Genomic DNA, 144,179 nt, shown 5'->3' with positions numbered 1-144,179 from the left:
ATTGATGACAGTTTTTATGTTACTACATGTTTATTGTAAATGGAAATTTTGTATGTCTGTAGAAAACAGTATGCATTGTATAGTAATAACAAACTGTCTTATTATTATTTTTACCTGCATGATGATTAAGCATTGATTTGATTTGATGTAAAATATGACATATCCTCCGCCCCCGATCTCCGACCCATGAACCTCCATGCGAAGTTATAGTCTCCTTCACAAATGTAGGTGTTTAGCATTTTTACATTTCATGTAACTTAAATTGAAATTATCAAATTTTTTATTGATAGCATTTGTTTCATTTGTAACTTAAATTGAAATCAGAATAAGTCTTATTGATAGCATTATTTTTGTTTATGCTGAATTGTCGGTAAACATTCATTCATTCATTCATTAAAACAAATTGTATTTGTCATTATTATTCTAGCATATTAAATTTTTTGTAATTTTTCAATGCAGTGATTTTAACTCAAACATATCTGACATCAAGAAAACAGATATTTGCTTGATAGAACTTTTAAATTAATGTTTAATTTTAATTTGTTTATTTAGGGGGAAAAAGAAAAATTTGATTAATCATGAATTTTACATCTCAAATTTGAAGGGGTATGTGTGTGTACCAAAACAGTTGCCAGTAAGCAAGATATTCTACAGAATTTTCGTTTTGTCCATTTTTATGTGTATTGATATACTGTGTCAGTGCTGTTGAATGTTTTACCATCTGTTTGTTTTAGTATGTATGCAAATCTGTCTTATTTAGAATACATGTATGTATGTTCTTATTGCTGAATTTTTAACATGAACTTTGCTGTTTTATCATCATGGTGTGGACAAGAAAAATCTATGCATTTTTGGTGCTGTGAAATTTGTGATGTTTTTCTGTATGGTACATGTACAAATGTATGTTGGCAGTTCAAATTGGAATGCAGTCCAACTTGCTCAAGTGATAACCTGTGTTTAGCAGCCACCTGTCTTAAAATACTTATTGTACTGTTTTGTAATCTAATATTGTATTTAGTTAAAGTTTTCTGTAAAATACCACCTTTTGACTGCGAAACACAGGTTTGAAATTTTCCCAAGACGTTTCTGTTGAGGCTTGATTAGAATTAACTATACATGAAAACCCATAACAAACAAATTGCTAATATTTTTTCAAAAATGTTAACAAATTAAGACATGTTTCTTTGTATCTACTTAACAATATTTTAAACAAAGTAGAACTGAAAAGAATCGGCCATGGGTATTAATTGATAATGTATAGCTGCTGCTGTTCCACATAATTTTGTTTTCTCATAGATTGGTTTCCATTGGAAAAGACTAGGAAAAGATTTATGTTCTCATGAACCAGGGTAAATTATATCTGGGAGAGTATGTACCCTTGTCCAGTAATTGGTGATGGGAATTTCATTTTATGATTGCGTGTATGTGGTGTTCGACTTTCCGTCCTTAGAACTATGACTGATGATAGTGATGATGATGATTTTTTTTTTTTTATGTCAGCTATCATATTTATGTTCATTTCGTTAATTTGATTATTGACAGGTTTAATGGTTTTTCAGTTTTAGAATATTGGGTGCTTCACAGATTTCAAAGGCCATATAGTTCAAGAGACTTTTTCTGGTGCTAAAAGGTTTGAAGGCTGCTTTTTTTCTTTATTTTTTAAATTAGATTTTCTTTGAAAAAAACAAAGGCATACAATGTTAGCCCTTTTGACAATGTTAGGTCTAATCTTATTCATTTTAAATTGTTCCTATTTGCCAAATGGTGTATAACTGCTGTTGTGGTTGTTAGAGGAATGGTTTTAAGTATGACTTTGTGTGTTAATATACATGACTTTGTATGTAAAATGTGTAAATATTATTCATGTTTTACTTAATATGACAGTCGTGTTCAGCAGAGTTCAGCACACTGAATTTGGTCAATTGTACCTTACTAGTAACATACTGTATATTTGGTTTGCTGGATTATAGGTTTGTATTTCATGCATGTATACAAAAAGTGTATAATGAATACTATTAGGTACAAAAGGTAAAATGTGTGCACACTGTAGGTATTTTTCTAATGAACACAATATTAAAGTATTAATGAATGTATACATTATGTCTTCTAATAAAATGTGACATATTATGTTTACTCAAACTTTCATGTAAATATTTTACTGTTACTTTCACAGCAGAATACAATTTTAAGTGGAGCTTTTGTTTATATTATATAATTATGTGCAAACTATTTGTTTCTTGTTATATCTTGTGAACATTTTTTATTGTGCTACATTTGTGTAGTGAGTAAATTTAATAACTCTACATATTATTGTGGCTTTTAGGTTTTGTGGATGTCCCATTTAATATTAACATTTTAGAAATACATTTTTTTTTTTTTTTTATCTATTACCACCGAAGGCAGCTATCACAAATAAAAGATATACCTGTAAATTGGATATTAAGAAATCTATAAGAGATTTAAAGTGGATACATCTTCTGCAAATATTACCTTATCACACAACGCAATATCTATAATTATGAGAAAGCAAATAACTATGGTTGAAAATAATGCTGAAGCATATCGAAAACATAATCTCTCCCCCCCCCAAAAAAAAAAAAAAATGAGGTACTTGAAAGAGTGTGTTGGGAATATGTGTACATGTATATAGTATTCATATGACAAGATAAGGCTACAAATAAAGTGCAATGTAGAGATGTATGATTTTAAAAAAAAAAGAAAAAAAGTGTCACTTAAACGGCAAGATTGTCACTTATTTAGCTTGTAATATTGTGCTCAATTCATAAGTCGTATTTTGGGACTAATTCCATATATATTTTATATTGTGGATTGTTTGTTTGTGCTGAAATGGGATTGATCACCTCAGAGGTGTTTGACATACATGTACTGTAGATCCTGAAATTAATCAGGGGTGGGAATTCTCCTCGGATCAGCTGTTTTCCTCTCATGGAACATTGCGTTTCCTCGCATTTTAATCGTCCTTTCCTCCAAAATGTGTCAGATGGCACAGATTTTAACCTAGGATTTCAAGAATTTCTGGGACCCCTCTAGATCACCTCTTTTTGTACAGTTCACCAATTCCCACCCCTGATTAATGCATACCTAAACTAATGCAAGTGTCGGTGAGCAGACTAAAATGTGACATGAAATTAATGCGAGTGGCCTCCCTTTGAAATATTACTTCTATAACAACACACATCTGTGTACTGTGTAACTTTGTTTGTTTTTCTAAAGTGGGACACAGACAAAAACAAACATAAATGTGTCATATTATTAATGCAAATAACACGGAACTCGCATTTTTCGCAGTAATATTATGATTGCATTAATTTCATAATCTACAGTATATTGTTTATGTAGTGCTATTTAATGCAGACCTATTTTATTGTGACTTTAGCTTATGGTTAACACGCCAAGGGCCTAATTCACAACAGTGAACTCTTGCACTGTTGTGATATCGCAGTGTGATGCAAAAAGACTTGCAGTGACGATGTGATGTTAATTACAAGATCTTAAGAGAGCTATGTGAATTAGGGCCCACGTACACTTCCATCGGCATTCACGTACATGTACTATGTTTCTCAAAGCTTCTGGTTTATTCATTATTTTTAAATACAAATTTAAAATACAACGCCCATTGTTACATCTGTCCATTGTGCATGAGTGTCGAAACATTCCTCTGTTGTGTCAAAAATGTATTGTGTTATCTTATTACAATAACTTATTGTGTGCTATTTGTACATTGAATTAGACGTGGATGCCGATAGTTACTGATAGTTACTGCTACAGTACATGTGTCCCAGAGCTTAAACTGTTCAATTGAAAAGCTGAATTTAATGGATTAGCTTATTTAATGAGTCTTTTTGGTGTAATATTTTGTTTGAGTGACACAAATTGACAAAGTACATATTTTTGTACAGAAATTGCCAATTTCCTTGCATTATTTTCAGTTCAGCTTAAATGCAGTCACACCGCTGAAATTTTTTATTGAATGTGTTTTGCTGTTGTACATTTATTGTGATTTGTACATGTTTAATATTTTTAATGTTATAAAATTTTATCCTTTTAGCAGCATTTCTAAAAAAAAATCAGTATTCAATTTTTGGAAGATGTGGATCCTGTATATGTGCGTTGGTGTTTCAGGGGCTTCCAAAGAAAACTACTCTTTAAATATGGCTGGGCAAGAAATGCACGATTCAGATGCTAACAATGTATTCAGGTGTTTTAACTAGACTTAAAGATCATTAAAGGTATTTGGTTCTCTTACAGCAATGTATGGTATTTCTGGCTCAAACTCAGTTTCTTGTGTAGAATAGTATTTTATTATCCATATGATTAAACATATCTTGGCAGGCCTCCGAAAATTGCGAGAGCGATAGTTTTGTTTGTGCGTCGCTCGCATAAGAGTAGTTTTGTGTAACACATTTTTCGTTCACGCATTGAATTTATGACATCATTTACATGGTCATGACGGCTTACATAAAAACAAAATGGGTTACCTTAATTTGTTTTTGTGTAACCCATAAATGGTTTGTTTACCTAAAGGTTCAATATTAAAATTTACGTCAATAGGGACGTAACACATCAACGTCATACGATTGGTGCCCTTCAACTTTACCAGAATGCTAACTAAACTAGATCATTGATGTAACAGGTCTAAAAATGGACAGCGTTTTACCTTTCATAGGCTGCTATTTCAAGCCCAACTATGCTCGGAACCTTAGTGGTATAGGGGCATGTAAGAAAATCTCTCTCTCTCTCTCTCTCTCTCTCTCTCTCTCTCTCTCTCTCTCTCTCTCTCTCTCTGTGTCTGTCTCTCTCTCTGTCTCTGTCTCTCTCTCTCTCTCTCTCTCCTCTCTCTCTCTCTCTCTCTCTCTCTCTCTCTCTCTCGCTCTCTCTCTCTCTCTCTCACTCAAGCCCTACAAGAATACACATGATTTACAGGGCTTATTTTACTTGTAGAATCTGAATTCAGATCTTAATGATGTCACACCTATACATTGTATACACATTGCCATGATCTTAAAAGTCTCAAGATCTTAAGTCTTGAATTAAAACTTTAAACGTTTTATAAGAACGTTGACAGTAATGGCTGTTATGTAAAAAAAAAACCCCAAAAAACCCCCAACCCTGCTAACTTTTTACCAGAAGTACTGTGGATTGGTTTAGGTGACCATGTACCTTTAATGCATTAATGTTATGGATATTTATGATCAATGATAACTTAGAAATCCAATTAATATTTTATCTTTTTAGACCTCACTATGAACTTGTTTTATTAGGGAATTGATTAACTGCTCCCCATACTTAGATAATGGGGAGCCATTTAAGGTATTACCATATTGAGCATTGATTTTTAATACTTTTGTTTTTAATTCGTATGCTAAGTGGAATAAACAAATTTTACTCTGCTTGAACTAGTCTAAGGGGAGTAATAGCTTCTCTTAAATGACAAGGTCTGTTTTTAATATTCACTGGTATTTAATGATTTTACAAATACACTGAAGAACATTCAGTACACATTTCTGTTGAGTAACACCTGCATCATAAACTGGCAATATATAAATATGTGACGGTGTTGTTAAATTATTAGGTTGATAATATTGAGTGGAAATTGTGTTTATCGTTTCTGTCCATTTGTCTTTGTATATGTACATGTACATGTATGTCAAAATAACTGTTAGACACTAAACTAGCCATTGTTTAAGGGTGTCGATAAACAAATAGTCCTTACATTTGTAATATGTCACTACGAACTATTGTCAGTGTCCCTTGAATACATGTATACATTATTAGTTAAATTGAGTACTAGTATATTTCTCAATTTGTTTCAAGGCATTTTAACATAAATGTATGAAGACGCACAAGACCTGCTGAAACATGTATGTATCTGCTGTTTTGATTATAACTGTTAAAATGTTAGTTTCGAAATACACTGACATGTTTTTAACTTCATTTCATTAATTTGAAATATTACAGAGAACATTTAAAACAAAAAATGTATTAAAGTTCATGCAGTGAGAAACAAATGATAAAAAAGTCACACAAAATCTACAAAACATGACCTTGTTTACGTTGTGCATCAATTATGTTTTGTTAAAATAAATATGTCGATGGAAAATGTTCTGCAGGTGCCCATTTTATTTTGGCTTGTTATACAAGGTGTCTCATGTAGCATAGATCATGTTTGACTCCAGATCTTGTATCTTGATGGTTTGAAGTGTTGTCTGTTTACCCATCTCTGTGTATTTGGAGTTCATAAAAAACTATGTTTTTTTCTGTATTTTAATAAGATTGTTTTGTAACTTGATGCACACATGCATGTAGATTTACTATACCGGGGTCAAAACTCCCATTTGCCAAAGTGAAGTTGAATTTGACAAAATATATTTTATAATGAATTTGACAAAAGGTAAAGGAAATGACATATATAATGTGGCCTTATTAAATTTTAATAGGTTAAAACAAATTGACTTTGGCTACATAACGAATTTGTCAAATCGCTAAGTATATAATAACTTTGTATTCCAAGTTTCGAATTATTACATATCAGAAGGCTTTATGGTTGGTACAGCGCTTTATTTGTCGAGGCTCAGGAATGTCATGTGATACAGTTTCTGTTTGAAGTAGTTCACCTCAAAAGATGCATTTCCATGCCCTGCAAGTGTATAAACATTTATATTAAACACTTGAAATGTCATTAAACATGTTTAATCTGCATCTGTGTCTAGGATGGCTTTGTGGGAACCTTAGTTGTAATCATGTTGTAAACAGAGTATCTAACCCAAACACCTCTTTGTACAATGTGCAACATCTATCGTTATGTGTTGTTTATATACTCAACAAAATTAACTAAAGGCCAGGAGCCTAATGCACTAAACTCTCGCAACTTTGCGATCTCGTAGTGCAATGCTACAAGACTTGCAAAGAGGATGCTTTGTTCTCTAGCAGAGCCTAAGAGACCTTTGTGGATTAGGCCTTAGTTGATATTTTTGGGCATTTTTCTTTTAAATATGGCGTTTAAAACAAAGAACAACAACAACAACAAATTACGGTGTTGATGGGGTATGTTCTTAAACCTAATCATTTAAAGAACAATTTACACCAAAGTGACAGTTTTGATTTCATAAAGTAGTCTGGGAGTGACAGTCCTCTTTGACCACAAGAGGGATGCGGTTTTCATTAAAGGATCTCCTTGGGAGTGACTGTCCCTATGTAGACAAGGCACTAGTTAAATTCATGGAATCAACCATTATTTCAACTGCATTGTACAGAGATATGAACCAGGCCTGGTGCTTATACAACTTGTAGAGTCTAGTCTCGAGACTCTATTTAATAGAGTCTGAGACAGTAACGTCATGGCAACGCCATACACATTACATGCATGTAACGTCATTTTAGATTGAGTCTGGACTCTAAACGTTTTATAAGCACGGGCCCTGGTCTTGTGCTTTTAAAACTTGTAGAGTCTAGACTCGAGATTCTATTAAGTCTGAGACTAACGTCATGACAACGTCATACAAATTGTATGTCTGTGACGTCATTAGAGATTGAGTCTGGACTCTTAAGACGTTTTATAAGCACGGGTCCTGGTTATGTGGTTTCCTTGTTCAGAATAATAAATGCTTTAAAAAAAATGCAGAGATTTTTGTGTGTATTTGTCAGATTTTACTGAAACTATGTTGATAAGACATCTGTGATCAAAACTTACTAACTTAATATGACCCTAGCAAAGAATAATCTGAACTCCACTGGCCCTTAATTAATTTTGTTGTGTATTTGTTATTGGGATATTATCTATGTCAGCTATACAATGTCAAGTATTACAGTTATTAATTTTATTATCATCTCATAAAGTGATCTAGCTCTCAGTTTTACATCATTCTTTAATCGCTAGTTTTTACAATGTCAGTATTTTTGCAGTATACGATGTACCTGCAGTGTGTTTAGCCAAGAATATTACTACAGTAGCTGTACTATTTACTTTGAAATTACTGGCTGTTGCTTGATCAGCATACATAGTTGTTTTTGAAAAAAAAATGTAACTAAGTAGTATATGATTGATTTAAATAATGGCACATCCTAAAATTGTTTACTACTGGGTTTATTTCGCATGCTTTATGATGCGCCTAGTCACATTTGTCGTTTGGAATATAGTATTAGTACAATAGTATTACAACCCTGGGACCTAATTCACTAAACTCTCGCAACTTTGCGATCTCTTTAGTACAGTGCTAAAAAAAACTTGCAAAGAGGATGCTTTGTTGTCTAGCAGAGCCTAAGAGACCTTTGTGAATTAGGCCCCTGGCTATTAATCAATGTGGATATTTTTGTACTTCTTTACTTTTGTACTTTTTAAAATTATAAATCCCCTACCGGTCCAACTGGAGGGGGCTACTATAGGTTTCCGCTCTGTCCTTCTGTCTGTTAGCCTGGCACTTGTAGTTTTCTGCACTTTGTTTTCCCACAATGCCTAAAGATTTTGAGCTGAAATTTTGTGTATAGCTTTATCATGTAATGTTACACATCAAGTTTGACTTTCATGGCAATTTAAACATGTTTCACAGAGTTGTGATCCTAGAATTTAGGCGTCATGAAACTGTAGGGGGACATGTATTGTTTTTGGTGGTATTCTCAGAATGTTCGTTTATCTATTGTAATAATGACAAATTAAATTCCTCTTATACACAAACTTCCTTGGGAAATGCAGCGGGAATGTTATTTTGTTTTTTGTTATGGTTATTTCATTAATTGCCAGTGTTGTAATTATTTTGGCTTAATTAATAACCAAATTGTATATTGACTGCTTATAGATAATTATATAATTTATTTGTTTGATGACAAATGAACATACATGTATATTTACAAAAAAAACTACAAATTCCTTGGAGTATTAATATTTTCACAAAGAAGATCTTGGGTCGATTTTATGAATCCTCTTTATTAAGTTTCTATTTCCCCTCCCTGTAAATGATGTGCACCAAGGTAAAATTTCTATTCTGGAATCCCTGTAAATATAATTAATATACTCAATGATTTCAAAAAGTTACATCGATGACATAAAGTTTTGTTCTGTGCTTCAGAGGCTTTTTTAAGATTTCAATTTCAAATTAATTATCAACACATATTTTATTATACATTAAAAATAAACAAATCAGTCATATATTACTAGTAAAACAAGACGGTCACTGCTTTTAACACTTTTATTTTTTGTTTTGTTAAAAACATCCTATAATGATGCGTGTGTGTGTAAAAACATCCTATTGTGAACAAGTGCATTTGTATGAACAAAAAGGTACCAACCAATCAAGCTACATTATTGTTAGATTGGGGGGTTTTTGTACTTGTTTGCATATAAATCTGTTATACGTGTACTTCGATGTGTCCAAAGTAACATACAGTTTCCGATGTAACATACAATATTTAAAAGCACAAAGAGACAATAATTGCAGACATTGGTGACTTTCTGTTTTGACTTGCAGATTGTTATGGTACATATACCGGTTTTGGGGGCATGTTGACACAGAAGTAATCAAGATAAACCATTTGTACAATTTAACATGTGCGAGGTGGTGGTTTTGTTTTCATATGACTTTTTCATGTCGTACTGTTAGTGTTTATAAAGGTACCCAAGGGGCCTCGATCAAAAGGGCCCAGTTTTATGGAGTGATCGTACCGCTAAAATCACCTTAAGCTGTGTTCTTATTATGCCATTTTGTCGCAAGCGATCGAATCGTACAGTGAGAACAATTTAAATCGGAACGACATAAGCCTTATACACATACGATTTGAGTTTCTACGACAAATCACATGCGACAAGTTGGTGCGACAAATCGCATAATGAGGACGCCTCTTTTAAGTGCATAAGGTGGTTAGGAACATAAGGTGATTTTAGCGTTAACATCGCTTTGTAAAACGGGACCCAGGGCCCGTGCTTATAAAACTTACAGTCTAGACTTTAATAAAGTCCAGACTTTAACGTAATGCTATTTGAATGGCGTTGCCATGACTTTAATGTTTATAAGCACGGGTCCAGGTTTCCTATACATACAGGTAGACATTTATCTGTATTCAGACTTGAATAGCCTGTACAGTAGGTTCAACTGTCCATCAAGAAAACAGTTTTGTTATTCTGTTTAATACCAATATGGTTACATGTATTGTTAACTGGATTTTTAAATGTGTGTAGCTTAATTTAAAGAGGTTACCAGGTATTATGTTAGAAATTAAATTCAGATTTAATAGTTCAATCTCTAGTCTGTAGTGGTGTGGTTTTAGCTTTTGCTTAAAAGATGAGATCCTATTGTTTTTAATACATGGGTTACAAACTTACAATTTTTAATTTGAACAAATTTTAGATTTAGGCATTTTTTTTCTGATTTTTAAAACTTTTTATTTGATTTTTTTTTTTAACAACTTGTTATGTAAAAACATATTACATCTTGAGAAGCAAATGAAAATAAAATAATAAAATTGAATTTATGGTTTGTTTTCTTTTTATGTGTTGTCAAATTACTAACACTGTTCAAATCGGTCTTGTATTTCATTTGTACTAATTCTTGGGCTTATTATCCAATTAAGGTTCATTCACGCTATCTGGGCTGTCTGTCTAGGATAGTGGGTAAGTGGTTAGTGAGAGAGAAGTATGTGTAATGTCATTCGATGCCTAAAAATGTATACACTTTGACCTTTCTTCGTTGAAAAATAAAGCAAAGTAGATTGAAAACGGCCAATATTCCGCACAGTTTGACACCTTCCCTACTTTGGAATAAAGCAAATTTCATTAAAAACACACCCACCCACCCCCCGAAAACGATAATGCTGTGGGTATCGGTGGACATTAAATTTTCGTCTAAAAACAAAAATCATCGGACGATTCGTTCACTTTATATTTGTTTTCCTAAACCACCGTATGTGCCCAGGACAGCGTGCTTAAATCGTAAATGGATATAAGCTCGAAAACAACTATAAACAAACAATGCCAACGCACCCAACCCCCTATTTTATCGGTCATGATAAACACAAACTAGCAAATCAACACCTTTATTGATATATCCATTTGACATTTGCAGAAAATATTCCACCTGAATAACGCATTAGAGAGATGTTCTCATTAGATAGTAGTAGTAGTAGTAGTAGTAGCAGTAGTAGCAGTAGCAGCAGCAGCAGTACACATTTAAAATAAATATAAATATGCTTATATATTTCAGAAAGTGATCTTTTCGCACATTTCTAAAGTTTAACTACATTCAGAAAAATGTATGTAGTATTGCTTTGAAATCAATAACGTCAAAGTATTGTTGATGTCACGTCAAACGAACGTTGGCGTGTTTATGGTAACCGTAACGTCTTCGGTAGTTTTCGTAACTTACGTCTCACTACACAGATCACTTCCGGGTGAGAGTTCATTCATCTATAGTTCCTAATTGTGGCACATGTTATGGTTCATATATTCACTTCTAGGAAATGGTGAAGAATTAAAACAATATGTATGTTTAATGGTAAGCCTTCTGGCTGTATTTTGCCCATGTTATTTAGTAATGTTGTGCATCAACCTTTTGGGACATGACTGTATAGCGCAAGAGATGGAACGTTAGTCCGTTTGGACTTTGGTAAATATATTATTTCTGCTCTGTGTATAACCTTGATGTGATTGATGTGACTTTTAAATATTTTAATACTGTATTATACCAATATTCTTTAGACAGTGTCTTCGGTCATCTGACGAAGTAAATCGTAGACTTCTTGTTCTAACATTATACGAGTATTTGGTAATATAAAGCTTAGCCAGTCATCCTAGACGACCTAGGTACACTGTAGGTTATTGTCTTTATTGTGATCGGTACCAGTATTAATTCTGTGTTACAAGGTTACTGAATGAGTAGTTAGGGGTAATTAAAAATTAACCCGTTAGGAATAGAGCTGTAATTCCTTTATTAATTAAGTTCCCTGGAAGCGTTTTCTAAATTATCACACGTTACTGAACGAGTAGTAAGGGTTAATTAAAAATTAACCAGTTAGGAATGGTGTTGTAATTCCTTTATTAATTAACTTCTCCTGGAAGCGTTTTTTTCTCAATTATCACACGTGTGGGTGTGGTGTAACGGTGAAGTGATTCGCATATTGTGTAACTAGACACCTAGAGATTAACTAATTAAGTGATCAGTTCTGGGTTGTTATTATTGCTGTTATTAATTTACTACTACGGCTGTACATTTGTCAGCGTAGATTAATACAGATTCCAAAGTGTATTGTGTTTTTGTTGTGTTTCTAGTGAGCTAAACGTGCTATAAATATATATACTTTATATAAGATCGTATCTCTGATCATACCTAGAGACGAGCCATACTAGGGTTTAACAGCCTGTTACAGAGAGATCTAATAGATGTACAGTTAGGAGAGATATTTTGATAATCGTGTTTTATTCAGTTACGGGAATTATAGAATCCCCGTGACAGGAGTAGAAAATTGGGGCGCTCGTCCCGGATCTGAAACGGGACATGCATATTTAAAAAAAGTATTGTTTGTAAATGGGGGCTTTATACATTATTTTTACAAATTTACCAGAAGTAGCACGTTGTTCACTAGAAAATTAATTAATAATAAGTGCGTCATATCTAAACATGGATAAGAATTTGCTGGATAGGCCTACGCTCAGTGTAGTGGAGATTAAGCGAGCACGTAAGGCCGAGTTAGTTGAAATCGCGGGTGAGCGAGAAATTGATTTAACATCAGCTAAAACCTTAGGTGATATAAAGACAATTATTATCCAGGAAGTTTTTGGTGATAGGCCTGTTATGGAAGACAGTGAGATTGTTCCAGAGATAGAGATAAGTGACTTGAGTATGGAACAACAGTTAGCTTTTAAAAAGCTTGAGTACGAAAGAGAAGAACGTGCATTAGATAGATAGATAGAGAGAGAGAGAGAGAGAGAGAGAGAGAGAGAGAGAGAGAGAGAGAGAGAGAGAGAGAGAGAGAGAGGGAGAGAGAAAGAGAAGATAGAGATAGAGAAAAAGAAGATAGGGATAGAGAAGAGAGAGAGAGGGATAGAGAGAGAGAGAGAAAGAGAAGAGAGAAATAGAGAAGATAGACATAGCGATAGAGAAAGAGAAGAGAGGGATAGAGAGAGAGAGAGAGAGAGAGAGAAAGAGAAGAGAGGGATAGAGAATTCCAGTTAGAAAAATTAAAAGTGGAACATGGGTTAAAGTTGAATACTGAAGAAGTTAGACGTGAGGCAGGAAATGGTTTTAACACGTCGGAGGCTTATAGATCAGTGCCTGTATTTGACGATCAGGAGGTAGATATGTTCTTTCAACTTTTTGAACGGGCCGCTAAGCAGCTAAATTGACCGCAGTCTAAGTGGACATTGTTAGCCGTGTCTAAGTTTAAGGGGAAGGCTAGTGTAGCTTATAATTCAATGAGTGATGAGCGAGCAAGTCAGTACGACCTAGTTAAGACGGCAGTGTTGAGGGCGTATGAATTACGTCCTGAGGATTATCGTTTACGGTATAGCGAGTTGAGAAAAACGCAGGGTCAGTCTTATAGTGAGTTTGTGGCTAAGAAGGCAGGGATGTTTGATAAATGGGTGGTGTCTCATCAGGTAGAGTCATATACCGAGTTACGGGAGTTGTTGATCTTACAGGACATTAAAAATGGATTACCAGTTAGCTTACGGATTCATTTAGAGGATCGTGATGTCAAAAAGATAGAGGAGGCAGGCATAGTGGCAGATGATTACGTGTTAATACACAAAGCTCAGGCAGTACCGGGTAGCTCTTTACAACAGGGTGATAAGAAGAAATTTCAGCCAGGTTTTTCCCGGGAAAGTAACTATCGGGGAGAGTCATCTAGTTGGTCAGCTAGTCAGGCAAGGAATGCACCTGGTGGGCAAAGTAAGGATAGACCTGCATTATCAGCCAATGCACGAACTTTTCGTCCACATTGCAGTTACTGTAAAAAGGATAACCATCTTATCGAGGACTGTTTTAAAAGGAAACGCGATAATGCGCAAGTGGTCGGTTTAGTGAGGTCAGCTCCGTTAGCGAGAGAGTTAATAGTTAGTCCCATGGCAGAGAAAGTAAATCCGTATGTGTCCACTGGTATGGTTTGTGATGTGAAACAAGAGTTGTGTCCTAAGGCAATATCAATCTATAGAGATACCGGGTGTAGTCAGAGTCTGATAACGCAAAAGTGTTTAGCTGGTATTGAAAATTCATATACAGGACATAGTTTGGCTTTAAGCTCGGTTACTGGAGAAAAAATGGTTGTCAGGTTACATACGGTTTTCTTGTGTTCGAAGTTTGTGACGGGACCAGTCATTATGGGTGTTGTGAAGGACTTGCCTGTTGAAAACATAGGAGTTTTGTTGGGTAATGATTTGACTAGTCAGTGTTGTCAGCCGACATGTGACCAATTGTTAATTAAAGACAGCCCTTTACCAGTAGAAGAGAGTGAGGTTGGTGAGATTAGATATCCTGCGTGTGTAAAGACTAGGGCTATGGCCAGTAGGTTAGCACGGGATCTAGAGGATATTTGTGATTTGTCTGATACGTGTGTGAGCCATGAAATTGGAGTGGATGAGGTTATCAGTAAAATGGTAGATAAGTCAACTGACAAATTAAATGTGGTGGAACCTGTTGATCTCCCGCAGAGGGGAATGGAACCAGTTGTCTTTGATAGAGGGGATTTACCTTGTAATAGACAAGAGTTAATTCTAGAGCAGGGGGCTGATCCAAATTTGTTGGCAGCTCGCACTACCTTGTTAACTGTGGACAAGGGAGTATTAATAAATAAGAGAGTTAGAGATAGGAGGTTGCCGGCAACCGAACTAACTAGGAAGCAACTGAGCCAAGCTCAGAGCAAAATAAAATCAGTGTTTGATAGGAAGGCTAAGAGTCGGGAATTTAAACCAGGGGATAAGGTGCTGCTGTACCTTCCCATTAAACGGGGCTCTGTGCAGAACAGGTATTTAGGGCCCTATGTTGTGCTCAAACGGGTTAATGAGACAGGGTATGTGATAAACACTCCTGATAGGGTTAGGAAAAGTAGGTATTGTCACATCAATTTGCTAAAAGGTTATTTTGACAGACTGCCGATAGTTCCAGAGAGACCGGTCCAAATTGAGAGACACCCAATTTCCTGTGATGACGTCAAGACTGCAGAGGTCAAGTTGGCCAACGGCCAGATTCTAGCAGACTTGAACCCCCAGCGAGCAAAGTTGACTACGTTGAAACAAGACAATGTTTCCATTTGTCAGAACCTTCCAACGGTTACCAATACCTTAAGCCAAGATGTGCGCTTGGAACCCAACGCTACACCGCGTCGACAGCATGCCTATCGGAGAAAACCTGGAAAACGTGCGACGCTGAGAAAGAAGGAAACGAAGTTCCATTGGTCAGGTGAATGCGAGAAGTCATTCAACCGTCTCAAGCAGAGGCGCTACTCGTCTCCCGTGATGGCAGCACCAGACTACCGAGTGCCTTTCAAGCTAGCTGTGGATGCCAGTGACGTGGGTGCTGGAGCTGTGCTGTTCCCAGAAGACGAAGACGGACTGGACCATCCTAATGAAAGCCTCCAACCAGAGAGTTTTGAGATGGAGTCTTCTTCTGCAAGAATACCCAATTACCATTGAACATATCAAGGGCACATCCAATGCCCTGTCCCGAAGTTGAACGTTATGATAATGTGTTGACATTCTTTATTTCTGTTTTGTTTATATATATTTTATTTGTATACCAGGGACTCAGAGACTCAGTGTGATTACTGGTAGTCACCTTATTATTACATGTGTTATAAATGCCCGTATGCGTCGGTTAACGCACCTTTTTGTTTTAATGTAGTATATTTCCCTATTCCTAGAGTAGAGGAAATATCCTTTTTGAGGTGGGGGTGTGTGACGGTACATGCTCTTAAATTTGTTTTCGCCTGTGGCGATTTTACTTGTGTTAGAGGGCCGTGTGCAGTTTAATTGCACTTAAGCCCAGATGGGCAACTTGTTACGTAATACTTCTGCGCGACGGTCTTCGATCGGTACGCCTAATACACACCCAGCCAAGTGCGGAGGCCATGTGGCTAGTAGTTACGTAATATCTCCGGTAGTGCTGTTTATGGCCAGGAGATTGCTCGCGGTTGGCGACAGCCAGACTGACGATCAGAGAGAAATATACCGACTCTAATAGAGTTGGAATATGAGATGATACGTGAGGTACCGCCTTGTACCCCCAGGCAAAATCCTGATTTTTAATAAATAGCTAGTGTTTTAGAGATATCGAGGAGAACGAATAGGAAGGCTCCGAGGGAACGTTAGTCCGTTTGGACTTTGGTAAATATATTATTTCTGCTCTGTGTATAACCTTGATGTGATTGATGTGACTTTTAAATATTTTAATACTGTATTATACCAATATTCTTTAGACAGTGTCTTCGGTCATCTGACGAAGTAAATCGTAGACTTCTTGTTCTAACATTATACGAGTATTTGGTAATATAAAGCTTAGCCAGTCATCCTAGACGACCTAGGTACACTGTAGGTTATTGTCTTTATTGTGATCGGTACCAGTATTAATTCTGTGTTACAAGGTTACTGAATGAGTAGTTAGGGGTAATTAAAAATTAACCCGTTAGGAATAGAGCTGTAATTCCTTTATTAATTAAGTTCCCCTGGAAGCGTTTCTAAATTATCACACGTTACTGAACGAGTAGTAAGGGTTAATTAAAAATTAACCAGTTAGGAATGGTGTTGTAATTCCTTTATTAATTAACTTCTCCTGGAAGCGTTTCTCAATTATCACACGTGTGGGTGTGGTGTAACGGTGAAGTGATTCGCATATTGTGTAACTAGACACCTAGAGATTAACTAATTAAGTGATCAGTTCTGGGTTGTTATTATTGCTGTTATTAATTTACTACTACGGCTGTACATTTGTCAGCGTAGATTAATACAGATTCCAAAGTGTATTGTGTTTTTGTTGTGTTTCTAGTGAGCTAAACGTGCTATAAATATATATACTTTATATAAGATCGTATCTCTGATCATACCTAGAGACGAGCCATACTAGGGTTTAACAGCCTGTTACAGAGAGATCTAATAGATATACAGTTAGGAGAGATATTTTGATAATCGTGTTTTATTCAGTTACGGGAATTATAGAATCCCCGTGACAGACGTATTTTTCATTATTAAAGCCTTTTTTGATCATTTAAATTAGAAGTATTTACATTTTATTATTTAGAATGCCCAGAAGTGGTTCAGGCCTGGTGCTTATAACACTTTTTTTTATAAACTCTAGACTCGAGTCTGAGACACTAATGTCATGACAACGCCATACAAATGACCCTAATTCTTAAACACTACGACGTATTTTTCATTATTAAAGCCTTTTTTGATAATTTAAATTAGAAGTACTTACATGTGTGACGTCATTAAATATTGATTCTGGATTCTAAAAGTTTTATAAGCACGGGCCCTGGTCATCCAGGTTTTTGCAATTCCCCAAAATGCATTTTTTCATAATTCTAAAAACACACGTTCGTCTGAGAAGTAATGGTTATCGAGACAAGCTCTAGTTATTTTTAGACGGCATTTCCCTGTGTAAACATCACGGACTAGTTTCTCTCTGTTACAACCTTATCCAAATGTGTATTGCAGGTTTGTATATTAACTAGTGTCCATGTTTACGTGGTTAGAAACCTGCAATTCAAATAAAAGAACTAGGGGGTAATAATATAAAGTACGTACGGGGTGGGGGGGGGGGGGAGGTTCAGGCACTACATATGAAGTGGGTTTTTGCGTGTGTGTGTGTGTGTGTGTACTCTGTGTGTGTGTGTATATATGCGTGTGTGTGTGTGTGTGTGTCTTCGGGGGAGTTTTAGATGGGTGGGAAAGAAAGAAATGTTTTATTTGTGTGTGTGTGTGTGTGTGTACTCTGTGTGTGTGTGTGTATATATATGTGTGCGCGCGCGTGTGTGTGTGTGTGTGTGTGTGAAATAATAGCCATAAGATCCGACAGCGGATCCAGGATTTGTAAATGGGATGGTAGGATGTGCAGTGAGTTATACAACTATCAGTGGCGGCACGTAAACCTTCCGAGTACGTCTGCTAATGAATTTTAAAATTTTAAAATTTAAAACTGCTGAAGGCAAAACATTGCTACAATAGACTGGAGATTAGAAAGAAATATTACTTTTTATGTTTAATCATCCCAGTACTTTAAAGGTATGATGGGTATGAGTGTCACATCAAAAATTATTATAATTGTGCATAAATATATAAATTATATAATAATATAGAAAACAAAACCCAGCAAGAACAAAGCACATAGTAAAATGCCCCAAGCGCTTTCAACTATTCTTAATAACTCCAGGGGCAATAAAATATCATTCAATTAATACATATATATATAATGTTTGTGCGTGTGTGTGTGTGTGTACTCTGTGTGTGTGTGTATATATGCGTGTGTGTGTGTGTGTGTGGCTTCGGGGGATTGTTTTAGATGGGTGGGAAAGAAAGAAATGTTTTATTTTAACGACGCACTCAACACATTTCAATTACGGTTATATGGCGTCAAACATATGGTTAAGGACCACACAGAGTTTAAGAGGAAACCCGCTGTCGCCACTACATGGGCTACTCTTTCCGATTAGCAGCAAGGGATCTTTTATTTGCGCTTCCCACAGGCAGGATAGCACAAACCATGGCCTTTGTTGAACCAGTTATGGATCACTGGTCGGTGCAAGTGGTTTACACCTACCCATTGAGCCTTGGGGAGCACTCACTCAGGGTTTGGAGTCGGTATCTGGATTAAAAATCCCATGCCTCAACTGGGATCCGAACCCAGTACCTACCAGCCTGTAGACCGATGACCTAACCACGACGCCAGTCTAAAATTATAAATGCAACCCAAGCTCTTAATTGCATCCACTCTTTTCAGTATGGAGGGGCTGGGTTTAGCTCAGTCAGTTGAGTGCGTCGCAGGATCGAACCACTTCGATGGATCCATTAAACTGATTAGGTTTTTCTCTCGTTCCTACCAGTGCACCACAACTGGACCAAGGCCGTGGTATGTGCTTTCCTGTTTGTGGGAAAGTGCATATAAAAGATCCCTTGCTTGCTGCATTGGGAACAATGTAGCGGGTTTCCTTTGTTGACTACGTGTCAGAACTACCAAATGTTTGACATCCAATAGCCGATGATTAATTAATCAATGTGCTACAGTGGTGTCGTTAAATAAAACAAACGTTAACTCTTTTTTTCAATATGAAAGATCGATGGACGCCCATACACGGGAGGGGGGGGGGGGGGGGGGGGGACGTAATGATCAAATGTACAGAAGGCGTAAATGTGAGGAGGGGGAGGGCGTACGTATTTTATAGACAGCTTCTAAATAGAGATAAAAAAGAAGACAAATATGTACTGTTTTATTTATTTATTTTATTTTGCACCATTGTAGTCATTAACAGAAACGCTACCTGAAATAGCCCCGTAAGCCTGTAAACAACAACAGAAACAAACACTATTTTATAAGCATGCATATAATAATCATTATATAGTAACACTGGTTGGTAACAATATTAATATATATTAATACCCTCGAGCGACTCGTTTGACAGATAATATTGTTTTCATAAAGTACATCACCATATAACAATATGCTTAAAGGGACTGACCTCAGTTTGCATTCATTGTAAGATGTTTCAGACTAATGGAGTCTTTTTGGAGTCTAAAATTACACATTAATTTTCTTGTTTAGAATACCAGTGTCTGTATGTCCAATGTTTTTGCGATCGCGTAATAATGTTTGTTCCAGTTATTTTTCATTTTACTTCATAATATATATTTATTTATTTGTACGTACGAAACAATTAGCGTTAAGATCACCTAAAGTGCATAACTGGCTTATGCACTTATGGCGATCTTAGCGCTAAGATCGCTTTGTAAAACAGAGCCCAGATTTTCGAAGTTATATTAGCCCTACGAGATCGTAAAACCGTCGTAAGGTATGGCATGCGACGTTGTGACGTCATAGCCTACGACGGTTTTACGATATCACAGCGCTAAGATAGCTTCGAAAATCTGTAGCCAGGGTCCTAGGGCCTCATTCCACGAAGCAATCTTAGCACTAAGATCACTTTAGGTACATAACTACAGTACTTTATGCACTTGGGATGATCTTTGCGCTAAGATCGCTTTAGGTACATAACTACAGTACTTTATGCACTTGGGATGATCTTTGCGCTAAGATCGCTTTTTAAAACGGGGCCCAGTATAATAAATACTTTTTTTTTTATATAGTCCCTTGATATTTTAAACAAGAAACTATCTTTACTATGTAATTGTATATATTAAAAATGTTCTGTTGATCGAAAACATCTTACAATGAAAACAAACTCAGGACAGTCCCTTTAATGTGTAACCGGCTTCGGTAGCGGGGTTGTTAAGCCATCAGACTACAGGCTGGTAGGTACAGGGTTCGCAACCCGGTACCAGCTCCAACCCAGAGCGAGTTCTTAAGGGCTCAATGGGTAGGTGTAAGGCCACTTCACCATCTTCTTTCTTACTAACCACTAATAACTAACCCACTGTCCTGGACAGACAGTCCAGATAGCTGAGGTGTGTGCCCAGGACAGCGTGCGTGAACCTTAATTGAATATAGAAACGAAAAAAAATAAGTTAAAATGAAATAATGCGGAAGCCTATGCCAAGACAGCTTTACGTACGTATTAAAATTTACTTTAAATCTGAGTATTTTTTAGACACAAAAAAAGCAAAACCTTGTGATGATGTCATATGGAAAGGAATGTTTGGTTTACGACACTTAAACGCATTGTCATAATTATACTCATTGATGGTTTGATTTGTGGTTTTCGTGACACTCATCAAGAGTTTCACTAAAATCCAAAACACACCGAAGTTGGATTTGAATTTGGTTCTTGGTTTGCCGAATATGGTACCAGAGGAAAAATAAAAATAAAAGTTCTAATTCGAATATGGTAAAAGACACTGTGCTGGCGGAAAGATCTGGCAGCAGGCGACACAGAACATGCGTTGTAACATTTTAATAGCGTCAAACTCGCCAGACCCAGATTCAGTTTCGGTGTGTTTTGGGCCTTAGTCTACATAATTTATTCTGAATTATATGTAGACCGGCCTCAGTGGTGTGGCGGTTAAAATCGAAGACCCTGCTGAAAATGGACCCTAATTTGTTTTTGATAAATCTACAATGGGAAAATACCCCCTAAAATAGACAAGAGCTCGTCTACATAACTGTTATGTCCATTATGCACTTTTAAAAATATTAAAAATGTATTTCATGCTATTAAAAACATGACGAGAACCAGAAGCACTTCGGATGTACGGAAATCGATACTCTAAATAATGTCAGATTTCAATTATTAAAAGAAAAAACCAAAAAAAAAAAACCCAGCTCTAATATTGTAAAATTACGCCGTAACGTTTAAAAACTTGGGTATGTCGCTTTAAGCCATCGGATCTTGGACTTGTAGGTGCTTATAATAGACACGTGTGTGTGTGTGTGTGTGTGTGTGTGTGTGTGTAATAACAAAAGAATGCCCGTCACATACTAGAAAACAAAATCGTTAACTTTCTAACCCTATGCTGGTTACAATGGCTGAATAACAACGTTATACAAAAACTAATTGTGCGCGTTTGTCGAGAATAACTATATAAATATGATTTATCAGTGTCGTTTTCAATAATCCGGGTTTTTACAGATTAATCGACTAAGAATGCAACGTTTTCGATACACAACAATCCTTCCCAGTGGCGGAGCGTGGATTGCCTGCGCCCGGGGCAAGGCAAGCATTGCGCCCCCTAACCATTGCACCGTTAACACTCCCTTCCACCAGTCCAGAATTTTGCGCCCGGGGTAACCGCCCCGGTGGCCCCGCCCACGCTACGCCACCGATCCTTCCGGTTTTCGGAATGTACATGTTCTGCTTTATTCAATACACTGAATAAATCGTGATGGGTGGGGTGGGGGTGGGGGAGGATTCGTGACCAAGACATCTGGCATCAAAATTTGGCAGGATCCAATGTTGCGGAAATAACAACTAAACTCTTTCAGAAATCTGGTCGGTTTTTGACAGGAATCAGGTTTTGGCAGGTTCCAACGATACGGAAGTAACAAATAATCTCTTTCACATACGCGAAAAATTTGTATGTGTCATAGCCTATACTATTTTCGATGGCTCGATAACATTACATTAAAATAAGGATACGAGTTAATCGGACAAATCCCCTGCGCGTGCTGTAACCTCACCGTGGTGCAGGGGTGTAACATTTTCTTTGAGAATGGCCAATACAGCACAAAATTGAAGTTTTGAGTAAAATTCAGTATCCGTAAAATTCTGTGATATTTGTGTTTTTGCACTGTTCTTTACACTGTTCTTTACACTGTTTTTGTTTAAACCTTGAATTTTTATATTGATGTTGATCATCACTTTATTTATTTGCATTACCATAGTTTGACACCCAATAGCCGATGTATTTTTCGTGCTGGGGTGTCGTTAAACATTCATTCATTCATTCATTCATTTAATCGGACAAAAGTAACAGAAGTAACAAATAAGCGTAATTCATACTAATAAATACAATTACCATCACTTACACTGGTTTCAGTGACGAATAAATCGTTACACCAAACTTTTAGTTGAATGTACTGGGCATAAAAAAACCCCTAGAAATAACAAAATAGCCCTTCTTGCTAAATACTTGTAAAATTTGTCTGTGCTACTGCCTATAGCTATAACGTTATACTAAAGTAATTATATTTACATGAATTTATTTGGCATAAATAACAGTTATACCACATATAGCCCCTGTAAGGAACTGTTTACAACCATTAACACTTTCAGAAGCATTAATTAATGTTATAATTATTCCTTATAAAGTCACTATTTGTATGTAAGCTTTTGTGCGTGTGGGTGGGTGATACCTAAAGAGAATGATTTGTACGCTCGCTAAAATGCCCTTAATAAGTAGTAATATTTTAAATTATATATGTATATATATATATAAATATAAATCATACTCCATACTGGTTTCTTTGGCTGAATAACAAGGTAACATAATATACAAGTTTATGTTTTTGCTGGGCATAAATAACAAGAGTCAACAAACAGTCCCTGCCATATACCAGTATTATTACCAATCTAAGCTACGATTACTTTTTCTGCATTTACGAATGTTCGCTACACACTGAACTTAAAACAGAAAGCCTTGTGTGGCAAGCATTAAAAAGGGAAGCATAATAGTAATACATTGATATTATAGTAATACGTTTGGATGAACCACGTAACAGAACAATCCTCAGGTTTACATAAATATCAGTATCTTTAAAATGTACATATGTATTTTGTTTGAGGTGTAATTCAACAGAACAAACCTTATTACGTAGCTCGAGTGTCTTCTAACCGTATCCTGTTTACAAGTGATGGCAGGACTAAAGAGTATAAATTTAGGTCCCATTTCTCAATGACTGGGGAATAATTTTAAAATGTAGTATTTGGTTTTATCTCAATGTCCCCTTTCCTTTCTCTCTTTTGAATTCCATTTCATGTGTTCCTGAACTGGCAACTCCTCTATATTTCAACTTGTTTCGCTGTCCACCTCCACTTACCAGTCCTTGTCTCTCGTGACTGTCCGTGCCACACACCTGAAATTTCCCATCAGCTTTAGCAGTACGTGTGGGCTTAGTCTGACCACTTCGGAGAGTGACAGATGAATTATGTATTCGGTCTGAGGAAAGTCAGATTAACTTTGCATTTCCCATTACAGTTAGTTTGTTTTGTTTAACGACACCATTAGAGCACATTGATTGATTAATAATCATCTATCGGACGTCAAACATTTAGTCATTTTGACATATTATAGTCTTAAAAAGGAAACCTGCTACATTTTCACATTAGTAGTAAGGGATCTATTATATGCACCATCCTACAGATATGATAACACATTTCACGGCCTTTGATACACCAGTCGTGGTGCACTGGCTCGATCCAGAAATAGCCCAATGGGCCCACCGACGGGGATTGATCCCAGTAATGACATTCAGTGCCACAGTTCTAATCTATATTTAGTCCCACATTATATCTGACCTGGTGCTTATAAAACGTTTAAGAGTCTAGACACGAGACTCTAATAGAGTCTGAGACACTAATGTCATGACAACGCCATACAAATTGTATGCGTGTGACGTCATTAAAGATTGCGTCTGGACTCGAAACGTTTTATAAGCACCAGCCCATGTTTTTGTATATAGGCATAACTACTTAATTTAATGAATTAAATTGAATGGCAAATACCATGCGTTCACTTTTTTTCTTTCCATCACTGTATAAACTGGATAGGGCTAGAGCCTAGCCTAAAGGAAACTCGAGTTAGAAGACATAAATCCTGATCCATACATTTGCATTGTAACTGCTTGGAGGATCACAAATAACCTGTAGTCTCAAGGACGAGTGTGAGATAGATAACACTCGTATGTACTTGATGTTAAAACAGGGGTCTATTCCTAATCAGTCAGTCAGAAGCATGTACAGTAAAAGACTAGCTAGACTGAATTTTGCATGTGATATGATACAACACGATCACGATGCTACCAGTCAAACTGTTCGTGGGCTTGAATATAAGCACACAAATATGTAACACATCATACCATATTTGATATGGATATCGATATAATTTTATTTATTGGTCTTTGTATATGGTTATTATCAACCATCTTGTCACGTGAATGTTATAAACTGTATATGTATATATTCATCCTATGCCGTTGTGCAACAGCCTAAGGGTAAATAAATTCGTGTCTTGTTTTGATAGCTCATCATTATATACGGGCTGAATTTAAAATGCTCGTCTATGTCTCACAGGCATGCAACTACATACATTTACAATGCTTACAGGACCCGGTTGTTCAAAGAATTGTTAAATTTAACCCTGGGTTAGTCTAATAGTTTCCTTTCAATTAATTTTGCACAAATACAATATAAACTTTAGATTTGATTATGTATAAATACCTTTCGTTGTTGTAAATCAAGTTTCAACTTTTTGTTTTCTATTATTATTTGTACTGATTCAGTCCTTGGTTTAAAAACAAAAATATCTTAAACACTGCTTAAACTAACTAACGTTTAAACAGCTGTAAGTAAAACAGATTAATTTGTTTCTGAAACAATACTAATCGTTTAGTTAGTTTCGCAGATCAGTACTATACGATTAGTGATTTAAGGATGGCGTCATTTTCAGAAAGGTTTGGTTTTTCCTCCATTTATGTATATTTTTAAATTATATATTAGGCACATATTTTAATACGTGCAGAAGGCCTTTTAAAGGGACATAACTTAGTTCTTAAACACTACAGCAGAATTTTCACTATTAGAGCCGTTTATGATCACTGAAATGAAGCATTACTTATATTTTGTTGTTTAGATTATGCATTTTCGTAGAATCAAAGTGTTTCTGGTCATCCTGGTGTTTCTAATACCAAACAGTGCATTGTTCACATTTTTAGAAACGCACGTGCGTCCGAGAAGTAGCGGTTTATCAATTCGAGTTCTAGTCTATTTTTAAGTATATTTCCTGTTTTAACGTCACAGACTCTTCTTTCACTCTATTGTAGCTTTATCCAAACGAGTTTCATTTAGTAAATTAACTGAACTTAGTGTCTATATTATTACGGATTAAAACTAGGATCTACGCCTTTAATCGTAATGAGCGGGAAGCAAACTGCTGTGACGTCACCCAGTAGACTCAAGTGATGACCAACCACTATCGGTAACAGTAACGGTGTGGTTGCCAAACTTCTCTAAATTGCCACACGATCTGATGATAGGCTAATAATTTACAGTAGGCTTTCATATGCATGCACGTTTTGAAACTGTTTTGCTGACATAATAAACTAGTATATTAAATGGTTAGTATGTTTTTGTTCAAAGCATAGAACTGCAAAATAAAAACAACAATCGCTGAAAGCGTGCTCGTCTGCACGCCCCCCCCCCCCCCCCCCAATACAAAGCCCGTCTGGCGAAACGACTGATGTGAATATTCGGTAACACGATATATCAAGCTATATTCCATGACACGAACACGTAAAATGACTTAAGTTCATGCACTAATCATTCTATGACAGAGGTGAAAGATCTTTGCCGAAATACTCTAACAGGAAGTTTTCTGAAGACAATAAGGTGTGAGTATGTAGCCATATACATGCACGTGCATTGTCGTGTACTAAACCCAAATGCTGGCGTTGAAGACGAAATTACGATACAGCTGTAACAGGATGTAAATCAGCATTTCTTTTTATTTCTGAATGAAAAATCAACAATTGCCGAAATCTCCATTGGCATATCGGCACACACCTTCACCCTAAAAATAAAAGAAGAAAGAAAATCAACTAATTACTTTAGAATTAAATCTAGTAACAGTAGTTGTTTAAAAAAAAAAAAAAAAAAAAAAAAAAAAAGAGGGCATTCCAAACTGCCGATTCTTAATTTATGTATTACACACACCCTCCCCTTATGCCGTGCTCCTGGGACTGACGGCTAGTGAGAGTGATAGCTCTCCTCAAAGTGCGAGGTCTGATTGAAATGAGTGTTTAGCTTTACTACCTTGGAGAACTTCGCCTCATCGATGGCCCGCACCACGTCAGCACAGCCCTGTTCGATGGCTCGGTCTCGGAGTGACGTCGACCTGTGGCCGCACTCCATCATGGCACACATCGCGTCACGGGGGTCGCAGCGGCTATACTGTAACACAGGCAAGGAATGGAATATATCGTTAGCGATACCCCCAGCAAAATTTATTTGACACTTGTATATGAGAGAGAGAGAGAGAGAGAGAGAGAGAGAGAGAGAGAGAGAGAGAGAGAGAGAGAGAGAGAGAGAGAGAGAGAGAGAGAGAGAGAGAGAACAAATGGTGAGACTGAGAAGAGAAAGAAATACTGAGAATGTAAGCCCAAGAGAAGTAAAAAAAATATTGAGGGGGGGGGGGGGGGGGGGGGGGGGGGGGGGGGAGAGAGCACAATACAACACAGATACACATCGTGCTTCAGTATATAGTAAATGGGTTGTCATATATACCGTACATAACAGTTAAGAGATTCAGGAATATTGCTTTGGCATCCATATTCTTTCAGATTACGATTAAAATATATATTATAAATAACACCCAGTTAGAGATAAATGTGTCAAACCTGTTTGTGGATATCACACGTGAATCCGGCTTTAATGAGGTATATGGCGATCTTTTCATACCGCAGATCAACACACTTGAACAAGCTACACCTGAAGCGGCTCGTGACGTCGCCGTGTTCCAGCGCAGATGTAACAAGCTGTACAACTTCAGCGTAATTACCTCCCTTTAGAAGAAAGAAAAAGAGGATGAAAATGGTAGTAGGCCTAATAAATATAAAGAACATAGCAACGAAAGAGACTATGCCACAGACCAGTGGCGTAGGGAGGGTCGGTGGGTAGGTGGGTGGTGTTGGGGGGGGGCAAATCTTTTTTAAAATCTGTATTAAATTTGATAAAATCATACATACATAGCCCCCCCCACCCCACCCCCCACCCTCCCCAATATAAAACCTGGCTACGCCAGTGCCACAGACCACATTATTTACGCTATATGATTCTACATAGGGTTAGTTGTTATTCACCATTAGGTCCGTGGATTATGGTATGCTTCTTTGCCTGCCTGGGAGCAACATATCCTGAAAAGGACAACCCCTGTCAGTTTTAGAAATCTAAATTTAAACTGATATCAACAATTAAGTTCTTTAATAACTACGGGCCCTCTTTCTATCAGGATATTGGTTTACACAAACACATATGTTAAACAGGACCGGAGTACAGTGGCGTAGCGTGGCGTAGCGTGGGCTGGCCACCAGGGCGATTGCCCTGGGCGCAAAATTATGGACTGGTGGAAGGGACTCGGGGAGTGCTAACGGTCCACTGGTTAGGGGGCGCAATACTTGCCTTGCCCCGGGCGCTGGCAACCCACGATACGCCACTGCCGGAGTACACCCATCTTACACAAAATAACTACTACATGTGCATAGGTTGGAATTACCACAAAACAATTCTTCAATGTCAACAAGTTTCACATGCTTGCAAACTATACACTCTCCCCTGTCAACTTCAGTCCAATAGTTGCCACTCCAAAGCTGTCTGCCATAAAATAATCACAGTCAAACAGCAGACTACTTGCGCGGATATACTTCCGGTGAACCAAATGAGAAGATAACTGTGATTTGTGGCCATTAGCAGATCTATTACTTAGAATAAAAAATGGTTTCACTTGCCTGTATAGAAGCTCGGAAGCGTTCATCAAAGTTATTCTCCTGAAGGTAGACATCAAACGCCATCTCTTTTATTTCTTTCTTCAGGACTGCGAACGCCTGGTTCCCCAATACCTTTTGACTATAGGAAACAGGAATCCTCCCGAACTGGAAAACGAATAGGTGGAATATCATATAGGCGCGAATTATGGGATTTTTAAAGATTAAATTTGAACGACAAAACCGTAATACATGGTCAGGGTCGTATTTCTACAGAATGCAAAGTTGAATGGGTATTTGGCAAAATAGTAGTTGATTCTATGAATCTCTATCTAGTGCCTAGTCTACAGAAGGACATCCACCCCCGAGGATATCCTTTACTGGGTATTTCATCCCTCTTGCACGGCCAAAAGAGGACTGCCACACCCATACTAGATTACTAAATAAAAACAGGACAGAGCTCATTGGAATAAGTAGAGCTGTGATGACATGCACTCGCCTGTCCTGGACAAAAAAGCTGGCCGAGGCCGGCTCTTGCGCCCAGGACAGACGTGCGCTACAACAGCTTGCTCTGAATGTGCATGTAAAGCCAATACAATATAACATTTTAACTTATGTGTAATATCCGATTCTTACGAATCTGCCATGAACCTATTAAATAATGTCCAGTGTTCTCGCTGGGTGAAAATTAAAGAGAGCGGCCGCGCGGCACCACACCTTTCAAAAAAAAAAACCCAAAAAATTAACAACCGAAAAGCAAAAAGCAAAAAAACAAAAAATGGGGATGGGGAGAGCTTGGTGGTTACCATGTTGTGTGTGTGTGGGGGGGGGGGGGGGGGGGGAGCAAACGAAAGTCTTGCTACAGCTGACAACTCAGCTTTGATATATTACATGGTTCAGCTCAATATATGACTATGCAAGCTTACCGTATCCCTGGCATCCGCATTTGCTCCTGCCTTTTTCAAGAGATCTATCACTTCCGGGTCATTCATAAATAACCGTGCGTAGTGTAGGCTTGACCTTTGCAGCTGAGAAATACACACATTAAAACAGTTAATTTCATAATGAAGGTACGGTATTGATTTGAAGAAAATCTATTACTAAGTACAAACTAGGTAACGGACAGATAAAGTGTCGATACCTCTCTTAAATGCATACTGTCACAGACCACTGACCTATTTAATGGTCTAACAAAGTATTACCTGAACAAATATAATTTGATTTGTCCCTAAATGTACTTTATTCAACCATCTTCATAACCACCATACTCCATTTATTAATGACATTTTGTAAAAATAATTGAATTATGGCAATGGTCCATAATTCAAAAACTAAAGTTACCGAGAGGCATGACATGGATTTCACTCCATCATGGTTCAGTTAAGGTGATGCGATAGCTAGATTTGGTTTTCAACAATTAATGTAATTTTTATTTATTATCCATTTTTAGAGAAATAAGGTCCTTAAATCCGTGACAGTCTCAAAACAGCATTCATTTTCGAGCTGTGTTGACTTTACAGCGGCAGATTCAAGATTTTGTAAAGAGGCTAATAAAATTATAAAGAGGGTATATAAGCCACGCTCCCCGATTTTTTTTTTTTTTTTTTTAGATCTGTAGGGGATTGTGGCGAGGGGGGCATGCTCTCCGGAACTTTATGAAATAAAGATGTTCCGAGACGCGTCCCCAGGGCAATTTAGTGTTGTATATTGTGGATGATGAATCAAATGTTATTAAAAAGGACACTCTCAAATGGACAGAGTGGTGTCATTGGACCCCCGTTAACCCCCCCCCCCCCCCCCCCCCCCCCCCGGACCCGCCGGTGCTTAAACCGTTATGTAGTTTAACACCCATTAAGCGATGCATTTTTCGTGCTGGGGTGTCGTTAAACATTCATTCATTCATTCATTCATTCATTCATTCATTCATTCATTAAACCGTTATATCATCGATAATAAACCAATAGTTAAGTTGTTCAACTTGTGAATTTGCCAGCACTCGATTTGATGTTGACTACATGGCCAAATCAAACTTGGTTGGTTGTAAACAATCAAGATGGCAAATTCTCCTAAACAGATCAGAGATTATGTCATCGGACCGACAGCTAGTAAAGTTAAAGTCTGTTTTGTTTAACGGCACCACTAGAGCACATTGATTTATTAATTATCGGCTATTGGATGTCAAACATTTGGTAATTCTGACATATGGTTTCAGAGGGAAAACCCGCTACATTGTTTTTTCATTAGTAGTAAGGGATCTTTTATATGCACCATCACGCAGACAGGATATCACTGATATACCAGTCGTGGTGCACTGTCCTGAACAAGAAATAGCCCAAATAGGCGCACCGACGGGAATCGATCCCAAACCGACTGCGCATCAAGCGAGCGCTTTACCACTAGGCTATGTCCCGCCCCTTGAAATATGAATGCTCAGAGAAAAAAAACAACAACAAAAAACAACAACAATAACAAAAAAAAACAAAAAAAAACAACAACAAAAAAACAAAAAACAGTCGTTAAAAAGGGCACTTCAAACGTGACCCCAGTGAACCCACCAATGACATAACATTTTACATATGAGTACGTCAATCCCTGAAAACGATCACTACGTCTGGTTAATCTACAAACATGTAACACATATGGATGCAGTTACAACAGAGTGCACCAAGACTCTGTGACGTAGTAAAAGGGAAATATCCTTGAAAATAGACGAGAGCTAATCTCATAGCCGTTACTTCTCATAGGTCTGAGATACACGCGTTATTATTTATTTATTTTATTTATTATTATTATTATTTTTTTTTTTTTTAATATGAACAATGCATTTCTTTGTATTAGAAACACTTCGAATGTACGGGAATAGATAATCTAAACAATAAAATGTACGTGATATCTTGATGTATCATAAAAAAAAACGGCTCCTATAGTAAAACAAAATATGCCGTAGTATGTAAAAAAACAACAACCAGGATCTGTTAGTCAAACGGTATACTGCACGGAAGAGTCATGTCCAATATACGGCGGCGCATACTTCCAACTGCAATCGATAGAATCATTTGAACTTTGGTGCATACTATTGGCAATCATTGATGCTGATTTCAGTTGTGAAACAGATTACAACACATAATACAGCAATCATACACATACATGTTTAGGGGTAGTGGCTGGAAAGATGTATCTGGTAGTAAACATATCCACTTACGCGTTCGAGAGAGGGGACAGGGGCGGGGGGGGGGGGGGCAACTACCCCCTAGTGCTGGAGCAAAATCTAAAATTTAGGAAAATATTATATTGAGATATTCGGGCAAAATGTGCTAACCTGAGACCTTTTCACCATGTATTTCCATCATTCTACCCTCAAAATTAGTCGCAATCCATATAAAAATGCGTTATGATTCGCTTGCAACCCTGTTTGGTAGTAATGCTAATATAAATAAATGTTGTTATCCAGATTCTGGCATTTTCGTTTAATTCGGGGCAAAAAGCAGCCTGCCCCCTTCCAAAATGGAAGCCCGTATGCCTATCCACTTACGCTGTCTGTATCTGTCACGGTTGCTGGAAACTCGCTGATCAGGAAGAGTAGGACGTCCCTTTTGCCTTCCATTATAGCTCGGAGCAAAGGTGTTTGGCCCGTCTTGTCTTTGGCTAGTGCGTACTTCTTGCAGGAAAGTAACTTCTGAAGATCGGTTACCGAACCCTGTTGAACTGCGAGAAATACTCGATTTACGTAACCCTGCATTAAAGGAAAAAATAATAATAAAAATGAAATATATATAATATATATATATATATATATATATATCATGGCCCATTTAGTTTAAAAGTGTCCTTTGTGTTTTGCTTGCAAAGATCCGCTATTACTGCATACGATTATTATTCCCACCCCGTTAATCCGTCCGGTAGTGTTTCCGGAACACACCGGCCTCGGTGGCGTCGTGGTTAGGCCATCGGTCTACAGGCTGGTAGGTACTGGGTTCGGATCCCAGTCGAGGCATGGGATTTTTAATCCAGATACCGACTCCAAACCCTGAGTGAGTGCTCCGCAAGGCTCAATGGGTAGGTGTAAACCACTTGCATTGACCAGTGATCCATAACTAGTTCAACAAAGGCCATGGTTTGTGCTATCCTGTCTGTGGGAAACGCAACTAAAAGATCCCTTGCTGCTAATCGGAAAGAGTAGCCCATGTAGTGGCGACAGCGGGTTTCCTCTCAAAATCTGTGTGGTCCTTAACCATATGTCTGACGCAATATAACCGTAAATAAAATGTGTTGAGTGCGTCGTTAAATAAAACATCTTTCTTCTTCTTTTTTTTTATCATTTATTATTAACAATTTTTAAAGCAGTTACTACTACATCAATCTAATTAAAATTTGCTCCACTATTACATGTAATAGTACTATTACATGTAATAGTGGAGCTAATTTTAATTAGATTGAGATTGCTACTACATGTATGAATATTACTTAGAATATTAGATGCGTGCATCCCAGTTTAGTTTTACAATTGCAGTTGCATTTTGAGGCCATGCGAGACGATTATATCAACCCTTCTATGATTTATTAATAACACTTTTAATCCTTAGGTGGGCAAATACAAAAGGTATGTCTCCTTGTCCAACCCTCATCCCGTCCTCCTACAACACTGGTGGTTGTAGCTGTTATATAATAATAAACATCACTCGGTAACCTACATACCACCAACAAAAAAACACAAAAAAAACACAACAAAATATTCCGGATGTTTACAAAAGGCTCGCCAAAGCCACTGGATACGTCATAATATGCGGTATGGTGATATAAGATTTTCTAGATCATGTGTACATTAGATTTGCCCCTCTGTGCTATCTCCTTTAAAAAGGATTACTCCTGGGTGACAAACCAGGTTGAGAGTAAATATTGCTTCATACAGTTATCCAGCCAATGAGCCACTTCCTGACCAAAACTGTGTCACAGAGTAAATGCAAGCCATGTTTTTGTTTGTTTGTTGTTTCCATTTGTAACGTCAATTAAATTTATTGTATTTGTTTATTGTCATATATGGAAAAAAAAAGTAAAGTTTGTTTTATTTAACGACGCCACTAGAGCACATTGATTTTTAATCTTATCATCGGCTATTGGACGTCAAACATATGGTCATTCTGACACTGTTTTTAGAGGAAACCCGCTGTCGCCACATAGGCTACTCTTCTTTACGACAGGCAGCAAGGGATCTTTTATTTGCGCTTCCCACAGGCAGGATAGCACAAACCATGGCCTTTGTTGAACCGGTTATGGATCACTGGTCGGTGCAAGTGGTTTTACACCTACCCATTGAGCCTTGCGGAGCACTCACTCAGGGTTTGGAGTCGGTATCTGGATTAAAAATCCCATGCCTCGACTGGGATCCGAACCCAGTACCTACCAGCCTGTAGACCGATGGCCTGCCACGACGCCACCGAGGCCGGTGTCATATATGAAGTCACAAGAACGCTATTGAAATGAAAAAAATGCTGGTTGTTTATTTTTGGTATTTAATATTAGCAATTCAACTAACAATGCTGTCTTCAACAGATGGAACCGTAGTGGTATATGGGCATGTTAAAGATACTCATTCTTCAACAAAGAAAGAATTGTTTTATTTAACGATGCACTCAACACATTATTTTACGGTTATATGGCGTCAGACATATGGTTAAGGACCACACAGATTTTGAGAGGAAACCCGCTTTCGCCACTACATGGTCTACTCTTCCGATTAGCAGCAAAGGATCTTTTATTTGCGCTTCCCACAGGCAGGATAGCACAAACCATGGCCTTTGTTGAACCAGTTATGGATCACTGGTCGGTGCAAGTGGTTTACACCTACCCATTGAGCCTTGCGGAGCACTCACTCAGGGTTTGGAGTCGGTATGTGGATTAAAAATCCCATGCCTCGACTGGGATCCGAACCCAGTACCTACCAGCCTGTAGACCGATGGCCTACCACGACGCCACCGAGGCCGGTCTCACTCTTCAACATTACGAAACTCTTTGGATTATACAGCCCCCATCAGAATGATTATTACACTGGCGTAGTCAAAGGGGTCCATGGAGACCATATCCCACCAATCACACCTGTTTTGACCCCCACCACTTTTTATATGCCTGTCGCCCAATAACACGACTCACAAATAGCGTGGTCCCCCTCCCCCCCCCCCCCCCCCCCCCCCCAATATAAAATCCTGGCTACGTCAATGGATTATTATAAAGACAAAAACTTCGGAATTAAAGAGTCAAGAGCACTGAAAATGAGAAAACTGAACAAATACGCATATATGTGAGAGAGCATGTTCGTTTACAACATACGATGCTGGAGATCGCTTTCGATTGATTGCTCCAAGGTGATGACCTGTCACCACAGACGTACCATCCAATAAGAATTGACTGCTCTGTGACGTGTAAGTTAACCTGAAACTGATTACACTGTGATGCCTAGAGGTTAATTACAATACAAGCGCGACCCGGGTAACAAATTCTACTTGAAAAATAATTTAAAATTTATTTTAATACTGATTTTTTTTTTTTTAGAATATGTAAGAAATAAAGTACTGTATTCGTGTCATTTAGATGCCATTTATCTTACAACTCGTTAATTAAAAACATATCCAACTCATTTTCGGTCGTTAGATATATTTTGAAACAACTCATTGTAAGATAAATAGTGTCTAGTATCATGCAGTTTGGACACAAACATTTAACGACAAGCATTTAAAATATGTCCACTTTATAATTATGACTCTTTTGTAATTTCCTTGAGACCAAAAATACCTGTCTTTCTTTATTTTTAAACCATAGGTGAGCATATAGGATGCCAGGGGCTGGCATACATAAATCTCGGTTGAAGATTCACAAATAACTGTGGTATTATATAACCAATGGAACGCCTTCCTGTTTTCTCTTCTACCCAATGGAACGCCTTCCTATTTTCCCGTCCTACTCACCACTCCCACGCTCAACCCTGCTCTGACCTACCGCCTCGGTGGTGTAGTGGTTGTCTTCAGACTTGAGGCTGGTAGGCACTGGGTTCGTATCCCACCTGAGGCAATGGGGGATTTTTCATGCCAATATCGGCTCCAACACAGAGAGAGTGCACCGCTACGCGCATTGGGTAAGTGTAAGGCCACATACACCGAGCTTTTGTCTCTGTGTTAAATGTTTGTGGCGTTTAAACAACAACAACAATAACAACAACAAACAAAACAGTCCACATTGGACTATCCTTATATCCCGTTTCATATCAAATACCAACGCACGAACCACCCAGCCACATCAAGATCAGTCTAGCGTATCATGTGACTCATGGTCAAATATCCCTGTATTACACTTAAAATTTCCAATTTAATCATTCTAAAGATTAAATAAATAAAGAATATTCCATGAGTTAGAAATTTATCTTTCTTGTTGTTTAAAAATATCTAAGGGGCAAATAGATACGTTTTAAAGATAGATGGACCGGCCTCGGTGGCGCAGTGGTTAAGCCATCAGACTACAGGCTGGTAGGTACACGGTTCGCAGTCCGGTACCGGCTCCAACCCAGAACGAGTTCTTAAGGGCTCAATGGGTAGGTGGATGGCCACTACACCCTCTTCACTCTCACTAACCACTAACCAACAAACAACTAACCCACTGTCCTGGACAGACAGCCTAGATAGCTGAGGTAGGTGCCCATGACAGCGTGCTTGAACCTCAATTGAATATAAGCACGAAAATAAGTTGAAATGAAATAAAGATAGATGGTATCTAATAGACATGAGTGCAGTATTCTATTCTTACGAACTATAGTAATTACAACATTGCTTACATGGTTACAGGCTTGAAGGAACAATATCTGGAGGGGGCACAGTCTCTTGTGGGGGCGGTACAGTTTTTAGTGGTGGGGCCTGATTTGTATGTTTATTTATAGAGTAGGACAAAAAAAAAAAAAAAAAAAAAAAAAAAAAAAAAAAAAGCACGTACATTTTCGTATTCAAAAGGTGCCACAGCCGTCCACCCCTTTTCCGCTTCCTACACGTTTTGGTTATTTTAAGCGTACACGTCAAAAGCATATAATATCACTTTCGATAGTGTTAATTTCAGTCGCCAGGTTTAACAGCCTAAAATATACCCCCCGCCAAACTATACCCGGGGTTAAAGTGGGCTAGCCTGTTTTATACCCCTAACCCTAACCTTAATTTTTTTATTAAGTAACTGTATACAAAATAAATCTATATTCTGGGCTAGTCTGTTTTATACCCAGGGGTATATTCTGGGCTAGTTCAGTTTATACTCCGGGGTATAAAACAGGCTAGGCCACTTTAACCCCGGGTATAGTTTGGCACGGGTATATTTTGGGCTATTACACCGGCTTTAATATACCGACGCTCAAAAGTGACTTTACGTACATAAAATGTGAATATTGTTGTTAATAAAAAAGAACCAATTTAGAAACCACCATACAAACACCTTGCATGTATCAAGATGAGCATTGTGGCGTTTAGATGTTGAACGTTATGATACTTTCATATCCTTTTATATTGTTGGTTTTCTATAATACAAGCCTTATAAAGATTCTTTTGGACGTCAGTATATATAGGATGTAACCACGGAGCAGCCAGTCAGATATATTTAAATTCATCACAAATCTCACAACTTCTAATTATAAGTGAGATATCAGGTAGTACCACAAATCTCACAAAGGTGTTTTTAACACAATTATTTCTCACTCACCTGGATTGCACTAGAAAGCTGTACAACCTCCGCTATCTGTCGTGTGGAATTCTTTTTGGCATAATCCACGGCAGTCTTGCCAAAAGAGTCTTTGATGTCCGTGATGTGATCGTACATATGTAAAATTAAATTTTCCACGACATCGAACTTTTTGTTCTTCAGAAGTTTGAACACATGCTGGTCAATGAGTTTCACGTAGTCCCACATTTCCGCTTTCTCTGCAAGGTCACGTGCAGTCCTTCCTAACCTATCACGCGCCGCCACGTCCACATCGCACGCGAGAACCGTTTCCACGAGATGGTTGGATTCCTGACAGTTGATGGCGTGGTGTAATATTGTTTGACCCTCGGGATTTCTGGCAGCCATGTTGGATCCTTTGATGACACGCTCTATGACGTCATCGTCAGGCCGATTTGGACTAGTTAGAATCTGAAAGGATAACATTTTAAAATAATGTTGATGCTGCTACTGCTGTTGCTTTTATTACTACTACTACAGTTAATAATAATAATAATTAATAATAACTATCAAAAAGTAATTATAAAGAAGTAAAACTTGAAAAAGAAGAGGAAGGAGAAAACGAGGAAGAAGAAGGAGAAGTAGGAGGATGAGAAAAAATAGGACGATGAGAAGAAGAAAGAGTAGGATGAGAAGAAGGATGAGAAGGAGAAGATGAATGAGGAGAAAGAGAAGAAAAACGATGAGGAGAAGAAGAAAAGAAGGAGAAGAAGAACAAAAAGGAGGAGACGAAGAATAAGAAGGAGGAGAAGAAGAAAAAGGAGGAGAAGAATAAGAAAAAGCAGGAGAAGAAGAAGAAGAAGAAGGAGAAGAAGGAAGGGAGGAGAAGAAGGAGAAGAAGAAGGAAAGAAGAAGAAGAAGGAAGAAGAAGAAAAAGGAGAAGGGAAAAGAAGAAGGAAAAAAAAGAAAAGAAAGGAGAAGGAAAGAAGAAGAAGAAGAAAAAAAAAAGGAGAAGAAGAAGAAGAAAGAAGCAGGAGAAAGAGGAGAAGGAGAAGAAGAAGAAGAAGGAGAAGAAGAAGAGGAAGAAGAAAAAGGAGGAGAAGAATAAGAAAAAAAAAAGGAAGAAGAAGGAAGAGGAGAAGGAGAAGTAGAAGAAGAAGAAGGAGAAAAAGGAGGAGAAGAAGAAGAAGAAAAGGAAGAAGAAGGAGGAGGAGAAGGAGGAGAAGTAGAAGAAGAAAAAGGAGGAGAAGAAGAAGAAGAAGAAGAAGAAGAAGAAGAAGAAAAGTAAGAAGAAGAGTAAGAGTGAGGAGGAGGGGGGTCCAGGTTCCCACAAGCCGATATGAACCCTGCTATTGAAACGTGCTACAATACTAACGTGAAAGAAGAGTGGTTTGGTGTCGTCTGTGTGGGACGTGTCGTTGTACGATATCGCCGTGTCAGGGTGCATGTCCATGGCAGCGTCCACGGCGTTCAGACTGTTCACCTCCCATGTGGCCGCCAGCATGGGCTGCGGGACGGGCGGGAACTCGGGGTAGTGTCTCTGGTACGAGATGTCGCACGCGTTGATGTCACAGTTGTTAAGAATGCCTAAAACGTAAAAATATAAATGGGTTTCGATTTTTGTTTTTGTATTGTTTTTGTGGGGGTTTTTTGGTCTGTTTTGAGTGTTGTTTTTGGGGTTTTTGTTTGGTGTTGTTTTGTTTTGTTTTTGTTTTGGCTGGATAAATGGACGGACCAACAGATGGATGGATGAATAGTTTCACGGGTTAATGAATGTATGGTTTAAATAAATTTATATTTTGTGTGTGATAAATATTCAAACGAATTGCCTCTCGCCGCCCAATGTACACAATTCTGAAACAGCCCTTAATAATCCATAAAGAAAGAAAGAAATGTTTTATTTAACGTCGCACTCAACACATTTTATTTAGGTTATATGGCGTCAGACATATGGTTAAGGACCACACAGATCTTGAGAGGAAACCCGCTGTCACCACTACATGGGCTACTCTTTCCGATTAGCAGCAAGGGATCTTTTATTTGCGCTTCCCACAGGCAGGATAGCACAAACCATGGCCTTTGTTGAACCAATTATGGATCACTGGTCGGTGCAAGTGGTTTACACCTACCCATTGAGCCTTGCGGAGCACTCACTTAGGGTTTGGAGAAAGTATCTGGATTAAAAATCCCCTGCCTCGACTGGGATCCGAACCCAGTACCTACCAGCCTGTAGACCGATGGCCTACCACGACGCCACCGAGGCCGGTAAATACTCCATAATAACACGGATATGCAATTTGTGTTTTGATTACACAAAAGATAAAAGTTAAAGTTTATTTTGTATAACGACACCACTAGATTACAATAATTTAACCATCGGCTATCAAAAAGCTGTCTAAAGGCGACGAGAATAGCCGACGATCACGGACAGACCCAGGAAAGTTTTTAGGGAGGGGACCAAGGGCAAAAGGGCACATGGAGGAACTCCCTGAAAAGGGCACTTCAATGAAAACTGTAAATAAATTGTTAAAAAACAGGGGCACTTTAATGTTTTAGAGTGAGGGACAGGTCCCCCACCTGTCCCCTCCCTTGGATCCGCCCTTGATTACGATAAGACAACATTACGATTTCATCGGTTGTTATACAATCGGCTTTTCTGGTACGAGGCACTCGTATAGTCTGATGGCGCCTTTAGAGGAAAGCCATTAACACCATTAAGGGATCTTTCATATACAAAAGTGCACATACCACGACCTTTAATATATGTCAGTCGTGGGGCACTATTTGGGACGGGGGGAGATGGTGTGTGTGGGGGAACAATCAGATAATGGGTCCACCGATGGGATTCGAGCCTACGACCCAATCACTTCAAACGAGCGCTCTACCGACTGAGCTAGATCTTGCTGGCGTAGCCTATCGGCCCCGGTGGTGTCGTGGTTAGGTCATCGGACATAAGGCTAGTAGGTACAGGGTTCGTAGCCCAGTACTGGCTCCCACCCAGAGCGAGTTTTAACGACTCAATGGGCAGGGACGGGGGAGGCAACCCATATTGGAGGGCCAACCCATACCATGTATTTATGTATGCATGTATGATTTTATAAAATTTAATACAGGGTTTTTTTCAAGTTTGATTTGTGAGGGGCAGTACCCCCCCCCCCCCTCGCCTCCTCCCTACGCCACTGGCTCCTAATTAGTAGAAAGAAAGATCGCCGTGACACGGGTTGACAGTGGTACATGTATCATGCAATATAATTTGTAACGCCTGTCCCACCTGTCGCAAGTACACTTAAAGCACATTAATTTTCTTACTCAAGGATGTTGACACTTGCGTCAGCTTTACGTACCTAATGAACCCAGAAGGAGGATTTCAGAGTGTAAGATTAGTCAACCTAATCTAAGTATCGTATCTTCAACAATAAACGTGATATGGGAAGAAGAAGAAGCAAAAAAAGAAAAAAAGAAGAAGGAAAAAACCCAAAAACAAAACTGGAGCATGCACCGCTGAGCATGCACAGTAGCCATTTCCTGTTAGTTGTACGGTTTATGATTAAACTATGATAATAGTATACACCTAACAAAACCAAAACAAACCAGAGAGAGAGAGAGAGATCATGTATAACAAAACATAAAACACGCCTCGGTGGTGTAGTGGTTAAAGCCATCGGACATAAGGGTAGTAGATACTGGGTTCGTACCCCGGTACCGGCTCCCAATTCAGAGTGGGCTTTAAAGGGACATTCCTGAATTTTTAAGATGTTATCGACCAACAGAAACTTTTGAACGATTGTAATTACATATCAAATATATTTTTCTGCATAAAATATTAATGGCTGTATATTAAATGTGTTTCTGATCATTCTACTATTTGTTAAATTTCATTTTATGTCCTAAAATAAAAATTTCTTACAAATATTAAGAGGACCAGAAACACATTGAATATACAGACACTGATATTCTAAACAAGAAAATATATTTAATATGTAAGTTTAATCGTAGAAATATTTTATTTTTCGGAAACATCTTACAATTCAACAAACTCAGGAATGTCCCTTTAAGGAATCAGTGAGTAGGTGTAAGCTCATTACACCGACTTCTCTCTCACTAACTACTAACCCTCTGTCCTCGACAGACAGCCCGCCAAAAGCTGATGTGTGTGCCCAGGACAGCGTGCTTGAACCGTAATTGGGCATACGCACACACGCACGCACGCACGCACGTACACACATACACATCAAAACCAACAACATTAACAGCAGCGGTAAAGAAACAAGCAAAACCAAAAGTTAAAGTTTGTTTTGTTTGACGACACCACTAGAGCACATTGATTAATTAATCATCGGCTATTGGATGTCAAACATTTGGTAATTCGGACTCGTAATCATCAGAGGAAACCCGCTACATTTTTCCTAATGTAGCAAGGGATCTTTTATATGCACTTTCCCCATAGACAGGAAAACACATACCACAGCCTTTGTCCAGTTGTGGTGCACTGGTTGGAACGGAAAAAACCCAATCAGCTGAATGGATCTACCTCAAGCGAGCATTCAACCGACTGAGCTAAATCCCGCTTCAACACAAATAAACTAACTAACTAAAAAGCCTATAAAAATGATTATTTTGACGCCACAAACGTGAACTTTAAAATATATAAGACTTATAAGTATAATTCATTACATTATAGTAGAAACAATTTAGATCGATCAGCTGATTAAGAGCAACAACAAAGCCCATTTGTGTATGTGTGTGTGTGTTTGTGTATGTGTGTGTGTGTGTGTGTTTGTTTGTGTGTGTGTGTGTGTGTGTATGTGTGTTTGTTTGTTTGTGTGTGTGTTTGTTTGTGTGTGTGTGTGTGTTTGTTTGTGTGTGTGTGTGTGTGTCTGTGTAGGTGTGTGTGTGTGTGTGTGTGTGTGTGTGTGTGTGTGTGTGTGTAGGTGTGGGTGTGCGTGTGTGTGGTCTCTCTCTGTCTGTCTGTGTGTGTGTGTGTGTGTGTGTGTGTGTGTGTGTGTGTGTGTGTCTGTCTGTGTGTGGGTGTGTTTGTGTGGGCGGGTGTGGGAGAGGGCTTATTTTTGCCCGAATTAAACGAAAATGCCCAGATCATTTATTCATATGAGATACGAAATATAAAAGATCCCTTGCCACTAATCAAAAAATGTAGCAGGTTTCCTCTCTAAGACTATGCTACCGATAGCCGATGATTAATAAATCAATGTGCTCTAGTGGTGTCGTTAAACAAAACAGACTTTAACTTTTAACTTTTACTGCCAAGCAACTAAATTGGAAATGCAAACGAATCACTACACATTTTTACATAGATTACAACTGATATTGTGGGTAGAATGATGGAAACACATGGTAGAACGGTTTCAAGACAGCTCACTTGGTACGAATATGATAATTTTCTTCTGCACTGAAGGATGCAGATACCCTTCCCTGAGCCCACCAAACCCCTATCTCGTACGCTTATGCATTTGAGGACAAATATATACCCTACTCCATATAAATAAAGATAACAAATCTGCTTTGTGCCCCCTCCCCCTACTAGAAACTGTGCCCCTCACCTAGACTAGAGATTATGCCCCACCCCCTCCTACGGGTCTGACAAATCCCTTTTGCCACAATCCCACTACCGAAAGGGCCATTTATGTTTATTATATTACTAACTACCTATATAACATTATTACGTGTACATGTATGTTGTTGTTTCACAGAAATACAGAATTACCTTCGTTTTGCCATTTTCGAACAATAAATCCGAGACCGCCAAGGAAGGCCAGTGCAAGTTCAATGGTGTTTTCGTATTTATCCATCATATGTAGGAGATCCAGCTTGCGTGCGTCATGTTGTACCATAGTCTTCAGGTTAAACACTTTGCCGTCCTTGACGGTGGTCAGTCGGCACCAAGACTGGAGAAGACGTTCTATGAGTCTCCTGTCGGGAACTTCATCGCGTAAAGCAACCCACAGACCTGACAATTAGTAAAATGTTGGAGAAAAATTGTATACCTTTTCGCTATTACAAACCATAAATCGGAGAAATAATAATCATAATGATGGCTAAGGACTAGACAGATGATGAACGATGTAACGGCTGTCACCACTCACTGGGTGACTTGTAGATCAGTTACTTTTTTTTCCCTGTGGTTGAAGTCATGGATTCTTTAAAAAAAACCCACAAAACAAACAAACAAACAAACAAACCATATACATATACATATACATATACACATACATATACACATACACATACACATACATATACACATACACATACACACGTACACACGTACACGTACACATACACACACACACACACATATATTTCTTTTAATGTTTGAATTTATTTTATTACTTGCCATCGGGCTCGCATAATACGTAACCAATGAAAATTCTACATTTAGCAGTCTAGTGTTTTTATATTCATGAAAAGCAAGATAGGGTCTTTAAAATATTTATTTAATAGGACTGGTTCCAGGGTGCATATCTTACCGGGTTTGAACTTGTTGTACCAGTGCAGCGTTTCCTGCCAGCCTTCTGGTCGTTCTGTGAGAAGCACCTCTTCAGCCGTCAATCCTGCATTATTCCGGATACTTGTGTCAACACCACACCTGTTGAAAAACACAGGCGCAGTCAATAGATAAGAAACATGAATGAATGAATGCATGAATGAATGAATGAATGAATGAATGAATGAATGAATGAATGAACGAACGAATGAACGAACGAATGAACGAACGAACGAATGAATGAATAAATGAACGAATGAATGAATGATTGAATCAAGGAACGAAGAACGAACGAACGAACGAATGAATGAACGAACGAATGAATGTTTAACGACATCTTAGCTAAAAATCAGCTATTGGGTGGCAAAAAGGGTAAGCATGTGAATAGCATTATACATGTATTAAAATTAAAATTTATATAATTATGTAAAAAAGAAAAGAAAGAAAAGAGTTAAGGATAAAAAGTTTGTTTTGTTTAACGACACCACTAGAGCACACTGATTTTAATGCATGATCATCATCAGCTATAAAACATATGGTAATTTTGACATATAGTCTCAGAGAGGAAACCTGCTACATGTTTCCATTAGTAGCAAGGGATATTTTATATCCACCATCCCACAGACAGGATAGCACATACCACGACCTTTGATATATATAGACCCTAGACCGACCGCGTATCAGAAGAGCCCCATAGAAGAGTGGTTAGGTAAAATGCACATACATCTACGCACGCCCACATAAAACATTTTAATTTTATCATTTATCCATTTATGTTTTATTTCAGTTATTCTCTACGTTTAATTTACTTTATTATTATTCTCTCTCTCTCTCTCTCTCTCTCTCTCTCTCTCTCTCTCTCTCTCTCTCCGCCTCTCTCTCCCCCTGCCTAATTCCCTCCCTCCTCTCTCTCTCTCTCTCTCTCTCTCTCTCTCTCTCTCTCTCTCTCTCTCACCACCCCCTCTGGCGTGGGGTGGGGGTGAAGTGGGCCGTGTGGTTATTTATATCAAAACTGAATTATTTATTTTTACGCTAACACCCCTATCACCCACACGAAATAGCACACACACACACGTTTTTGAAAGAACGCACCAAGATTATCACACAATGTACTGATTGTTATTTTTTTTTTCTCGTTATAACCAGTGCACCACAACTGGTCAAAGGCCGTGGTATGTGATTTCCTGTCTGTGGCAAAATGCATATAAACGATCCCTACCAGACAATTGTGCATCAGTACAATACTGTAAGTTTGGGGGCCGGACGTAGTCAAGTGGTAAATTGTTCGTCTGGTGATGTAGGCTTGATCACCGTCGGTGGGCCCAATGCACTATATCTTGTTCCAGTCAGTACACCACGACTAGTATATCAAAGGTCGTGGTGTGTGTGGGATGGTGAATAAAAAAGATCCCTTGATTCGAATGGAACAATGTAGCGGATGTTCTCTCTATATCCAATAGCCGATGATTAATTAATCAATGTGCTCTAGTTATGTCGTTAAACAAAACAAACGGATTTTTATATGTAATATTCTTTTTTTAAATAACATAAAATAATAAGAAGAAAATAATAAATAGCAATTCGAATTCCTTTTGTAGAAGAATAAAAAGAAGCTGTGCAAGTAGAAGATATATGTGTATCATTCTGACTCTTGCTAAGCCTGTTACAACTTCTATTGTAATTTCAACCCCTGTTAGAGAATAATTCCCATCATGTACAATGAAAGTATCTGGCACTTTACCGGAGTCGCGGAATCTAGCCACGGTCCATCGGCAGAACGACCGAACCTCCTCGGCGCTCTGTTTGAACTTTTCCACCGTCCAAACCCCCGAACAAAGCATGCACGTTTAATTTAAAACATTGAATTCTAAGTGAGATATCACGTTACCTGATATGAGAGGATCAATGTCTGTGAGTATTGAACCAGCAAATGTGCATCGCCATTGTGACTTTGTCCCACATCCAGGACACAATGTTCTTTGTATATTTTTATGTGAATAGGCAGTGGGTTGTTTGGGGGTTAGATTTTTTTCCGGGATTCATACAGTGCAGTATCATAGTTAAATGCAAGCAAAAAAAAAAAAAGTCTTATTTAACGACGCACCCAACACATTTTATTTACGGTTATATGGCGTCAGACATATGGTTAAGGACCACACAGATATTGAGAAAGGAAACTCGCTGTCGTTGCTTCATGGGCTACTCATTTCGATTAGCAGCAAGGGATCTTTTATATGCACCATCCCACAGATGAGGGGTAGTACATACCACGGCCTTTTATATACCAGTCGTGGTGCACTGGCTGGATTAAATGTACGCAGTCGTTCTTACAGCAAAGTATAGTAGCTTAGTTTTCGTTTGAGGGACAGGACGTAGCCAGTGGTAAAGCGCCCGCCTGCTGAACGGTGGGTCCATAGGGATATTTCTCGTTCCAGCCAGTGCACCACGACTGATATATCAAAAGCCGTGGTATATTCTGTCCTGTCTGTGGGGTGATGCATATAAAAGATCCCTTGTTACTAATGGAAAAATGTAGCGGGATTCCTATAAGAGTGTGTCTGAATCATCAAATATTTAACAATAGCCGATTATTAATAAATCTATGTTCTCTAGTAGTTTCGTTAAGTGTATATACTCTTTCAAAAAGAAACTTGACATCGGTAAAAATAATGCTATCGGATTATCTTTACAGAATCAAAGACATCGTAAAGACAATCAAGTAAGTGAGCGGATGGTGATGCAAAAACACTAGAAAACACGTCCGATTCGCAATAACGTAGCCATAGTCAACGTCAATCTGATTAAAATTAGCTCCACTAGGTAATAACTATTAGAGCTAATTTTAATCAGATTGAGTCAACATTTGTACTGAAATGCAAAAACGCAACTCTCAGAGAAGTATGTGCATCATGAAGTTCTGTAACTTTGCATACCGAATCCTCCGTTGGTTGGGCATAAAAGGCCACATCAGCAGTGATTCAAACAGACCTCATAACGACACTGTAGGTAACGCAATAATGCCAAGATTGACGTCAGATCAACGCAATAATGCATTGCCACTGGGAGCTTGCAAGCAGGGGCAACTCAACAAACTGGCAAGGCACTTTGGCGTCTCCAGACAGACGGTATAACATTACTCAAAGTGTTAATGACAGATCAAGGTCAGGTCGTCTCACAGTAACCACCACCGCTCAAGATCGAACATCCCGGTGTCGAAATGGAACCACAACAGCAACAACCACAGCGACATAAATCCCTGGACTACGCAGAATTTCTGACCAGACAGTTCGTAATCGGCTGAGGTAGGCAGGAATTTTCCCTAGAAGACCAGTGCGACGTATCGTTTTGACCCCTGTCATTTAGCGGAGCCTCTACAGCGGTGCCAGCAGAGGGTGAGATGGACACGTGGCAGGTGGAGGACTATTTTGTTCTCAGATGAGTCTCGTTTTCTCCTGTCACGTGCTGATGGACGCACACGTGTCTATAGACGTCGAGGGTAACGTTATCCTCCAAACTACGTGCACAAGTCGACCGTTTTGGTGGTGGAAGTGTCATGGTGTGGGCAGGAATCCATCATGGTGATAAAACGGCTCTTGTGCATGTAGCAGGTGCACTGATGGGCATCAGCCATAGAGACGAGATCCTGCAGCATCACGTCATTCCGCACATGAACGTCAACGGTGGAATGTTTCAGCATGACAATGCCAGACCACATGTTGCACGTGTCAGTCAGGAATTTCTGCAACGCCACAACGTCCAGACATTACCTTGGCCCGCCCATTCGCCGTATTAAAACCCAATAGAATATCTATGGGATGCACTGGATCAGCATGTGCGCCGGAGGAATCCACCACCCCAGACACTTCCGCAACTTCTTACGGTACTGCAGCACGAGTGGCAGAACATTCCATAACGTGTTGTGCAATGCTTGATTGCGTCCATGCGTCGCCGTTGTCAAGCTGTCATCAGGGCTTGTGGTGGTCATAACCGATACTGACATTTTGCCCATCCCTGTGCAATACATATTCCTGTTTACATGTTTCAGGTGGATTCCCAGATATACTGTTTTGGACATGTACAGAGTAATCCCCTTCCCATGGCGTCTTGATCTTTGGTTGCTTGTATCCTGTCTACCGGGGTTTTTTTTGTTGGTTTTTTTAATTAAACTTTGAAAATCAATGTCAAGTTTCTTTTTTAGAAGAGTATATATTGACATCTAATTATGTGGAATTTATTTGTAAGTGTACAATAACTTAAAAGTTTGTCTGACACTAAAGCATACAATATTTAAAATATGATCTGAAAACGAGCAAATGTCAACCTCTAACATTAAGTCTGCGCGTTGGGCGGGATTTAGATCAGTCAGTTGAGTGTTCGCTTGAGGTGCGTGCGTCGGTGGATCCATTCAACTGATTGGCTTTTTTCTCGTTCCAACCAGTGCACCGGTCAAAGGCCGTGGTATGTGCTTTCTTGTATGTGGGAAAGTGCATATAAAAGATCTCTTGCTGCATTAGAAAAGAAATGCAACGGGTTTCCTCAGATGACTACGTGTCCGAATTACCAAACGTTTGACATCCAATAGCCGATGATTCAGTAATTAATATATGCTCTAGTGGTGTCGTTAAACAAAAAACTTCAACATTCTAGTCAGCGCATTAGGCCATCGACTATTGAGTAGGTTGAACGCCTTGAATATTCGAAACACTAAACTTAAGTTGCAACCAGAGGTACCGTACAAAGTTAAAGTTTGTTTTTGTTTAACGACACCACTAGAGCACATATATTCATTAATCATTGGCTATTGGATTTAAACTATTTGGTCACTTTAACATATAGTCTTAGAGAAGAAACCCGCTACATTTTTCCGTTACTATACAAGAGATATTTTATATGCACCATCCCACAGAGAGGGTAGCACATACCACGGCTTTTGATGTACCAGTAGTGGGGCACTGGCTAGAACGAGAAACAGCCCAATGGACCCACCGAGGAGAATCGACCCTAGACCGACTCTGAGCATCAGGCGAGCACTTTACTATTGGGCCACGTTCAGTGGACGTTTTGTTTTGTAAAGGACCATACACCTTTAGCACACCTCTGGACAACCAGCCCCAAGTTCAGCCAGCGAACGGTTCGCTAACGTTCGCGAACAATTTGATTGGTTCCCGACGTGGCCATTTGGTTTACCGTGCAATCTGATTAAAATTAGCTCTACTGGTCTCAGTAGATCTAACAGCATTGCATTGACTCCCATGTCCAGGTGACATTTCATCTATAAATAACAATTTAAATATCGACCAATTACACTTCGCCTTTCATAACGTTATTCGGGAGCATACAAATTCTAAAAATATCGGTCGAGACTATTTATGCAATAGGCGAACTTGTTGGTCTATTTCAACATTGAAAAAACAGGGGGAAAAGTGCAGTAATAAACTCTGGATTGTATAGTAGTATAAACAGATTTTATGGCTATATCATCACATTTTTTTTCTTCGTCTTGATGATGATGATGATAACTAGTTTAACATGCCCATATACCACTAGGGTTTCGAACACGCCCATCCCGAGTCCGACCTCCGATAAGATCGGTGGCCCGACTCGGGATGGGGGGGGGGGGGGGGGGGGGGGGTGAAAATGGGCAGAATTTTGAAAATAGCAATTAGTAAAAACGTTAATAGAATAAATAAAAATAAAAAAAAGGTTACAAGCCAAAAATAAAAATAATTGACTGCTCGGCCGAATATTTATATAATTTGGAGCATTTTAGAAGGACAGTCCAAAATTAAATAAGAGAAAGAAGAGAGGATCGGACTATTTAATAATATTTAAAAAAAAGAAAGAAGTAATTTCGACATAAAATTTTGAACCCAGATCTAAAAGTTTAAAGTCCGATCGATATGTCCACGCGAGTGGCCTCGTTAAGGCCGTTTGGGTGCACAGCTTAAAGGGACGAGATGGGTTGCATCCCGTCAAGAAAACCCCTAGATTGACAGTCGATAGACGTTGAAGGTGTAGTGCTGTACTGAAATACAGATCTTGAGAAGCCGGATCCGTCTGAACGAGAGAGAGAATCAGACTAGGGTATAGTCCAGTCGTCATGGTTTGGTATAGTAGTGCGGACGGGCCCGACTCCGGAGGATACGAGATGGTATCACTATAAAGCAAGGTAAAGTTTAGAAAAAGAGTAGTAGGGGCCAACCCCGCTTCCCATTTCTTCTTAGAGTGGGGCGGTCAATCTTCCAGTGCTGCTAGGACAGGCTCGGACATGTAGAGACTAAACGCGAACAACCGTGGCGTTCTGCAGAATGGCCGTCATACGAGTCACGAAAAAAACCCAAGTCGACAGTCAGACGGAGAAATGACGTGGAGGCAAGGAATCTCGCTAAAAAAGAATCCAACCTGTTGGTGCAGGCTGTCGAAACGAGAAGCGTTCCAGCGTTCAATCAGTTCCAATGGCCGCATACATCCCAGTAGAAAACTTCATTTCGCTGACAAAAACAACGAAATGAAGGACCCCCAAGTCGAGCACACGAAAGCACGTGCAGTGTGCACAAGCGAAATAAACACGTCTTACCGCGTGGAGCTCCAGACTGGGAATCGTTCGTCTTAAAACGAATTTTATATTGAAATTAGTTTCCGGCATACTTCGTAATTCACCCGAATCATTTCGTATACCCTCGGCATAATTCCGAATGTTTTCAAATTCTTTTCACATCACTGGCATGATTTTGCAAGTAAGGTTTTGATCAATCTAATTAAAATTAGCTCCACTATTACATGTGGATCTAACACCAGCCAGTTGGAGCTCATGTCCACCAATCAAAACCTTACTTGCAGAATCCTGCCAGTGATTTAAAAATAATTTCAAAACATTCCGAATTATCCTGAGGGTATACGACATGTTTCGTGTGAATTACGAATGCCTTAAAACATGTTTTATTTTATAAAATAAATAATTTGTAATGTAAAACTGAAGACTGATTTAGTTGTTTTTTTATTATAAATAAATAAATAATTTTTAATGTAAAAATGAAGACTGATAACCCACCCCGTACGTATTGGTATGGTTCGCTGTACTGCGGCCACTAAAATAGACTCGCCCGATATGTTTAGAATTTGTATGCTCCCAAATAACGTTATAAAAGGCGAAGTGTGATTGGTCAATATTTAAATTATTATTTACAGACGAAATGTTACCTGGACATTGGTAACTACGCAGTGTTGTTAGTTTTAAAACACTGGCAGGATTCTGCAAGTAAGGTTTTGATTGGTGGACATGAGCTCCAACTGGCTGGTGTTAGATCCACATGTAATAGTGGAGCTAATTTTAATTAGATTGGGTTTTGATTGGTCGAATGAAAGGTCAACTGGACATGAGCTCCAACGGGCTGCTATTAGATCCACATGTAATAGTGGAGCTAATTTTAATTATATTGTTTACCGTGAAGCGCATAAACCAGTCTAGCGGACGTTATTCCGCTCGGTCTGGCTGAACGCAGCCGAGATGTTACTCAGTGTGCTGATACCGTAACAACGTAATTTATAATCGTGCTTATAAACAACTGACTTTTAACTGCACTGTCGTCTTTGTTCCGGACTCAACCTCTGGTGATATATCGGAAGTTGCGACTGAGACGGGCGTGCCTGAGCATTAATTTGATATAGGCACGTAAATAGAGTTAGAAAGTTAAAGTTTTAGCTGTCCACCTCCACATCCCAGTCCTTGTCTTTCCAACCACAACAGGTACTTGTCTCTTGTGACTATCAGTGCCACACACCTGCCATTTCCCATCATATTTAGCTGTCTAGCTTAGTCTGACCACTTCGGACAGTTTGTTTGTTTTGTTTAAGGACACCACTGGAGCACATTGATTAATTAATCATCAGCTATTGGATGTCAAACATTTGGTAATTCTGACTTGTAGTCATCAGAAGAAACCCGCTACATTTTTCCAAATGAAGCAACGAATCTTTTATCTGCATTTTCCAACAAACAGGAAAACACATACAGTTTGTGATGCACTGGTTGTAACGAGAGACAAAAAACAACCAAAAAAAACCAACCAAAAAAACCACATACAAAAAAACTTTTCGGAGAGTGTCCAGTGACTACATGTACTTCTAACATGTTTAAGAGACATTTGTAACCGTGGGTCAGACTAGCTTAAAATTTAGTATATTTTGTTTAACGATTCAACTAGAGTACATTGATTATTGGATGTATTATTCAGAGAAAACTCGCTTAATATTTTTTCCCATTATCACCAAAGGGTCTTTTATGTGCACTTTTCTCCACAAACAGGAGAGCACATATCACGGCATTTGATATGCCAGTCATGGGGCACTGGTTGGTACGGGGTGGGGGGGGGGGGGGGGGGGGGGGGGGGACGATGGGTAAATTCAGTGTCTATTCCTGTCTATATATGTCTAAGTCTGTATGTTTATGTCTATTTGTATGCTGGAAATAAAACAGCCCATTTCAGCTTAGGATGTTTCAGAAGTGATCTCATGTGATAAGATGTTCTTTTAATACACCCACCACGCACAAAATGAAATCTGAGACGTGGTACAGCGCTCGCTTGATGCGCGGTCGGTTTGGGATCGATCCCCGTCAGTGGGCCAATTGCGCTATTTCTTGCTCCAGCCAGTGCACCACGACTGGTACATCAAAGGCCGTGGTATGTACTATCCTGTCTGTGGTATGGTGCACATAAAAGATCCCTTGCTGCCAATCGAAAAGAGTAGCCCATGAAGTGGCGACAGCGGGTTTCTTCTCTCAGTATCTTTGTGGTCCTTTAATCATATGTCCGACGCCATATATAACCGTAAGTAAAATGTGTTGAGTGCATCGTTAAATAAAACGACATTTCCTTCCTTTTATTTTTTAACAGGTGATTGTTTTGTTGTTTTCTTTGCGCGCGCGCGCGTGTGCGTGTGTGTGCGTGTGTGTGTGTCTTTATATAGATAATTTCAGGGTTGAGGCCTGACGTCAATATATATCTTAGATATTACCGTAAACAAATGCAAGTACATGTATGTACGTACATATGATTATCTGAAGTTACGTCAATAAGTTTATATTCAGATGTCACTAAATGTTAACTCTTTACTATATAATTATATGCATGTATATACAGCTCCCCTGGGGTGATTATTGTGTGGGGAGTGCCTGTGGACAATACCACCTTTTGAAGAAAGGAAACTATCTCCTAAATGGGGCATAACTAGAGTCAAACAAACCTGTTCAAGTTCAAACAGACTGTGAAGTCACATCATGACGTTAAACTCATACACAGGAACTGCTGCGGGCAAAGTCATAAAACCAATCCGTCTATGTAATCTATCAACTGATCTCATTCAAAATAAATAGACATAAATTCATTATATTCAGACCAGATGTAAACTGGAATTCCCTAAAAAAACCCGGAGGGTGTGTGTGTATATATATATATATATATATATATATATATATATATATATATATATACACACACACATATATATATACACACACACACAGTGAAACCTCTCAAAACCGGACGCTTTAAAAACCGGAATTCCATCAAAACCGGACGTTTCTCACAGCCCCTTTTTAAATATCTGTACAGAAGAGAACCTCTTTAAACCGGATACCTCTTAAGCCAGACTGTTTTCTTGGAAGCGAGGGTGTCCGGTTTAGAGGGGTTTCACTTATATATATATATATATATATATATATATATATATATATAGAGAGAGAGAGAGAGAGAGAGAGAGAGAGAGAGAGAGAGAGAGAGAGAGAGAGAGAGAGAGAGAGAGAGCTTATTGCATGAGCGGGAGTGCCATACGGAATTTATGAAACGGTTCCGTATGGCACTCCCGCAAATGTTATATAGAGGATAATAAACGAGTTATCAGTTATTATCAACTGTACGTCCCGAGTGAAATAATTTTCACTTGTCACCAGCTTTAGCGAGTAGTGAAAATTATTTCATGAGGGACATAAATTTGATAATAACTGGTACCGAGTTTGTTATTCTATTTATTACCCTAGCTATTTGGTGTGTGTTTTTAAGCTTTTATTTTCGATATACAGTGGCTACACGCCCATGTCTATAAAAACGATGAAAACCACTTTACACACTGTTCTGGGTATTGCTTTAACTATGTAATTTAATAACGGTTCAAAGATAACTTTCCCCCAAAACTAAAGTTCTATATATTCTGTAAAAAAAGTTATATTTGTAATGAATTGCATTAAACTACCATTTTATTACAAGTTTAACCCCGAAAACGCAAACGCTTTAAACTACGTGACGTCATTTTCTTTGTGTTACAGTACCGACAAGGTGATTGGTTTGTAAGCGTCAAATCGTCCAATAGTAGGGTACGTTAAATCAATGCAGAATATTTCCCACTGAGAAAATATGAAAAAAATTGTTTTCTTGTTACGAGTGACCGCTGGGGTAATAATACTTTCCAATGTACATGTATTATTATGATCCATGCTATAAAGATAGCGTGAGGAAAATACGATATTTTGAATTGGTTGCTATTTTAAGAATATTTTACCTATGGGCCAAAATGTATTTTAGTAGCTTTGTTTTACATTACGTTTTGTATTTGTGACAATATTACCATACACAGAAACCATAGTAACTGTTGTAGTGCAACTTGCATCATTAGACTGATTTACTCTATTCTGTTTCAAAAGTAAAGCGATTTTTTTTTAATTAATAAAAAAAAAATATTATTGTTGATGAACCACGTGATATTCTAGGCCTAATGCACGTTAGTGTAACTCCCTTTATAAGTTTACCTTTCCCTAGAAAAATAATTAATGCAGCCGTTCGTACATTTTTTGTTTTATCTTAGTACCGAAGATTACAAATATGTTTCAGCTTCTTGTGCTAGGTTCAGACTATCAACTGCCATGACGGAGTTGGCCAATTCGACAGTTGCGTTGTAATTTCCCCCAACTCCCGACCTACGACGGGCGGGGGGTGCACTCAGACTAACAACTAATCGGTCGTAAGAGTTGTATACGATGATAATCGAGTTGTAAGAGTGCTCAGACTAGCAAATGGACAGCTGTAGAAGTCGTGAGATCGACGAGTTGGCCAACGCCGTCGTGACAGTTGGTAGTCTGACACTAGTATTATTACTGAATATTATAAATATGTATCAACGTCTTATGCTAGTTGTTAATTTGTGCGAGCCAGTCGTAGGTCGGGAGTTGGTGTAATGTACAACGCAAATGTCGAATTGGCCAACTTCGTCGTGACAGTCGATAGTCTGTGCCTAGCATTATCAACGCATACTTATCCAATCTTGACCCAGATTTCGACATTAGCATTAAACACGCGTGTATTGTTAGGTCCGGTTAACCAGTGAGTCAGTAACAGTTCCTTTAACAGTGAGTCACATCAGTTCTGTCGATGAAAGGACAGGGATGTTTTATGAACAAATCCCCAGTATATATCTATACATACATACATACATACATACATACATACATACATACATACATACATACATACATAAGATATATATATATCTATATATATATATATATATTATACGGCTATTTGCTATAGCTAAAATGAATTTAAAGGCATTCTGTCACGGATTTAAGAACCTTATTTCTCTAAAAATGGATAATAAATAAACATTACATTAATTGTTGGAAACCAAATCTAGCTATCGCATCACCTTAACTGAACCACGATTGAGTGAAATCCATGTCATCCCTCTCGGTAATTTTAGTTTCTGAATTATGGACCATTGCCATAATTAAATTATTTTTACAAAATGTCATTAATAAATGGAGTTTGGTGGCTATGAAGATGGTTGAATAAAGTACATTTAGGGACAAATCAAATTATTTTTGTTCAGGTAATACTCTGTTAGACCATTTAATAGGTCAGTAGTCTGTGACAATATGCCTTTAAAGTCGATGAACAGTTTGGTAGTTCATTGCTAGAGTCATATTATTTAGACAAGTTTAGATCACAGCTAACTTCTAAACATTTGTCTTTGTAAGTTTTGACGCGTAATACACGCACACATCTTGCCAACTCTTTTGTTTGGATTGGGGTTTTTGTTGTTGTTGTTTTGGGGAGGGGATTTGTACATTTATTAAAACTATCGAAATTCCCATTCGGCTAGGCTTCGTAACACGTTTATAACAAATACCTGTTCTTTTGTTAGCTCTAAATAATTACTGTTTAAGAACACGCCAAAACGTTGTCACCGTACAACGGAAGTACCTGTATTTGTTTTTTTAAAGGTATTTTTATTTTATTTATCATATTTAAAGAAATATGCTGAACATATCTACTGGCAGTGTAGAAAATGGGTTAAGATTAGTGTTAGGGTTAAGAAAATCATACAGTAATGATAAGAATCATTAATTTTATCAAAATGTTAACTTAAAAACATTTATTTAACCATGCACTCAACACATTTTTTTCTGGCTATATGGCGTCAGACATATAGTTAAGGACCACACAGATATAGAGAAAGGAAACCCGATGTCGCCACTTCATGGGCTGCTCTTTTCGATTAGCAGGAAGGGATCTTTTATATGCACCATCCCACAGACAGGATAGTACATTCCACGGCCTTTGTTACACCAGTTGTGGAGCACTGGCTGGAACGAGAAATAGCCCAATGGGTCCACGACGGGGATTGATCCCAGACCGACCTCGCATCAAGCGAATGCTTAATCCACTGGGCTACGTCACGCCCCACTTTTACAAAAATAGAAAATAAAAATTACAAATAACAAATTGTAAATATACCCTGATCATTTAGATAATGGATTAATCCATTATATTCATATTTAATTTTCAGTGTCTACATAAGATGGCATTTATTTAGCTGAAATTAACATTACATATAAAATGGAAAATCTACCCTGATAAAAATTAAAATCTGAAGTTTATCATTTTTGCAAAAACTACCCCCAACATATATATATATATATATAGTACATGTGCAGCTTTGGTGCAATCTAAAGCCCTGACATTAGCCAAATAGCACAAACCACAATGTTAGGTCAGTTGTTAGGTCATTTAACCCCATTCCCTCACCTTACCTGTAGGTGGTAGCTAATAATTTCAACCCACGATTAGAGAGTCATGGTTGAACATGATATTATTATAGATTTACTATATATATATATTAGAAGGATAGATGAGAATTTATATATTACATACTATATATATATATATATATATATATATATTATCTAATATATATAGATACTATATATATCTACATACATAGCATACCTATCTATATAGATACATATATATATAGATCTATATATACTATATTATATATATATATATATATAGAGACTATATAACTTATATAGTATATAGACATATATTATCTATTCTATATACTGATAGTCTATATATATCTATATATATGTCTATATATATAATATATATATTATGTATATATATATATATAATATATATGTATAGATATATTATATTATATATATATATAGATATATAGATAGGGATATATAGATATAATATATATATTATCGATATATATCTATCATTTCTGTTGACATATCTGATACAGGCGTTTAATATATGCACATATTATTAATATGTGTGTCACGTTTAACAAACGATTTAACTATACAGCGTTGTTTGTAGTCCGATACTTCTGTCATAAAAAAACTAACTTCAGTTGCGAGTGACGGGCAGGTGTACCGGACACTACGTAGGTACGTCAAAACATCGGAAGTACAGATTAGAAGGGGAAAAAAACCACATTGAAAAACGCTCAGTTATAAAACTGATTTGTATTACTTAATATTTTATTAAATGCTCGTTACAATAACACAGATCTATATTTGGCATGATTTAGCAATATACATGTAGTAGGGAATTAGGCCTACTCGTTCATATTTATGTTTATTTCCAGCGGAAATATTAGACTCATTTGTATTATGTGGGCGTGGCTTACGAAAAAGGGCGTAGCTTAAAATCGCATTTCGCTAGATGTTACATTCTGCTGGCTACGATTAAGTATTTCCGTAATTAATTTTGTTCAGTATATGACAGTGGCAGAGCTTAATCTCGACTTAAAAGATGAAAACCGATATCATCATTATAAACTACAGATACTTAACTCTTTGTTTTTATTACCAACAAGGATCTATTGCGTGTACTTTTCACCATACATACTACAAGTAGTGGTACATTGACTATAATCTAATCCACAACCTTTAGAACATCGATTTGGACAACTGATACCTACATTGAGCAAGCAACCAACGAGCAAATAGAAACTAACAATTAGCATGTCACCGCTGGTATTCCATAGATCAAATTACACTGCACGATCGTTCGACCTCTATCTAACACGCCAGTGAGCAATTTTACCAGATATATCTATAACTGTATTAGCTAAGTACTATGACTGTTAACACACTCTGCATAAGCGTACGAGACAGAGGGTCGGGGAGTGGGGGGTTTGGGGCAACTGCCCCCTGGGCTAAAGTAAATCCTAAAATTCAGGCTATAACTCAACTGATCAACATAGAATGATCGATCGTCACATCACAGATAACAATGTTACCAGATATACAGGTGTATTAGCTACTATGAGTTGTAACACATTCAATGTATTATTTTTGTTTTAACTGGTGTTCGTATTTAAGTTGTATCCGCAATATCGAAAAAAAAACCTTACAAAAACACGGTCTAAATTTGTGTAAACGTGAACTATTCGCTCAATGAGCGCCTTGCACCACTATGACTTTCAGAGTTGAAACACTTGATGTAAACGTGACTGTAAAGTGCTTGTTTCCCGAAGTCAAGTTTCTTCACTACATTTGCTCGACAGAAAGGAATAGCTCTCCGCATAAAACATAAATTGTAATACGACCATACATACAAATGGAATGCAAACCATGAACTTGTCCAGTTTTGCTAGCATGTGACAGATGGTCCTGGAGTCGTTAACCTTTCTCCCACTCACTCATTCTCCCTCACCCTACCCCGAAAAAATTTACAAAATTTGTTTTAATAAAACATGTATACATGTTACACAGGGTTTCTGCTAAAGGGTAAAATGGGTATGGCGCTATACCCAAATTGGTTTGCAGATTTTATTTTTTTAAGTTGAACTTTTAACAAAATTAATGAGTCTTATAATTACTGTATGATTTTCTTAACCCTAACCCTAACCCTAACCCTAAACCTAACCCACTTTCTTTCTGTGGGAGGCCCCTCATACCCCCTGTCGACAGTGGTTGTATTCAGCGCACATATTATAAATATTCAATTTTATAGCGCCATACCCAAAATTTCTTTCTGGCAGAAACACTGATACTATATATATATATATATACACTTGTGTGTGTGTGCTTTGTATATATATATATATATATATATATATATATATATATATATATGTGTGTGTGTGTGTGTGTGTGTGTGTCAAAGGCCGTGGTATGTGCTATCCTGTCTATGGGATGGTGCATATAAAAGATCCCTTGCTGCCAATCGAAAAGAGTAGCCCATGAAGTGGCGACAGCGGGTGTTCTCCTTCAATATCTGTGTGGTCCTTAACCATATGTCTGACGCCATATAACCGTAAATACAATGTGTTGAGTGCGTCCTTAAATAAAACATTTCCTTCTTTCCTTGGACTCTAGTGTCAGCAGGCACGGACTCTAGGGTCAACGATACCACGTTATCAACCTTAATATGCCTTCTCGTCAGCACTGGTCAAAGTTCCATAAATTACAAAGAAACTATGAAAAAGTACTGATATTTGCGGCACCAGTATACTAGAGAATATGGCTGCTATTTTTTGTTTCTTGCGTAACATGGGGAAACAAAGTCGATGTTTACATACAGTCACATGTATATCATACCGGCAAGAATAACAGATCGATATCCCACCTAGAACAAATGTTCAATACCTCCAGGGTAACCTTCCTGAAAATCAATATTGGTTTTCATTTTTTGTTTACTCTTGGATTTCTCCTTCTCATCGTGATTTATTTATAATTCATTGTGGACTGTGTCCGTACACAAAGGCACTTAATTACAAAAACCTGGCTCTTTGGCAAGCAGAAAGAGCAGCTTAACCTATCTATTATCACATGAGCTAGGTTAATCAAAGAAAGTAGATGGGGGTTTTTTTCTGTTCTTGTTATGTTTTAAAATTCATTTAAAGGGATCTGTACATTACAAATGTACTTTAACAACTAGAATTTAACAAATTACGATATTCTGACAAGAAACCAATATACCGACACTTACCATTAAAGGGACATTCCTGAGTTTGCTGCATTGTAAGATGTTTCCGACTAATAAAATATTTCTACGATTAAACTTTCATATTAAATATATATTTTTTTTTTAGAATATCAGTGTCTGTATGTTCAGTGTGTTTCTGGTCGTCTTGATATTTGTAAAAAGCCCAAACTGGATTCTGTCTTCAAATAATTTTGTACGTACGAAAAAATTATATTTTAGGAAATAAATGAAATTTAACCTAGTAAAAATATTAGAACGATCAGAAACACGTTTAATATACAGCCATTAATATTTTATGCAGAAAAATATATTTGATATGTAATTACAATCGTTAAAAAGTCTCTGTTAGTCGATAACATTTTAAAAATTGCAGCAAACTCAGGAATGTCTCTTTAATGGAAGAGTACTATTAATTTCAGGCTAAGGTAGAAAAACCGAATTATGTCACGGAGTATTCAAACCACTCTCAGAGGTTTTGCTAAACCCGAAATGCATCCAGGGTTATGGAGTGAAATTCAGTTTCATGAACATAACAAAAAATAATGATTAAACAATATATGTTTTAAAAAACATCACATCAGAAAACACACACACACACACACACACACACACACACACAACACACACACACACACATTAATAACGTCACATGGAAACAGTAGTCGATTAATATGAGAGAGAGAGAGAGAGAGAGAGAGAGAGAGAGAGAGAGAGAGAGAGAGAGAGAGACAGACAGACAGACAGACAGACAGACAAAGACAGAGACAGAGACAAGGAGACAGTGAGAGAGAGAGAGAGAGAGAGACAGACAGAGACAGACAGACAGACAGAGATATACAGAGAGAGGGAGAGAGAAAGACAGAGAGACAGAGACAGACAGACAGACAGAGAGAGAGAGAGAGAGGGGGGGGGGGGGAGATAAAGACATAGGCAGAAAAAAGACACAGAAACAGAGGGAGATAATTGGAATATTTGTGTCTTTTACTAATAATAAAACAATAAGCTTTTCTTCTTCTTTTTTTTTTCTTTTTTTTTTTTTAATAAATTCCAAAACCCTTTAAGCTTGAATCACAGATCAGTAGACCTGCCCGTACTCGAGCTTCAACACAGATCGAGTATCTCCTCTGGTTCGTTCTACTGGTCTCGGTGACCTTCGGTCTCCCTGAGGAAACTACCTGGCGATCAATACTATGGCACACATTTCCACAACACACGCATTGTGAACTAGTCGTTTGTTCACATAAAGCAGACGTGTTTTGTTGCTGTTCGGTGGGTTTTTTTTCACCATTCACTGTGGCCAATGCTGTATGTTATATATTATGTAAAACTAGAATAGGACCTCGTATGATGGACAACTAATGTCAAATCCTTTTGTAATGTCATGATGCTTTTATGTTTTCATAATATATTTTAAATTAAATTTTAAAAAGATAAATAAAACCACAAACAAACATGGATCCATCGAAGTATATGTGCATTTCAGATGGGACATCTTTACAGATTACATATTACTAATATTTATACCAGAGGGATGTACCTAGAGGGTGAGTGGGACAGGGACAATTGTACCATCTGAAAAATAAGGAAAAATTCCCTTTAACATGAGCTTAGAAGTCCCATTTTTTTCTATCTGCATAATCACCCCATTTAGTAATCGAGTCCGGAATCTTTGGGGGTTTTCATTGTCACCTCACGTATACATTATGTAGCTAGGTTAGACCATGAACCAGCATAAATGATTACCTTTGAACCCCCATTTCGACGCCTAATGCATAATTTGTTTTGTTAAAATTGTTAGTGTGTGTGTGTGTGTGTGTGTGTGAGAGAGAGAGAGAGAGAGAGAGAGAGAGAGAGAGAGAGAGAGAGAGAGAGAGAGAGAGAGAGAGAGAGAGAGAGAGAGAGAGAGAGCGAGAGTGTGTGTGTGTGTGTGTGTGTGTGTGTATGTGCGTGCATGTGTGTGTCACTGTGTATGTCACTGAGAGAGAGAGAGAGCAGAGAGACACACACACACACAGAGAGAGAGAGAGAGAGAGAGAGAGAGAGAGAGAGAGAGAGAGAGAGAGAGAGAGAGAGAGAGAGAGAGAGAGAACATGTGTATATATTTAAAACGGATATAACGAGATTTCGTTGACTCAGGTGTATTTTACATCACCTATCCATCAATAACTCTTACCTCATCAAGGCAATGAGTATCCTGTAGCCTCCCTTCTGTCGGACGACTTTGTGTAGCCCCGTCTCCCCCATGTTGTCGATGGCATCGACGTCGACGTCCTTGCACGCCAACATGTAGATGACGAGCACCATGTCCGGCTGCGAGAATCGGTCGGCATGTCGTACTATATGGTGGAGCAGACTCTCGCCCGTCGCCGCGTCCCGAGTGTTGGGATTCTTGCCGCTCTTCAAGTAATCACACATGCCCTTGATGACGGCATTTCTCTCTCCAGACTCTATGAGCTTGTAGACCTTGGTCTTTTTCAGATTCATCTCCGTCAACGAGGACGACTTCTGCTGGAGATCGTCTGCTCTCAACGGGAAGAAATAAAGGACACACGGAGACGAAGGGGAAAAAAACACCAGAAGAAGAAATAGTCCGTAGCGTGTAAACATGCAATTATCAAATTTCCCTTACATTCCACTAGACGCACAGAGCGTCACCTGACATGAACTCCCGTGTTAATGTAACAATTGTAACGCCTCGCTGCGTCACAGCAATATATATATATGTAGCCCTCTTAGTATGATATGACCTCAATTCGGTCTACTTTTTTTTTTTTTTTAAAGTATACGTACACCCAGACTTGTCTTGTTTACAGTGTCAATTCTTGTAGGCCTACTGAATTCGAGTACGATGAAAGATAAAAAATGTGATGGTAAACTGTCGGTTGTTATGGTAACTGCGATAATGTTATTAGTAGTATTGGTTTCAGATGTGGAAAACGAAATTGTTGTATATTGACTTAACAAGTAAATTACATTTATATATAGCAGCTGATCCATAAACGTGACAGCGCGATGAAGGCTAGGACGGGGGTGGAGTTATAAATATTACAAGAAGAAATAATCCTTTTTATTACTGAGTCATGACCTGCTGTAATTTAAAACTCATGATGAAATACAAGTTTGCAATTCGTAAGAAAGTTAAAATTCGTTTTGTTTAACGACACCACTAGAGCACATTGATTTATTAATCATCGGCTATTGGATGTCAAACATTTGGTAATTCTGACAGTCTTAGAGGAAACCCGCTACATTTTTACATTAGTAGCAAAGGATCTTTTATATGCACCATCGAACAGACAGGATAGCACATACCACAGCCTTTGACATACAAGTCGTGGTGCACTGGCTGGAACGAAAAATAGCCCAATGGACCCACTGACGGGTGTCGATCCTAGACTGACCGCGCATCAGGCGAGTGATTTACCACTGGGCTATGTCCCGCCCTGCAATTTGATATATATGCTATGTTTCGAAACACATGTAGAGTAGCCATTCCTGTTACAATGAAACAAAATCATACGCATTCTTTAAAACATCGATGCTAAACTGAATTTCCGTAGGCAATAAATAAATAAATAAATATATATAAATAAATTGAAAAAAAAAGAACAAAAAAAAGAACAAAAATATACAACATTCTGACAGTCTCAGATGAAACCCGCTACATTTTTACATTAGTAGCAAGGAATCTTTTATATGCACCATCCCACAGACAGGATAGCACATACCACAGCCTTTAACATACCAGTCTAAACTGGCTCAATAAAGGTATTTGCCTTATAAGAGACCTACTTGTTTGAACTGGTGAAAATAAAACGTTTTCATTAATTTTCACAAAGAGATTTTATTCTACACGGTGATTATATATTATATTTTAAACTAATATTCCCAGGTTATGGCTTAATTTTAAAGATCACAGATTTAATACGGACACATTATTTACTGATACTATTCTCAATAAACTGAAAAATAATATAAGTTGTAAATATATATATATATACTCTTCAAAAAAAGAAACGCAAAAGGGTACAAATGGGTTATAACACCGATTTTATGTTTCCTACCGGTTCATGCTTTGTGAATATAAGGTCATTGCATGTCCCAAACACATTCCCACGGTTACATTCGATAAAACGCAGCTACTGTACAATAAAGTTCCAAAATGTGAATATTCGCAAAAACGCAGCCACGTGCAAACCATGTCACCACTGCACGTGCGTTGTCTGCACGTGCAACATGAACACCGACAGTATAAAAGTGCAGGGTGTTCGCTTGCCTGGCCTCTGTATCTGGCCGACAGTTGACAATCCAGGACATGCCACGTCTTAGTGAACCGCAGAGAAACAATGCCATCGGCCGACTAGACGCAGGCGAATCCAGAACGGCCGTTGCCAGGGCATTCCATGTGTCCCCAAGCACCATCTCCAGACTGTGGGACCGTTACCAGCAACATGGATCAACACGTGACCTCCCTAGATCCGGTCGACCACGGGTCACTACCCCCGGGCAGGACCGCTACATCCGGGTACGCCACCTTCGGGAACGATTGACTACTGCCACCTCCACAGCCGCAGCAATATCCGGTTTGCGCAGGATATCCAACCAGACCGTACGGAACCGCCTACGTGAGGTAGGAATTCGTGCCAGACGTCCAGTTCGAGGTGTCATCTTAACACCACAACACCGTCGACTCCGACTGCAGTGGTGCCAGATTCATCGACAATGGCCTCAACTGCGATGGAGACAGGTGTGGTTCAGTGACGAGTACCGATTTCTGCTCCGACGTCATGATGGAAGATGTCGCGTGTATAGGCGTCGTGGTGAACGTTATGCGGCAAACTGCGTGCAGGAAGTGGACAGATTCGGCGGGGGTAGTGTCATGGTGTGGGCAGCCATCTCACACACTGGCAGAACTGACCTGGTCCACGTGCAGGGCAACCTGAATGCACAGGGCTACATTGACCAGATCCTCCGGCCACACATCGTTCCAGTTATGGCCAACGCCAACGCAGTGTTCCAACATGACAACGCCAGGCCTCACACAGCACGTCTCACAACGGCTTTCCTACAGAACAACAACATTAATGTCCTTCCTTGGTCATCGATATCACCGGATTTGAACCCAATTGAGCATCTATGGGACGAGTTGGACCGACGCCTCCGACAGCGACAACCACAGCCCCAGACCCTGCCCGAGCTGGCAGCAGCCTTGCAGGCCGAGTGGGCCACCATCCCCCGGGACGTCATCCGAACTCTGGTTGCTTCAATGGGCAGGCGGTGCCAGGCAGTTGTCAACACACGCGGAGGCCACACCCGGTATTGACTCCAGATGACCTTGACCTTGGTGGTGTGTCCTATCACTTACTCACAATGGACTAGAGTGAATTGTGAACAATCCTGCAACATTTGGTAATTATCGGACTCACCATTCAATAATTAAATCAATTCTCCAAATGTTACGACAATGTGGTTTTGCGTTTCTTCTTTTGAAGAGTATATATTGGGGTGGCAGAGGCGGCGGCCGCAGCTCCAATAATTTGACTAGTCGAGATCGCCGTCTAAAGAATTTTACCACTTTACAAAATTGTATTTGTTATGCAAAACGGTCCTGGTCCAAATCGGTTTTGTCGTTATAGATTAATATTAAATTTGTATATAGATATCAATATCCATATCCGATACGCCTGCCATGATATGCTAAATAGTCATTTAGAGGATAACCATAAGCAGTTTTTAGATTTGCGGGTGTTATTGTCTATTTGACCCCGCAAATGTAATTTTTGACCGAAGGCGTTAGCTTGAGGTCAAAAATGAAACATTTGCGGGCATGAAATAGACAATAACTCCCGCAAATCTAAAAATTCAATATGGTTATGTCCATTGTAAACTGAATCGTTTTTCTACGGAACTAACTTTATATTTGGTATTTCTCTGAAATCATAACACTGATCAACATACTTGTGATGATTCCCGCAACCAGCGAATGTTCGTTTTCGGCCTTGCGAAGAGTAAAAACATACCTAAGTACCAATATGTCGCAGAAAAGGTTAAATCACCTGATGATTTTGCATGTACATGAGGACAGATTGGACAGCTTGGATATGAAATCTGTAGGCAATGCATTTTTGCTGTGGTCACGATAAAAGAGTTTTAAAAAATTGAGTACCGGTAATGCAAAAAACCCACACAAAAAACAAAACCCCCCACACAAATGGCATATTATCTGAGACATGATCGGAGACGCACACCCATTAAAAAACAGAAGCGCCTTCCAGTGGTGTGGCCTGAATGCATTTATAAAATTTCATAAAAGTTTTTAAAATGTAACTAAACGCTATATAATTTGCATTTCTTTTTGTATAAAATAGCAACACATTTTATCACAATCAAATATTATTTATAATGTCCAGAAGCCATTAAAATAGTTTTTTTTCAGTATCTACATTTCAAAATTTCCCCGTGGGAGCATGCCCCCGGACCACCTAGCAAATTCGAGCAACTTCGTGGTCCTCAACATCGCTAATCCGCCGCCCCAATGTCACAATCGTACACACACACACACACACACATACATACATATATATATATATATATGCACTTAAACTCCGTTCAGTCAAATCTGTAACGAATTGGTGACACTTAATTCTGAAATTACAGAGAACTTCTTATCGTTAGATACATTTCAGTTGTGAGATAAATGGCATCTAACGGCCACTCATGTATTATTCTCAATTTAAATACACTTTATAGATGTTTAAAAAAATTCTTTCTTGGTTATTACAAAAATAGAAAGAAAATATAGACCCTATAAAACCTCACTTTTTCCTGTTGTAGATGACTACTTACTTATGACTAAAGTGTGTATCCACCATCAAATACCGGTTACTACATTGTAATTGCATAAAGGTTTGTAGAAAATATTTTGTATTTACAATGTTACCCATTATACTTTAGCCACTTGAGTATCAAGCAAATGCAAATGTGGCAATTATTTTTCCCATGGGCGTATGGGGACTCTTTGATTTAGGGGGGCTGGAGGGGTTGATTTGCCCGAAATTTTTATCAGATATTTTCCCACTGTTTTCCCACTGTTTTGCCAATTGCCCCCCCCCCCCCCCCCCCCTCCCCCCCCCCCCGAGTCGTACGCCCATGATTTTTCCTGGCATAAACTCTTTAAAAAAATACAAAATAATAAATAATAAAAACCCATAAAAAAAACCCCAATAAAATAGGCAAGGTAAGGCAAGGTCAGGAAAAACAAAATAAGTAAATAAATAGATAGATAAGTAAGTAAGTAAATATATATATATATACTGAACACAAAAAGAAACTTCCGATTTGTACATATAGTATTTGTTGTGTTAAAGAATTCGTTGTGTAATGAAATTATATAGGTAGTATTAGCCTTGAGCTGTATTATCAGGATTCATGAATTTTATCGATTATTTTTGCACTGTTAATCGTCGACAACGTGAAATTCAGTTTGCACGTGCATGCATGGTTCGACATGTCCCGTGTAGTATTCGGTCAATTTGTTTTACTTGTCTTACTGACATTGTTGTCAAGTAAACGAAAACGCTTCAAAATTTGTAAAAAAAGAGTAACGTTTTTTACATTGTAGCATTTTTAGTATGCCAAGAATACCCAATAATTTACGCGAACGGGCGATTGGCATTCTTGATGCTGGCATGTCGACAGAAGACGTTGTAAGGAATGTTGGGAGTTCTAGTCGAGCGATACGAAATCTTCGCGTAAGATTTCGAACGACAAGAAGCACCAACGACTTACCACGACGTGGACGTCCGCGTGTTACAACGCGTGGTCAAGACCGCTATATCATGAACACGCATTTGCGCAATCGATTCCAAACTGCCACTGCTACTGCTGCTAACACACCTGGGCTTCATAATAACCGAATCAGTGGGCAGACTGTTCGTAATCGTCTGCGGGAGAACGGTTTACATGCACGGCGTCCTTACGTCGGATGCGTTTTAACGCAACGTCATCGTCTAAATCGTCTTAATTGGGCACGTGTACACACTCGTTGGATACGGCGGCGCTGGAATACCGTTCTTTTTTCGGATGAATCCAGATTTTGTTTACAACGTGGTGATGGCAGGGGTGCGCATCTACCGTAAGAGAAATGAACGCTATGCTGACTGTTGTGTTCTTGAACGAGATCGTTTCGGGGGTGGGGGTTGTGTCATGGTCTGGGCAGCCATTGCCCATGGATATCGTTCACCACTAGTCGTCATTGATGGCAATTTAAATGCTCAACATTACCGCGATGACATTCTCGCTCATCACGTCATTCCTCTGTTCCATAACAACGCCAACATCTCGATTTTTCAGCATGATAATGCCACCTCTCATACAACTAGAGACACTGTAAATTTTCTTAGGACAAATAACATTGATTTCATTGATGACTGGCCCGCTAAAAGTCCTGATCTCAACCCCATCGAGCATGTCTGGGATAGTCTGGACAGACGATTGAGGCGTCATCCGAACCGACCCGCTAACATATATATATATACTCTTCAAAAAAAGAAACGCAAAAGGGTACAAATGGGTTATAACTCCGATTTTATGTTTCCTACCGGTTCATGCTTTGTAAATATAAGGGCATTGCATGTCCCAAACACATTCCCACGGTTACATTCGATAAAACGCAGCTACTGTACAATAAAGTTCCAAAATGTGAATATTCGCAAAAACGCAGCCACGTGCAAACCATGTCACCACTGCACGTGCGTTGTCTGCACGTGCAACATGAACACCGACAGTATAAAAGTGCAGGGGTGTTCGCTGCCTGGTCTCTGTATCTGGCCGACAGTTGACAATCCAGGACATGCCACGTCTCAGTGAACCGCAGAGAAACAATGCCATCGGCCGACTAGACGCAGGCGAATCCAGAACGGCCGTTGCCAGGGCATTCCATGTGTCCCCAATCACCATCTCCAGACTGTGGGACCGTTACCAGCAACATGGATCAACACGTGACCTCCCTAGATCCGGTCGACCACGGGTGACTACCCCCGGGCAGGACCGCTACATCCGGGTACGCCACCTTCGGGAACGATTGACTACTGCCACCTCCACAGCCGCAGCAATACCAGGTTTGCGCAGGATATCCGACCAGACCGTACGGAACCGCCTACGTGAGGTAGGAATTCGTGCCAGACGTCCAGTTCGAGGTGTCATCTTAACACCACAACACCGTCGACTCCGACTGCAGTGGTGCCAGATTCATCGACAATGGCCTCAACTGCGATGGAGACAGGTGTGGTTCAGTGACGAGTCCCGATTTCTGCTCCGACGTCATGATGGAAGATGTCGCGTGTATAGGCGTCGTGGTGAACGTTATACGGCAAACTGCGTGCAGGAAGTGGACAGATTCGGCGGGGGTAGTGTCATGGTGTGGGCAGCCATCTCACACACTGGCAGAACTGACCTGGTCCACGTGCAGGGCAACTGAATGCACAGGGCTACATTGACCAGATTCCGGCCACACATCGTTCCAGTTATGGCCAACGCCAACGCAGTGTTCCAACATGACAACGCCAGGCCTCACACAGCACGTCTCACAACGGCTTTCCTACAGAACAACAACATTAATGTCCTTCCTTGGCCATCGACATCACCGGATTTGAACCCAATTGAGCATCTATGGGACGAGTTGGACCGACGCCTCCGACAGCGACAACCACAGCCCCAGACCCTGCCCGAGCTGGCAGCAGCCTTGCAGGCCGAGTGGGCCACCATCCCCCGGGACGTCATCCGTACTCTGGTTGCTTCAATGGGCAGGCGGTGCCAGGCAGTTGTCAACACACGCGGAGGCCACACCCGGTATTGACTCCAGATGACCTTGACCTTGGTGGTGTGTCCTATCACTTACTCACAATGGACTAGAGTGAATTGTGAACAATCCTGCAACATTTGGTAATTATCGGACTCACCATTCAATACTTAAATCAATTCTCCAAATGTTACGACAATGTGGTTTTGCGTTTCTTCTTTTGAAGAGTATATATATATATGTAAATAAATGTATGTTATAATACCTAAAACAGTACAGTATATACGTTAGAGTTGTTCAAAATCGCGAATTCCATTGGATATATAGGCCTTGATCACTGCCAGATTCCTTTCATTAATACACGAATTTACGGATTATGGTTACTAAATATGTGTACTCAATTTTTATTTTGAAATATGGCACATGTATTTTATAACTAAACTGTAAGCCTGGATTTTAACGTTTGATTTTCTTTACAGCTAATGACCATACAAAATTAAACGATTTTTTTCAATATAAATGCAATGTAACATAAATTAATAACTCCGTTTATGGTTTATATGTTTCAGGAAGTTCGTATGCCTAATCACCTATACAAACTTACCTGTTCGAAAATGACACCTAGTCATTGCTATTTTGTTCTTTAAACATGATTTTCTGTCTTTAATTTACATAGGCCCTATAGGACTAATATCAAATTAAACAAACAATGAACATAAATAAAAATAGAAAATCTAATAATATTAGTCAAATTACGTTGTAATTTTAGAAGTGGGAATGGTATCAGTGTCATAAAATGTAACAGGGTGGAGTAATGGGTAAAACAATGCCACATTTTGCGCCACGTAAATTGTTTTTGACCAACTCCACAACATTTCACTGAGGTGGTTACTAAACTTATCGTTCAAAACCTATTTCAACTAATTAGGGTATAGTTGTTACATATTAATCATATGACTCTCATGAATCTTGGATTGTTTGCCCACCCCAACTCACAAACACGCAAACACACAGTGACACTCGATAAAGATACCCAAACAACTAACAATTCAGTTTATTACCCAATACCAAACAATGGTGTTAGCAAACAGATATAAGAATTTTGTAACATCAATAACAACAACAACAACAACAACACATGCCACCACGTAAGCTAGACATACAGTTACATACTAGTTTTCAATGAGGTATTATGCATTTCTCAACAGACAGAAGAGCACACATTTTTAAAATTGTTTATAGAGAATACGGTAAGTGATCTTCAAAGGAAAAACAACTAGACTGGTTTTGACCCGTTTGCTATTTTTTCGTTTTAGGCGTAGCGCATTACTGAAAATTATCAGTTCAATATTATTTGAAGTAGACGCCTGCAGAACGACGCAAAATTGTTAAAGTTTATACTAAATACTCAGCAAAATGGGACTTCTCAGTGGAGCTTGGTGCCCAGTTTTGGTTGTCACAGCGTCATCGTTTACATCACTGCCAGTTGCATATTTTCTTAACAAGCTTGACGCGATGAAAGATGACCGCCTTGTTTTTGTCACCGGGATTGTTTGTATGATTCTCGCTTTATTGATTCCAGCGCTCTGCATCCGCCGTTTCTTCCGAAACGTGGATCCACTCATTTATGGTTCGTATTAGTTCGTCCTGTTGCATTCAAATCTGTATTATTTATGTACAATGATTTTTAGCGCTGTGTATTAACAGTAAACCTGATGGCGTTCTTGACCTATTTTCGTATTTTGAAATTTAATTGTTCTCCGGGCCGCTATGCGTATTACTGTGTGTAAGACCCAAGTTGTCTTTGTTTTAATTATATTTAAATGTCTTGGTGTCTGTCAAAAACACTGACAGTTGAAATTTATTGTAAGGGAGATAACTAGGAAATAGTTACAAGTACTACCGGTTATTTCCTGTAAAATACGCCAACACAAACTCTCTTAACCTGGATTTTCATTACCTCTTCACCCAATAATCATATGAGATCAAATATTAACCAACAAAGAAAAAAACAAGGCTGTTGTATATGCTATCCTGTCTGTGGGATGGTGCATATAAGAACCCATGCTACTAATGGAAAAATGTGTGTTTTCTCTCTAAAATTACCAAAAGTTTGTCATTCAATAGTCGACAATTAATTAATCCAGGGGACCAGACAACTCGGCCGGGGGGACAACTCGGCCCTGTGTCCGAGACAACTCGGCCCTGTGTGAGTATGATAGTTGGCCATGTCGTAGTATTGTACTATAGTAATAATAATGCATTATTCTGATAGATACCGCTAACTATATGGTCACCATTAAGAATGACAATTGTGCATGTCGTACGCGCATATCGTAGTGTCGGATGGGTTTCTAGAAGTATTGTACTATAGAAATAACGCAAAAAACATTTGCCAAATTCTCACATTTATTACATTAAACACACATATATACGTAAAAAACCAACAGAACACATATACATAAATAGTTATAATAATGAAATAAAACACCAATCACCAAAATAACATAGAAATAAAACGTCCAGCAAAAGATAAAAGTCAGTGCGCAAAAGGGGCGTAGAGCTTTCCACAGGCCGACAGGAATCTAGAAGTGGACACGTCACCATCTGTGTAGCATCCCCACAGTTCGAAAATTTTCCCCGGTAGATTCCTGAAGGCCTTCCTCTGTCGCCGTCGCATCTTCCTCTTCAAGACAAACCGGCATAACAAATATAAACATAGGTTTAAAGATCCACATATTCGCATAGTCATTTGTCTCAAAGTCTGCTACAAATTCAAGAAATGTATTTTAAATGTTTAATCCCCTGAAATATAAATACCTGTCTCAAAATCGTTTCGGGACGTTTAGGTTAAGGTGGGACTAATTCTATACTAACAAAAACACATTCTTTTATTTCAGTGAGAATACTTTAATTTAAAAAACAACACTTGTCCAACAAGTTGTCTCTGGACTCCGGGCCGAGTTGTCTCGCAGTGGGCCGGGTTGTCTCAGAACTCTGGGCCGAGTTGTCTCGACGTGGGCCGAGTTGTCTGGCATTCATTAATCCAGGGTTAGCTCTGGCACTCATCAAATTTGCCAATTGTGAATTTCAAAAACAAGTCGTGAATTTTATTTTAATTTGGTGAAATAATTTCATGAAATAATTGATATTTTGATAGAAAATAAGTAGTTTCTGCAATTTTTGAAGTTTAAGATTATTTGGCGAAATTTTTGGCTGACCCAGAGCTAGCCTAGTAATCAGTGTGCTGTAGTGGTGTTATTAAACAAAACAAACTTTATTATTTCAAAACTTAAATTACTTGAATTCAGCAATGGCACTACTTATTAATGAATATTCTGTCTTACAAGTTTCTTTCAAAATTTCAAGAGTAAACACCACCTTGTACATCAATGAGAACCCAAACAAGTAAATGCTACATTGGGTAGAGTATCATTAAATAGATATTTACAAAATATTTACTTGTCAGTTTAAAGGTAGGGTCAACTCAAACAAGAGCCTTATGTGTTGGAAAGATGCATAACCGGACCACCAACACATACTGACACTTTAGCAAATGAAAAACGCGTAATTTTAGAGTTAATAAAAAAAACATGATTATTCCTGCTAACTGGGGGCAACCATTTTGTTTCGTTTTTGTGACGTCCGGTGGGATAGCTAGGGGCGAAGTGACGTCAGCTCCTGACCATCTTCTGTATGTACAGTGTAAACAAAAGCAGTAATTTTCGACAAGGCGCTTCTCTTTGATCAACTTGACTTGTAAAACAGCATAAATCATTAAATGACGTAATAATATAATAAACTATTTTAACTAAATATATTTCAAGTTGCATTAACGGAACGAAATGGGGTTATAGTATTTTTCTCTGTTAAATAATCCAAAGGAAAAATGTACACTATTAGGCCTATTGATATGCTACGTTGGAGCAAAAACGACAATCCACGATACCCAAGTGATAATTTTCTTTTCCTTAGGACTACGTAATTGGTCAGTTCTGTGGTTTTAGATGGAATAGTCTACTTAATCAATAGTTTTACAGAACTATTTACAGTAATAAACCATGTCCATTACAATTTTAGGGGCGACAGGTAATATTCCACAATTCCGGTATGTATTTTTGTGTCTAGACAGCGTCAATTAATTGGCTCGTCTGGTTACCAATCAAATACACACCTGCCAATCAGAAATCACAGGTAGAAGCAACTAACAGCATAGACCAATTAACTAAGAAAACACTCCGTGTATCATTTCAGAACGTAGGTTAATGCATGGGAAAAACATTGTTAATTGTTTCGACTTGTGTAACCACTTTGACAATGGTATTTTATTTTGTATTGAAAAATAATATATATAGTGCTGGATATACTTACTGTTGGCTTACTGGGATGTGTATTATTACAGAACATTGCAATGTATGACTATTTATCATCCCGCAAAAACCAGGTAGATTGTGTTTCTCTAGTTCTAAGGCTCATTCCTGACGTGATGCGTTAAGTATTACGTAACCACCAGCTCGCCAGAGGGCGTACTCACTGAGATGGTACAAAATGGCTGCGCCCGTTATATATAATAATCATCACATTTAACCGTTTTATTAATTAACTATACGATTATACGTGTTGATATTAAGCAATAATGTGCATAATATATTGTTGAATATGCATACCAGGCCAAATGCCTTAATTATCCTCTCCTTTAAGAATCATGGAGTTGTATATCTTTGTGATATAACTTAATTATTGGCAAGTATTACATGTACATACATATGTTAGACTGTGTAACAATACTAGCATACATGTATGTAAAACACTTATGGACATTTGTTTTTGGTTAGGAATTCTTTGTACAGATTTTTGTACAGCTATTTTAATTTGAAACAATTTACAAGTTTTTATATATATATATATATATATATATATAATGTGTGTGTGTGTGTGTGTATATATATATATATATATATATATATATATATATATATATATATATATACACACATATATATATATATATATGTGTGTGTGTATATATATATATATATATATATATATATATATATACACACACACATATATATATATATATATATATATATATATATATATATATATATATATATATATATATATATATATATATATATATATATATATATACATACTCTTAAAAAAAAGTTGGGGAACCAGAAATATTAATGTTAATATCAACTATTAGACTGAACATACGTTTTGACCACAGACATCCTAGTAAAGAACATCCAGGTCTGTTTATCAACACACTGAAACACATTCCATAGTTTGCACGTGCATCACACAGTTGCCCCATACACGTGTGTGGGGTGTCATTCTCGATTTTGAAAATTTCCAGGAAGGTCCATTAATCACTGTGGAACATTATTTCTGTCAATCTTTTTCATTCTGTTGACCATACAGTTGTTATTGTTTTGTTTTTAGTCATTTTTATTGTTTGAATTTGCGATTTACTGATAAAAAAAAACCCGTCAACTTTAAATTTCACTTCTGACCCCAACTGTCCTTCAAGATCTTTGGTGGTCATAAATCCTACTGTAATACCGGTTGTAATGTTTAAATTCTTATTAGAGTTACCCTACTTTTTTTTTGAAGAGTATATTTTGAATGTTTTTATATTTGAACATTCTATTGCTGTTGGTACTCATTTCTTGTTCTTAAATATAATATACTACTCAAAAGAATTTAAGGGTCAAACGATATTTTCGACATTATTTTCTGAATGTCAATTATATTAGCTAGACCATAATGTCACGCATGGTATTGTTCCATTTTGACGAAAGTGGGTCTAAGCAACCCATAAATGAATTAAAATCCACTGTCATTGACACTGTCGACTAGTTCTAATGGCGAAAACATGCTTACATTTGCACGTAAATTAGGGCGAAAGCGAAAGGTCTGCTAAGTGCCCATAACTTGCTTTTTCACAAAGCGCTTCATTTGCACGCTTTGCATGTGTATTCCATGTTCCCAATGCTGAATTTCCGTATAATTGGAGCTTGCGTTCGTGTATGGTGCACACTCCAAATTCGACAATGGTACGACGTCAAATGACTATCGAAGATCGAGGAAGGCCTATTGCTTGGCTTCGGGATGGCAATACGCAAAGAAATGTTGCTCTGAGACTTGGTGTCAGTCAGAGTGTCGTTGGCCGACTGGCAACGGTACCAAGCAACGAATTCTGTTCGAAATCGTCCACGTTCGGGAAGACCCCGAAGCACTACAAATAAAGAGGACCGCTACTTCACCAATATGGCTCTACGTCAACGCACAACCACTGCACGCCGATTACGTGACAATCTGCGGACTGCGACTGGAACTCGAGTGTCTGATCAAACCATACGCAATCGTCTGAGAGCCAATAATCTACGCTGCCGTCGCCAGGCTGTTCGACCACCACTCCTACCACATCACAGAACGGCCAGTCGTCACTGGAGCATGCTTCATCTGCGGTGGCAACGTGTTCAGTGGGGTCGAGTGATGTTCACTGATAGTCCAGGTTTAGTCTCCAGTTCAACGACGGTCGGGTTCGTGTCTACAGACGTCCTGGGGAGCGCTTCGCTGACGTTAACGTTAGACAACGTCACTGGTTTGGTGGTGGCAGCGTCATGGTGTGGGGCGGCATCTCTATCCACCACAGGACCCCCCTCTATGTGGTGGATGGCAATCTGAATGGAATCCGCTATCTGAATGAGATTATCCGGCTGTTGGTTCTCCCAGGCCTTCAGCAGATTGGCGGCGGGGCAGTTCTGCAGGATGGCAATGCCAGACCCCACCGCGCCAGGGTGGTAACGGACTTTCTCAGACAACAAGGTATCGCCAGGATGGATTGGCCAGCATATTCGCCTGACTTGGCCCCAGTAGAGCACGTCTGGGATGAATTAGGCAGGAGAGTTCGGGATAACCATGCCCCTCCGGCCAACCTTCATGATCTGGGTCAACTTCTTATGGCAGAGTAGCAGGCCATTCCCCAAGAGTTCTTCAGACGTCTGATCAACAGCATGAGGCAACGATGTGTCGAGTGTATTCGCGCCAGGGGTGGATTCACACACTATTAAACGAATGTTCTAATGTGTAAAATCCATGTTTGACAACCTTCAACTTTGACAGCATGTCATGTGACCTTCTTGTATACAGTGACGTTTATTTGTGTTTTTTTGTAAATATGGAACAATAAATAAAAAATTTGGTGTAGTTTACATCATCAATCTAATACACTCTGAAACTTATTTGGTTATAAATTTTTGACCCTTAAATTCTTTTGAGTAGTATATTATGTATGTTTTACGGTTAAAACACATGTTCTATTTCTCTTCTTCAGCAATCATTCCTTTTGCTTGGGCAGCTGTTTGGTCGCTATTAATAGGATTGGAGTTAGATGGATTCATTGCTGGTGTTATATCATTTTATGTGGAACATGGGGAGCCCTATTTTAAAACAGCCTATGGGACAAGCATCCTCTTCTGGGATGGCTTCATCCACTTCCCTCTGTATCTCGCAGTGATTGCCTTGTATTGTCACAGGTTTGCAAACTACCACTACAATGTGCATTGGATGTGTTTATTACACATTAAGAACACCTCTCCCACCCAGGGCCCTCAATAGTTTAAGAAGTAGCAGGCTACAACAGTGATGATAGCAGGGGGGGGGGGGGGGGGGGTCTGGGGGCCCTCCCCGAGAAACATTTGAAAATTCGAACCTCTGAGATGCATTCTCATGGCCTCTGTTAGCGCAAATCAAGACAAATAAACAACTATTTTGGCACCTTGTTTGGATTCCTTTTGTAGGAGACTTTATTAAAGAAGAGAAAGCACTTTTTTTTTTACCATCAACGAAAAGAAGGCGGCAGCAAAAGCTGTTTCAGGCGGCGATTTGCCGCCGGAGACTGGGTACTTTTGAGGGCTCTGCTCCCACCCCCACCCCCTCCTCTGTTTACATGTACCTGTATTACTGAACTGAATTCATATACATGTGTATTATAAAGAGTAAAGTAGAAAATTGCTATGAATTTATAGGTGACTAAATTGACTTAGATCTGCTTTAGTTTAAATGACCAGGGCGTCTAGAATTGTTTTAAAATTCACTAGCCATGGGATCATTGGTTTTTAAAATTCACTAGCCCTACTTTACTTTAAGTTAATACAATTTTACTAAATAATAGTAATAATCAGATATGTCACCCAAAGAGGTCAGAATATTCATATTTACAAAATAGACTTAGCTGCAAAATAATCCATAATCTAGAAGCCCTGAATGGCATATGTACATGTACTTTTCTTGTACTTAATGTATGTATGTAATTGTGTATGATATAACCGGGTTGATGCCAGAGTCTGGAGAAAACGTTTTTCATTAGTTTACAGGCTCAAAATACTGATGTTATCAGGTAGCAGGCATTGAATCTGTTTATTTTTATACACGTTTGGTGGGTTTTTTTTATTATGCGCCGATTTATATCAACATAGAGCTGTCAATACCTAGAGGACATTTGTGAAATAAACGTCAGATGTCAAACAGTACACCATGCAGCATAGTAATGATCAATGGATTCATGTATTCCAAATATATCGTAAACTTGCCTCAATTGGTAACTAGTGTTCACCTGAGATGTTTGTGTCATTGGATCAAACCTCCTCTGTGGACCCATTGTGTTTTTTTCCTGTTCCAACCAGTACCTCATGTCTGGTATATATTATCAGAGGCCATGGAATGTGTTGTTCTGTGCATATACATACATGTATGTAAGAGATCCCTTGCTGTTATGTCTGGTAGTCTGGGTATGGCGCCATGGAATTGAATATTTACAATGTGTGACAGGGGGTCTGGGGGCCTCCCCCAGAAAGAAAATGGGTTAGATTTAGGGTTATAGGGTTAAGAAAATCATACAGTAATGATAAGAGTCATTAATTTGGTCAAAAGGTGAACCTAAAAAAAATAATTAAATGTGCAAAATGTTTGGGTATGGCGCCATACCTGTTTTACCCTCTAGCAGAAACCCTGGAAGTTGAGTTAACATGTGTCCATCTGTTCCAAAATGTGGCATAATATGCCTCCATACAAATACTTAATTTCTAATAAACACATCCAATGATTTGCCTGCATGCATGATTATAAACTTCTGCATTTGTTTCTGTCATTTCCTTTGTAAATATATACGTGTGTAATTGTGTAACAGTGTGGCTTGCATGCTTTGTTGGTTAAATGTAAAACATGTAGCAAATACTTAACTAACCAGTGTTAAAACTGCATGCATGTACTATTACTAACAAGTATTTTAAATTATGACAGAGATAAGTGTTGGGAATTTGGATGAAATTTTGTGATAAGTTATAACTGTACTGCTTCGGCTTTATTAAAGAGACATTCCTGAGTTATCGACAAACAGACTTTTTAACGATTGTAATTACATATCAAGTATATTTTTCTGCATAAAATATTAGTGGCTGTATATTAAACGTGTTTCTCATCGTTCTACTGTTTGTACTAGGTTCAATTTCATTTTATATCCTGAAATATACGTTTTCATAGGTACAAAATTATTTGAAGACAAAATCCAGTGTGGGCTTCTTACAAATGTTAAGACGACCAGAAACACATTGAATATACAGACCCTGATATTCTAAACAAGAAAATATATTTAATATGTAAGTTTAATAGTAGAAATATTTTATTTTTTGGAAACATCTTACAATGCAGCAAACTCAGGAAACAGAAAAGTGTTCTAGAATTTTAAAAAAGTGCAGTTTTATGTATCTTAAAATTGTAAAAACATTGGTCAAGATAAATAAATAAAAAAGCAATACTTATTCATAGTGAAAAATGTGGTCTGCACAACGGAGTTGAAATTATATTTTATAGTTTTAATATTTTGAGTTTCTTTACTGTTTTATAGTTTTAATATTTTGAGTTTCTTTACTGAAAGTTATGGAAAATAAAATTTGTTGATGACATTAAACTTTTCTCATTTAACATAACAGAAGAAGAGATTGGCAATTTGTATAATTTGAAACATTTATGTTATGGGGACTACATGTTTGATATTAATTTTTTTTTTGAAAATTGTACAAATTGTGTAGATTCAGTTACTAAAATGACAGATTCTAGTTTTTAAACACTATCGTACGGGATATTTTTTTTACCATTAGAGCTGTTTTTGATCATTGAAGTCAGACATTACTTACATTTTATAGTTTAGAATATCCATTTCCAAACATCTGAAGTGATTCTGGTCATCCTTTTGTTTCTAATATTTTACCACAAAATGCATTTTTTTCATATTTTTAAAAACACGTACATTTAACTGAGACGTTATAGTAATGGAAGGAAGGAAGGAAATGTTTTATTTAACGACGCTCTCAACACATTTTATTTACGGATATATGGCGTCAGACATGATTAAGGACCACACAGATATTGAGAGAGGAAACCCGCTGTCCCCAATTCATGGGCCACTCTTTTCGATTAGCAGCAAGGGATGTTTTATATGCACCATCCCAAAGACAGGATAGCACATACCACGGCCTTTGATATGCCATGTTGGAACGAGAAATAGTTACGGTAATGGAGACCAGCTCTAGTCTATTTTTAAAGGATATTTTCCTGTTTCATGGTCACAGACGTTTGTTTCACCCTGTTGGGGTGGGGGGAAGACCTGATAAGGGTGCTGTCAGTCATTTGGAGAGCGCCTAAACCACAGTATGTTAACAGTGACTTTGGTAGTGTTTTTAAAAATTTAAATTGTGTTACAATGTAATAAATCTGTGAATACTTAATTAGAACTTACATGTACATGTAGTTATACATGTACATTTTCAGATGGCCATTTTACCCGGGTTCTGTTCCATCTAGGCATGTCACACAAGTTGATGCTATATATAGTATAATACATGTACATACATGTATTTAAATAAAATATTTATAAATTCTTCGGGAATAGTTTAGGGCACCTATTGTCATTAAAAAAAGGGGATGCTGCAAATTATTGAGTGGCCTCCCCCTTCCCTGCTAGTTGAGCCAGCTCTGTGTATAACAGGTTTGTAGATTAACCAAACTTAGTGTCCATTTTGACAGGTTGAAAAAATAGGGTCTGCGACTAAAATACTTTAAAAATCATGAAAGTGCATGAACTCTTGATCTATAGCACATATTTATCTCACGTTTGTTGTCTCTACTTTCAGCCTGTTGTCTGTTTTCCTGGAGCTCTGTGCTAGATCTTTTCATAGCTCTCGAGTTGGACCATTATGTCAAGGGATTTATGGCCTTCTACTTCATGGCAGGGGAGCCATACCTCGAGACATCCTATGGGACTCTAGTTAACTACTGGGATGGCACGGCACATCTCTTTATGTATCTGGCTATGGTCTTGCTTTTTTGTCTCAGGTGCAACTAATTTTCTTTTCTTCTAGTAGTTCTAACTGTAGTTTGTATGCATCGTACATATAAAATGAATGTACACACGAGTGTATTTGATATATTGTTTTAAGAAACCCAACTTACATGTACAACACATGTATATGTTAGCTACTATACATAATTATCAGATTCTAGCAATATGTCGTTTTCTTGCTGTTGGGTTTCCTTTTATGCGGTTAAACTTCAATATTTATACTAGTCAAGAAACATTAAGCAATGAAGTAGATCATTGATCAGTTATATTTAGTATTACAGTCTGGACATGAACTTTGTTATATATCAGATTTTCTTTAGGGTTTGTTTTAGTTTGTTGAATAAAAAAATTATTATTTCACAACTTAATTTACATGTACATGTACACATGTCACTGCAATAGGTACATACAGTAAGGTACACTTATAACGACCATGCTTAGAATGAACTGATTGTAAAGTCCTGTTTTATCTCCCTGTACATTAATAACCAACTTATACAAATGTCTACAATGAACTACATGTACTGCTATATAATCACTTTTAAATTAATATTTTAGATTTAATTTAGCATGTGTGCATGTATACATCTTATGGTATTCATGCACCCGATACATATATGTTATTGTAAAAAAATATATAAATAAACAAAATTACCATGTTAATGATAAGTATTCAGTTGACTTAAATTAATTTGTAACTGCAGTAGGTACATATACATTGTACATGTATGTATGTGTAGATGTAGAAAGCATGTCTGTTAGCTGTTGCAAGTTTGTATCAATGTGGGTGCTAATAATAGTGTTAACTGACAGTAACCAACACTATATATTATTATGGTTATAAATGCTAATTTGTTTTCAGTCTTGTTTTGATGTTTTCACATATTATTATTCATGCACTGGCAATCTTATAAAATTCTTCTGATTGCTTAGTCATAATGTCTAGAAATGTACATACATGTATGCAACAATACATACATGTATGTGTGTGTGTGTGCAACAATATATGTGATGTGTATGTGGTGTGCATGCACGTCTTTGTGTAAACTAAAATACAACTACAGTCAGTTGTCATTATCTCGATGTTTAAGGACATAACCTCATTTATTACCCAATTCATATGGTTAAAAATATCTTTGTACATATCAGTGATACATGTACGTCCCACTAGAATGCCAAGTGGGACGTAACACTTTGACGTCACATGATGATGTCATTGACTGGTGCACTATAACCTTACAGAAACAGTGAGTTTAAATGATATAAATTAAGATCGATTATGGGTAATAAATAGGATATCAAACTTGCTATCATTTTGTATCATGTTTAAATGTCCCGCATGAAACAATTTTCATTGTAACTCGCTAATAGCTCATGACAGCTGAAAATTATTATTCTCTGGACATAAACATGATGAAGCTTGTTTAATATCCTAGTATAAAGCTCATGGTATTGGTAGCTTGAGATAAGCCAACTGTCAGGTTCCTTAATATTCGTTAGTTAAAATTATGCCATGGGACCTTTCTTCGACATCGAGATATCCTCGTCTGATGAGATAACAGGTCAGATACCAATGTTTCACTGTATATTATATATTTAAGATTCTGTGTCCTATTTGAGTTCCGTGTGTAGTGTGTTAATATCCAGATATTTATTTATTTCAGACGGAGCTACAGAGAAGTTGGCTTGTTCTGGGTTGGGTCCATTATGAACAGCATGGTGGTGTTCATGCCTGGGAATGTCATAGGTAAAACAATATTACCTCGAAATACGTGGCTTTTTTATGTTTTAAAAGGATGTTTAGCCACTACATCTGATTTAAACAAAAAACACACTACATGTTAATTTTTGTCATTTGCGTTTTATTCAAATATAGGATACACTTGAAGAAGTAGCAATATAAATAGATAATAAGAAACAAAAAGTTATGCGAGTAATGTTGTATCTGAATGATTTTAATAATAGAGCTAATGGAAAACTTAATAGAATGTGTCTATACATCTGTGTTACCAGGTTTGCATTTTGTGATAACCTGTACCTCAGTTTTGAGATATTGTTTAGCTTTTGATGGCTGTGTTTATTTGTTTTAAAACAATCTAGTATATTTTAAACATTTAGTACATGTAGGTACATGTATATAACATAATAACTCAGAAAGTAAAAAAAGGTCAGAAACGAAACCATCTGCCAATGCATAGAATGATAGTCTCATACTATCGATTAACAACAAGCAGGGCTTTGGAAGTACACTTACCGTATATCTTCGCCTGTAAGTCGATCTCGGCTATAAGTCGAGTCCCTAATTTCAAGCCCTGAAAACTTATTTTTTTATTGACCCGTTTATAAGTCGACCCATGAAAAACTACTTATAAATATTGAAATATTTCTTATTTTCAGCATGAGAACAATAATATTTGAACAAAAGAAAATTATTTTACAAACTTCGGTTTTCACGTTTTGTACATCGCAATATGATCAGACTATTCCAATCAAACTATCATTATTACATAGCATCAAAACGAAATATTCCCTTAGTAGAGAGTGAAAGCTGTTTGACTGTTACTGTATAGTACTGTACAGATGGTTTTGTGCACAGACAACAACTTTATTTATAAACACTGACAACAGATCACTACGATAAAACTGAAAGTATCATGTTTTGCCGCCATATTAATACATGTAAGGAGGATAACTCGGGAAAGTACACTGGTTTTTGTACCAAATGATGTGTGTCCCTATTGCTCTAGATAAGTGAACTGCAGAGATCAGTCTATTTTAAGGGAAAGCTTAGTAATATTCATGAAGTTAATCACCGCCAAAACATTGTTTGAACAACCATTAATGCCAGTGACCAGATTTCAAAATAAACTCAGGCAACAGGTAGTTAGTATTGTTTACATTTTTACTATTGGTTATGACTGTTAATTTAACTAAGTGGACTGTTGTCTTGGCATGTGAGTGAGATCGTACGCCTTTTCGCATAACCAAAACCGTTCTAATGCCCCAAAAAAAAGGTTATAAAAAATAAATGTGTCAAATTAACATATTTGAGTATAAATACATGGCATACTTCAACAATAAAACTTGTAAAATAATCCCCAAAACAGTACTATTTTTTGGTGAAATGTTTTTACCTTCTTATAAGTCGATCCCCCAAGTTATAAAATAATTTTTGGGTGAAAAAAATTCGACTTATAGGCGAAGATATACGGTACCTGTTTACTTGGAATGTTTATAAAACCTGCTAGATGAGTTGAGTCAACACCCAATAGCCCTCTAAACAAATTGTAAAACGTTAATAATTATGATATAACTTATAATAACTAAAGGTTGTACTGAGGTTTATACAAGTAAAAAAAAAGTTGCAGAATATATAAATATATACACACACACACACACACACACACACTATGTAGCAATAAAATATATGCAGTTTTTTTTATTTCATTCCGTCAGGTACTTTTGATGTGAAATGGTCATACCTGCTGAATATCCCCTATATGCTGATACCACTGTGGGCTGGATTCAAGTTCTTCAGAGAGAGACCGATGTACATCAAGTCATACTACATAGTAAGTATATATACATGTATCTGTTTTAGCTTCAGAGACTGAATTTGTTTGAGGACACCTTAGAACATTTTAAATTAAGGCTATTTGGTGTCTAAGGTTATTTTGACGCTTTATTTTGATCGAGAGAAAAACAGAAAAAATCTGCTGTCACCACACAAACTACTCCTACCAACAAAGCATTAAGACTTCTTTTATATTCACTTTCCCTTCGACAAGACAGTACATATAATGGCATCTGATACACCAGTAATGAGACACAGGTTGGGATGGGAAGAAACCTGAGTTCATCTGAGCACTACCACTGCAGGGCTCGAACTTGAGAATTTATCTCCCACAGCATTTACCGGCCTCGGTGGCGTCGTGGCAGGCCATTGGTCTACAGGCTGGTAGGTACTGGGTTCGGATCCCAGTCGAGGCATGGGATTTTTAATCCAGATACCGACTCCAAACCCTGAGCGAGTGCTCCGCCAGGCTCAATGGGTAGGTGTAAACCACTTGCACCGACCAGTGATCCATAACTGGTTCAACAAAGGCCATGGTTTGTGCTATCCTGCCTGTGGGAAGCGCAAATAAAAGATCCCTTGCTGCCAATCAGAAGAGTAGCCCATGTAGTGGCGACAGCGGGTTTCCTCTCAAAATCTGTGTGGTCCTTAACCATATGTCTGATGCCATATGACCGTAAATAAAAGGTGTTGAGTGCGTCGTTAAATAAAACACTTCTTTCTTTTTCCCACAGCATTTGAAAAAAAATTGCCATGGGTGAAACAGCCCACCATTGGCAATTTTGAGCCAGCTTATGGCAATTTTAAAAGGTGACTTTTCCAGCAAATAAATCTGACTGAAAGGGTATTTTGTTGCCTGTACATTTAGACATATTTCAAATGTACAACTATGTTAAATACTGGCAGATAATGTACACCAGATATATTAATTTTGTTGTTGTTGAGGAGGAGTTTTACTGACAGCAGTAGTTTTTATTAGTGGCACAAAAGTGCCATTGGTGATGCTCCCAACCCACATGTCTGAATGATGGCGATTGCTGTCGGTGCTGTCGTTAAGTTTGAGACCTGCACTGGTCTATGTCTTCTTGTTCCAGCCAGTGCACCACGACTGGTATATCAAAGGCCGTAGTATGTACCACCCTGTCTGTGGGATGGTGCCTATAAAAGATCCCTTGCTGCTAATCGAAAAGAGTAGCCCATGAAGTGGCGACAGCGGGTTTCCTCACTCAATAACTGTGTGGTCCTTAACCATATGTCTGACGCCATATAACCGTAAATAAAATGTGTTGAGTGCGTCGTTAAATAAAACATTTCTTTCTTTCTTTTTTGATCTATGTGTTGCCCCGAAACCTGAAAGAATGCATGATAATAAACACTTTTTTTTATTTGTAATGATTGGAGGAAATCAGGAAAAGAGAAAACTATGTTGTTTCTCCATCACGCTTTAAAGAAAACACAACCTCTCTCTTCCCCCGAAATATTTTGTGTGATTTCAACCTGGGGTTGTGAGCGAAAAGAAAACAGTATTAAATTTGTTTAATTATACATCTTTCTATTTGTTATTTTCAGGTGAAACCACTGTGGACACGTCGCTTTGATTGTTTATTTGTTGTTTATTTTATTGGTGCTGGAGCCTTGGCTGTATTCAGGGGTTTGGTAGGTGTTTAACGCTATTATGCCCTCTAAATGGGTTCTAAAATAATGCAGGAACCAATGTTTCTGTGTTGTTATCTTGTCAGACTTGAGAAATGTTCTGAATTCTGGATTTTCACACTGCCTAAAACCTATACCTATTCTTTTTAAATCATGCACAATTCTAGAGATTTTTTGCCCAGTGTCATTTTCATCCCTGTTTTGCCATGACTTGTGTTAAATTTGCACCAGAGTTATGTCCCTTTAGGACATACCTTTCTATTCATTAAACCCCCCCCCGCCCCCCAAAAAAAAATTAACAACCCTGAATATTGTGGTTTACTGTATAGATTTCCATTTTTGGGTTAGTTTGATTGGATTTGTAATAATGCTAATTGCAACTCCATGTGACTAGTGAAGAAACTAGGGTCTCCACGAATACTTGGGCACAGGTCGAATGTGTGGAATGCAATATAATGGCATGATTTGGTATCCATGTTCAGCGCTGGAATTAAAATACATCATGCTATTTTACTTTATTCCTTATTCTCATTATCATCTAGTGTAAGTGTCGGGTACTTGGGTTCGGGTCGAGTTTGACCCTCGAGTAACCGAGTCCATTAATTTTAGACTCGTGGAGGCCCTAGAGAAAACAATTTGTTATAAAAACACTTGTTACTAGTCATTGTATGATGATATTAATTTGCAATATAGTTTACGGTAGTCTTTCATTAAAATTTATGCTCTGCTACAGTGCATGAAAATAATTATTGCTGTTTTTCATACTATTATAGTATACATTATGTGTGAATAAATGTTTAATAATGCATGAGCACAAATGAGCTTTTTGTTGTCAAAAACAAATAAGTAAAAACATTTCTATGCGGTAATGAATAACATTGCTGGAAGGCAAATTATTACACCAACAATTTGTTTAATTTTTCAGGCCGTTCTGGATTGCAAGTCAGCACTTATGTCAGACTATATCTCCAACATTGAACCATATCTAAAAGATCCCAATGGCTACCCTAAAATGCAGGTTGGTATTACTTTAATTAAGTATTAACTATTTCTAATAATGATAATAAACAATCAATAAAACTAATTGTTTAGTCCTGTTTAGTGCCAATAACTTGGGAGAAATCTGTTTAATCTAACATTCTGCTTACATTGGTGATATTTGTCAGGCCTTTTGGAATCTGGTTTTACCAGAGTCTACTGTCTTTAACTCTTATGCATCCAGCTTACAATCCAGAAAACATCGTCACTGACCCAAGTTTCCAATGTGAAATATGTAATTTTGAACCTGCATTTTTCAATGCCAGAGTCTAAGAAAACCACTAATATAACTCTCTTGATATGTTTAATATGTTAGGAGACATCTTAGTGAGTCTAACTACCCAAATAAATTTTTTTAGAGTTTTATTTTCACTTTCAATCGACAATGAGTAATCCCGTCCATCATCAATAACATTTATGCAAATTTAGACTTTTTTTTGTTGTTTTCTTTTTGATACTGTGATAACAACTAAAATACGAATACCAGTCAAGAAAATACACTGGACGTGTGTGATTGTTATTCTACTGTGTTCTAGTGGTCACAGAATCAAGATAGATAACTCCTGTGCATGTTGACAGCTGTGTTTACGAAGACTGGTCACGTCTCGACCACAGTCGAGAATGTGAGAGAAAGAGTTAATATAAATGAACTTAAATATTATGTATATTTGTATAACAAATGCTTTTTGGATATGCTGTTGATTTTCTGTCAATTAACTACAAATAAATAAAAAAAATTAAAATGCCTAGTTTTTAATATGATAATCATAAAACAAAATTGTGATATTTAGATAATCATTGGTATTACACAGACATTAATGTTCAACAGTGGCCGTTGAATTAGTAATACATATACTACTGTCTGTGTGCTACATCTGTGTTATCTGAGGTGTAGCAGGATTAATGTCCCTTGTTGCTATTTGGTTTTACGCCATTTCAGCCAGTTCTCCACAACTGGTACATCAAAGATTGTGGTATGTATTGTACTGTCCTGGTAGATGTACATGTAGATGCTTTTTTTATATGTTTCTTTGCTAATTCTGTTGTATTTCATAACAAATGATACTAATTTATATTACATTTTATTTGTTGATTTGCAGATGTTGTGCTATATGTACTACTATCTGTTCTACTACCTCTGTGCTATCTATGGCATGATGCATCTCAAACAGGGATGGCTGGCAGATTGGGCTCTTCTTCATGCTGGGGCATCACTACAGGTAATATACATGGAAACAACAAACAGAAATTCTGTTTTGTTAGTAGTTGTTTTTATTATGTTTCAGTGTAGAAGGCTGCTACTGAGAGAACATAATTATTATGGTTGTGACTGTGTTTATATAGTGAAGTGCTTAGTAAAAAGATGGTCTGTATTTCATGATTGTTATCAGAAGCATGTGATTTTATGAGAATTTATGTTGCGTCAGTACTAGAAAACAACTGACATGATTCCCATTATCCCCATCTATATTCGTGCACCAGCTATACCATTGTTCATACTGTAAATACATCACCATAAAGCAAGCAAAGAAAGAAAGAAAGAAAGAAATGTTTTATTTAACGACGCACTCAACACATTTTATTTACGGTTATATGGCGTCAGACATATGGTTACGGACCAACACCATAAAGCAGCCATTGTATACTTGGTATCAGGTACTTGTTAATGTCAGGCAGCCCATGAATGATGATGGTACAGTGCTTGGGTCAAGTACAACAGGTTTAACTTCTACTTGGTGAAGTTTTACTTAAATGTACAGTGTTTTGTGAAATTGGCTCCAGAACCTTCTGCTGACCACCATTCATTACACAGTATCAGCTTATTGAAGTTGTGATTTCGTTTTGTTACATCTGTAAATTTGAAGGCAGAACCTTGAAAATATGCTGTATGCAGGCCTCTTAAAAATTGTGCGAATCTAATGTTGCATAACCTATTTTTTGTTTACGTGAAATTTGGAGCACCATTTACTTGGGGATAAAAGTAAAAAAATGAAGTTTGTTTTATTTAACGACGCCTCTAGAGCACATTGATTTTTACCGTATCATCGGCTGTTGGATGTCAAACATATGGTCATTTTGACATATTTCTTTAGAGGAAACCTGCTGCCGCCACTACTCTTTCCGATAAGCAGCAAGGGGTCTTTATATGCACGTTCCCACAGACAGGACAACACATACCACAGCCTTTTATGAACCAGTTGTGGACCACTGGTTGGAATGGAAAATAGCCCAAACTGCAAATGGGTCTACTGAAAATGATCGATCTGATGACCGACCGCTTCACAGGCGGACACGCTATCACTTGAGCTACATCCTACATGTATTTGGATATAATGGGTTAAGCGAAAAGGAAATGGGTTACCTGAATTATTTCTGCGTAACCAATAAATGGGTCATGCAGATTTTCAGTTCTCAGAGGCCTGTGTTCGTCATTTAACAAACATTCCTTTTCTTTACTCTGAAAAGACTGCTGGCTGCTTGAACTGGTTTCACTGTGGGTGTTGTTTTTTTGCATTGTATAAATGAATTTTCTTCTTTCCAGGGTCAGTTTGTTCACATACTTGGGTCAATGCACAGCAGGACTGCCCCTTCCCTTCGGAGTCCGACCACTGGATTGAATGGACTAGCTTTCTGGACCATCAACCTCATCCTTCTGGTTGTACCGCAACTGTTTGCCTGGAGATGTGTCCGCGATCCCGAGAACTGTGGCCGCACCTACACCATCGAGTTGGCTGAGCCAAGAAACAGCACAGAGAATTCTGAGAACTACCGGACAAAACGTGACTGAAGAAGAGTGCAGCTACTCATTTCTGTTTACTCTCACTCATTATCATAGTGCTCTTTAGGAGGAATTCGTAATACTGTTTTTTATTTGTAATATATTATACATGTATATATTTAATTACAATACCTCTGCATTTTTATTTATACAATTTTTGGATGATTTTATGGTGCAGATTTACATATACAGTGAAACCTCTCCAAACTGGACACCCATGGAACCCAGTAAAAAATCTGCTTATTTGGGTTAGCCAGTTAAGAGAGGTTCAGTTCTCTTCTGTTATTTAAAAAGAGACTGACAGACCTCGCTGTTTAAGGTGAGCCATCGCTCTCACTCACCTAAGACAGGGCTTCTAGAATTTTATAAAAATCCACTAGCCATGGGATTAGTGATTTTAAAAATGTACTAGCCATGATTAAAAATGTACTATTCCTACTTTAAATAAATACAATTTTACTAACAGTAATAATCAGATATGTCACCTAAAGAGGGAGATTGAGCTTAAAAATCCTTAGTCTGGGGTGGAAGGAGGGCAAGATATTCATATTTACAAAATATGTAAATGCAGCATTTGACAAGGTTTTTTTTCCACTAGCCGTCTGGCTAGTTATAGTAATTATTTACTAGCCCAACACTGAATATCACTAGCCATGGGAGAGGGGCTACGATAATCTAGAAGCCCTGCCTAAGACTAGCTCAAGGAGAGTTGTTTTTAGCTCTCCTTAGCATGTGAATGTATATGGTATCAATATGGTAATATCTTAAGTGCCCTCCATCTCCTATAATCTGAAGTGCCCTTCGTCTCCTATAATCTGAAGTGCCCTCTATCTCCTATAATCTTAAGTGCCCTCCGTCTCCTATAATCTTAAGTGCCCTCGTCTCCTATAATCTTAAGTGCCCTCCATCTCCTATAATCTTAAGTGCCCTCCGTCTCCTATAATCTTAAGTGCCCTTCGTCTCCTATAATCTGAAGTGCCCTCTATCTCCTATAATCTTAAGTGCCCTCCGTCTCCTATAATCTTAAGTGCCCTCCGTCTCCTATAATCTTAAGTGCCCTCCGTCTCCTATAATCTTAAGTGCCCTCCGTCTCCTATAATCTGAAGTGCCCTCCGTCTCCTATAATCTTAAGTGCCCTCCGTCTCCTATAATCTTAAGTGCCCTCCGTCTTCTATAATCTAAGTTAGAAGAGCAATTAATCACTTCCCCTCAATGTTTTTTTTTACAGCAAGGTTTGCTGTGAAAAACATCTAATTTTGAGAGAATTCTGGTTTACCGAGGGTCTGTTTTAGAGGTTTACTGTACAATATATTGTCATTATACATGCATATTGTTACTTGTTTTAAATGAGCATTGTCGTTTCTGTTTTATAAACACATTGTTGTTAAGCTTGTAGTTCGCTGCAATAATAAATATGTTGTGTACATCATTCTGCGGGAAAATCCTTCAGTGACCTCCATAACCTCCATATATCAACCGTAAGTTCATGTTGCCTACCAGCTTGCACATTTTTTCTAAAACAAAAACATTCTGGGTTACAAAGATCCAAATACACCATAGACGATTGTTTCATTGCAAATGGAGCGGGATGTAGCTCAAACGCGTCAACGTCGGTTTTTTTTCGATCATTCCAGAAGCGATTTTTGCTGCTTGCTGCTCTGACGCGCACAGAAACCCCCAGTTTATGGTGTCATAATGCTGTAATATTTTAGGTATTCCACCAAAAAACCCCACACCATTGACGAATATATTTATTTTACTGAAAAACAATGCCAAAACAAAATATTAACGAAGAAAGGTTGATCATAGAGGTGCAGAAACATCCATGCATATACGACAGCCAATCGGTTAGTTACAAAGTAACGGAAATGGCAGCCAATGCATGGTAAACAATATCATGTACCCAAAACCAATTTACTCGAAATTATCTTCCTGGGAGCCATGCTTTCAAATCAAATCTGTTTTTCTTTTTTTGTTTTCAGCTTTTTTCTCTCTCTTAATTCTGCTTGACATGCTGTGTATATGTGGGCATTATTGATGCTTCACTGCCGATGTGCTGCACTAGTGAGGGACGGCCTTAATTTCATGTTAACTACTGATACAAAAACTTCCATGTCATTGTTTTGTTATGGGTTACGCTGTGATCTTTATGGGTGCAACTGACAGGGCAGGATATGTCAGCTTTTTGTAAACACTACTGGCTAGTTCTGCCAATTGTTTGTCAGCGTTTTGTAAACACCAGTGGATAGTTCTGCCAATTGTTTGTCAGCGTTTTGTAAACACCAGTGGGTAGTTCTGCCAGTTGTTTGTTATCTTTTTGTAAACACCAATGGCTAGTTCTGCCAATTGTTTGTCAGCGTTTTGTAAACACCAGTGGATAGTTCTGCCAATTGTTTGTTGTTTTGTAAACACCAGTGGATAGTTCTGCCAATTGTTTGTTGTGTTTTGTAAACACCAGTGGATAGTTCTGCCAATTGTTTATCTTTTTGTAAACACCAATGGCTAGTTCTGCCAATTGTTTGTCAGCGTTTTGTAAACACCAGTGGATAGTTCTGCCAATTGTTTGTCAGCGTTTTGTAAACACCAGTGGATAGTTCTGCCAATTGTTTATCTTTTTGTAAACACCAGTGGATAGTTCTGCCAATTGTTTGTCAGCGTTTTGTAAACACCAGTGGCTAGTTCTGCCAATTGTTTGTCAGCTTTTTGTAAACACCAGTGGATAGTTCTGCCAATTGTTTGTCAGCGTTTTGTAAACACCAGTGGGTAGTTCTGCCAGTTGTTTGTTATCTTTTTGTAAACACCAGTGGATAGTTCTGCCAATTGTTTGTCACTAATGCTTGCTGGACTGGTTTTTGTGCTATCCGTTAAAGCAAAGGACCACTGCAGGAACCAGTCAAATTAATTTGCAAACGTTTAGCAAAAAAATTCTGTTTGAACATGGGCCTGGTATTATAACTCTTTTTTTTCAGGGACTCATGCAGCATGTTATCATGACTTTGTCAAAATGTTGCTGTGACTGCATTATATTAAATCATTCTATAACTTTGACTTTGGAAACTGTTTTGTTCAGAAGTATACCAAAATATAGTAAACATTATTTTATGTGTGTGTGTGTGCAACTTGTTGGCCTTTATTTCGAGGGATCAGATTTCAAATATCTCATCTCAATGCATTAAACATTTTTACCATTGTTTTGTCATTCTATACAGCATTAAGGATAGGTGTAAGTCGGAAATTTAAGTAGATTCTCAGGTGCCTAAAGCGATTTACAAGCGTAGAATAATTATTGTACCAATTTTATAGCTGACATATTAATGGTGCTATGTACAGTTACATGTAGTCAGGATTTTAAAATTGTTGTTGTATTTGGCAGTCAACTTACATTTTTATATACCGAATGGTACTATATGTACTAGGAGTGTCACAATACACCGATGTATCGATGTATCACGATACTGCTACTGACGATACGATATACGATATGCTTGTTTGTGGTATCGATTCTTATTTTGACTGTATATATTACTATTTTAATATTTATATTTCCTAACACCAACTTATTGACAAATTATTTCCGTTAAGGAAAGATAGTGAAGTGGCGAGAGCATATTATGTCATTGCTTATGTCTCTATGTAATTTTTGTGTGGTATTTCTGCCCTAAAATTGTTTAATGAATGTTTTTTTCTTTCTTTTAACATGTTTATTTCTTCTTTTGAAATCATTGCACCTAAGGAAAACACAGTGAATCGGGAATCATTATATGTATCATATTCTGGGGTATGTATCGTGATATGTATCGTATCATGGGGTATGTATCATGATATGTGTCGTATCGTGGGATCTGTATCGTATCGTGAGGTAGGTGTATCCTGACACTCCTAATATGTACTTATTTTAGGTAGACAGACAGTGAAATAAGCATAATGTCTGGTAACCCATGTACAGGTTACCATAAGATATGGGTGTTGTAACCTACATGTATAGGTTACGAAACATTTACTGTAACAAGTTGACAAATCTGATTATTTTCACGGTGACTATAACTAAGTTCTTCACAGACATACAGATACATGTACTTTTTATGAGTACTTGTATCCATGTGCATCTACTATTTGAGAAACCCAGTTTAATATCTAATGGGCTACTTTTGTTTTATAGCAGCAAGGGATCTTTTTTATGCACCATCCCTTAGGCAGGATAGTACATACCAAGACCTTTATTACACCAGTTGTGGAACACTGGCTGGAATGAGAAATAGCCCAATGGGTCTGCTGACGGGGATCGATCCAAGATGGAAAAAAACTACCCAAAAACAAAAAGAAATCTCATGTAAATGAATATGAAATGTATTTTTATAACTCATAAATAGATTATCTACATAAAATTAACATAATATAATATAATATACTTTATATATTTATGCATGTAGGTAGATAGATATGCACAGGGGCTGATGCAGGATGATTCTAGGGAGTGAAGGAAGTAAGGAAATGTTTTATTTAACGACACACTCAACACATTGTATTTACGTTATATGGTGTCAGACATATGGTTAAGGACCACACAGATATTGAGAGAGGAAACCTGCTGTCACCACTTTATGGGCTACTCTTTTCGATTAGCAGCAAGAGGTCTGTGTACCATATGTACCATCTCACGGACAGGGTGGTACATACCACAGCCTTTGATATGCCAGTTGTGGTGCACTGGCTGGAACAAGAAATAGCCCACTTGAACCGACTTACTGTTACCTAAGATTTTGAAATATTGTCCCCTGGGGTCCCGTTTATACGAATCGATCTTATAGGTAAAATCACCTAAAGGGCGTACATTCATTTCATTTCAACTTATTTCCGTGCTTATATCCAATTAGGGTTCAAGCATGCTGACTTGGGCACACAACTAAGCTATCTGGGCTGTCTGTCCAGGACAGTGGGTTAGTTGTTTGAGAGAGAGAAGAGGGTGTAGTGGTCTTACACCTACCCATCGAGTTGTTAAAACTCGCTCTGGGTGGGAGCTGGTACCAGGCTGCGAACCCAGTACCTACCAGCCTTATGTCCAATGGTTTAACCACGACACCACAGAGGCTGGTTGGGTGTACAGCCAGGAAAAGGTCTCACGTCGATTTTAGTGCTAAGATTGCTTCATAAATACATGTAGCTCAATTGATTTGCACTTATCCATTAAATGTTGGATTTTTGGGGCAGTCAAGTGTTGAAGGGAGGTACGCAATCCCAGCATCCTCCCTGTGCCCTGCATCCGCACCTGATGTAATCAACATATATTTTAGGAACCAGTTTAATTAGGAGACTATAATTTTGATAGCCATTTTTATTTTTAGATTGTTTCGTGAGAACTAAAAAAAAAAAGTTGTGTGTGATTTTTATTGTCAAATGTTTGCAATAAAAGTATACTGAACATTTCGATTTGTTGTTTGTTTGCAACTTTTAGTTTTGTGTGTTAATGTATTTTAAATGTTTGACACCCCAGCACATTGTGTAATCAGCAGCTGTTTATCATCTGAAATATAGAATTCGATCCAGACAAAGTAATGCATGCCGTGATTTGATACAAATAATGAATCAACTTACTAGTTTACAGTGGGAAATAACCCTTTTGATTCAGTGGGATCAATTGATCAATTCTGTAACGAGCAAGGCTTCCACACCGGATAATAACTCGTTTGATTCACAGTGGGATCAATTGAGTAATGAGCAAGGCTTCCACCACCGGATAATAACTCTTTTGATTCACAGTGGGATCAATTGATCAATTCGGTAATGGGCAAGGCTTCCACCACCGGATAATAACTTTATTCACTTTTTCTCGTTCCAACCGGTGCACCACAAATGGACAATAAGGAAGGAAATGTTTTAGTTAACAACGCACTCAATACATTTTATTTAGTTATATGGTGTCAGACATGGTTAAGGACCACACAGATATTGAGAGAGGAAACCCGCCGTCTCCACTTCATGGGCTACTCTCTTTGATTATCAGCAAGGGATTCTTTTATATGCACCATCCCATAGACAGGATAGCACATACCACGACCTTTGATATACCAGTCATGGTGCACTGGCTGGAGCGAGAAATATCCCAATAGGCCCATTGACGGGGCTAGATCCCAAACCGACCACACATCAAGTGAGCATTGTACCACTGGGCTACGCCTCGCCCCCCACAACTTGACAAAGGACCGTGGTATGTGCTTTCCTGTCTGTGGGAAAGTGCATATAAAAGATCCCTTGCTGCATTTGAAAAAATGTAGAGGGTTTCATGATAACTTTGAATCAGAATCATGAAATGTTTGACATCCAACAGCCGATGATTAATTAATTGATGTGTTCCAGTGTTGTTAAACAAAACAAACTTTAACTTTTAACTTTTGATTCACAGTGGGATCGATTCACTAATGGACAAAGCTTCCACCACTGGATAATGTTCATACATTTTTTCTTAAAGTACATTGTATATGAAGTATAAGAGTACATTTCTAGTTATAGTGGGAAATAACTAATTTGAATCATAATAGGATTGATTCAGTTGTGAAGAGAGATGGAACTAAATTTCTAGAAACTGCAGAGTCTAGAAAAATAGGGTGATAGAAGCTTTTTACTATCAAATAAGAACCTGGGTGGCCCCAATTTCCACAATCCTGAAAAACATTTCATCTCATTATTGAGGGGATGACAAACAAAAGTTTCTTTTGTTTACCAACAACACTAGATCACATTGATTTATTAATCATTGGCTACTGAATATCAAATATTCTGCAATAATTATTGTGATGTAGTCTAGAAAAAACTGCTTCATTTTCACCATTAGCATCAAGGGATTTTTTTTAATGTTCACTTCCCCCACACAGGACAGTGCATACCATGGCATTTGATATACTAGTTGTGGGGCATTGGAAAAACCCAATCAGAGAATAGGTCCATCAAGGGGATTCGATCCTACACTTCGTGTGAGGAATGACAAACGGTGTGTTGGAGACGAAGGAAGGAAATGTTTTATTTAACGACGTACTCGACACATTTTATTTACGGTCATATGGCATCAGACATATTGTTAAAGACCACACAGATATTGAGGGAGGAAACTTGCTGTCGCCACTTTATGGACTACTCTTTTTCGATTAGCAGCAATGGATGTTTTATATGCACCAACCCACAGACAGGATAGTACATACCATGGCTTTTGTTACACCAGTTGTGGAGCACTGGTTGGAATGAGAAATAGCCCAATGAGTCCACCGATGGGGTATTACAGATGAAGTACGGTAGCATGAAGACATCCTATATGAAAACCAAGAGTCAAATAAAGTAAACACTTTTATTATAAAAAAATATTAGTTGTTACATATTGTACATGTAGCAACAATGTTATTTTATTATATAACATACATGAAAACAAAATGATACCATTAGCATGAGCCTACTAAACATTCCAGCATAACAATTAGCAATGCAACATATTAATTAATTAATTCGTAAATATAACAAATTAGAAATTAAAACTAGTAAAAAAGAAAAAAAAAAGAGATTTTTTTTTTATCCCGACTTTACATATTTGTAAATGCAGTTTTATAAAAAAAATTATAAATTCCTGTCACCATCTGTTTTGATTTTGCATGTAGATGTTTCAAAATAATTTGAAATTAATACTGTATATTCATATAAAAAATACTGACTTCAGATAATGCTACATTAATAAAGGGAACTACACGTATCTAATAAATGTGTGGTACTGTCTACACTGGTCATGTAAACACATGGTGTACAGTAATATAATCTGTTATATACAGAATGTAAAACTGAATTTGGAGTTTTACAAGTCATATTTTGTGTCCTACATGTATTACATGTTGCCATAATACATGTATACTCAGGTGTGGATTCAGGCAGGGGCCCAAGGGACCCAGGTCCCCCCTATTTTTGGTGAAACAATGTATATTACAGAATATATAAAAATGCAACGTTATCTTCAGGTGGGGGCCCCAAGGGACCTAGGTCCTCCTGTTTTTGGTGAAACAATATACATTACAGAATACACAAAAATGCAAAGTCATTCCGTCCACCTGTCAAGAACCTTTAAATTCTATTTTCAAAAACTATAACGGGTTTTGGGCCCCTTTTCTTAAAAAATCCTGGATCCGCGCCATGATACTGATGTCCAAAAACAACTTTACAAGGCTTGAAATTGTATTATAGAAAAATAACAAATGATACGGTGGGATATGAAAGTACTTTAAGTTCAACATCTAAACATCACACTGCATTTCGTGATACATGCAAAGTGTTTATAAGGTGGTTTCTAAATTGGTTCTTTTCGATTAGCGACAATATTTATCAAATTTTATGTATGTAAAATTTCTTTTGGACGTCAGTATATATTATATTGTGTGTATATATAGGATAGGACCTAGTAACTTGGCAAACATGTGCCCAATCCTTTTGTTATTGCAATGAAATATGTTTTCAATCAATGTATATGTTATGTTTGTAAGTATCATCAAATACATATATTATGGAAGTTTAAATAAAAAAATCCATTGTCATTGTTTTTAGAACATTGCATATATTATACACAAATTCATCATGATAATACTTGTTCATCTAGCCACCATTACGTGATCTTTGACACAATTCTGGGCAATTTATCTTAATCTCAACACAGTTGTTAACTGTTTGGACAGTTATAAACTCATTAAAGCCGTTGCACTAATAGTTAATATAATGTAGGAATGTTCTGTTATTTGCATAAATATGTTGATAAATAAAACTGCATAATATGCAATAAACAAAGCACAATCTAATTAAAATTAGCTCCACTATTACATGTGGATCTAACAGCAGCCAGTTGGAGCTCATGTCCACCAATCAAAACCTTACTTGCAAAATCATGCCAGTGATTTAAAAATAATTTGAAAACATTCCGAATTATCCTGAGGGTATACGACATGTTTGTGTGAATTATGAATGCCTTAAAACGTGTTTTATTTTATAAAATAAATAATTTGTAATGTAAAACTGAAGAGTGATTTAGTTGGGTTTTTTTTTATAAATAAATAAATAATTTTTAATGTAAAATTGAAGACTGATAACCCATTCCGTACATATTGGTATGGTTCGCTGTACTGCGGCCACTAAAATAGACTCGCCCGATATTTTTAGAATTTGTATACTCCCAAATAACGTTATAAAAGGCGAAGTGTGATTGGTCAATATTTAAATTATTATTTACAGACGAAATGTTACCTGGACATTGGAGACTACGCAGTGTTGTTAGCAATCTGATTAAAATTAGTTCTACTGGTCTAAATAAGGCATTCTTAATTCACATGAAAACATATCATATACCTCAGAATAATTCGGAATATTTTCAAATTATTTTCAAATCACTGGCATGATTCTGCAAGTAAGGTTTTGATTGGTGGACATGGGCTCCAACTAACTGTTGTTAGATCCACATGTAATAGTGGAGCTAATTTTAATTAGATTGAACAAAGCATGACATACATGTAGATCGATACATTGTTGTACTTTAAGCACACGAGAGTTAATCCACATTCTCTTGTACCTCAGATTAACATTTGTAATATAAAAATCAAAATGTGTCGTCAAATTCAACATTTGTAATATAATAATCAAAATAGAGATTATGATTGTAACAATGTACATAAAAATTACACTGAAAAAAAACTGCACGCAATTATACCATGCAGATGTGATTAATAGTAAAATATAGTGACATCCAAAAGAAACTCTGTAAATTGTATTATAGAAAACTACCAAATGGTATGGTGGGAATATGAAAGTATCGTGAGTTCAATATCTAATTGTCACAATGCACTTCGTGATACATGCAAAGTGTTTGTAAGGTGGTTTCTAACTTGGTTCTTTACAATTACAATATTTATCAAATTATTTAATTTTTATGTATGTAAAGTTTCTTTTGGACGTCGGCATACTCCAGTTTCATATTTTACTTGAATGTTAATTATTACGAGCTACATGTAACATATTTATTTATATGTGATAGTTTGATTAACTGTTAAATATGGCACATGAATTCTATGACAATTTGTCTTCTCGTAACTCGTGTAAAAACATTTTTTTTAAGCACCTTAATCAAGATATATACTTGATGTTTCTAACAATATCGTCCATCCTCTATATGCATGTACAACACACAAATGTACAAAATAAATATGTACAGCTATATAGTACACATATATTATTATATGGATAACAATATAACCTTGCACATGCTCACAAGACAAAATCAAACTGTTATTATTTGGGGTAAGAAGACATGCCAACTTACACACAAAAATGCACACACATGCATGTACGTGCATGCACGCACGCACGCACACACACATACAGAATTAGATAAGTATGAGATGCTTTAAATGCCAGTGTCTCCAAAATTGGTGTTTTAAAAATGTTTATTTTATACACTTTATAGTGGATTGGTCAAGATACAAACAAAACAAAACAAAAACAAAAAAAGAAAAAAAGAAAGAAGAATATACAGAAAACAAATACTGTGTAGTGTTGATTTTAAGTTATGACAATGCTGTAGTCTACAAACACAAATTTTGATGTGAACTATATGCACTTATTACCCACATGAGCTACAACATCTAGGGTAATATGTTTTTCTACAACCGCAGTATGCAACTGCTTCTACACACATTGATTGTCTGCCTTAAAAATGATGTGTGGTTCATTGTTTGTTACTTGATATTATGTACATGTATGTGTCTACTCTCCGTCTCTGTCTGTCCGTCTCTCTCTCTCTCTCTCTCTGTGTGTGTGTGTGTGTGTGTCTGTTTCTGTGTGTATCTTTCTGTTTACATATGTGTCTCCTCTGTGTGTGTGTGTCTGTCTGTCTCCATCTCTCTCTGTGTGTGTATGTCCGTTTCTGTATATACATGTATCTGTCCGTCTGTTTACATATGTACGTGTTTCCTCTGTGTGTGTCTCTCTCTCTGTCTGTCTGTCTGTCTCTCTCTCTCTGTCTCTGTGTGTGTGTGTGTGTGTGTGTTTACATAAGTACATGTATGTAGCCTATGCATTTTATATTTGGCACAATCACATATTAATTATTTACCTTAAAATATACTGGACATCCAATCATAAAATAAGAGAGATTTATTATTCATAATTTGATAACTATGACTTAAGTTGCAACTTAATTAGTCCATTTCAGGTACTTTGTCGATAGAGAGATATTTGGATTGTTACAATCATTCTCTGTCCACGTCTGTCTAGCTCTCTAAAGACAGAGTACTCAGGTTAATTAGATGAGGTGCTCCAGATATCCTTGGAATATATATTTTATACAGATAGGCAACAATAAGCAAACATTAACATATGTGCAATGTAGAATACATGTAAATGCATAATTCCTCATTAAATTATTCTGGAGATTAATATTAAACAATAAGAAGAAGAAATAAAACAGAGAAAATAATAATATTTTAAAACAAATGAATATTCTTTGAATACATGTTTTATACAGGGGCTTGGATGAGCATAATTTCAGAATCTCATTTAAGATTTTTTAACAAAAAAGAAAAAAAGGACCTGTACACAAATATATAAAAAAAAAACTTTGTTATAGATATACCCATATACTTGTCATGAAGAAAAGCCCTCTTCACTTTTCAAAACTATTATATAGTAACCTTTTTGCCTTTTTACCCTCATAATCCATTATACATATTAATTCAAATAATTTGAATACTGAAACTGCCATCAACAAGCATGTATGAAATTCTGTTACACCAAATACAATTTTGTGTAATTAAGAACAACATCAAACGAAAGATATACGGTTATATGCAGCCTGGCACATTCCAATATGTCAGTACCAGTACACCATTTTTGTTTAAACATATATAAAGTAGATGACATGTATTTATCATTTTAGAACTAAAAACATTAATAATATACAATGTAGTTTTAGTTGCATATATATCTGAGACAAGAATTTTATACAGTGAAATCTGTCTAAACTGAATCACATCGAGGACTTAATATTTAAATCATAGGATTTGGCACTTACATGTAGGCCTAAATGGTCGCATTTTAGAATTGAGAAAATTCAAGACCATGAAATTTAGCCAGTTTTCAAAGGATTCTGGTTTGTCCAGGGTCTGGTTTAGACAGGTTTCACTGTAGTTACAAACATTTTATGTACATGTTATGCATGGGAATAACACAGAGGACATCACAGTACAACTCGTCTGAGTTCAGACACTGTAAAACAGTATTTTAATGTCGAGTTGTGATAACATGTATACAGTGAAGTAATTAAAGCAAGAAGGTCCTATGGTGAAATGTTGCATACAAATATATAAGGAAGGAAATGTTTTATTTAACGACGCACTCAACACATTTTATTTACGGTTATATGATGTTGGACATATGGTTAAGAACCACACAGATATGCATACTATCTAAATACAGTATATACAGTGAAATCCCTCTAAACCGGACACCCTTAGGGACCAAGTAAAATGTCCGGTTTTAAGAGGTATCCAGTTTAAAGATGTTAATTTCTGTTAAAAAAAAGAAACCATGAAAAATGTCCGATTTTGAATGAATTCCAGTTTACAGACTGTCCGGTTTTGAGAGGTTTCACTGTATCTTAAAGATATAAAGATATTTTCAGTTATCTTTGGTTCTTTTGATTGTAAAGGGAGACATCATCTCGCTAACAACTAACCATTAATCAGGATTTGACAAATCCACTAGCCTGCGGTTCCGGCTAGTGAAATGTTTTGGTCTGGGCTAGTAAATATTATCAACCGAATTACTACAATACATAGGGCACTAGCCAAGGCTTCTGTAAGGCCTAAGGACTTTCTCAAACACTGCATTAAAGTTAAAGTTTGTTTTGTTTAACAACATCACTAGAGCACATTGATTATTAATCGTCGGCTATTGGCTGTCAAACATTTGGTTATTCTGACATATAGTCTTAGAGAGGAAACCCAGTACATTTTTCTATTAGTAGCAAGGGATCTTTTATATGCATCATCCCACAGATGGGATAGCACATACCACAGCCTTTGATATACCAGTCATGGTGCACTGGCTGGAACGAGAAATAGCCCAATGGACCCACGAACGAAGATCGATCCCAAACAGACTGTGCATCAAGCGGGTTCTTTACCACTAAGCTGCATCCCGCCCCAACACTGCATTAATGCAGACCTTTCCCCAGATTTTCTAAGGGGCTTAATTACACACTTAAGGTATTGTGGGCCACTACATCACATATCTCTGGGGAAATCCTAGATAGACAGGCCAGATAGCTGCATGGGTATATCCTTAGTGAAAGTTGAGCAGTATATTAATACTCCATACCTTCAAAAATGTTTTTTTTTTTAAATTTATTTAGCATGTAACACCAACAGACAATACAGCAATACTCAACCATTGTTTGTGCATTTACCAAGCATTTTGATGATTGTCTTTCAAAAACTGGCCTCGGTGGCGTAGTGGTTAAGCCATCGGACTACAGGGCTCAATGGGTAGGTGTAAGGCCACTATACACCCTCTTCTCTCTCACTAACAACTAACCAACTAACCCACTGTCCTGGACAGACAGCCCAGTGTCCTGGACAGACAGTCCAGATAGCTGAGGTGGGTGCCCAGGACAGCGTGCTTGAACCTTAATTGGATATAAGCACGAAAATAAGTTGAAATGAAAATGAATGTCTTTCAAATACATATATATCTTGCATAAATACACAACTTTGTGTATTTAGGTTCATTCAGTTTTGTCAGAGTTTTCCGAGGTTATACATGTACACATGTAGTTGCGATCAAGTTGTCATCAACTATATAGTTCAAGTGTTATAATTATAATTATTATATTTATGAACTTTAAAATACTGATTTTCTTTTGGTTCAAAATATTGCAGTATTCTCCGATTTTCAAATCATTGTTTCAGTGATTGTATTTTGTAGTGTGTCCTGTAAGGATGCAATATTGCACTTAATATATACTGCATTTCTGGTAGGGTTTTAGCTTTCAGTAAAGAAAACGTTTCTATTGCTTAACTACACCAATAGAGCATACTGATTTCTTATGTTATGTGTCTTCGAATATTTTAATAAAGTACTTTGATTATATTTCACATGCCAGAACAGTACAGGCAGATATGATGCATAACAGATTTGTCAGAGTTATAATACTTTGTCAACTTAGTAAACAAATTAGAAAGTAAATTCGATAAAATGCATTTTTTAAAGTTCAGCTGATGCTTATACAGTGAAACACCTCTAAACCGGACACCCTTGGGACCAAGACAAATGTCCAGTTCAGAGAGGTTACGTTCTGTCCTGGTTTTTAGAAAGGGACTCTGTAAAATGTCCAGTTTTGAGGAAATTCCGGTTTACAGAGGGTCCGGTCTTGAGACGTTTCACTGTATAAACAATTATTTATATAAATACATGTAGGTATCAGCCCCCAGTTTAGCCGGCTCAAGCGTTCACTTTCTCTATTTGAATCAAACTTCTGGGAAGGGAGAAATCACTTCCATTACTTTTTCAATTACCAGATTAGGGCCTGAGGTATGAGAACGAAGTTATTCTTCAACCTATGTCCAAATGTTAACCAAAGTGGCTTGTAGCAATGTCATACATGCATGTTTAATGCCTCACATCCTACTGTCTCAGATGGTAGTGCTTGGTATCAGGGTGTCGGTGCCTTGCAACGGGTCGTCAGTAATTGGCAACAGGGTATTAGAGCTTGGCAACACGGTTTCAGCACTTGTCAACAGGGTATCAGTACTTGGCAACAAGGTGTCAGTGCTTGGCAACAAGATGTCAGTGCTTGGCAACAAGGTGTCAGTAATCGGCTACAGGGGTTCAGTACTTGGCTACAGGGTATCGGAACTTGATAACAAGATGTCAGTGCTTGGCAACAAGGTGTCAGTGCTTGGCAACAAGGTTTCAGACCTTGGCAACAAGTTTTCAGCACTTGTCTACAGGGTGTCAAGAGCTTGTCAACAGGGTGTCAGAGCTTGTCAGCAGGGTGTCAGAGCTTGGCAGCAGGGTTTTACAGCTTGGCAATAGGGTGTCAGAGTTTGTCAGCAGGGTGTAAGAGCTTGTCAACAGGGTGTCAGAGTTTGTCAGAGCTTGTCAGTAGGGTGTCAGAGTTTGTCAGCAGGGTGTAAGAGCTTGTCAGTAGGGTGTCAGAGCTTGTCAGCAGGGTGTCAGAGCTTGTCAGCAGGGTTTCAGAGCTTGGCAATAGGGTGTCAGAGTTTGTCAGCAGGGTGTCAGAGCTTGTCAGCAGGGTGTAAGAGCTTGTCAACAGGGTGTCAGAGTTTGTCAGCAGGGTGTCAGAGCTTGTCAGTAGGGTGTCAGAGTTTGTCAGCAGGGTGTCAGAGCTTGTCAGTAGGGTGTCAGAGCTTGTCAGTAGGGTGTCAGAGTTTGTCAGTAGGGTGTCAGAGCTTGTCAGTAGGGTGTCAGAGCTTGTCAGTAGGGTGTCAGAGCTTGTCAGTAGGGTGTCAGAGCTTGTCAGTAGGGTGTCAGAGCTTGTCAGTAGGGTGTCAGAGCTTGTCAGTAGGGTGTCAGAGCTTGTCAGTAGGGGGTCAGAGCTTGTCAGTAGGGGGTCAGAGCTTGTCAACAGGGTGTCAGAGCTTGTCAGTAGGGTATCAGAGTTTGTCAACATGGTGTCAGAGCTTGTCAACAGGGTGTCAGAGTTTGTCAGTAGGGTGTCAGAGTTTGTCAGCAGGGTGTCAGAGCTTGTCAGTAGGGTGTCAGAGCTTGTCAGCAGGGTGTCAGAACTTGTCAGTAGGGTATCAGAGCTTGTCAACATGGTGTCAGTACTTGGCTACAGGGTATCGGAGCTTGGCTACAAGGGGTCAGTACTTGGCAAACAGGTGTTAGTGCTTGGCAACATGGTGTCAGTGCTTGTCAGTAGAGTATCAGAGCTTGGCTACATGATGTCAGTACTTGGCTACAGGGTATCGGAGCTTGGCTACAAGGGGTCAGTACTTGGCAAACAGGTGTTAGTGCTTGGCAACATGGTGTCAGTGCTTGTCAGTAGAGTATCAGAGCTTGGCTACATGATGTCAGTACTTGGCTACAGGGTATCGGAGCTTGGCTACAAGGGGTCAGTACTTGGCAAACAGGTGTTAGTGCTTGGCAACATGGTGTCAGTGCTTGTCAGTAGAGTATCAGAGCTTGGCTACATGATGTCAGTACTTGGCTACAGGGTATCGGAGCTTGGCTACAAGGGGTCAGTACTTGGCAAACAGGTGTTAGTGCTTGGCAACATGGTGTCAGTGCTTGTCAGTAGAGTATCAGAGCTTGGCTACATGATGTCAGTACTTGGCTACAGGGTATCGGAGCTTGGCTACAAGGGGTCAGTACTTGGCAAACAGGTGTTAGTGCTTGGCAACATGGTGTCAGTGCTTGTCAGTAGAGTATCAGAGCTTGGCAACATGGTGTCAGTGCTTGGCAACCGGGTGCAACAGAGTCATATGATCAGCACCCTTCAGAGGAACAGGATGTCGGGTGTAATAGTCTATCATTTCGGGGATTGTTGGGAAATTTGGACTGTTTTCTCCGAGAACAAACTGACGGTTGGGCAAACACGCAATCCGGAGGTGGATGAACATCATGGGACTCCTACAAAAGAAAAACAAATGACAAGGTATAGTAATCTTTTCTTCTTTTTTTTCATTGTCCCAGATCACAAACATAGCAGAGTCAGGGATGGGAGCCCCAAATCACTGCTGTACATATTATAAATAGGTATAGTAATCTTTGTTCATCGACAACACAGCATAACAGGCCATAGGATTTCAAATTTCATGTGAAACACCTTTTCGGTTCCGTGCCTTGTGATCATGGGAACCCATTGTTTTTATTATATACATATCAGTGATAGAAATAAGCAGAATTTTTTACTAGTCCACTGGACAAATACATCTTGAAATTTATTTGTCCGCCATTATTTTCACTTGTCCAAATAGTGCGTTTTATTCAAGTACCAGGAAAGAAAGAAGTGTTTTATTTAACGATGCACTCAACACATTTTATTTAAGGTTATATAGCGTCAGACATATGGTTAAGGACCACAAAGATTTTGAGAGGAAACCCGCTGTCGCCACTACATGGGCTACTCTTCCGATTGGCAGCAAGGGATCTTTTATTTGCGCTTCCCACAGGCAGGATAGCACAAACCATGGCCTTTGTTGAACCAGTTATGGATCACTGGTTGGTGCAAGTGGTTTACACCTACCCATTGGCCTTGCGAAGCACTCACTCAGGGTTTGGAGTCGGTATCTGGATTAAAAATCCCATGCCTCGACTGGGATCCGAACCCAGTACCTACCAGCCTGTAGACCGATGGCCTGCCACGACGCCACCGAGGCCGGTCAAGTACCAGGATGATGTTTGTGATTGCTCAAAATAAAACTGTTAAAAAATGTTTTACTTGTCCAATGGATAACCACCGTGGCACATTTTGCTTGTCCGAATAGATTATCGCTTATCAGGACAAACAGACAAGTGCTTATTTCGAACACTGCATATATTATTTGCATTGAATACTTGATATAATAATCAAGGGAAACAATGATTTTACCGACATGCTACCGGAAACAATCGATTCTGTGAAATCAGAAAGCCTGTATAATAATACAGCACAGGTTTCCAACATTACCTTGGCATGGACAATATATATTTGGGCCGGTTACATTATGATCAGGCCTGCTAAAATCTTTGAAGGACCTGTTTGAAAAAAAAGCCGATTTCATACCTTGTATTCGAAAGTACTACACGTATACACATATATATTTGTAGGTAGGTAACATCAAATCCAGTCTGTTATTTCAGGAAAAAAGAGAAAAGTTTGTTTTGTTTAACGACACAACTAGAGCACACTGATTTATTTATCATCGGCTACTGAATGTAAAAAATTTCGTAATTTCAACATGTAGTCTTACAGAGGAAACCCACTCATTTTTTCCATTAGCTAACGATGGATATTTTATACCTCACAGTGACCTGGAAAAAAAGATGAAATCGGAGAAATGTTTATGACTCCATTACTCACTTGATTGACAGCGAGTACTGTCCCCGTTCAGACTCACTTTCCCTCACGAGATAACTTCCTTCCTTGTACACACGCATCAAGCTCTCGGCTCCCAACCGCGATATCCTTCCATGATACCAGCTACAAAAGACAAGCAGTATTTAATAATTTTCTGCATCATGTTTATTTGCTTATATTCAGTTGAAAAAGAAAGAAAGTTTGTTTTGTATAACGACAACACTAGAGTACATTGATATATTAATCATCGCCTACTGGATGTCAAACATTTGGTAATTCGGACTCATAATCAGTAGAGGAAACCCACGACATTTTCTTAATGCAGCAAGGGATCTTTTATATACACTTTCCCACAGACAGGAAAGCACATACCATGGCCTTTGACCAGTTGTGGTGTACTGGTTGGAACAAGATAAAACACTTTCCCACAGACAGGAAAGCACACACCATGGCCTTTGACCAGTTGTGGTGTACTGGTTGGAACAAGAAAAAACACTTTCCCACAGACAGGAAAGCACACACCATGGCCTTTGACCAGTTGTGGTGTACTGGTTGGAACAAGATAAAACACTTTCCCACAGACAGGAAAGCACACACCATGGCCTTTGACCAGTTGTGGTGTACTGGTTGGAACAAGAAAAAACACTTTCCCACAGACAGGAAAGCACACACCATGGCCTTTGACCAGTTGTGGTATACTGGTTGGAACAAGAAAAAACACTTTCCCACAGACAGGAAAGCACACACCATGGCCTTTGACCAGTTGTGGTATACTGGTTGGAACAAGAAAAAACACTTTCCCACAGACAGGAAAGCACACACCATGGCCTTTGACCAGTTGTGGTATACTGGTTGGAACAAGAAAAAACACTTTCCCACAGACAGGAAAGCACACACCATGGCCTTTGACCAGTTATGGTATACTGGTTGGAACAAGAAAAAACACTTTCCCACAGACAGGAAAGCACACACCATGGCCTTTGACCAGTTGTGGTATACTGGTTGGAACAAGAAAAAACACTTTCCCACAGACAGGAAAGCACACACCATGGCCTTTGACCAGTTGTGGTATACTGGTTGGAACAAGAAAAAACACTTTCCCACAGACAGGAAAGCTAACACCATGGCCTTTGACCAGTTGTGGTGTACTGGTTGGAACAAGAAAAAACACTTTCCCACAGACAGGAAAGCACACACCATGGCCTTTGACCAGTTGTGGTGTACTGGTTGGAACAAGAAAAAACACTTTCCCACAGACAGGAAAGCACACACCATGGCCTTTGACCAGTTGTGGTGTACTGGTTGGAACTAGAAAAAACACTTTTCCACAGACAGGAAAAACACATACCATGGCCTTTGACCAGTTGTGGTATACTGGTTGGAACAAGAAAAAACACTTTCCCACAGACAGGAAAGCACACACCATGGCCTTTGACCAGTTGTGGTGTACTGGTTGGAAGAAGAAAAAACCCAGTCGGTTGAACGGATCCACTGGGGTGGTCTGATCCAGTGATGCGAGCACCTCAAGCGAGTGCTCAGCCATATTCCGTTAAAGCTAAAAGCTTACCTGTATGTATATGTACATACATGTACAGTTCACAATATTGTAACATCATGAAGGGTTAAACTTAAAGCTGCTGTTCACAAAATCGCCAAAAGCAATTTAAAGTCAAATTAAAGGCAAATATATGCCATTACCAATTCCCCAAAACGCTAATTCGAAAACGCTGTAATACTATGTGTATAGCTATTTTAAAAAATAAATTCTATTTAGCTAAACATTATTTGAATTTGGCTACAAATTTTCTGACCAAATTAGCCAAATTGCTATTAATGTTTTGCATACAGCTTTAACCCCATAACATCATCTACTAATGCAAAACACAAATTTTACTACTGTTTCACTAAACTATGTTGGTGTTTATAGGATATTAAACAAGCTTCCATTTCTTATCATGTTTATGTCCCGAGTGAAATAGTTTTCAGTTGTCATGAGCCTTCATGTAAAATACTCAAATTTCATAGGTTATTTAGCCTTGGAAGAAAAAACCCTAATACCCTGAGTAGGCAGAGTTGAAAATTAACATGAAAACCATGGTCGCCAGCAGGGCTAGTTGAAGAAAAATCTTACTGGCCCTCCCAATTTAACTGTACATCAAAAATCAAAACAAAAATTTTCTTTGTTGAATAATAACCATGTACATGTATAATAATGATATTTATCCAGCAATCACTGTATACATTGGCAAGATATAATGACTAGATAAATCTCTATATTAGGTCAAGTGACATAAGCCCGACTCGACTCGAGTAGATTTTCAATAAACATACTATTTAAATCATTTGTTTTAGTACAGTAAATACAAATAACTTTTAATTTTGCAATAACGATACCAAACTTGTATATGTATTTATGAATTAGAGTTTAGAAACGATTTTTTAATGTGACAGAATGTAGCTAGTGTCTTACAAATAACGACGTCATACGGCAAAAGCCTTGCTAGGTTGACAATACTCGATTTGCGTACACAAAACTGGAATAAATAACGATTTTCCGAATATCCTTGTAGGATTGCAGGATAAAAGAAATAACTGGTTACTGTCTCAAGGTATCGGGCTTTATCCTGCTCAGGACGAATGGGGAATGCAGCTCGGCAGAGCCTCGCTGCATTCGCCATTCTAACCTTCGCAGGATAAAGCCGATATCTTAAGGCAGTAACCAGTTATTCCCTATATATATAATGTATATAGTCTGTTTCCGTCAAATGGAAAACGATGAAATGGCATGTAACTTCATAATGAATGAAGTTAAAAGTCATATTAAAAAAACATATTATTAAATTTTAAACCCATACCAACACAAAGAAAACTCCATTATAAATAAAAATGCTTCTTTACAAATTAAAATAGCTGAGACGTGTGCCCAGGACAGCGTGCTTGAACTTTAATTGGATATAAGCACAAAAATAAGTTGAAATGAAATGATGGTTCTGTATTCATCTGTATGCAAGATATGGTCCGGACAAGAAAAAGTTAACAGACGGACATACGGACAAATGCCATACCACAATATAACCTATCATAGATGGACGTATAAAAAAGTCACTGGAACAGTTCCATTTGCAATGAAGATTAACTTAATATTTTCCCTAGCTTGTTTTAGCATGGTGCAGCACAATGCCTCAATAGTCTAGCACCATCTTGCCTTAATCAGCCCAGAGATTAAACAAGCCTTTTTCACTAATTAATTCTAAAATTGCCTTTATAAAACACCCAAAAAGGTATTATTAATTAATAAAATATGCCTTTTATATCTTTTGCCATTCATTTATTAAAGCAAGCACATAAATTACATTAATGTTTATTTCAATTAATTTTTGTGTATTTTCAATGAAAAACAAGTGCCCTGAAAATAGTGAAAATGCCCCAAAAGTGTTTGGTCTACCATGCCTTGCCAAATTTCTAGGAAAATCACTATAACTGTAAATAAAAAATTGATGTAGTGATGTAGGTTTAGCTAAACTGATTGAAACGTACTTCTGGTTATGCAGAGGAATAATAGGGTTGATGTTTTCACCCACTGTACATGACTTCGGGGCGTTTCTGCGAGTCGGAGACACTGGGGCATCGTCAGAATGGGAACCTGCAACATAAGATGGTTACAAATATAGAGAATAATATACGAGTGGCTGTTAGATATGTTGGATCTCACAACGAGGTGTTTTAAAATATATCTAACGAGCGAAAGCGAGTTTGATACATTCTTGAACGAGTTGTGAGATAAACGGTATCTAACTGACACGAATGTATTAATCTATTTCTTACATATCCTCAAAAAACAGGTTTTTTAAAGCAAATCTTAACATCTTTTATGACTAAAAGTTATTTACAGCCATTGCACTTGTAGCTAAATTACGCATCACAGACACATGATTGTCAGGTTAACTATACGTCACAGTGTAATCTATTTCCACCGTGTTGTTTTTCATTGCATGCATGGCACGGGTGACCTGGTAATCACCTAGGAGCAGCCAGTCATATGTCTTGAAATTGTTAACACATGTACGTGTGTAAACAACCCATGTGTTATCAAAAATAACACATGATGTTCTCACCAACGGGTGTGTAAGAAACCTGTATATCGCACTTTAATGACTCACATACGGCACAAACAACTGTCAGTAGTAGCCGAGTATGGTAAACTGGATTAATAATGCAGCAAGATAGGGTCTTTTTTGTTTTTTGTGTGTGTGAATATGGCAATATGCACCTTAGTTAAAGTTTGTTTTGTTTAATGACACCACTAGAGCACATTGATTTATTATTCATTGGTTATTGGATGTCAAACATTTGGTAATTCTGACATAGTCTTAGAGAGGAAACCTGCTACATTTTTCCATCAGTAGCAAGGGATCTTTTATATGCACCATCCCACAGACAGGATAGCACATACCACGGCCGTTGATATACCAGATGTGGTGCACTGGCTGGAACAAGAATATATAGCCCAATGGGTCCACTGATGAGGATTGATCCTAGACAGACTGCGCATTAAGTGAGCGCTTTACCACTGGGCTACATGTACCCAATTTTAACCTTAGAGCATGTTCACCATGTGTACATTTTGCAAACCATTGGTAGCTACAGTGAATATCTGCAATGAAGCTAATCTAAGCATATAAATCTTGTGATTTTAAGTATAGCAACGAATAACACAAAACATATAGCATACATTCTCCACTCCTACCCAGTTTACAGTAGAAAGAAGGTACATGTGGTTACAGATGTCACTTAACAATGCCAGAAGAAACCACTGAGCACTCTGTAAAGTACCAATGAATTGATGAATAGAATACAGAACCACATTAAACCTACTAGTTAGGAGATACACTCAGATAAATACAGAACCACATTAAACTTACTAGTTCTGAGATAAGACAACAGGTTGGTTTTGGCTCCAATGTCCCAGGCATCCTCGTACTGAGCTGGGGGTGATGACGCTGGAACCAGTGACGACCTCGGTAACCCAGGACTACTGCTCATGGTTGGGAACGGGAGGCCATTTTGTTGTCTGAATACCTGCGTTGTCGGACTGATCCTCCGATCACGGTCCTCACTGACCTTCCTGTGATGCCCGGGAGATGCAAGTTTTTGTTCTAGCTCCTTCTGCTTCTGTTTGGAATCCCAAGGCTCTTCGTATAGAACCGGACCTGATGACAAAGGAGCCACAGGAGTTGCAGAGGTGGGCGAGAGACCCAGGGCCACGTGCGAAGGAGCCACCACACCGCTGATCTTGCGGGCTGCATTCAGAACCTTCTCCTGAAGCTCCCTCTGTTTCTGAACGGTGTCCCACGCATCTTCGTAACAATCGTTGGACCGCAAAACCTTGGGAGTCTGACCCTTACCCACCGACATGGTCCTGTCACTGGTGCTCAGTTTCCATGCACAGTCATACAGCTCTTCTGGATTCTCTTCACTGGTGGTGGTAGTGACGTCGTTGCTAGAAGAGTTACAAATGGGACTTTGTTTCTTATGGTTCGCCAAACCACGTTCTGGGGAATGAGGACTTTGGATTTCACTGTTAGAGTTCTCCGTGCGACCAGCACTGCTGCGCAATTCTTTCTGCTGCTTCCTAGAGTCGTGAGGCTCCTGACAGACGTCTGGTCTTGACCGATTTGTCACACTGTCCACAAACACACTGTGGTCGGGCTGGTACCAGGTGCCTGCATGACTGTACTTATTTTCATGATCAGTATTGGCACTCTGTATTGAGGACTTCAGATGTTCGTTCAGATGATTGTACTCTGTCTCTGATTCTATTGCCAATGAGTAGATGGAATCTACAACATCTTCAGAAGGATCCTTCACACCTGAAATATTCACAGGACTTTAGACTGCATCAACGTCGAGGCGATAAACGTTGTGCCCGAAATGCATATACAGTGTACAGTGAAACCTCACAAAACCAGACCCTCTGTAAACCGGAATTCCCCCATAACTGGACATTTTTCATGGTCCGTTTTTTAAAATCAGTACAGAACTTAACCTCTCTAAACCAAATACCTCTTAAAACTGGACATCTTACCTGGTCCCGAGGGTGTCCGGTTTACAGGGGTTTCACTGTACAATGTATGTCGAAAATAATCATGCCCAAATTAACTACAAACATGCTGACCTCTAAATATTTCACCTCAAAACCACTGAAATGTTAAGTTTAATTATATTAAAATAACCTGAAATGCATTTGTGAATATTCACAACTGTCCAGCAGCTGTTAATGACAGTACTGAACAAAAACGACTTTTCTGCACTCAGAAAAGACAATTAAAGTATGTATTATGCCCAAATTAGTGAGATCTAAAACCCTGATTCAACTAAGAGGCCTATCAGCCTATAGAGCCCCGTGATTTAATTTTCAATTTTATAATGTTAAGTTCTTATTTAAAATTTTAAAATTTAATAAAACATTAATAAAAATTAAAACATTGAAAAATATCAGCTCCCAAATCTTAGTTTTGGGGAGCACATTACTGAGGTGACTGGTACTTGCACTATATACCTTAATTTATTGAGGGTATTATCAGGCACACCATGGGGTGCAGACCGTAAAACATTGCTCATGATTTTTGAGGCCTTTATTGTGTCCAGGCTGCAGTATGGGGCACAGGCCTTTGGCTGCGCCAGTCAAACCCAGCTCAGGAAACTTGATAGCGTATATGGTAGGGCTCTCAAAATTATTGTTGGGGGCGCTATCTGTACGCCATATGATAGTGTAATGGTTGAGCTGGGTGTTATGCCCTTGGCCCTTAGGAGAATCAGGCAAGGTTTAAGATATATCAATAAAGTTCGCAGTATGGTGCCTGATTCTCCTGTCAACCACAATAAACCTATATTAATCAAGAATTTTAACAGAGATAGGGACATGTCTGTAGTTTCGCATTTAAATAAGTTCGCTAATGACTTTGGGATGGTTGGTCTCCCCTTGAGTAGGATGGAAATTGATTCCGCCCTCCCATGGTGAACCGGCATCCCACGGGTTCATTACCACATCAGGGAAGAAATTATTAAAACTGATAATATCAATTTCAAGAAAGTAATTTTTCAGGCAGTGGTCGGGGAATTCTACCCGGATGTAATTCAGATCTATACAGACGGGTCGAAGGACCCAGACACTGGGAAAACAGGAATGGCCTTTATAATCAAAAATGTTAATCTAAAAAATCCTATAGCCATTAGGGCTAGGCTGTCGGATAATATTTCAGTTTATACCACCGAACTGATGGCCATGCTGTATTCTCTGAAGTGGGTCGAACGTTATAAGGATAATAGCCCTAACAGATATGTCCTATTCTCTGATAGCCTTAGTGCCCTTCAGGCAATCCGTGGCACCCATAGTGTTAGACCGGAAATGATTTACAAAATGTAAAACATTTATAATAATGTGAGTAAAGGAATTGAACTCGTCATAGAGTGGGTTCCGGCGCACATTGGAATAGCCGGTAATGAGCTTGCTGATGTGAATGCAAAAAGGAGTTTGCAGGACCGCGTGGTCGGTGTGCCAGTGGAACATAATTATAACGAGATAAACTCTATAGCCGAGCCACACTTTTGGCATCTGTGGCAAACCGAATGGGACCACAGAACCAGAGTGTGGCATGCATATATCAAACCAAAGGCGGCTACTCCTGGTCCGGTTTCATTTAATGTTAGAGCCACTAAAATTATAGCAAGACTGCGGATGGGTACTTCATCCGCACTCAATGATACTAAATTTAAAATTAAGAAAATACAGTCTCCTAATTGTTTGGTATGCCATAAAATAGAAAATGTTAATCACTTTTTGACTGAGTGTACCAAACATTCTAAAATTAGACTAAAGTTGATTAATTATTTAAATAAAATTAATTTAAAGTTTAATGCATTTAATATTTTGAACCCACCTAAGGAACATAAAATGACAATCGACAGGTTGGTGGTCGCCTTTGTTTACCAATCTAAAATTATTATTTAAATAAGAAGCACTCGACCGATCCTCGGGGGATGGGGGGTGCTATATTTTTACGGGTCCAGAGATCGCATTCGGTAAGTTCTGGTCGGTATGGGGGGGCAGCATTTTGGTGCAGCGCTCCGGTTCTGACCGGGACTTCCCCTGGTAATGCACTTAGGTCCATTAGGGTATGCTTCTCGGGATCTGTTCAATAATTCTTTAATATTCTGTGGGTGCAGCAATAACTCTATATTTTTAGTTGCCTAACCATAATCTTTTATATTTGTAATATATTATATTGATAATTTTAATTGTATACATTTTTTAAATTATGATGTGTGTAAATTTGTTTTATGAATGGTGATGGGTGAATGTTATATTTACTTCAGGCTGATGGTTGGGATGGTTGGTCTCCCCTTGAGTAGGATGGAAATTGATTCCCCCCCCCCCTTCTCGCCGACCAAATATATGGTATAAATTATTTCAATTGGTTCTATTTTTTAAAATTCTTTTGTTAGGTTACTAGCATGTTCGTTTTAATTTGTTTTAATTTATTTTATACTTGTTTTTAACTTATTTGTAATAAAAAGAAGCCGGAACTCAATAGGGCGGTGTGCTGCTCCTATCCTAGTTGATGGAACCTGGTACTATACCCCGTCTCCACCCTCTAGTATTCTAAATTAAAGGGTCACATCGTCTGGTGAATGACGTAACCTTTAGATTCCCGTGGTCTACGGAGAGGAGCCTCTGGACTTCAGGATCATCCGAATACGTTTCACTCTGCCAGACTCACCAGCTGCAAACTTTCCTGTATCTGCCAATCATAGCGGATGTGGAACACTCTCCTAGTGATCCAGCCGCAAACCTTCTCCTGAGGAGCACCGAGAATGGACACGACGGTTGGGGTCATGAGGGGGTGGGGGTATGCCACCGGAAATAGGTTTAGGCCATAGGCATAGGCGGTTTCGGCTATAGGGGGTGTTAGGTTTGTCCAGGGGACTGCCGCCCGCCCCCTCAGGCCCCCCCCCCCCCCCCCGGTTTCGGCCACACTGAAGTTTACGATATAATTGGTGCCCCTTATAACACTCTGTCCCCTTACTAAACAAACTTCCTGTGGCCTAGGCCCAACCTCCTGGAAACCAACCTACCTGAAAAAATTGTAGGGCTAATAGAGAGCTCTGTATGTTAATATTTTACATTTAGAAACGCCCGTTCCAAAATGGCGATCAAAATTTTATAAATATTTAAATTATATTTATGAATTTTCTCTTTAGAAATGGCGCATCTAAAATTAAAATATAAAGCCCCACTCCCCCATTGGCTTAAATTCAAAATTGATCTAAGTAATTCTGCCCCGGATTGGGTCCCTGGCCTCCAGAAGCCGAACCCGGGGTGGACATGCTCGAAACCGTAGTGGTATAGGAGCATGTTAAAAACATTATGTCATGTCCAAAGCTCCAATGATGAATGTCACAGTGGAGGTGCAATTTCTATTTAAATCCTTTAAATTTAGAACTCTAGGAGAAAATACATGTAGACTTTAAAGGCACACTGTCACAGATTTAAGGACCTTATTTCTCTAAAAATGGATAATAAATAAAAATTACATTAATTGTTGGAAACCAAATGTAGCTATCGCATCACTTTAACTGAACCATGATGGAGTGAAATCCATGTCATCCCTCTTGCCAATTTTAGTTTTTTAATTATGAACCATTGTTATAATTCAATTATTTTTACAAAATGTCATTAATAAATGGAGTATGGTGGTTATGAAGATGGTTGAATAAAGTACATTTAGGGACAAATCAAATTATATGTGTTCAGGTAATACTTTGTTAGATCATTAAATAGGTCAGTGGACTGTGACAATATGCCTTTAAACAATTTGAATGTTAAATTTTTGTTTATATTTGTTTAATTTAATAAAAAAATTCAAAATATCTCTCTATTACATGTAGTTTGTGACGACTGCCCCCATTGAATCATAATACGTGTTAGAGAATAATTTTTTTTTTTTTTAAATTTCCGAAATATCTCTGTTAGTTTGTGGAGAGTGCCCCAGAGCATCATAGTACCAAGTTTCAGAACAACAATCCAAGTGAAACTTTATAAGAAGATAGACTTCAAAGCAAAGACTGATGGACACACAAACACCAGACAAATCAGTATTAGAAAAGCTCCACTAACGGATGTCATAGCGGAGATAAAATTTATATTTAAACCTTTAAAATTTAAAAAACTCTAGGAGAAAATACATGACATTGTAGAGTTTGAAAATGTTCAATGTTAAATTTTTATTTTAATTTTAAAAATTTAATAAAACTTCAAAAATGCCACAATTACTCTCTATTACTCTGTGAATATTGCCTTAGAGAATGATAGTACCAAGCTTCAGAACTACTGGAACAAAACTCTAAAAGATAAACTTTAAAATGTTCAATGTTAAATTAATTAGCTTAAAAAATGGTAAAACGAGAGCTGGAAGAGATTTCGGCCAGTTCTAAAATCTGAAATTGAAGAAAAAACATTCTGTGTGTACTATAGGCATACATGTACTATAGGCATACATGTACATTTGTTCACGTAGCTTACCAGAAAGTCGAGATGAAAATGAATACGGTTCACTATATTCGTTGTCACTTGACAGCGACTTGTCAGCAGGATTCGCCCAGATGAACTTGGCTGCATCCACGGGCTGAGTGTAGTCACCAAGTCTCACGCCCTACAAAACAGCATGGACAGAAAGAATGAACGGCTGACTAAATGGATGAAAGAATCTCTTTAATGACACCCCAGCAAACAAATACAGCACAAAAACATCCTTATGGAAGAAGGCAGTCGGCATTACAAATCAAAAGAGAAGAAGTTGACAGAATAATGGGATACTGGTAAAAGGAAATGTTTCATTTAACGATGCACTCAACACATTTTATTTATGGTTGTATGGCGTCAGACATATGGCTAAGGACCACAAAGATATTGAGAGAGGAAACCCGCTGTTGCCATTTCATGGGCTACTCTTTTCGATTAGCAGCAAGGAATCTTTTATATGCACCATCCCACAGACAGGATAGTACATACCACTGCCTTTGTTACACCAGTGGTGGAGCACTGACTGGAATGAGACCGACTGCATTTCAAGCAAACGCTTTACCAATGGGCTATGTCCCATCCCTACTGTTTAAATAACATTGCATATAATATTAAAGTAAGAAAATATTTTTTCTCCTAATACTGAGTATTCATAGGACATGGTGCAACCACATTTACAGCATTCGACTACAGTTTCAAGGTCTAGGACTTGTAGTTTGTTTACTCATTAGGAAGAGAAAACCCCAGTGACCAGGTTCTCTAAAAAAGAAAGAAGAAAGTTTGGTTTGTTTAACGACACAACTAGAGTACATTGATTTATTAATCATTGGCTAATGTATGTCAAACATTTGGTAATTTTGACCTGTAGTCTTAAAGAGGAAACCTACAACATTTTTTTATTAGTAGCAAGGGATCTTTTATATGCACCAACCCACAGACAGGATAGCACATACCACGGCCTTTGATATACCAGTTGTGGTACACTGGCTGGAAGGTTCTCTAAAAGCACTCGATCCTATATGATTCAGGCAATCAGGCAACTGCTCTATCAATTAACAGGGCTTCTAGAATTTTTATAAAAATCACTTGCCATGGGATCACTGATTTAAAAAATTTACTAGCCATGATTGAAAATTTACTAGTCCTACTTTTAAGTAAATACAATTTTACTCATGTAGTAATAATCAGATATGTCACCTAAACAGGAAGATAGAGCTTAAAACCCCTTAGATTTGGGGAGAGGATATTCATATTTACTAAATAAACTTAAATACAGCATTTGACAACTTTTTTTTTTCACTAGCCATCGGGCATGGCGATAGTAGTTATTTACTAGCCCAACATTGAATATTACTAGCCACGGGAGTGGGGCTACCATAATCTAGAAACCTTTCAATCAAACTAGATACTTCCCCACAATTACACACAAGTACAGTCAAACTTGTCTTAAGCGGTCACACAAGGGAGTAGATAAAAGTGGCCGCTTAAGACACGTGGCCGCTGAGTACAGGTTGCCACATATATAGTCTTTAAAACATTTGTTGTTGTTTCTTGTTTTACCATCTGTACTGCTAATCAAAGGATGTGTGCTTTACAGTTGACTATAAATCAACTTATGACATGTTGTCTCCTTCAGAAATAATGCAAATGGAATGTATTAAATTAACCGTTCCCAACAAGTTTGTTTTAATTTTCCATTTAATTATTTAATTCCTACTTCATCGGTGTATTGTCATAGTAAGTGAACCTACTTATGTCAAGTGTAGCCTGCTCAGTGGCAATTAGATGCATTCCAGAGTCATACTTTCTTAATTGATACACAGTAGATGTCGGGACTGAATGGGTACTGGTATTCCTGAAGGTGTGAAGATCGGTTATTTGCTGCACCTTATCGATGTTGTTAAATATCCCTTTTTTATATAATAGTAAAACTTTACTGTGGTCGCTTAATACAGGTATTTTAGCGACTTCGGATCCGATTTCGGTGGCCGCTGGCCACGTTAAGACAGGTGACCGCTTATTACAGGTGCATTTACGTTATAAATTGTTTGGGAGGGGAAAATGTGGCCGCTTAAGGCAGGTTACCGCTGAATACAGGTGGCCACTATAACAGGTTTGACTGTACATGCATATTCACCCAACAACCTCTGGGACATTCAGTTACATTTATGTTTACATGTACAATGTATATACTGGTTGGTCCAACTGAAATTATAATAATAATAAAAAAATTAAAAAAAACTTTGTTATTTTTTTCACACTTTATTCTGGTCAAACCAAACAGCCACCTATGTAGTTTTGAAAACTGCAGCAGGACTGTATACTGTACATATCAAGCTACATGTAGGCCAATGCATACATGTATATATAACAATAAACATGTAATCTGGACTGGTTAAAACAAAATTAGTTCCATGCATACCCTGCACATGAACATGTACATAGCTTACGGTTACAGAGGGTAAAATTACGTACAAATTTTTATAATTTTTAGAAAGATTAAAATTTATAGTATGAAAGAAAGAAATGTATTATTTAACGACGCACTCAACACATTGTATTTATGGTTATATGACGTCAGACATATGGTTAAGGACCACACAGATATTGAGAGAGGTAAGCTGCTGTCGCTACTTCATGGGCTACTCTTTTCGATTAGCAGCAAGGGATCTTTTATATGCATCATCCCATAGACAGGATAGTACATACCACGGCCTTTGATATACCAGTCGTGTTTTATAGTAAGAGAACTACTGTTTAATATTTGGTAAATGCTTAAATGCAGTGTCCATTTTCAAAACATTTCAAACCCATAACCACCTAATACATGTAGCTAGGGCCACTGAATTATGGTCTGTTAAATTTAGTTTTTATTACATGTACATGTATGTACCAACATATTATTTACTGTCAGAAAGTGTGCAATTATTATTATTATTATAGGTTATATATGGAGGATAATAAACGAGTTACCAGTTATTATCATATTTATGTCCCGAGAGAAATAATTTTCAGTTGTCACGAGCTTTAGCATCATTTCTGAGAATTACTATAACGTTGTAATTTAATCACTTTCATAGATAATTAAAAAAAATACAAGTTCTCTTTATTCTGCTTCCAAATCTATAATGAATTGCATTAAAATGACATTTTGTCATTAATTTAACACCAAAAACAGAGACCCGTAAAGGCAAACTCTTTAAACTACATGACGCCATTTTGTGTGTTTGTCAAATCGTGATGACGTCATATTTAGTACCGACAAAGTCATTGGTTTGTAAGCGTCAAATTGTCCAATAGTATTGTTCGTTAGACCAATGCAGAATATTTCTCACTGAGAAAATATGAAAAATATTTTCCCTGTTATGATTGACCGCTGGGGTAATAAATACTGATACTACTGAAGATATACATTGTGTACATGTGTAAGAAATAAGTATCAGTGACCGTGCTTATAAAACTTTTAGAGTCCAGACTCAATCTCTAATGATATCACACACATACAATTTGTACGGCGTTGTCATGACATTAGTGTCTCAGACTCTATTAAAGTCATGAGTCTAGACTCTAAAATGTTTTATAAGCACCAGGCCAGGTCTAACACTGATACATGTATCAGGGTTTTATCAGGTACGTTTCTAGACTTCGATAGTGGGCACCATTCCCCAACATTCTACAGAGGCTATGTCGTTTTGAATTCCCAATTTTGGAGTAACAAATTCCCAATCTGAATGTAAATCTCATTCACTTGACAAACCTTCTCAATAACGTTTTGTAATGCACAATAGATATATTTCTTTGAATAAACACAAGTACATGTATATACATACATATATATACCTATATATATATATATATATATATATATATATATATATATATATATATAGCATTACTTTTTTAATTCTAACTTGGCTTAAAGGGACATTCCTAAGTTTGCTGCAATTTTTAAGATGTTATCGACTAACAGAGATTTTTTAACGATTGTATGGGAAACCGGGGCACAGTGAATCAGAGCTATTTTGGTACCACTGCCTAAAGGGAATCCTGAGATGATGTCATCACTTTATGTGTTTGGGGTATACCCATGCACGAATTGTCAGTTTGAGACTGAAAAATCTACAGACAAAATAACAAGGGGAAGTATGTTTTTATGTGTCAAAAGTAAATTTCACAACTTAAGATTTGTGTGCCATATCTGGTAGATCATCCAGAAGTATTAAACCAGTTATGTATTATTTAGAGTGTCTATTTGTGATATTACTGAAGGGGTGTTTCCTTCAAACTAAAGCAGCACGTGAGCTTATGAGGTAGTTTATAGGTCAATGAGTGCACATGGGGCACAGTGAATCAGGGCACAGTTGATCACTACTTGTGTGATTCACTGTGCCCCGCATGAAATTAATATGTTCGTCAAAAGCCCATACACCTTTTTAATTAAGGTAACAAGGATTGGAAACAATCAATGGTGTTGTCTGCTTGTAAAAGTTTAGAAATTAAAGTGTTTAGAAGTGTCCTCGTCATGACTTACTGGCACACTTTGAGGGGATTCAACAAAATCATAATTTTTTTGCCCCCATTTGTACTGGGCATTTCCGAAGTGAGAGAGAGATGCTTTATTTAACGGCTCACTCACCACATATTATTTACTGTTATATGGCGTCAGGCATATGGTTAAGTACCATTCTGATAGTGAGAAAGGAAACCTGCTGCGCCACATGGGCTACTGTTTCGGATTAGTAGCAAGGGATCTTTTATATGCACATTCCAATAGACAGGATAGCACATACCATGGCCCTTGATGCAGTAAAGTGCTAATCAAAATTATACCCAGGTGATTTTCCAATCTTACATATTAGTTATGAAAATCCCTGGAGTAAAAACCATAAAAATGTGTCAGTATTATCATGACCTGTTATGGTATTCAAACAACCGGTAAAAAAAATGACTATAATACCCAATTTTATATTGAACACACCTGAGACCACCCTTCTGCTTAGCTTAGTACTTGTGACTTGACCTGTCAGCTTTAATCAATATAAACCTGGGAGTTATAGTCTGTTCCAAATTACATATGTTTTGCAGTAAACTTGTAAATACATCTCATATTTCTATCTATAACAGGTCATTTATTGTCATTTTTTGTATCGGTTGTTTGAATACCATAACTGGTAATGATAATACTCACACATTTTTATGGTTTTTATTCCAGGGAATTCCATAACTAATATATAAGACTGGAAAATCACCTGGGTATAATTTTGATTAGTACTTTAGTTGTGCAGCACTGGCTGGAACGAGAAATAGCTGAATGGGTCCACCATGTGGAATTGATACGAGCACCCACCACAACATGAGCGAACGCTCTACCGCTGAGCTACGTCCCAGTCCCTTTCCGAAGTGCAGGCAAATAATGTGGACAATAGGCCTACAGTTATTTTATCCATCTACCATGAACCAGCCTATGTGGGATCTGTTATTATGTTTAAAGTTTACATAAATGTAAATCAAGCAAATTAAATGAATGCCAATTAATGTTAATAAGTGATTCACTGTGCTCTGGAAGCTTATTCACTGTATCCCGGTACTGGGGCACGGTGAATCACTTTGAATTGAAAAAAAAATCGTCTCTCACCAAAAACATAAGGGAGTTGGCAAGGAGCTGCTGGCTTGTGTTTATACACAACATCTCCCTATTATATATGCAACATATAATGGAAACTCCATTACAAACAGGAAGAAGAAAACTGGCAAAATCATTTTGCTGATTCACTGTGCCCCAGTTTCCCCTAATTACATATCAAATATATTTTTCTGCATAAAATATTAGTAGTTGTATATTAAACGTGTTTCTGATCGTTATAATATTTGTACTAGGTTAAATTTCATTTTATCTCCTAAAAAGGATTTTTTGATAAGTACAAAATTATTTGAAGAAAAAATCCAGTTTGGGCTTCTTACAAATATTAAGATGACCAGAAACACAATGAATATACAGACACTGATATTCCTAACAAGAAAATATATTTAATATGTAAGTTAAATCGTAGAAATATTTTATTAGTGAGAAACATCTTACAATGCAACATCTTTTTTGAAATGAAACTGAAAATTCCCAATTTTGGTAAAACGATGTTAAAATTCCCAATTTCAAAGCCATGGGTGTCAAGTCAAATTATAGAAATAAAACCCTGATGTATACAAATGTACTGTATTATATTTTTTGGGAACCATGATCAAGTTAACAAAGAGCCAGCTTTGCCATTTGCCATGAAAGGAAGGAAGGAAATGTTGTATTTAACAACGCACTCAACACATTTTATTTACGGTTATATGGTGTCAAACATATGGATAAGGACCACACAGATATTGAGAGAGAAAGCCCGTTGTCGCCACTTCATGGGCTACTCTTTTCGATTAGCAGCAAGAGATCTTTTATATGCACCATCCTACAGACAGAAAAGCACATACCACGGCCTTTGTTACACCCGTTGTGAAGCACTGGCTGGAGTGAGAAATAGCCTAATGGGTCCACCGACGGGGATCGATCCTATACCGATCACGCATCAAGTGACCGCTTTACTACTGGGCTACGTCCCGCCTGCCATTTGCCATGAATACACATTTTAAAAACAATTGGCGAAATAGGAAATAACTGATTTTGTCCAACTGATACGTATGAGTTTTTGTTTGCTCTGCTGGAATTTTCAAAACCAAATTACGTCTGACATGTCATACACACACATGTACATGCACATCTATCATGTCTATTATGACCCCGGGTTACAAGCACATTTGTTTCCTGTTTAGTTTTAATTATCCAATTGTCACATCCTGTTTATTTTCATTACTTCCCTTTCATATCATGATCATGTATTCAACAGATGAACAACTCATATCATAAAAACTCATGGTCATATTTTAGAAATGTACATAGCTTTTTGTTTGCACCAATAACCCAAATCTGGTGGTGGTGGTGGTAGTGATAGGGTTGGGGGGGGGGGGGGGAGTGGAGTTGGGGTGTAATATTAAAGGCTATTGTATACATGTACGTAAGTGCTATAATATTTGTGTTATTTCTTAATTATAGCCCCCTTGTTACTAATCGGAAATAATTAAATCAACTACATGTATACCAGTGTGCGATGTTGGTTAAATTTTTTTAAGTGTTATAAGGACTCCCTGTTTGCAAATCTTTAGAGCTCACGTACCACCAACCCAGCGAGCCCTACCACGCATCTCCAGCAGAACAGAAGATACATGTACACTAAATATTTTGCACAAAATCATAGAAAAGATTGCTATTCAAGACTGTGGTTTCCCAGGATTTTAAGATATATGCTGACTGTGTCATTTCGAAGAATCAATGTAATTTGTACAAGCCAAGCCAAGCCACATGATTTTTGCGAGCCTCAGGCTCCCGGACTCTCAAAATCGCACACTGTATACGTTGATCGATACAGACAAGTGTGTAAGTACCGGGTACACGATATTGTATGTACCATATAAATTATAACTATATACATCTATGTACACTGGTACAGTTTTCTCTCATGTTAAGCAATTTACATCAGATTCTGACCTAAGCAAGTAGATATACCGAAGTAATCGATTTATTCCAGCCATCTGCTTCTTCCAAAATGTATGTCCATGCTTATATACGCCTATAGTCTGTCCCATCATTTTATAAAAATGTTTTTTTATAAATAATTTCAGTTTGGTTTGACATAAGAAGAAATGTAAAAGTGTTTTGGAAATAACAAATAGATATAATTTTTGTGTGTAATTTACAAATCGATCAGTTCAGAAATAAATAACTTGTAGTAAATGTCACAGTATGAAAAAAGGCGTTCCCTCTGGGACGGACTATAGTAAATTTGATGCCTAAGTAATTGATGTTAAAACAAGCATTCTCAGGGCTCGAACTTAAGAATTTGTCTGCCACAGCAATTTTTTAAAGAACTGCAATACATGGGTGAAACAGTCCATCGACAGCAATTTTGAGCTTGCCTATGGCCATTTTTTTTTTAAAGTGACATTTGCAGCAAATAAACCTGACTGAAAGGCTATCTTGTTATATCTAGACATCTTTTAAATATGCAAATGTTAAATATTGGCAAATAATGTATACCAGGGGCCTAATTCACAAAGCTCTCTTAGGCTCTGCTAGACAACAAAGCATCCTCTTTGCAAGTCTTTTAGCATTGCACTGTGAGATCGCAAAGTTGCGAGAGTTTAGTGAATTAGGCCCCAGGTGTATACATTTCGCCATTGTTGAGGAGCTTCACTGACGGCACAAAAGTGCCATCGGTGATGCTCTCTACCTACGCCAATTAATATCTCAACGATGGCAATTAATTGCCGTCGGTGCTGCCATTAAGTTCGAGCCCTGCATTCTAAGAGAACTGTTAAAGCAATACATGTCCCCAACCGGGACCTAACAAACTTTTGTATCTCTTAATTTTAAGGGACATAACTGAAAAAAATGGGTTAATTGCCATGAAAGTAAAAGCTAGTACATGATAAAGCTACAAAAAAAAAAAAAAAAAAAAAAAAAAAAAAAAAATTCAGATCAATCTCTCATGACATTGCAGAAAAAAAGGACCCGAATTTTTTTTTTTGTATCTCCTAAGTTCAAGGGCCATGACTGTCAAAACTGGGTAAATTAAATTGCCATGAAAGTCAAATTTGATTTGTACCAGTACATGATAAAGCTATACACAAAATTTCAGCACTGCGAAAAAAAACCCAGTTTAATAAACTGTATGTGGGACAGCCGGACTTAAATGAAACCTATACACATGTATTCCTCTTCAGTTGCAGTGGCGTAGCGTGGGTGGGACTGGACTGGTGGAAGCTAGGGATCCGGGAAGTGCTAATGGTCCACTGGTTAGGGGGCGCAATACTTGCCTTGCTGTGGGTGCCTTGCCCCGGGCGCTGGCAACCCACGCTATGCCACTGTTCGGTTGGACCAGTAAGGTACTAATAAAGACTTTGGGCTAGTAAATGTAGGTACTGGGTGTGTATCCTGAAACCCACTCCCATTCACAGCTCAGTGGGAAGATCAATGTACATGTATGCCATTATATATACAAACACTTACATGTATGTCTCTCACACTATAAAATTAACCTCCAAATCAAGTCCAACTAAAATTAGTTACCTGTGAATGCATGAACAATGCAGCCCAAATGTATACCTTGGAAGTGACTAAAACTCAGTAAAAGGGCAATTGAATGATACATCAACAATAACACGTTACTTCTATAATATCATTTGAGACTAGGGGGCATCAGGGGTTCAACTCCTCCTCCCCTATTGCTGGAGAAAATCTTCACATTCTGGCAAAAACGATAGAGACATTCAGGCAAAATGAGCTGATTTGAAATCTTTTGACAACAAATTTCCACCATTCTATTCACAAAGGGTGGGAAGTAGCCCAGTGGTAAAGTGACTGCTCGATGCGTGGTCGGTCTGGGATCGATCCCCATTGGTGGGCCCATTAGGCTGTCTGTGGGATCGATCCCCATTGGTGGGCCCATTCGGCTTTTTCTCGTTCCAGCCAGTGCTCCACGACTAATGAAACAAAGACCATGATATGTGCTATCCTGTCTGTGGGATGGTGCATATAAAAGATCTCTTGCTACTAATGGCAAAATGTAGTGGGTTTCTTCTCTAAGACTATGTTGCAATTACCAAATTTTTGACATCCAATAGTCGATGATTAATAAAACAATATGCTCTAGTAGTGTTGTTGAACAAAACAAACTTCTATCAACTTCAATAAAGTATATAAGCAGTGCATGCCTGACTAGATAACAAGCCATCGGACTCAAGGCTAGTAGGTACTGGCTTCATATCCCAGTACCGGCTCCCACCCAGAGTGAGTTTTAACGACTCAATGGGTAGGTGTAAGACCACTACACTGACTTCTCTCTCACTAACTACTAACCCACTGTTCTGGACAGACAGCCCAGATAGCTGAGGTGTGTGTGCCCAGGACAGCATCCTTGAACCTTAATTGGATATAAGCACAAAAATAAGTTGAATGAATGAATGAATGAATGTTTAACGACACCCCAGCACAAAAATACACATCTGCTATTGGGTTTCAGAAAAGGTAAGTATATGGAAATATTAAAAAATAAGTTGAAAATGAATGAATGAATGAATGAATGCCTGACTTCATTCATTTCATTTCAACTTATTTTCGTGCTTATATCTAATTAAAGTTCAAACACGCTATCCTGGGCACACACACCTCAGCTATCTGGGCTGTCTGTCCAGGACAGTGGGTTAGCTGTTAGCTGTTAGTTGTTAGTGAGAGAGGAGAGGGTGTAGTGGCCTTACACCTACCCATTGAGCCCTTAAGAACTCGCTCTGGGTTGGAGCCGGTACCAGGCTACGAACCCTTTACCTACCAGCCTGTAGTCTGATGGCTTAACCACTGCACCATCGAGGCCGGTTGCCTGACTTCATATTGTTGGTACACAAGTTTATTGAAGTGTAGAGATCAGAACAATGAAGAATGTTAGTCATGTGCTTGCTATATCAATTACACTGTTTATAGAGGGTAGTGACCAGGAAGTTCGTAGCACTTGTCTTTTCTACCAGCATCAGCTTCCTGTGTGGATCAGCTTTACAAGTGGGGAGACATAATCGCAAAATAGAGTCACGATCTCAATTGTTAAAAAAAAAATTAAAAAAATTATTTCATTTTTGCTTTATTAAACAAACAATGCTCTCCCCCTTAACCACAATACATACTGAACATTCTTTAGGTTTTTATTTAGGAAAGAAATATATATATTAATAATGATGGAAAGAAATAAGTGCAACATGACTGGCATATCAAAGAAAGAAAGAAAAGTTTTATTTAACGACGCACTCAACACATTTTATTTACGGTTATATGGTGTCAGGACCACACAGATTTTGAGAGGAAACCCGCTGTTGCCACTACATGGGCTACTCTTTCCGATTAGCAGCAAGGGATCTTTTATTTGCACTTCCCACAGGCAGGATAGCACAAACCATGGCCTTTGTTGAACCAGTTATGGATCACTGGTCAGTGCAAGTGGTTTACACCTACCCATTGAGCCTTACGGAGCACTCACTCAGGGTTTGGAGTCGGTATATGGATTAAAAATCCCATGCCTCGACTGGGATCCGAACCAAGTACCTACCAGCCTGTAGACTGATGGCCTAACCATGACGCCACGGAGGCCGGTCATTGGCATATCAAAGGCTGTGGTATGTACTACCCTGTCTGTGGGATGGTGCATATAAAAGATCCCTTGCTGCTAATTGAAAAAGAGTAGCCCATGAAGTGGTGACAGCGGGTTTCCTCTCTCTCAATATCTGTGTGGTCCTTAATCATATGTCTGACGCCATGTAACCGTAAATAAAATGTGTTGAGTGTATCGTTAATAGAAAACATTTGCTTCCTTCCTTTAGTGTTAGAGAGGAAACCTGCTACATTGTTCCATTATTAGCAAGAGAGCTTTTATATGCACCATTCCATAGACAGGATAGCACATACAGTGTACCATGGCGTTTGATATACCAGTGCACTGGCTGGAACAATAAATTGCCCAATGGACCCACTGACGGGGATCGATCTTAGACCAGCCACACATCAAGCGAGTGTTTTACCACTGCGCTACGTACTTATATGTATGTATGTACACGATGCACTCAACACATTTTATTTATGGTTATATGTAGTCAGACATATGGTTAAGGACCACACAGATATTATTGAGAGAGGAAACCTGCTGTCGCCACCATTAGAGTAAGTACATATATGTCTGTATTAAATACGAAGACACTGTGGATAAGGGTTCTGATAGCAGTCAGTATTTGCTTTTATTATTGTTATGTACATGTATAGAGTTTAACCTCAATGCCAAAAAATAGTGATATTCAATATTGGTCTAGTAAATAACTACTATTGCCATGCCCGATGTCTAGTGAAAAACAATTGTCAAATGTTGCAGTTATATCTAATTTGTAAATATGAATATCCTGACCCTCCAACGTTAGTGTTTTAAAGCTCTATCTCCCTCTTTAGGTGACACATATCTAATTATTACTATTATTTAGTAAAATTGTATTAACTTAAAATAAATTAGGGCTAGTAAATTTTTAATCGTGGCTAGTAAATTTTTAAAATACGGTAACTGATCCCATGGCTAGTGGATGTTATAAAAATTCTACATGAAAATTATTTCACTCAGGACAAAAACATGAAGCGAAATGGAAGCTTGTTTTAATATCCTATAATTATGTACTGAAACCTCATAAAATTGTGAATCCTACTGTTTCATTTGTATGTCACTCACACAAATTACAAATACACAACCTATATGTTTTGTTCACACATTAAATTTAGGACATCATGCATTTACATTGAAATGGGTTACCTGAGTCCATAAATGGGTTACACAACTTTTCAATAATGAAAGGCCTGTGATTCAACTAGAATATTTAGGATAAACAGGTATCACAAGTACATGTATAACTAACCTAAATGACTTCATACCATCACATACTGGTATTAAAAGATCTATTATATCAACGTACAATACACATAATCATATATATAACTACAGGTACCCAATACACCACTATTATTTACCTGAACTTTGTTTACAGTCTTCGACTTGCAATATGTTTGTACAACGGTGTGAACGACACGTGATTTCCTGTTTGTCACACAGTTAAGCCCAGGCAATGACTTGAGGGCTATCCATCTTAAGACATGTAATATATTTAGATGACAGGCCGACAGTCAAACTGATATGAATCATCTACATGGATACTAACACTTCAATCACCATCATACCGATTGGTATAAATATTTAAAATATATATATATTCTAACACGTTTCTGTGACACATGGCCTTTCCTATATAATTATGTATGTACATGGATGGTATATAGGGAAAGGAATTTTTGTTGACCAAGTCAGCACATTTTGTTTTAAAAGTATGGCTATTCTGTGGTTAACGTACAGGTATGGATCTTTACTTTAAAGTTAAAAGTTTGTTTTGTTTAATGACATCACTAGAACATACCAATTCATTAATCGCCAGCTGGGGCGGGACATATAGCCCAGTGGTAAATTAAGCGCTCGCTTTGAGATCGATCCCCGTTGGTGGGCCCACTGGGGGGTGGGGTGGGGGGGCCCGTGCCCTCTCCAAATTTTGTGACAGTTACATGTATAATTTTATTACATATTAATTTGCATTTGTTATTAGTAATTTGTCATTGGGGTCCCCCTAAATGGATTTTCTGGATCTGCCACTGGTCAGTGCACCACAACTGGTATATCAAAGGCTTAGGCATGTGCTATCCTGTCTGTGCGATGGTGCATATAAAAGATCTCTTGCTACTAATGGAGAAATGTAGTGGATTTCCTCTCTAAGACTATAAGTCAAAAGTACATGTACCAAATGTCTGACATCCAATAGCCGATGGTTAATAAATCAATGTACTCTAGTGGTGTTGTTAAACCAAACAAACTTTTAATCACTAGCTATTGGAATAGACAAACACTTTTTAATTCTGAAATCTATAGAGCCCTAGAATTAAGGAACCTGCTATTATATTTTTCCACAAACAGGGCAGCACGGCCTTTGAGATATACCAGTCACAGGGGCCCTGCATGGTTGGGATGGGAAAAAATATATAATCCACTGAAGGGTTTGATACCATGATTGAAGTACCTCAGGCTCTACTCACTGAGTGTAGATCATGTCCTGGTCTTATTTGGACACTCTATCAGGGATACAAACTAATGCTTGCCCAGCCCTTGCCCCAAGGAAATATAAATTACTGGGGACGAGTACAGTTTAAATGACGCTATAGTTGCATGGACAAGGAAGGAAGGAATGGTTTATTTCTAATGACGCACTTGACACATTTTAATTACAGTTATACATGTATGGCCTCAGGATATGGTTAACAACCACACAGATAATGAGAGAGGAAACCTGCTGCTGGCACGCAATGGTTATACACCCATTGTGGAACACTGGCTGGAATGAGAAATATAGCCCAATGGGTCCACTGATGTCGATTAATCCGAGACCAGCAGTGCATCGGTGCAGTGCATTTTACCACGCTTGCATGGACAAGTACATGTACATGTAGATATTTTTCAGAGTTGATTTTATGTTTATAATTCATTTCATGATTTTAAAAGATTAATAGATCTGTAAATTGTGTAATAAAAAAAGGTCTGCATTTTGTCTTCTCCAAAGAATGTGTGCATAATACACGTATATGTATGTATGTATGTATGTATATGTGTATATATATATATGTGTGTATGTTTGTGTGTGTGTGTGTGTGTGTGTGTATATATATATACATACACACACATTGTATATATGTATGTTTGTATATACATGTATATATATACTGAACAAAAAAAGAAACTTCCGATTTGTACATATAGTATTTGTTGTGTTAAAGAATTTATTGTGTAATGAAATTATATAGGTAGTATTAGCCATGAGCTGTATTATCAGGATTCATGAATTTTATCGATTATTTTTGCACTGTTAATCGTCGACAACGTGAAATTCAATTTGCACGTGCATGCATGGTTCGACATGTCCCGTGTAGTATTCGGTCAATTTGTTTTACTTGTCTTACTGACATTGTTGTCAAGTGAACGAAAACGCTTCAAAATTTGTTAAAATAAAAAATTTTTTTACATTGTAGCATTTTTAGTATGCCAAGAATACCCAATAATTTATGCGAATGGGCGATTGGCATGCTTGATGCTGGCATGTCGACAGAAGACGTTGCAAGGCATGTTGGGAGTTCTAGTCGAGCGATACAAAATATTCGCGTAAAATTTTGAACGACAGGAAGCACCAACGACTTGCCACGTTGTGGACATCCGCGTGTTACAACGCGTGGTCAAGACCGCTATATCATGAACACGCATTTGCGCAATCAATTCCAAACTGCCACTGCTACTGCTGCTAACACACCTGGGCTTCATAATAACCGAATTAGTGCGCAAACTGTTCGTAATCGTCTACGGGAGAACGGTTTACATGCACGATGTACTTACGTCGGATGCGTTTTAACGCAACATCATTGTCTAAATCGTCTTAATTGGGCACGTGTACACACTCGTTGGATACGGCGACGCTGGAATACCGTTCTTTTTTCGGATGAATCCAGATTTTCTTTACAATGTGGTGATGGCAGGGTGCGTGTCTACCGGAGGAGAAATGTTGTGTTCTTGAACGAGATCGTTTCGGGGGTGTGGGTTGTGTCATGATCTGGGCAGCCATTGCCCATGGTTATCGTTCACCACTAGTCGTCATTGATGGCAATTTAAATGCTCAACGTTACCGCGATGACATCCTCGCTCATCACGTCATTCCTCTGTTCCATAACAACGCCAACATCTCGCTTTTTCAGCATGATAATGCCACCTCTCATACAGCTAGAGACACTGTAAATTTTCTTAGGACAAATAACATTGATTTCATTGATGACTGGCCCGCTAAAAGTCCTGATCTCAACGCCATCGAGCATGTCTAAGATAGTCTGGACAGACGATTGAGGCGTCGTCCCAACCCACCCGCTAACGTCAACGAACTTCGTCAAGCGCTCATTCAGGAATGGAACAACAGGGCACAATATTTCACGCGAACCGTCGTTCTGTTCTCGTGTCGGTTACGCAAAACTAAATTTACGCGAACCGCAAATTGGTTACGTCATGACCTGTAAACGTTAAGAAATTAAAACTTGCAAACTTCACGATTACAGGAAGTTTATTCACGCAGACATACTACTAGTATTCCGACAAATGTTTTAGGCTGAATTTTAGATACTTGATGCGCAGCAAACCAGTAGACAACGTTATTTATATTGCAACAGTTGTAACTTGCAACCAGTCTAAACTTTTTAAAAAGTTTTAAAGAAATGTGCTCGGACCTCTAGGGACGGCTAAATTATCTGCTGCTATTTTATCTCTAAAGGAATATATGTAGACATAATATTGGATTGCCTATAAGTTTACATATGTTAAAAACAGTTTTAACATAAACAGGAATCCAAAAGTGTCACAAAAATTGAAAAATACTAACACCGCATAACGAGCTTTAAAAAACAAACATTTGGAACGTCACTGTAGTATAGAAGTACCATCGATAATGTGAAAGTAGCGTAACCAGCGCAAAACGAAAAAAGGAATCCCTTCAAATAATGATGTATCTATTTCAAAGACGTAGTGCCCATTACGCACAGTATGCATGTGCATAATGCAAAAACATAATCCGGGAATAGGTCGAGGCTTATGTAATTGTTCTATAAATATCCTCTTAAAATTGACTCGAAAAAAGATAGAAAAAATGCCTTTGAAAAGGTTCCGAATGCATCTACAGCAGTTCTGAGTTTTAAAAAATTTCACAGGGGGAGACCTCCCGAATCCCCCGGCTCAGGCACGCCTTTGGCGTGCAAAATGCTAAAAAAAAATCTGGTTATACCCCTGTATTTTGTTTCAGTACTGGGGCTGATATTCAGTTCTTTTATAATATTGTTAACTTTAGCAAGCATTAAAGACATATTTTTTTTGGTAAAATGTTTTTTTTGGTATTTGTTTTAACTTTATGTTTCAGCTAAAAACTATGTATTTAAAATATAATTTCAACGTAATTTTGAGGTAACCAATCAGGTAACCCACGGGTTACGCAAATATAATTCACGTAACCTAACAATTGGTTACCTAGGTAAAAACCACGTGAACCGACTTCCGGTTACCTCAGATTTCGAAATATTGTCCCCTGGAACAATATTCCACAGGCAGAAATCAACACTTTAGTCAATTCTATGCGCCTGCGATGCACTGCAGTGGTCAATTCAAGAGGTGGTCATACCCGTTATTAAGTGGGTGTTTTTTTTTTTTTAACCCCTACCACACTTGGTCAAAATTTCGCCCAGTTTCTGTTAACCTATGGCCATGATTTTTGCACCAAACGATGCATCATGGAACACTCTTTAAACGCATATATAACAATTATTCCCCCGGTTTGTTTTCATCAAGTTATGTTCAAGCAAAGTTAGCGGAAGTTTCTTATTTTGTTCAGTATATATATATATATATATATATATATATATATATATATATATATATATATATATATATATATTATACCAAAGAGATTTTTTATTTATAAAATATAAAAAAAAGAAAAGAATAACACTCTATCTTTCAGGATGAATTTTTACAGGATATTTAATTTTCAAAATGTTCATGGGGAGTATACCCTCTGTTTTCCTTAGAAATTACGATGTTTGGCGCTCTTGATATGAGTCCGACACTCAGTTGGAGACGGCTTAGCTAGATCCCATTACAAATCTGCCCGCCTGCATGCCTACTCACTGTTATTTAACATTTAGTCAATTTAATTGGTAAACAAATGCGAAAATTTGCAGATGGATAACTTAATTTCATAATACGAAACTCTACTACATAAGCGAAAAACCGTGCGAGCGGTGGGAATTTCTTGACCTCATTTTACATCAGACATGTGTTGCGCGACATGAAATACCATGATTTACGAATAAAGGTCTAATTTCTTAAATGCCTTCAAAAAGGATGTGGGCCTACTTCCGGTCCTCCAGAAAGAAAATGGGTTAAGTTTAGGGTTTTAAAAAATCATACAGCTGTAATGATAAAGAGTCATTAATTTTGTAATAAGGTTAACTTTAAAAAAAAAAAATCTGTAAAACATTTTGGGGTATGGTGTCATACCTGTTTTACCCTCTGACAGAAACCCTGACATACACTGTATTGGGTGTTTAAACACTGCAGTGCCTAGTTTACAGAGTAGAAACCCACAGATGTTTTTATTAGGACATATCGAAGTGCAGTAATAAATGTTATTCAGAATTTATACATTTCAAAAGGTCATCAGAGGAAACCCGCTACATTTTTCCTAATACAGCAATATATGCATTTTCTCACAGACAGGAAAGCACATACTATGTACAGCCTTTGACCAGTTGTGGTGCATTGGTTGGAATGAGACAAAAAAAACAATCAGTTGAATGGATCCATCGAGGTGGTTCCATCCTGCGATGCAACCACCTTTAAGCGAGCACTCAACCGAAAGACCTCCATAAAGATTCTGTTTTTAAAAAGTAAAATAAATAAATAAACATTAGCAATAATGAATAACTGCAAAAAGAGGTTCATTCTCACACACTAAAACCTCCACCCTGGTTACATTCCTGTTTATTGTTATGGAACTAGTACATTTTATGGATAATTTTAATTATTATAATTTACCTTTTTATGCACATGTGCAGGAATTTATGCAATGGGGAGGGGGGGGGGGGGGGACAGGTCTAGACTGTGGCAAGCAAAGTTTATAGGAGGGTCATGTTACGATCTCCCAGAAAATACAGTGGTCGAAATAATTTTAAGCACTTGTCCGTTTATCCTGACAAGTGAAAATCTGCTTGGGCAAGCAAAATATACCTCAATGGTTGTCCAGGAGACAAGTAAAAATGTTCAGTGCAGTTTAATTTTCAGCAATAAAATATATGATCCTTGTACTTGAATAAAACAAAACATTTATTTCGACAAGTGAAAATATTGCTGGACAAGTAGACTTCTCGATGCACTTGTCCGGTAGACAAATAAAAAATTCTGCTTATTTCTATCACTAAAATATTATTGAAAAAAAGAAGAAGAAAATTTACTTGAGCAATGGGGTTGGGGTTGGGGGTGGGGTTGATCCCCAACTCACCCTTGCACATGCATCTGCTTTTTCACGACAAAACAAACAAAAAATCTGTGGGGAAAAAAAATCTGTAAAAAATGTTTGTTTTTTATAATAAATGCAAAATGATGTTCATTGACCCCCCCCCCCCCCCCCCCCCCCCCCCACACACACATCTTGTGATACACACGTTTATCATTAGGCCTATGTTTACATTTCATCTGTACCTGGTTGTTTTTCCTGTAAGCAAAGGAGTGTGCACCATCTATCTCGTCTTGTGGCACTATCACTGGGGACTGGCTGGTGGTATCCAGCGGCTGTTTGGCCGGTTCCCCCGAGAGGGAAACGCAGCCTCTCAGTGGCAGCTTGGCAGGTGGGTAATCGTCGTGATAAGGAACACTGTTCTGTCTACACACGGCGACCGTATGCACTCTCCCTCGGTTTGGTGAATACGACTGGTTCGCTCCCATACTGTTACTACTAGTGTTAGACAAACCTAATGCATGGCCCTGCGACTTTTCACTCCGAGAGCCTAAACAAAACTGTCCTTTCCCCAATAACGCAGCACTGCGACTCTGGGGAATACCCGAATCTGACCAACGTTCGTAACCCGTGTTGCAGCCGAAAACTGATACACCACTACCATTTTCATTGTCAATGTCAGGCGATTTCAGCGAAGATTTATAAAACTGTTCGTTTGACGTAACGCCCCTTCCTTTGCTGCCAGAATCAGACTTTAAATAGCTACTGGCTACGTGATTTTGTTTACCTACAGTCGCACCAGAGCTGGCGTTTCGCTGGGACGTCACTCCGTTGTGAAATGAAAGCAAATCCGGAGTAGAACGGTCCATGTTTTTCCTCCTCCTTTTTTTTTTTCCTTCCTTGTTGTCGGGCTTAACACAATGGCATTCTTCCATTGGTGAAAAACAATGCAGCAAGTCGGTCTAAATACAATTCGAGTTTTCAATTGGTTGAAATGATTTCCGCTCACATGGCCTTGTTTACAAAAATGGAAGAGGCTAAAATGTTACCAGAGGTTGGTCCCAACAATTGAACCATTGTAGTACTTGTCCAGATGTGAACAAGATTGACTGTTAATACTCTTCAAACGACATAGACTAAGGAGAAAACGATAACGTAATGAAAATGTAGTAAAGAAATTTCAGTAAATTTAATTAAAATTATGTCTAAATGCCTTATGGCTAGTCCGAGTTACGAGTACTCTCAGTAACTGTGACTGCCAGGGCCGGATTTAGATCTTGGGGGGCCCGGAACAGGGGCCCGGGGCACTTCAGGTTCGGGGGTTCCTCAACATAGAAATTAAATTACATGACAAATAAATAAAAAAAAGACTAATTTTATAATTCTTACATTTTTAAATAATTTTTTTTTTTTTATAAAGGAAGTCCTTAGTCGATGAGGGGTGGGGGTGGGGGTGGGGGGCGCTCTGGCAGGGGGGGGGGGGCCGGGGTAATTGCCCCCGTATAAATCCGACATTGCTGACTGTAACTGTAAGAGAGCTAGACGGACCTTTGGACGCGTATAACCTTCCAAATGTCTGTCTAGCTCTCTTAGTCAGAGTACTTGGGCTACGTTATGGCTAATATAATTTCTGGGTTCGCACAGCCGGATAGGCTCTCACACAAAGCGAGCTTGAACGAAGATAAAAGGCAAAGTTCTACGCTGATTTCTTCCCAATTATAAGCACTAAGGCGCTGAGTACACGGACAGCTCAGATAGATAGCTAAGTTGTGCGCCCAACATTGGTGGATACAGGTTGTAACTAGGGTCTCGTCGCCCACCCACCCTGCCCGTTTGAAGTGCCCTTTTTAATGATTTAAAAAAAAAAAAAAAAAAAAAAAATCATCATAAACACTAAACTGTCCTGAAAACAGGGCCGTAGCCAGGATTTTTTGTTTGGGGGTGGGGGGGGGGGGAGGAAGGTGGTAGATGGTGCACACTCCTTTGCTTACAGGAAAAACAACCAGGTACAAATGAAATGTAAACAGGCCTAATGATAGGCAACTGAGTAGTTATTATTCTAAAACTCCTTAAACGGCTAAGAAGAGAATATTCTATAAGTTTCTATAATGCTTTCCAGATTTTTTCGGGGGGGGGGGGGGACAACTGCCCCCACCCTGTCCCCCCACCCCCGCTAGCTACGTCCCTGGAAAACACATATGATCTGAGTATCTTTATTTCTAACCCGAGTACACTGATGGTAAGAGAGCTAGACGGACATCTGGACAGTTATCAACACTCTCTTACGATAAGAAGTTTGTTTTGTTTAAGGAAACCACTAGAGCACATTAATTAATTAATCATCGGCTACTGGATGTCAAACATTTGGTAATTATGACTTGTAGTCATCAGGGGAAACCCGGTACATTTTTCCATTAAAGGCATATTGTCACAGACCACTGACCTATTTAATGGTCTAACAAAGTATTACCTGAACAAAAATTATTTGATTTGTCCCTAAATGTACTTTATTCAACCATCTTCATAGCCACCCTACTCCATTTATTAATGCTATTTTGTAAAGATAACTGAATTATGGCAATGGTCCATAATTCAAAAACTAAAATGGCCGAGAGGGTTGACATGGATTTCACTCCATAATGGTTCAGTTAAGGTGATGCGACAGCTAAAGTTTCCAACAATTAATGTAATTTTTATTTATTATCCATTTTTAGAGAAATAAGGTCCTTAAATCCGTGACAGTATGCCTTTAACAGCAAGAGATCTTTTATATGCACTTTCTCAAAGACAAAAAAACACGTATCACGGCCTTTGGCCAGTTTTGGAGCACTGGACGTGCTATGTGTTATGTGCAATAAGTGAAAACTCATTACATTTTGTACAACCTTAACAGGACCGTGCCTAGCCTAATATAACGGGTGAGGGGCCGTTAGAAACATCAACAGTACAAGTTACACAAGTTACCACAAGCACTTCGAACAATGCAAATGAACAAAATATACGATTTTAATTCAACTAACAACTAAAGATAATATATCAAGCACGGAACCACGAGGATGGGCCCCTTTTTCGCCAATGTCAACAACAACGAAAAAGGGGGGGGGGGGGGGCGCCTGTTCAAACACCTCTTACTATACCCCACCCCCGAACTCCAGGACCCGCGCCTGTATATAACAGCAGTGTAGAAGTAAGGTCGTATGACTGGGAGGAGTGAACTATTCGTATAACAACACCTCTCATTGGCTATTTAGTGTAACAAAGTGGTTATTTCCCCACCATTTAGGCCTACAAGTGTTATTTCACCATCAGCCAACGGGGAATTTAAAAACACAAGAGGTCGGTTTTACATAATGAAATACATTTTGATTAATATGCTCTTTAAATTAAAACATTTATTATAAAACTTCTTTTCCAGTCTTGCGTGAAACCTATCGTTTATTTAAAAAAAAAAAAAGAAAAGAAAAAAAAGTAATTTTTAGCCATCTTTACAAGGGAAATAACTCAAACTTGGAATGTTGCTTTTACATTATATCAAGATTGTCTCCCATCTACAACCTTTTTGAAAACATTTCTACATTTATTATTGAATAATAAAGTGGTCTTTGTTTAACAACATCACTGGATCACATCGATTAATTAATCATCGGCTGTTGGATGTCACATTGAATAATAATAACATTAATGAATAATAAACAACTGTTACTTAAGAAAGTAAAACAAAAACAAGCAACGAAAACCAAACAAGACAAACAGACCTAGCTATTATATGATGCACAGGCTCGTGTGGTGATCGGATATCGAACCGAAATATCTAAAATCGATAGGATAGTGTTAAATGACTGTATGCCTGGATGAATAAAGTACAATTAGGAACAAATGGAGAAATTGTGTGTGTGTGTGTGTGTGTATGCGCGCGCGCGCGTGTGTAGTGGCGTAATGGGGGGGGGGGGGGGGGGCAAGGGGGCCTTAGCCCCTATTCAAACTTAAAAAACCCGATTACATTTTATAAAATCATACATACATATTTACATACATAGTGTGGGTTGCCCCCTACCCCCCCGGTCAATATGAGTTAGCGCCCAAATATAAAATCCTAGCTACGCCAGTATGTGTTGTGTGTGGAGAGGGTATTATTACGGTATGTATGTATGTATGCATGTATACATGCTAGCACTAATGTACGCATGAATGTATGCACGTATGGATGGATAGATGGATGGGTGCATTATATAGACTGGATGTGGCGCGTACGATCCGGTATACCCCCCAAAAAACAAACAAACAAACAACACAACAACAACAACAAAAAAAAACCCCAAACAACAACAAAAAAACAAACACCGAAATACATTAGTTTTAACGAGAGCGTCTAGACTGACATCTTCATAAATCAAGGCTAATATTCGTTCCTCGTATTCAGGGAACGAATATTAGCCTTGATTTATGAAGATGCTAGACTGGATGCGTGTGACTGCAAAACGCACGCGGTCAGCGACAATGAAATACTGGTACGGTATATGAAGTATATGATCCAAAACATCAGACACAACAGTCAGACCGCACGCACGCGCCGCATCCAGTCTATATGAGCCTTTAGTGTATGGATGCATGGATACATATGTGCGTGGTTGGTCTCTCTCTCTCTCTCTCTCTCTCTCTGTCTGTCTCTCTCTCTCTCTCTCTCTCTCTCTCTCTCTCTCTCTCTCTCTCTCTCTCTCTCTCTCTCTCTCTCTCTTTCTGTGTGTTGTGTGTGTGTGTGTGTGTGTGTGTGTGTGTGTGTGTGTGATCGTTCATACAAATACGGTATAGAAGCTGGCAACTTCGTGTTTGTCTTTTGAATTAATAAAACGTCTCAAGGTCTGGAAAGATGACACGGTGCACTTGGGTCACGTATTACGTCTACAATCCGTAAGCAATCAGACCTAATGTAAACAACTACCACACTGTTAGAGGGAGAGAGAGAGAGAGAGAGAGAGAGAGAGAGAGAGAGAGAGAGAGAGAGAGAGAGAGAGAGAGAGAGAGAGAGAGAGAGGATGGAGAGAGAGGATGGAGAGAAAGAGCGAGAGACAGTGTCAGACAGAGAGACAGAGGGATAGAGATAGGGAAGGAGGGGAGAGAGACAGGATGGAGAGAGAGAGAGAGAGAGGAAGAGAGGGAGAAAGGATGGAGAGAGAGAGAGAGAGAGAGAGAGAGAGGAGGAGAGAGAGAGAGAGAGAGGGAGGGAGGGAGGGAGGCAGGGATGATGGAGAGACAGGATGGAGAGAAAGAGCGAGAGACAGTCAGACAGAGAGAGACAGAGAGGGATAGAAAGAGGGAAGGAGGGGAGAGATACAGGATTGAGAGAGACAGAGAGAGGGAGAAAGAGGATGGAGAGAGAGAGAGAGAGAGAGAGAGAGAGAGAGAGAGAGAGAGAGAGAGAGAGAGAGAGAGAGAGAGAGAGAGAGAGACCGAGGGGAGAGACTTAGACATAGAGAGAGAGAGAAATACAGAGAGAGAGAGAGAGAGAGAGAGAGAGAGAGAGAGAGAGAGAGAGAGAGAGAGAGAGCGAGCGACGGAGCGACGGTAATACAGAGATATAGAGACCGAGAAAGAGAGTCTGGAAAGATAACACGGTGCACTTGGGTCACGTATTACGTCTACAATCCGTAAGCAATCAGACCTAATGTAAACAGCTACCACACTGTTGGAGAGAGAGAGAGAGAGAGAGAGAGAGAGAGAGAGAGAGAGAGAGAGAGAGAGAGAGAGAGAGAGAGAGAGAGAGAGAGAGAGAGACACACACACACACACACACACACACACACAGACAGACAGAGACAGAGGGAGATAGACATACCGAAAGAGACAGATGCAACAATTTTTAAGGTATTGAAAGAGAGGGGTGGGTAGATGAGGTGGGGTGGGGGTAACTCAATCGGTAGAGCACTCGTCATGGTTGCATCATATCGTCAAACAACCTCAGCAACCCATTATTATTTTCCCCCATCCCAACCAGTGCACCATGACTTGTACAATTATATCAAAGACCGAGGCCAGATATGAATCTATCGATGGTACTTCACTTAAAGGGACATTCCCGAGTTTGCTGCATTGTAAGATGTTTCTGACTGATAAAATATTTCTACGATTAAACTTACATATTAAATATATTTTCTTGTTTAGAATATCAGTGTGTTTCTGGTCGTCTTAATATTTGTAAGAAGCCCAAACTGGATTTTGTCTTCAAATAATTTCGTACGTACGAAAAATAATATTTTAGCTAATAAAATGAAATTTAACCTAGTACAAATATTAGAACGATCAGAAACACGTTTAATATACAGCCACTAAAATTTTATGCAGAAAAATATATTTGATATGTAAGTACTATCGTTAAAATGTCTCTGTTAGTCTGTCACTTTGCTGCAATTTTTAAGATGTTATCGACTAACAGAGACTTTTGACGAAAAATAGCCCAATGAGCTCACCGACGGGGATAATAGATCCTAGACGGTGGCCATGGTTAAAGGGACATTCCCGAGTTTGCTGCATTGTAAGATGTTTCCGACTAATAAAATATTTCTACGATTAAATTTACATATTAAATATATATATTATTTTTTTTTAGAATATCAGTGGCTGTATATTCAATATGTTTCTGGTCGTCTTAATATTTGAAAGAAGTCCAAACTGGATTTTGTCTTCAAATAATTTCGTACGTACGAAAAAATAGTTTTTAGAAAATAAAATGAAATTTAACTTAGTACAAATATTAGA

At 38.1% G+C, this 144,179-nt stretch overlaps 3 protein-coding genes across 5 annotated transcripts; 1 reads left to right on the top strand and 2 right to left on the bottom strand.

Moving 5' to 3' along the window:
• Positions 1–26,300: 26,300 nt before the first annotated feature.
• Positions 26,301–62,420, bottom strand: LOC121382159. 2 transcript variants are annotated; one of them, XM_041511682.1, is made up of 11 exons: positions 61,930–62,420; positions 43,460–43,578; positions 42,697–42,939; positions 38,350–38,561; positions 37,017–37,445; positions 31,825–32,025; positions 29,219–29,320; positions 28,317–28,460; positions 27,210–27,374; positions 26,626–26,763; positions 26,301–26,383 (listed from the first exon to the last, which is right to left on the bottom strand). In XM_041511682.1, the coding sequence occupies exons 1-11, from the start codon at positions 62,361–62,363 to the stop codon at positions 26,336–26,338; spliced, it is 2,235 nt and encodes a 744-aa protein (XP_041367616.1). In that variant the 5' UTR covers positions 62,364–62,420; the 3' UTR covers positions 26,301–26,335. The 2 variants fall into 2 exon arrangements, with proteins under 2 accessions (XP_041367616.1, XP_041367607.1); XM_041511673.1 differs by having other exon boundaries at positions 26,301–26,763.
• An 8,238-nt stretch (positions 62,421–70,658) lies between these two features.
• Positions 70,659–94,620, top strand: LOC121382144 (transmembrane 6 superfamily member 1-like). Of its 2 annotated transcripts, none has more exons than XM_041511656.1 (8): positions 70,659–71,185; positions 80,760–80,961; positions 82,633–82,715; positions 84,425–84,540; positions 86,112–86,198; positions 87,121–87,213; positions 88,334–88,453; positions 89,776–94,620. In XM_041511656.1, the coding sequence occupies exons 1-8, from the start codon at positions 70,972–70,974 to the stop codon at positions 90,019–90,021; spliced, it is 1,161 nt and encodes a 386-aa protein (XP_041367590.1). In that variant the 5' UTR covers positions 70,659–70,971; the 3' UTR covers positions 90,022–94,620. The 2 variants fall into 2 exon arrangements, with proteins under 2 accessions (XP_041367590.1, XP_041367598.1); XM_041511664.1 differs by lacking the exon at positions 80,760–80,961 and adding an exon at positions 76,904–77,105.
• An 11,870-nt stretch (positions 94,621–106,490) lies between these two features.
• On the bottom strand, positions 106,491–138,295 carry LOC121387429. Its single transcript, XM_041518544.1, has 6 exons — positions 137,672–138,295; positions 118,686–118,815; positions 113,026–113,973; positions 111,641–111,746; positions 108,107–108,226; positions 106,491–106,674 (listed from the first exon to the last, which is right to left on the bottom strand). Exons 1-6 carry the CDS (start codon positions 138,293–138,295, stop codon positions 106,494–106,496), a joined length of 2,109 nt encoding a protein of 702 aa, XP_041374478.1. The 3' UTR covers positions 106,491–106,493.
• Between the last annotated feature and the right edge of the window lie 5,884 nt (positions 138,296–144,179).

Source organism: Gigantopelta aegis, chromosome 2, assembly GCF_016097555.1.
Source record: "Gigantopelta aegis isolate Gae_Host chromosome 2, Gae_host_genome, whole genome shotgun sequence".
NCBI classification, from domain to species: domain Eukaryota; kingdom Metazoa; phylum Mollusca; class Gastropoda; order Neomphalida; family Peltospiridae; genus Gigantopelta; species Gigantopelta aegis.
The sequence above is the reverse complement of the archived record's forward strand: the minus strand, read 5'-3'. Positions and strand labels throughout refer to the sequence as shown.

Bases quoted from the DNA above. Each gene is read 5' to 3' on its own strand.
- LOC121382159 (XM_041511673.1), bottom strand. From the start codon at position 62,363: ATGTTTACACGCTACGGACTATTTCTTCTTCTGGTGTTTTTTTCCCCT. The intron at 42,940-43,459 runs GTAAGATATGCA...ACTAATTGTCAG, and splicing joins GTACAACAAGTTCAAACCCG to GTCTGTGGGTTGCTTTACGC. The intron at 37,446-38,349 runs GTTAGTATTGTA...TTATCCTTTCAG, and splicing joins CCAAACCACTCTTCTTTCAC to ATTCTAACTAGTCCAAATCG.
- LOC121382144 (XM_041511656.1), top strand. From the start codon at position 70,972: ATGGGACTTCTCAGTGGAGCTTGGTGCCCAGTTTTGGTTGTCACAGCG. The intron at 84,541-86,111 runs GTAAGTATATAT...TGTTATTTTCAG, and splicing joins ACATCAAGTCATACTACATA to GTGAAACCACTGTGGACACG. The intron at 87,214-88,333 runs GTTGGTATTACT...GTTGATTTGCAG, and splicing joins ATGGCTACCCTAAAATGCAG to ATGTTGTGCTATATGTACTA.
- LOC121387429 (XM_041518544.1), bottom strand. From the start codon at position 138,295: ATGGACCGTTCTACTCCGGATTTGCTTTCATTTCACAACGGAGTGACG. The intron at 113,974-118,685 runs GTAAGCTACGTG...TGAATATTTCAG, and splicing joins ATTTTCATCTCGACTTTCTG to GTGTGAAGGATCCTTCTGAA. The intron at 106,675-108,106 runs GTGAGTAATGGA...TTTCTTTTGTAG, and splicing joins CAGTACTCGCTGTCAATCAA to GAGTCCCATGATGTTCATCC.